At 50.5% G+C, this 139,094-nt stretch overlaps 10 protein-coding genes across 22 annotated transcripts in view; 6 read left to right on the forward strand and 4 right to left on the reverse strand.

The window, feature by feature from the left end:
• Nucleotides 1–6,215, reverse strand: part of LOC122371402 (YTH domain-containing protein 1-like) — a 9,492-nt gene extending 3,277 nt beyond the window's left edge. For 3 of the 6 annotated variants that reach the window (XM_043347699.1, XM_043347698.1, XM_043347696.1), the window contains exons 1-2: nt 6,055–6,205; nt 1–513 (exon numbers count right to left, since the gene is read on the reverse strand). The exon at nt 1–513 is cut by the window's left edge. The gene's annotated coding sequence lies outside the window, so the exon portion shown is untranslated. Of the gene's footprint in view, nt 514–6,054 lie in introns of all 6 variants that reach the window. The other 3 variants (XM_043347700.1, XM_043347697.1, XM_043347695.1) reach the window with 2 other exon arrangements.
• Nucleotides 6,216–21,185: 14,970 nt separating this feature from the next.
• On the forward strand, nt 21,186–37,048 carry LOC122371401 (RRP12-like protein). Its single transcript, XM_043347694.1, has 11 exons — nt 21,186–21,257; nt 25,754–25,923; nt 26,142–26,340; nt 26,505–26,631; nt 28,138–28,323; nt 28,659–30,205; nt 33,578–34,588; nt 34,840–35,009; nt 35,404–35,550; nt 35,915–36,278; nt 36,624–37,048. The coding sequence occupies exons 2-11, from the start codon at nt 25,776–25,778 to the stop codon at nt 36,724–36,726; spliced, it is 4,002 nt and encodes a 1,333-aa protein (XP_043203629.1). The 5' UTR covers nt 21,186–21,257; nt 25,754–25,775; the 3' UTR covers nt 36,727–37,048.
• Nucleotides 37,049–39,639: 2,591 nt separating this feature from the next.
• LOC122371405 lies at nt 39,640–45,499 on the reverse strand. The gene is made up of 6 exons (XM_043347703.1): nt 45,126–45,499; nt 44,032–44,166; nt 43,042–43,263; nt 42,330–42,547; nt 41,666–41,800; nt 39,640–41,362 (listed from the first exon to the last, which is right to left on the reverse strand). Exons 1-6 carry the CDS (start codon nt 45,427–45,429, stop codon nt 40,547–40,549), a joined length of 1,830 nt encoding a protein of 609 aa, XP_043203638.1. The 5' UTR covers nt 45,430–45,499; the 3' UTR covers nt 39,640–40,546.
• A 512-nt stretch (nt 45,500–46,011) lies between these two features.
• Nucleotides 46,012–72,372, forward strand: LOC122371396 (intraflagellar transport protein 172 homolog). Of its 2 annotated transcripts, XM_043347686.1 has the most exons (34): nt 46,012–46,391; nt 46,848–46,991; nt 47,252–47,364; nt 47,757–47,942; nt 48,495–48,582; nt 52,930–53,031; nt 53,453–53,565; nt 53,942–54,109; nt 57,072–57,211; nt 57,489–57,693; nt 57,817–57,932; nt 58,173–58,351; nt 58,574–58,717; nt 59,006–59,201; nt 59,835–59,927; nt 60,158–60,307; nt 60,591–60,771; nt 61,095–61,297; nt 61,497–61,654; nt 61,887–61,955; nt 62,202–62,346; nt 64,811–65,001; nt 65,228–65,410; nt 65,690–65,991; nt 66,118–66,298; nt 66,455–66,661; nt 66,882–66,999; nt 67,284–67,428; nt 68,516–68,628; nt 68,831–68,922; nt 69,284–69,457; nt 69,706–69,921; nt 70,193–70,546; nt 71,719–72,372. In XM_043347686.1, the coding sequence occupies exons 1-34, from the start codon at nt 46,353–46,355 to the stop codon at nt 71,845–71,847; spliced, it is 5,337 nt and encodes a 1,778-aa protein (XP_043203621.1). In that variant the 5' UTR covers nt 46,012–46,352; the 3' UTR covers nt 71,848–72,372. The 2 variants fall into 2 exon arrangements, with proteins under 2 accessions (XP_043203621.1, XP_043203622.1); XM_043347687.1 differs by lacking the exon at nt 61,887–61,955.
• Nucleotides 72,373–72,568: 196 nt separating this feature from the next.
• On the reverse strand, nt 72,569–75,374 carry LOC122371398 (dynein intermediate chain 2, ciliary-like). Its single transcript, XM_043347688.1, has one exon. The coding sequence runs from the start codon at nt 75,246–75,248 to the stop codon at nt 73,131–73,133; it is 2,118 nt and encodes a 705-aa protein (XP_043203623.1). The 5' UTR covers nt 75,249–75,374; the 3' UTR covers nt 72,569–73,130.
• Nucleotides 75,375–76,425: 1,051 nt separating this feature from the next.
• LOC122371393 (tafazzin-like) lies at nt 76,426–82,347 on the forward strand. 4 transcript variants are annotated; one of them, XM_043347679.1, is made up of 4 exons: nt 76,427–76,707; nt 77,248–77,376; nt 79,355–79,503; nt 81,399–82,347. In XM_043347679.1, exons 1-4 carry the CDS (start codon nt 76,584–76,586, stop codon nt 81,795–81,797), a joined length of 801 nt encoding a protein of 266 aa, XP_043203614.1. In that variant the 5' UTR covers nt 76,427–76,583; the 3' UTR covers nt 81,798–82,347. The 4 variants fall into 4 exon arrangements, with proteins under 4 accessions (XP_043203616.1, XP_043203617.1, XP_043203614.1 ...); XM_043347681.1 differs by lacking the exon at nt 79,355–79,503 and having other exon boundaries at nt 76,426–76,707; XM_043347680.1 differs by lacking the exons at nt 76,427–76,707; nt 77,248–77,376 and adding an exon at nt 79,074–79,156.
• A 101-nt stretch (nt 82,348–82,448) lies between these two features.
• Nucleotides 82,449–88,114, forward strand: LOC122371394. Of its 2 annotated transcripts, none has more exons than XM_043347683.1 (2): nt 82,449–82,984; nt 86,475–88,114. In XM_043347683.1, the coding sequence occupies exon 2, from the start codon at nt 86,522–86,524 to the stop codon at nt 87,158–87,160; it is 639 nt and encodes a 212-aa protein (XP_043203618.1). In that variant the 5' UTR covers nt 82,449–82,984; nt 86,475–86,521; the 3' UTR covers nt 87,161–88,114. The 2 variants fall into 2 exon arrangements, with proteins under 2 accessions (XP_043203618.1, XP_043203619.1); XM_043347684.1 differs by having other exon boundaries at nt 82,939–83,090.
• A 23,415-nt stretch (nt 88,115–111,529) lies between these two features.
• Nucleotides 111,530–114,186, forward strand: LOC122371395 (mitochondrial import inner membrane translocase subunit Tim29-like). Its single transcript, XM_043347685.1, has 3 exons — nt 111,530–111,703; nt 113,286–113,387; nt 113,687–114,186. Exons 1-3 carry the CDS (start codon nt 111,655–111,657, stop codon nt 114,112–114,114), a joined length of 579 nt encoding a protein of 192 aa, XP_043203620.1. The 5' UTR covers nt 111,530–111,654; the 3' UTR covers nt 114,115–114,186.
• A 102-nt stretch (nt 114,187–114,288) lies between these two features.
• LOC122371392 (protein diaphanous homolog 1-like) lies at nt 114,289–128,640 on the reverse strand. 2 transcript variants are annotated; one of them, XM_043347676.1, is made up of 6 exons: nt 127,997–128,640; nt 127,410–127,642; nt 117,875–118,081; nt 116,620–116,805; nt 115,995–116,199; nt 114,289–115,776 (listed from the first exon to the last, which is right to left on the reverse strand). In XM_043347676.1, exons 1-6 carry the CDS (start codon nt 128,023–128,025, stop codon nt 115,476–115,478), a joined length of 1,161 nt encoding a protein of 386 aa, XP_043203611.1. In that variant the 5' UTR covers nt 128,026–128,640; the 3' UTR covers nt 114,289–115,475. The 2 variants fall into 2 exon arrangements, with proteins under 2 accessions (XP_043203611.1, XP_043203612.1); XM_043347677.1 differs by lacking the exon at nt 117,875–118,081.
• Nucleotides 128,641–132,354: 3,714 nt separating this feature from the next.
• LOC122371399 overlaps nt 132,355–139,094 on the forward strand; it is an 11,948-nt gene continuing 5,208 nt past the window's right edge. Inside the window, exons 1-3 of one of the 2 annotated variants that reach the window (XM_043347690.1) lie at nt 132,355–132,454; nt 136,797–137,017; nt 138,478–139,094. The exon at nt 138,478–139,094 is cut by the window's right edge and continues 719 nt beyond it. In XM_043347690.1, the coding sequence (XP_043203625.1) occupies nt 136,871–137,017; nt 138,478–139,094 (764 nt within the window). In that variant the 5' untranslated portion in view covers nt 132,355–132,454; nt 136,797–136,870. Of the gene's footprint in view, nt 132,455–132,765; nt 132,812–136,796; nt 137,018–138,477 lie in introns of those variants that run through there. The other variant, XM_043347689.1, reaches the window with a different exon arrangement.

Below are 139,094 nucleotides of genomic sequence, written 5' to 3' on the forward strand. Positions count from 1 at the left end.
GGCGCCGCCGCCCGGCCGGCATACAGTCCAGCCGCAGCCGGCGCGGGCCGAGCCGGCCAACAGATACGGGTGTGTCGGGGGCGGGGGCCGGCCGGGCGCCCGCGCGGCCACACCGTCCGTCCGTGGTGCGGCCGGCGGCCCCGGCACCCGGTAGCTCGTCCATCACACCCACCCAGACACACACAGCCCGCGACCGTCCCGTCCGACAGTCTCTGCACCACACCGACAGACACACACACAGAGAGAGACGGGGAGAGAGCGGCAGACAGTCCAGTCCTCGGGTGCAGCTGGCTGCAGGGCCGGCCGGGCCCCAGTACCTGCGGAGGGGCGGCCCCAGCCTGCGGTCCCGGCCCAGGCCGAGTGTGCTGCCAACACTCCACTGGTGTGCCGCCGCGGCCCGCCGGTAGCGCGCCTCGCAGGGGAGGCTGAACGGCGGCGGCGCCAGACCGGTCCAGACACTGGCCTCTGAGCAGCTGCTCTTCAGCTGTCAGTCACGGCTTCTGACTCCGTCCGCTGAAAAGAACAAAATTTCTGATCAGGTAACATAATATCAGCAATTGTGTCTTTTCTGTACTGAGTGAATGAACTGCACTCGAGTCACCAGCTGTTTTCTGGCAAACTTTTGATGACATAAGACAGCGATGGTGACAGCCTTTATCGCAACCGAACCAAGAGTCGTCTCACATTTCCTTGGCGTGCTATATTCGTCAGAACTTCTTCGTACTCGTACATATATTCGTCCATCGTATTTCTTCAGCTCCTTAAATAGTCCTCCCAAAATCATGGGTCAAAGGTGGCAAGTAGGGGTGAGTCACAGAACACACGGTAAGCTGATGAGGTGAAATCAGCAAACATTGACCCTCGAACTTGTAGGGGAGGGGGTCGAACGCGGAGGTCTCAGCACAGAACAAAAGGGAGGACCTCGTGCGGTTGGTCGGGCGGCTGAAGGGACTCGATGCTCATTCTGCGCTCTATCTGCTCCGCAATAGTCTATGGCTCCCCAAGCTTCAGTACTTGTTGCGGGCTGCGCCATTTTTCCAGCATCCTGCGCTGCTGAAACAGCTAGATGAGGTCATCAGAGCGGCGATTGAAGAGCTAGTGAATGTCAGATTCAGCGACATGAACTGGGAACAGGCCTTCCTACCTACCGGACTCGGAGGGCTAGGACTGAGGAGAACGGAGGAAGTCGCGCTCCCGAGCTTCATGGCTTCGCTCCACCGCTGCCAGCAGCTGCTACATACCATCCTGCCAACAGGCTTCGCATAAAATCTTAAACGAGCTGAAGCAGGCAGAAGAGTGGCTCGTAAAAGCTGGCGGCAAGATGGCTCCTGCAGACGACACACGCGACCGACAGAAATCCTGGGACGCCCCGATCGCCGAACACCAAAGGGACCGCCTTCTGCTCGCAGCCAACCAATTCGACCGCGCTCGTATCCTAAATAGGCGCAGCGACGCCTGAAAGCGGAGCATGGCTCAGAGCTCTCCCGTCTTCTAGTCTGGGAACCCACCTGGACAATGAGACAGTGAGAATCGCAGTCGCTCTACGTGTCGGCGCCGACGTTTGCAGCGGCGTCCACGCCTGCATGTGCGGCTCGCCTGCCGACGTCAAGGGACATCACGCTCTCACCTGTCAGTTCAGTGCTGGAAGATTACCGCGCCACACAGCTCTGAACAACATAGTCAGACGTGCTCTGCTGACCGCAGGCATACCAGCTCAGCTCGAGCCGTATGGTGTCGACCGGGGCGACGGAAAGAGGCCAGACGGCATGACCATCTACTCATTCTCGCATGGCCGTTGCCTAGTTTGGGATGCGACATGTGTCAATACATTCGCAGACTCAAGACTGGGAGGTGCCGCGCTGAAGTCTGGGGCGGCGGCCAAGAAAGCAGAAGACGGGAAGCGCCGAAAGTACGCCCAGCTCACACAGCGTTTCAGGTTCGAGCCAGTTGCATTGAAACAGACGGCGCCTGTGGTCCTACGACCAAAGCCTTCCTCCAAGAACTTGGTGCTAAAATTGCGGCGGTCAGCGGCGACCAGCGAGAGCTGGAGTGGCATTGGCAGCGACTCTCCATCGCCATTGTGAGAGGTAAAGCCGCTTCAGTTCTCTTGGAGTGTGCCACTGACCCGTCCCAACAACACCTCAGCGCCGAACGCCCCGACAGGGAGAATGCTGAGCAACAGCTGGCGACGACGACCGGCTCGAGGCGGTCTGGCTGCTCGGGTGGTTCCCGGTTAGTGGCAAGCCAGCAGAGGTGGTCGCCGCCGTCGCCGAAGAAGTTGGAGGAGGAGAGCAGGCCCAGGGGTGGAGATCTGTCAAAATGTCAGGGGGGTCCAGGCCGGCCAGATGGAGGCGGGCTGGATGCAGTACCATTGACTTACATAGCAGTAACTCGTTTTCAGGGGGGGTCCTGACCCCCCCCCCCCCCGAGATCTCTACCTCTGAGCAGGGCGCTGTAGCTGTACGGCGGCAAGGCGCACACGGCTCGCGAGCTACAGCTGACCCCAGCCGCAGACTGAGACCCCGACAAGCCCGGCAACGATCCGCTCTACATCGGACTTCCCAATTACGGTAACTCGTGTTACCAGAACGCCACCCTGCAGGCACTGCTAGGACTGTGTCCGTTCTTGAACGACATGATAGCGGTGCACTCGGGCCCGGAGAAAGACAAATGTCACACGCTGCACGCCGTCGCCAAGCTGATGGTGCTCCGCGAGAAGGCCCTCAGCCATTGCGTCTCCAGCCACCTCAGCAACCTGCGTGACGTGTTCGGCGACATCGACCCAGCCTTTCGCGGTACCGAGATGCAGGACGCCAACGAGTTCCTGCTGCGCCTTCTGGACACGATAAAGGACGAGACCGACGCCCGCCAGCCGTCCACAAATCAGTCGGGGGAGGGAGGTTTGGTCAATCGTTGTCATTTTTAGCACGTGCTATTTTTGTCACACGTGCCAAAAATGGCAACGATTCTGCTGTTTTTTACAACGATGAAGCCGATTTCACTCCTCAGCGAGGAAATCACGATTTTGGAAAGATAAGCACTGATTTTCGAAAAGAAGTGCTGCCATCTGGTGCAAGAAGAAGAGGCCAGCTTTAACATGCCCGTTGTTTGTGTGGTAGTTTGTTTTGTGGCCTGAAGTTGGAACTTAAAATTGAAGCATCCGAAAATGATTAATATTGATCGAAAACATGATGTTGATGAAAAAATAATATGTTAGTTGAGAGAGGAGGTCATTTTATCCAGATGTGGTGGTTTACTTCTTGAAATTATTTTTGCTAATTGACGGCCGCGCATCATCCGTCATTGCATGGCGGTCGTCATAAACAAAAATAATTTCCGTTGGCCGTTATTTAAAACTGGTTTGTTCTTCTTGCACCAGGTGGCAGCACTTCTTTTCCAAAATCAGTGCTTGTATTTCCCAAATCGTGATTTCCTCGCTGAGGAGTGTAATCGTCTTCATCGTTGCCAAAAATAGCTGACAGCGTTGTCATTTTTGGCAGGTTGCCAAATATGGCATGTGCTAAAAATGACAACGATTGAGCAAACCTCCCCCGACTGAAATCCCGTCCGAGACAATTTCCAATTCCAAACCATGGAGAACTTTATGTGCATCAGGTGTCACAAAACGGTGCCGAGGCGGCAAGAAAGCATCACCTGGTTTGTGAACATGCCGCGTCGCCAGGGCAGCGAGGTGCCAACGCTGCAGGACGCGCTTCGATTGAGCATACAGCCAGAGCGGCGGGAGTTGCTCTGCCAGCACTGCGGCCATGACAGTGTCGGACTGGAATTCCGGAGGCAGGAGGTTCGCGGCCGGTCAGTTCCAAAGTTGTTACTGCTGCTACGGTGGCGATCCGAGGGCCCAGGCGCGCGCGGTGCGAAGACCACGCGCGCTGCACCAAATGGAACCCAGATGCTCCCGACAGTGCGGACGCCGTGGGGTCGACGCCCTGCGGCCCCGCCGCCCCGAGTGTCTAGTCACCACCAGTCAGCCAGCTGCCCAGGACGCTGATCCTGCAGCTGAACCGATTCTTCGTCCTGGGTGATGAGTCCCAGAAGATCCAGGCCAACGTAAGCATCCCAAAGTACTTGTCGCTCGAGTACGTGTCAGGCGACGTCAAACGGCCGCCAGAGTGGAGATGCAAAAAGTCACTACACGCAACCTGTCCTGTCAGACATTCAGGAGCAGGCCAGGCTGGAGCGACCGCCGGTTCTCTTGTTGCCGCCTCCTGCGCCAGCGCCGCTCTCGCCCACCCCCGCCCCGGCCCCTGCCGCCGCCTTCCCGGCGGCGGAGGCCATCCCCACCCGGACGCCGCCACCAGCGCGGGAGCCCACGCCGCGGGCAGCGGCCAAAGCGCTCCAGTCACTGCTGGCCGCCCTGCTTCCGTCGGTCGCCGGCGAGCTGGTGGCACGGGACGCCGAACCGGACTCGTGGTCGGCGCTGTCCAGCATGGAGGAGGAGGACAGTGGGCTGCAGGGAGCTATCGCGAAGGCGCAGGAGGAGGGCGAATCGGAAGACCTGGCCGCCGAACAGGGGCACCTGTCCGAGTTCCGTGCGGAGGACGACCAGTCGCGGCGCTCGTTGGACCTGGACGGCGACAACTACCGACTTGTGGGCGTGGTCAGCCACCGCGGTGGCGCCACGCATTCGGGCAACTACGTCGCTGACGTGTACAGCGCAGGGCGCGGCCACTGGTTTCACTATGATGATCGCATTGTCAGCTGCGTGCAAGAGTCAGACGTGCTCGGAGACGGCCACCAAACCGCCAGAAACGGTTACATCTTTTACTACCTTCATATCGGCCTGTGCAGCCAGGTGTTAGCCGCTACGGCACTGGGTCATGGGCGGCACAGTTCCTTCCCGACCCCGGCTCCGGCAGCACCCGAGCCGTGGAAGGAATCCCCGGGGGCGGAGTAAAACGGCCAGGTGACCTGTGTGGACCGGGCGCTAATGTCGAACACTTGGGTTTGTCATCATTGTGAGTGTTTGAATATTGTGTATGCATGGGTATGTGAAAGCAGGTAGACCACCATATTTTGATTGATGCGTAACACATGTACCGTGTGTTTACAGCCATGAATATATAATACCTAGCTTGGTAAATCTAAATACATATTACATGAGGTCCACTAAAAAAAGCAACTTGTCCAAGGGAGCATTCAGTAAAATAACAATGTGAAATACACAGCCCTAAATCAGTTGGGGAAACTATGAGGAGCCAAACTGAAACAAAAATTGGATTAGCCAATCAACGGCTGGAGTGGGCGGGGCGATGACCATATATGGTCATTAAATCAGACTTCATCTTTTCAATGAATCCTAGCATTCAAATGAAAAAATAAGGCATAAGAATGTTTTTTGACCACACAAGGCCTACACTCACTCGGTGCATAATTAACTGGCGGCTCTAAATCGCAGAGTTACAACGCAAGGTCAAACAGTGATTGGCAAATATGGCGGATTGAAACAGACGCTCCAAAAATGTAAACAGAGGTACCATGGTTTTAAAATGTTATTATTTTTATTATTTTGTTTATGGTTTTTCTAACTGTGGTTTATTGTAATTAAATTCAATCTTTTACCAATTTTCTTTCAAAACACCAATCCATTTTTTTGAATGGCCAGCTGATCGACGATTGTGATGCCCAAAACCTGCAGAAAAGCCGTTTTCCTATAGCCATATTCGAGTCAATTCGCCGAATTCAATCAAATCACGCTAATTCCCAGGGAAAAATGGAAGCCTTTTCTCTCCGATAAGCGGACGCGATACCACAAGTGCCGGCTTGTTATACCATTTTTCACCCTTAAAAGCGGGGGCTGCATTTATGCCCATTATGGTCATTAAAAGTCAATTTATTGACCAATCAATTTTTTGACATTCGACTCGTAGTTTCCCCAACTGAAATGAGTAATGTAATGATATATTTTCAACTGAATAATACCTCAACCTACTTAAGTACTTTTAAACCTACTTTTGAACGGTACTAGTGAACAGTATAATAACCACTAACTTGCTGGATACCTATGTCAATGTTTTGCTGGATATTAAGCCCTACCTGTTTATATTGAATTTCTTTTTCGCGTTGTTATTACCAATTTATTACAGCACTTTCCTCTTGAGGGGTTCCTCGGTTGGTTCGTTCAAGGCCGTATATTGGCAGGGTATATAGAACGTATATTGGTTCGGTTACTCCTCTTCTTCGATTCAAGGCTTCGATTTCAGTTTTTTTCTCATGCAATAAATATTTTATAACCCCGCGTTCGATGTCTCACGGACGACGAAGATTCAACGCCGTCCGGCCAATCCCGTTCAAGGTCAGCGGGGGCTCGGCTGCGGTTATGGAACGTGATTGGCCGGACGGCATAGAATCTTCGTCGTCCGCTAGACATCGAACGCGGGGTAAAATCGGCGGGGGACCATCAAAGCGTCCAAAGCCGCAGCATCCAAAATACGCAACATCCAAAACCGCAGCGTCCAAAGTACGCAACGTCCAAAATACGTCCAAAATCGGGTATATAGGGAGCATTCACAACGTCCAAAACCGAAACATCCAAAACCGCAACATCCAAAACGTATCATCAAAAAAAGCAGCATCCAAGGACGCATCATCCAAAGTACGCAACATCCAAAGTACGCAACATCCAAAACCGTTAGGTTAGGTTAGGTTAGGCTAGGTTAGGTTAGGTTAGGTTTCCTTATCCCCGGCAGTGGCGGCGCCACCATAGGGGCAGGGGTGGCAGCCTGCCACCCCTGCCGCGAGGTAGGGGTGGCATTGCCACCCCTGAAATATGGGACAAATTTGAAACGTCACCGACGAAGAAGACTCGCATACCTACTGCATAGTCTTAACTATTCGAGGCCCCTTTGACCTTTAAGTCTACACTACATACAGGAGGCCCTTTTACACGTGGGAAGTTATCTAAGAGGCCTTTGCGTTGTCGTACTGCGCTGTGGGTAGCGCGTGGCTGGACGGACGGTCTGTGACAATCTATTGATCTGTGGCTGATCTATTAGAGTGTCCGTCCGAGAGCCGTACGACGGCTGACAGAGCCTGGGGGTCGCGAACTGGTGTGGTAACCGTTACGCCCACCTGGGACGCCCGAGTCGGTACGGCACTTGCGGTGTCGTAACCGGATCGGCGGGAACCAGCAGAACGCTGTTGGACCGGCGGTGAAAGTCGGAACCGAGCACTCGCCCACCAGTGGGGCGTCTGGTCGAGCAGGTCTACCCGCTAAGGCAGCCTGAGCACGAACCAGTGGCAGGGTCCGATCAATGACCGTGGTCCGACCAGGGTGTCAGCGCAATGGCCAGTCAGAGGCGTCTTTAAGGGCGCAGAAGCCCACCTCGGTCGACTGTGGCCAGTGCAACCTAGTCAGGTCGTTTGTGTGAATCTCCGTGTTCTTCCCTCGCCTCAGAGTAGCCGCTCTTCTCCAAATGCCCGAGCCGTTTTCTATGTGTATTTGTCTTGTAGCGAACAGCAGAGTCGAGAAACGAATTGACAATGTCGCTTTTTTTTTTTTTTTTTTTTGAATTTTGCATCCCCGCTAGCTCAAGGCTATGAAAACCGCGGTCACATGCTGGCCGTCCCTAGTACTACCAATATGCCCGCAGGCGCGGCGAGAGACAAGCTTAACGTATGAGTCACCGTCCGGCTGCCGGGAGAGCCCCTACCGCGACCTTTGTCCACAGTCATGACGTCACGACAATGGGCTCCTAAACGTACGGGCAGCGGCCGCCTCAGGGGTGCCGCCGTGACCTTTGCACGACACGTTCTATAGCGTATGGCACAGCGGTTACTAGGAAGGTTGAGGCCAGCGGCAGGCCGGTTTACAAGTAACAAACAAACTTGACGCGCAATTGACAACAGGTAACAGATTGATTAATAAGGCGGTGACAATATAAATAAAAATGACAACATGAAATGACAAATCGCATAGATGACAAATCGCATAGATGACAAATCGCATAGATGATCTCTACAGTACCCCCTCGCCAGACATGTCGCGGACAAAAGTGACATGGCGATATCTTACCGGAGGTCGTATGACGCGGCCGGAGCGGGTCGTCCGTAGTATCGGCTGAGGCTGCAATGGTGCAGCGTCAGCCCGAGCGACGGCTGCAGGGCGAGTTGGTGCGTCACCGTAGATCAGAAGCTCCGGGCCGCTGGGCTCAGTGCTGAGCGGTGGCGCGGCCGGCGGGCCGCTGGACTGAGTACCGTGCGGCTGCACAGTCGGCAGGTCAGACTGTCGATGACCGGATTCGTCTGGCGTCTCCAGGAAGGCGGCCTTACACCGGTCGATGCTGATGACCTCCTTTTTCTGTCGACGGTCGATGGTGATGGTTTTGGTGGTCCTTTCGGTAACCGGGAACGGTCCGTCGTATGGAGCGTCCAGCGGGTAGTGGTGACAGTCCTTGCGCACGAAGACGTGTGTCGCCGTCTGGAGTGCCGTCGGGACGTACGTGGCGCGCTGGACCGGACGTGGGAGTGTCGGCCGCACCTGAGACATGGCGCGCTTCAGGTCCTGTACGAAGCCGGCCGGTGATGCTGCTGAGGCTTGGCTGCTGATGAAGAACTCGCCGGGAAGCCGCAGTGTGGTGTTGCCGGTATTGCTGCTGTTGCCTCTGCTGCTGCTGCTGCTGCTGTTGCTGCTGCTGTTGCTGCTGCTGCTGCTGCTGCTGCTGCTGCTGCTGCTGCTGCTGTTGCCGCTGTTGCTGCTGCTGGACGGTCGAATGGTGCCTTGCTGGAGCATCTTGTTGAACTCGGCACGTGCGATTTGAAGGCGCTCCAGCGGGAGGCGTCGTGGCCGCTGGTACACCGGTGGACCCTTGGTGACGATGTGGTGCGTCACGTTGTGCTTCACCGGTGTCGGTCCAGGTTTTGGTGAGGTCACATCCGGGTACCGGGCGAGGACAGCTGCGAAGCGAGCAGCAGCCTGCTCCCGGACGAGACGCACTCCGATGGAGCACAGCCGTGACCGCTCGGCGCTGGCGCAGACGGTGCCGTCCCGCAGGAGACGCTGGTTGGCAACGTCCACGACGAGGTGATGTGCGGCCAGGAAGTCGGTGCCCAAGATGGGTGTGGTGACGTCAGTGACGAAGAATCGATGTTTCAGGCGGTGCTGCTGACTCAAGGTGACGTCCAGCAGGCAGGTGCCGGGCACCGCGATCGGTGAGCCGTTTGCCGCGACGAGCTGCTGGCCGACAGGAGCAGGGGTCAGTGCGGACCCGTTGGGCAGGCAGCGGCGAGGCAGCACGCTGACCTGCGCCCCGGTGTCGACTAGAAATTGCCGGTCCGTCTCCGTGTCCCTCACGAAGAGGAGTGGCGCGGCAGGAGGGGCGCCCGTGCTTTGCGCCATCAGCACGGGGCGCCTCAGTTTTCCGAGGCGATCCAGGAGCACGGCAGCTTGCATCGGCGCGCTTGGGCGCCGAATCGCTGGTGGTACCAACACAGCGTGTCGTCGTGTGGCGGCGTTGAAGGACGAGCCGGTGACGGGCGGCGTGACTGGCGAGACGCTTGGCGCGGCCGGGAACGGCTGCGTTCGCGTCGCACGGCGTCCTCGAGTCGTCGGTTGCTGGCCTCCAGGCGCTCCATCTTAGCGACCAGGGAGGCGATGACGGTGTCCAGCGCAGGGGTTGCAGCTGGCGCTGGGGCTGTCACTGCAGCAGCGATGGGCGGTGCAGGCTGTGTGTACGGCTGTGCCGCAATCGCTGATAGCCGTGGGTCCGGTCCGCTAGCTTCCAGGTACCGGTCGGCCGCTTCTGCCAGTGCGTCAAGCGTGCTGTCGGCTGGCAGGAGGGCGAGGGCAGCACGGACGGGCTGCGGTAGCCGTTGTTGAAATAGGGTATGGAAGAGCTCCGTATCAACCGGGGCGTCCCCGGCTGCGGCTAGCTCGTTGCGCATTGAGCGCAACAGCGCCGTCGGCTTCTGATCGCCGAGCTGCTGGCGGCCGAGCAGGGCTTGTAGTCGGTCGGCGCGTGACTGTGCCAGGCGGGCTTGGAGCGCTGCACACAGCACGTCAAAAGACCGGGATGACCGGATGACGTCCTTGACCTGGACGGCGATGTTGGCGGGGAGGTTTGCGACGAGGAGCTTAAACCTCAGCTCGTCGGAGTCGACCCCGCTGACGTCGAAAGCGCACTGCACCTGCAGTAGCCACAGGTCGGGCTCTTCCGGAGAGTATGGTGGTAGCCGGAAGCTAGCCATGGGCCGATGAGTTGACTCGGAGGCTGAAGCTGGAACGCTGGCCGAGTCTTGAGCTGCGGCGCCGGACTGTGCGCTGTCCGCGGGCATGACGAGAGGCTAAGGTCGAACAACGGAGATCACGTCGGGGTCACCAATTGTCGTACTGCGCTGTGGGTAGCGCGTGGCTGGACGGACGGTCTGTGACAATCTATTGATCTGTGGCTGATCTATTAGAGTGTCCGTCCGAGAGCCGTACGACGGCTGACAGAGCCTGGGGGTCGCGAACTGGTGTGGTAACCGTTACGCCCACCTGGGACGCCCGAGTCGGTACGGCACTTGCGGTGTCGTAACCGGATCGGCGGGAACCAGCAGAACGCTGTTGGACCGGCGGTGAAAGTCGGAACCGAGCACTCGCCCACCAGTGGGGCGTCTGGTCGAGCAGGTCTACCCGCTAAGGCAGCCTGAGCACGAACCAGTGGCAGGGTCCGATCAATGACCGTGGTCCGACCAGGGTGTCAGCGCAATGGCCAGTCAGAGGCGTCTTTAAGGGCGCAGAAGCCCACCTCGGTCGACTGTGGCCAGTGCAACCTAGTCAGGTCGTTTGTGTGAATCTCCGTGTTCTTCCCTCGCCTCAGAGTAGCCGCTCTTCTCCAAATGCCCGAGCCGTTTTCTATGTGTATTTGTCTTGTAGCGAACAGCAGAGTCGAGAAACGAATTGACAATGTCGCTCGAAAACCGCGGTCACATGCTGGCCGTCCCTAGTACTACCACACTGAAAGAAATTTTTACTCACTTTTCTGAGTAATGACTGAGTTGCCATTTTGTCCAATGGTAAAACTCACTCTAAATCCGCGTACTCAGGTAAAACTCAGGGCGGAACGCAGGTAAAACTCGGGCAAAACTCATTGCAAGTGAGTAGCATGTGAGTAACAAAGTGAGTTGCCATTTTGTCCGATGGTAAAACTCAGATAAAACTCAGCAAGTACTCATGCGTAACTCATGTCCTACTCAGACAACTCAGGCCAAACTCAGGTATTAGTAAGTCATTACTCATGAAAAACTAGGAAGTAACTCACATGTAATTCAGCTGGTACTAATGTATAACTCAGGTGGTAGTACGGCCATAACTCAGGTGGAACTCATCGGTTATTCAGTGAAAACTAGGGCTGTACTCAGGACGTACTCACATCGATAACTCATACGATACTCGGGTGTTACTCAGGCGCCGCCTGAAACGGCTGATCTGATTCGTTTTATATTGGCTCAAGCCAATGTATAGGCTCACCACCCATGATAACAGCTGCCGCATCAGCATTATGCAATATGCATGCATGATGCTGATACAACAGCTACTACCAGGCAGCTAGTCTATATATTGGGATTGGCCAATATATAACGAATCATTGCCCAAAACCAGCATACATATCTGTATTATACCATGCCCGACCAACGTCTAGTCTTGCACTATTCGCCCCAGCCCTTACAAGAAATACATGTTTGTAGAAACGGTCGCATTGCGCTGTATTTCAATTCTGACACACGCCAAACTGCGTCGGGGGGGGGGGGGGATCGACTCCACGTCAGCTCAGCTTCACTCTTTTGCCAGCTTCTCGACCTCAGTCTTCGCGGCTACAGGTGGCTGGCGCTCAGCATTGAATGGTGTGTGGAGCACATGGAATTGGATACACACAAACCACAGCGTGTTTCGCACTTAATGCGCCGTTTGTTGACTGAGCACAAAGTGCGCCGTCGCCCACAGCAAAAGACTCCCTTCCAAACCATGGATCCCCACAAGACTTCCGTTCGCTCCACGATGAGGCGGCACCGTTCGTTTTCTTCGGACTTGTTATGATAGGGGTGATCCAAATTTTCGTCACCCGTGTACGCCACCACTGACGCCTTCTCCGCCAAGATGCAGAGGAGGCTCAATGGGCCGTTCCCTGAAAACACAATAAAAAAGTCAGATTTTCTTTTGCCAGTAAGAGAAACGGAAGTTATAGGGCATGCAAGTTGATTGAAATATCAAAAGTTATCAAGTTACTTCAGCTCAAAATTAATGTTAAACCGCGCCGTGCTGGTGCTCTGTTTACCGTGATGTACTGGGGGGAGGGGGTCGTCTTCACGTCCCCTCTTCTAACTCGGCTGTTGGGGTTGGGCCACGTAGCGACACGCAGTAAGCGGCATTCGAAAAAGCATAAAAGATATTTAAGGAAATACTTGGGTAATTTTAAGGTCAAGTCAAGTGCCAGGTCACCAGAGGTCAGGAAAGGCCAAATTTTGCTTATTTCAATATTTTCGAAAAAAAAACTGGTGCTTAACTCGGAACCAAAAGAGCTGCCCGCGGAAAAATGCAGTCAAAAGCCCTTTCGACGTTTTTTTTTTTTTGCTGGCGTTTGATCTCAGATTTGACCTTAGGTCAACAATTAAGCCTCCAGAGAGCAAAAACTCTAAAAAAGCCGTTTTTACCAAAATGTTTTCTGTAATACTTTCCACTCAAGAGTCACAACATTTATTTTGCCGTTAGCATAGTGTTCCTCTCGTCGGGACGCATGAACTATAATTAGACCTTGAAAGGCCGTTTTTAAAACTTGACCTCAGGTTGACCTGACCAGGTCATGTTGCATATCATTCGATCCAAACCGTCAAGCTGAACACATATGAGGTGTTTTATTGCACTAGCAAATATATTTTATACATGCCGTAAGGTTGATACTTGAGACATGGGAGTGGGACAGTATCAAAAACGCTATAAAATGAAATCCGTTCGATATTTTTTTGATATTTTACCTCAAACTGGTGTGAAATCGAGCGGTGAATTCCCTGAGCGAAAATGACAAAAATATCGAACGGTTTCCATGGCACGTTGCGAACGGTGCGATCGTCAGCGACCATTGAAATTTTTCTGATGTTAAGTCATTTGACGTGACCTGACCTTGAACGACCTGGGTCTAAAATTTCTTCATATGCAGAAAAAAATGTATGAGCAGGTGTGCCGAAAATGGTGGCGCTGCGCGCCGCCGTTCTTAGATATTCGCGAAAACCCTGAGGGGGCGGGGGGGGGGGGCGTAAAACGCCACCCAGCACAGCGCGGGTCAAGGTTGGATGGTCACCTTAACAGACGGGTTTTAGTCTCGCAAAACACTTCCATGGGCGTCCAATTTTAAAATCAGCTTGAAACAATCACATAAAATGTGTTAGGTATACTTAACAGTAATGGAAATAATTATGTCACGTCCAAACGCGTCTCGCCGCGGTATCTAATAATCTAATATGTAAGGAAGGTTGAAAATGCTCGCTGAAATCGAATAGTGTACGAAAATATGTGTGTAGGCATTAAAAAAAAAAACACAGTCGGAAAAAAATAATAACAGTCGGAAAAATAATAAGCACAAACGAGACAAAAGAATCTTAAACGGTTCAGCGAGCGGAATTAAAGGAAATAGTTCACTTTCACGAAATTATTTTTTTTGCAATGGATTTATGATTTTTTATGTTCAAAATGATCAGCAAAGAAAATAAAACCTATTTATAACAAAAGATTATTTTCTATATTTTGATATAAGAAGAACTTTTCAGTTTCTGTAAGGCACAGGCGATCCAGTATGAAAAGAGCATGGGTTCCGAAAATTCTTCAGAAACTAGAGAAATTATCGCGGCCACCGGCATTTGGGCGATCTGCTGCTGCTGAATGTCCTTATTGATCAGTACGAGAATTTCTCTTGAGTTCTCGTAGATAATTTCACTAGTTTCTGAAGAATTTTCGGGACCCATGCTCTTTTCATACTGGATGCGAATATATGCAAGGCACACATCCTCAACGCAATACACCTTTTTCGGGACGAGAAATAGAATATCTTTGCCTAGGGTGATCGTTGGGCTGTAAAAGCTCCTGATTTATGCTCGTCTCAGCCCGAGCTACGGAACTGCTATTCCAGTTCAAAACCCATGTTAAAAAGTGAACTATTTCCTTTAAGACCATGGGCTCCACCACCGGGGGGGAAGGGTACGGGGGACGTGTCCCCCAATATTTTACATTTTAACATTGTGCCTATGGGTGCTGCATGGAAAGAATCGACTTCAAACAACCTTCGCCCCCCCCCCCCTAAAAAAACATCGGGTCGTGACGGAGTTCTTGTTTAAAGAAGTAAAAAGGGTCAAATGAACGTTCTTTTAGGATAAGGACAACATTATCCCACAAACATGTGTTTTTAATTTAAATATAACATAACTCACCTCTTCTTTCTCGAACTATGCCGGGTAGGTATCCCTCAGTTTCTCGATCGATCTGCTCCGCCGTTCACGGTTGGCACCGACCTCCTGACGCCGGCGGGGAATGTCTGCTGGTCCATCCGTTCACCTCCCTGTTCTCCGCGGCGCATGCGATTGATAAAAGCTTCATCGACAATCACCGAGCTCTTCACAGATAACTTACCCGTCCCATCCTTCGCTGCACGCCTTCCCCGCTCCTGCACTCTCCTGCACAATGTCACAATAGCCTCAACAATTCAACGTGAACTACGCGAGTCACCGCGCCACAACGGACTGAAGCGCGCGCCGCGGTTTTCGAACGCAACGGCTATAATACTCATCACGCGAACTCACGCATCACGCAGGAAACTCACCCTGCCGCGCATGCGCGCATCTTCAAGCCGGGGGTACCTCACGCACAACTGCACGTGAATTCGCGAGAACTCATGCATTGCGCAGGAAACTAGATTTGCCCAAGCAAAACTCATTTCCGACTCAGTTCGAATTCACGAAACTAAGCACTCAGAACTCACGCATAACGAAGTCACCCTGGTGATGTGAGTTAGATCAGCCAATAAGTGAGCACCACTATCGTATTCACTGAGTTTCTTCATGAGTTATTACTGAGTAATGCCTGGCCTGAGTAAAAAAATTTTTCAGTGCAATATGCCCGCAGGCGCGGCGAGAGACAAGCTTAACGTATGAGTCACCGTCCGGCTGCCGGGAGAGCCCCTACCGCGACCTTTGTCCACAGTCATGACGTCACGACAATGGGCTCCTAAACGTACGGGCAGCGGCCGCCTCAGGGGTGCCGCCGTGACCTTTGCACGACACGTTCTATAGCGTATGGCACAGCGGTTACTAGGAAGGTTGAGGCCAGCGGCAGGCCGGTTTACAAGTAACAAACAAACTTGACGCGCAATTGACAACAGGTAACAGATTGATTAATAAGGCGGTGACAATATAAATAAAAATGACAACATGAAATGACAAATCGCATAGATGACAAATCGCATAGATGACAAATCGCATAGATGATCTCTACAGCGTCACACAGGAGCCCTGTGCCCGCATAGGAGGCCCCTGTATCCGCGCCCTCACAGAAGGCCCCTGGGCCCTGGGCCAGGGGCCCAGGGCCCAGGGGTAGGTATATGCTGGTGGTAGGTATATGCTATTTGCGCCCAACATCTGCCGCAAACGCCGCACTTCCAAAATGAAGTCGCTAGGAACAGCGGAGATCCCAAAAAGTAAACAAAAGTAAAAGTCTACTATCTTGAAAACCGGTGAATATTTTTCGGTGAACTTTGGTAAATATTCGTTTTTGCTCTTTCTGAACCGAGCGACATCACTTTCATGCAAATTCATTTACTTTTTTCAAAGTGGGAGGGTCCCTTTAATAGGAGGCCCCAGTGCCCACACATGAGGCCCCTCTGCCCAAATAGGAGGCCCCTGTGCCCGCACAGGAGGCCCCTGTGCCCACACAGGAGGCCGCTCTGCCCAAATAGAAGGCCCCTTTGCCCACAGGAGACCCCTGTGCCCGCCCAGGAGGCCCCTGTGCCCACACAGGAGGCCCCTGTGCCCGTAAGGAGGCCCTGTGCCCGCCGCTCAGGAGGCCCCTGTGCCCGTAAGGAGGCCCTGTGCCCGCTCAGGAGGCCCCTGTGCCCGCACAGGCACAGGGGCCTCCTTTGCCCAAATAGAAGACCCCTTTGCCCACAGAAGACCCCTGTGCGCACAGGAGGCCCCTCTGCCCAAATAGGAGGCCCCTTTGCCCACAGGAGACCCCTATCCCTATGCCCGTAAAGGAGGCCCCTGTGCCCGCACAGGAGGCCCCTCTGCCCAAATACGAGGCGGCTTTGCCCACAGGAGACCCCTGTTCCCGCACAGGAGGCCTCTAAGCCCACACAGGAGGACCCTGTGGCCAAATAGGAGGCCCCTGTGCCCGCACAGGAGGCCCTATCCCTATGCCCGCACAGGAGGCCTCTTTGCCCGCACAGGAGGCCCCTTTGCCCGCACAGGAGGCCCCTTTGCCCGCACAGGAGGCCCTTGTGCTCTCACAGGAGGTACCTGTGCCCAAATAGGAGGCCCCTGTACCCGCACAGGAGGTCCCTATCCCTATGCCCGCACAGAAGAACCATGTGCCTACACAGGAGGACCCCTGTGCCCAAACAGGATCCTCTGTGCCCGAACAGGATCCTCTGTGCAAGGCGGTGGACGACCATATGTGACGGGGGTCCACCAAGGTAGGGTATCCTCAAATCTGCCTTTCTCATCGGATTTCGGCCACTTATTTTTCCACCTTGATCACTGACAAGACAAATTAGAATCTTTTTTTAATCTTCGAAATCTAGGCCCTCACGGGACCCGATGCACAAAACGTGCAGTTATAAGGGCAAATTAGTTATGTCAGCGGAACACGGGCCATTCTAACAGAGGCCCACGCCAACTAAAAAGGATGGTTGTGCTGAAAGGGACCAGGGAAGGTTTTGAAGGCCAATGCTGAGTGAAGGGTTCGACAACTAACGAGATCTCAAAACATTACGATGAGAGACCTGCTTGCTAAAATAAAAGGATGAGAAGTTTAAGTTTTCGTAATCTGATGCGGAAAGGACCTGGCGCTGGACCCTCGGGAATCAGAGTATAGGACAGTGGTCGGCAGGTCATTCGGGGTCGTGCCCCCTTTTTGGGCGCCAGGCAGGGCCATTACCCCCACCTACCAGACCCCATTGCTGACACAACTAAGTTTACTGAAATTCCATACCGTCCTGGAACTCTTTGGGTATTTGTGCATTTCCAATGCATCAAATTTAAAACATGACACTTCCTCCACAAAACATTTAATGCCTATATCCCAGTAGCGGCGGAACACCTTCAATTAAGGGGGAGGGGGAGCACTGCCGACTTTTGGTCCCATTCTTTCCATGCAACGCCCATAGGGCTAATGTTAAAATGCAAAAATCAAAGGGTGCACGGTGCCCCGGTGCCCTCCCCGTTCCGCCGCCTATGCTATATCCCATTTAACCCTTGTACGTATAGGGGCGGCGGGTGGTTTTTCGTTAAAAGCTCACGTAAGAGGCATTGGATCACGACCAAATTGTACCCTCGAGCCCATCATTTTTTTTTTCACCAGCCCGGAAAATATCATGACCTGAGACCAGTTTTACCAACAGAAAAATAACCGCCTGCCGGAATTTTTGCCTCAAGACCGCTTCACATACGGAGCGTAAACGCGATGGGCTCGGAAGCGGATAGGGCTTTACCGTTTACGCTCCATATGTGAAACGATCTTAAGGCAAAAATTCCGGCAGGCGGCTATTTTTCTGTTGGTAAAACTGGCCTCTGGATCCATAATGACCGTTGGCTTTTGAACTTTTTCTGGAGATCATCTTGAGCCATAAAATCTCACTTCAAGAAGTTATAGCGGGTCCCGATTTTCTCGACACTTATCATTGCCCTCTTGAATGAGACGGAATGACCAAGGACCTTAAAAAGGGGCAGCAGCGGCTTCCTATGGTCACGGGTAGCACGCTCGTCTTTTTTATGCACAGCTCCATATCAGAGTCCGAGAGGCCGCGGGGTCCGATCGACTCCTCCCCCTTACGTTAGCGGCTGTTGAAACGCCAGCAGACGGGCGACGGTTAAAAGTTGCAGCTGCTTTTGAACGACTGTACGGAGGGGTGAGATGGTGAGGCGAGCAGGTACGTGAAAATTGGTATCTAATCAATAGAGTGCTGTGCCTTTGGCCTGGGCTAATCTTTGAACCCTGGGATGCAACAGTCACGATGGCTCCATCACTGGAGCTACAAACTCTAAAAAGATAGGCTTTCTCAGAATCCCTCATTACCCCCACCGAAAGGGCTCCATTACCCCCAAAGGGGGCATGCCCCACCATTTGCCGACCCCTGGTATAGGACCTTCTCAGATCAATATTGCCTATTCTGAAGCATCGCGGCACCCTCCGAAGTCGGTGTAGGGCCTTTAGAGGCTGGTTTTGGAGACGGACCTGGATTTATAAGAGGCCGTCGCGCGGCGTGCGGCGCTCAGAGGCAGCCATGGGCCGTCTAAAACCACTGGTCTTTCGAGCATCTTGGTATCCAAAAAGGACTTGAGCCCATGGGACACACCTCATTTCCAGCTACATATGCTTACCGTGGTTAGAACCTTAGATGTATAGTGTATACATAATGTGCTTATTTGCTTATTGTTTCGTTTTACTTCGTTATCAAGTGATGGCTGACAAAATATTGGCAGGGCTCAGGGAACATTGATAGGACCCAAATAAACATCGGTAGGGTTCGGGCTCGGGCCCTACCAGGCCTATACAAAACCACACCCTGCCCCTGTTCCTACACAGAAGGCAACTGTGCGGCCATAAAGGACGCCCCTGTGCCACTGGCGGATCCAGAGCTCCGTTTTTTTTTTTTTAGGGGGGAGGGGGCTAAACGTTGGTACAAGGCCGCTTTCTGTAGGCAAAAAGTTGTTGAGCGGGGGACGAGGTGCACTCCGCAATTTTCAACCCATATCTTTCCATATACCCAATGTATGGTTAAAAAAGTTGTTGAGTGGGGGGAAGGGAGTGCGCTCCGAATTTTCCAGGCCGTTTTCATTCATTGCAACGGCATAATATGAGAGTTCAGACAAAAAAATTGTGGAGAGGGGGGCTTATATGTATTGCCTGTATTGCCCTATTCATAAGTGGAGCTTAGTGGCACGTGGGCGTTTGCATCATTAACCTGGGGTACCTGGCGCTTTAGCAACCGCATCCCTTCATTCTGCAGAACCACACACAGAGCGTCAGCTTCACTGACGTCTCTGGTAACAGGCAGATTGCAACCGCGCTTCCGAATAACAAAGGCGTTTTCCAAAGTTCGGCACTAGGTCCCCTCTTATATACTATCTTTTCAAATAACCTCAGCTTGTTCGTGTGCGACCGTTGGTGCCGGACGACACCCAGGTCATGGTCTGTGGCAACAAGACAGCCCTGTCAGATCTGGCGCATAGAGCAGGCCCTCTTTTCTCTCGACCTTTGGTTCCGCGCAAATTCGACAAAACTCACCTGATTGTTCTTGGCAGTAGACAAAAACTGCGGGGCCGGAACGTTACACCTCTCGGGGTGAAATTCCGCGAGCGTACAATATAACCCGTATTAGAAGCAAAAATCTGGGGGTGATCTTTGATCATCATCTTTCCTGGGACGCCCATTTATGTACAAGAAATTACGCGTAAATGCTTCGGGATCCGCATTGGCCTGTCGCACATACGTCATTACCTTCCGGCCGAGATCTTGCCCGCCATTGTAACCGCCCTGGTGCTATTGCCTCCCTCCCGCGTCCGCTATTGCCTCCCTATGTACGGCAGCGGCAGCGGGAAGAATCTTGCTAAGATTCAAAAGGTGATCATTGATCAACTTTGCCGCTCGTGTCGTCTCAGGTAGAAGGAAGTTCAGCCATTCTGCAGACGTTCGGAGGGCGCTGGGATGGCTCGATGCAGAGGATCTATTCAAATATCATACGCCTGCATTACTCACAAAATTATCAAATACCATACACCAGTGTCACTTTCATCCTTTATCCAAGCAAACCGTGATACACGAGTTCGGAGCACTCGCCAGGGTGACGACCTGCGACTGCCACCTGTCAGGACGGAGGCTGGGAGGCGCCGATTTCTGTACTATGGCCCGATGCTATACAACCAACTGCCAGCTGAAATGCGCAGCGTACGATGTCAATCGGTCGTTTTAATTATGCTATCAGGCAAGTGAGAAATAGGCAGTATAGTAGTAATGCACTGCCATGGTCACTTTTATCATATTTTGTTTAGGTATTTTTATCGTTTTTATGAAGGTTAGTTCGTACCGCGTCTGTAACGTGTGGAGCAGTCCCATCATTGTATCATTTGTTTTACCATTGACTCTAGGCAAGGAAAAGCCACTTCTGCGCAAGGCCATATATAGACTTCTGCGTGGATTTGCCCGAATACGCGGGATTGGTATTGGTAAAGCGAAAACGTTTTAAACTGCAGATAATAGATACACGTACTGTTTTTGACAAACGACCACAATTTTCACTTTTGAGGAGGCCCCAGAGGCGAAGAGGAGGCCCTCTTATGAAGAGGCCCCCTACTTCGGCCTGCCACCCCTGGCAAAAATCCGTGGCGCCGCCCCTGATCCCCGGTAGGCATAAATCCGTAGGTTAGGTTAGGTTAGGTTAGGTTAGGTTAGGTTAGGTTAGGTTTCATTATCCCCGGTAGGCATAAATCAGTAGGTTAGGTTAGGTTAGGTTAGGTTAGGTTAGGTTAGGTAAGGTTAGGTTAGGTTGGGTTTCCTTATCCCCGGTAGGCAAAAATCAGTAGGTTAGGTTAGGTTAGGTTAGGTTAGGTTAGGTTAGGGATAGGCAAAAATCAGTAGGCTAGGTTAGGTTCGGTTAGGTTAGGTTAGGTTAGGTTGGTTTTGGATGTTGCGTGCCTTGGACGTTGTGGTTTTGGAGGTTACGTACTTTGGATGTTGCGTCCTTGGATGTTGCGTTTTCTGGATGATACGTTTTTGGACGTTGCGGTTTTGGATGTTTCGGTTTTGGACTTTGTGAATGCCCCCTATAAACCCGATTTTGGACGTATTTTGGACGTTGCGTACTTTGGACGCTGCGGTTTTGGATGTTGCGTACTTTGGGTGCTGCGGTTTTGGACGCTTTGATACGGACCCAAATCGGCCTTGAGGCCTATGACGTCATTAGTTTTTTTGTCTTCATATCCTGCGCAGATAAGACATATTAACACGCGACCAATGCGTGAGTGTGGTGATTTTGGGGGACACGGACGCTGAGAGTGGTCGGGTAGGTATTTTATTCTTATTTTTTGCTGATTCAAAAGATGAAAAATGGTGTTCAGTCATCAGTGATCATACGTATAATTTTTAGGTGGTCACTGCTTTTTATTCCAGCCCCAGCCAGCAATTTTACTCCGGGCCCAAGCCAGTAGGCGGAACTATGGTCAAGCGTACCCATTTTCGGGAACGCATTTTCGTTCCCATGTTTGGGAACGATAAACCCAAATATGGGAACGCCATGTAGGAATTATTTAAAACAAGAAAAAGAACCGGTAAATGACGTCCAAAAAATATAAAACGATCGTGAACCGCCTGATATTTGTCTCAATATTGTTGGGAAAGAGTTTGATATTGTAAGGCCCATCGTAGTTTCAAATCGTTCCCCTATTTCTAAAGCAGTCCATCATCCGGGCCGCGAACCCAAATTTGGGAACGCTCTCGTACACTGGCGCTGCAAGCGTTCCTTATTATGGGAACGGCGTACCCAAAATTGGGAACGATTTCACCGACGCCTTTCAGGGGCTCTTTTCATTAACAAGCATCATGTCCAACGCCGCAAGTTATTGTTAAGCAACAATCATCAGATGACCTTTCCGGCAAGACCGTCGCATGTTTCGCCCGGTCTTCTGCGCTTTTATTCCCGTCGATCTCGCAGCGGGCACGCCCCCCTCTGCAGGATTACGTAATTCACAACGCTCAGCGATGTTCAACAAGGTCTTCCATACCTATATCCACCGTCCGCGCTGAGGGTGGAGACATGTCAAGCACCTGTCTGTTTATCACCGATAGTTGACGAGCACAAGGAAGTATCCAAAAATGGGAACGCTGAATATGTTACACCCTCAAAACACCTAGTCCCATGGAAAATCTAGTTTTTTCCTTTCTTAATGAGTGTAAGTGGCAAAAGGCCTGGTAGGATGGGCACGAGGAATGATCGAAATCAGCATAAAAATTATAAATAAGCCACACAGAGCGACCTATATAAGAGAAATTCCCCCAAAACGATCATGCTTAGAAACACGGAAGACAAAAACCACGCTCATGACGCTCCTTATAAAACAATGCTAAACAGCTAGCATCCAAATAAAATATGTCTTTCCGGGTTGATAAAATACAGCTGAATAATTTTAAACCACTGAAACTGAGTTTACAACAGTAGTTCGGTAAAATCACTGACATTCCACGCGGTCGTGCGCCCCGAGACCAAAAGTCAACAATATTACCTCGGGACTGTCCGCGTGTTCGCTTGCATATGTCAGCATCTGGTGTCGCTAGTATGAAACTTCATAACCAGGCGAAAATTATTATACTTGACCTCAACATGTAAACAACGCTTCATTTTCCTTTAAATTGCATGTTAAATGTAGTATAACCCATGTTTTCACCATTCCGTCATTTCAAAAAAAATCATTAAAAATATCATTCGACGGTCAATTTCCTTGTTCAACGGTCAGATTAAAGATAATTTCATAGAGATTCAGTAGATACTTAAATTAGCGTGCACTTTTTTGAGACGTGATGCACTAATGAGTTTTAGTGGGCGAACGGCCGAAAAATTACCTTCCGTTCCCGTAAATGGGAACGCCCGTTCCCATATTTGGGAACTCCGTTCCCAAAAATGGGAACGTTCCTATATTTGGGTACTCATGACCATAGTTCCACCTACTGAAGCAGGCTTAAGTGCGGCTTGCCCGAGATTTTAGTCGGGCTAAAGTCGACTAGGGCTTGGGCTAAAGTCGGCGTATGACACAAAAACGCTGACTAAAGCCCATGCTCCGCCGGAGGTATGCCCGCTCTGCGAGCTCCGGACAGCCGTAGTTTAGCCCTAGTTGTGCGCAGTGCGACGATTGGCGGTAGCCCGATGTAAGCCCGAGCAAAACGTGACTGTGCCGCATGCGTGAACAGCCGATCAAATATGGCTAAACTCCGGCTTTACTCTAGTTCGAAGGGGTTCCTATGTCCTTTCCTACACTCGCCTATTCTCGCCCATGACTGACTGTACAGTAGTGACGAGGAACCCAACCAGGTGAGTCAACCAGGTGAGCCAAAGGAGACAGCCAGCTTGATCAGCCCGCGCTCCACCCAAGTTGAGCCTGCTTTGGATGCGCTGGCGGATGTTGGGCTGAGCTGCAGCTGGCCACACTCGGGCATAGGCCATAGCTGCGGCATACCCAAGCTCAGCCCAAGTAAAAAATGCATTGGTTTTGAGCGAAGTGGGCAAACCCAAGCTAAGCCCAAGCTGCCCGAGGTTTACCATAGTTTAGCCCAAGCGAATTGCTGGCTGGGACCATGTTCACTGTTCAGTGTGTACTGTGTGTATCAGTATTGCTCAGGCTATTTGATTATTGAGATTGTGTGATCAATTTGTGTTATTTCGTCTTACTCTGACCCTCAGGTCTTTTCAGTTAACACTAAATATTACAATTTATAAGAATAAAGAATGTCCTAATAGAGATCAAATTCATTGTGCTAGATCATAGATGTCAATGTCAGACTCTTTACTCTGCAGTGCTGATAGGCAAGACTGGAAAAAATACACGTTATGCCGAATATGTCCGGCGTAGTGGCGGGATTGCGCCGAAAATTTCGGGTCACGTCCGGCGTAACTTCGCTTGTGCCAAATTCAGCGCATGCTGGCGGACGAATTTTTCGGCGCAGGGCGGTCGCATAATTTTTTTTACGAAAGACAGTCACCGAATTTATGTGGTACGCTGGTCAATCTAGCAGCAGATTCGCCCCGCGGGCGGCTCTGGAGAGGTTGCGGGACGAGACGTCCCCGCCCCGGTCGTCGCGTGCTTGAACTGGCGAGCCGCCCTGAGTCTACTCAGCGGAGGAATGGCCGCCCAGGTGAGGCCTCAACCTTCGGTGTAGAGATAGGTATGGAAAACCTTGTTGAACGTCGCCAAGCGTCGTTAAGCAGTAGCAGTGGGTTCCTGCCCACTGCAGTATCGAGGGGAATGAGAGCGCGGACGACCTGGCAAAACAGGCGGCTGCCCTGCCCTCAAACGCCCGATCGCTGACCAGGGCGGTTCATTGTGCGGCCTCGCATCAGTGGCGCGACAACTGCTCAGAATCACTATTCAAGCCACTCCTCGGGAGCACGCCGCCGCTCCCTATCCCCGGAGAGGACCGAGAGGATGCCATTTCGGTGCACCAGATGAGGGCGGGCCACCGGGGCCGCTCGCTCCAGTACGGCAGCGAATCGGCTGTCTGTACTCCGCCGCGTGCCAGCAGTGCCCAGACAAGCGGTGCCCAGCGGCGCTCTGCACCGTGAGCCGAGAAGCGGCTGATGTGCCGGAGCACGTGCTGCTCCGCTGCCCGGCCCTCGCTGGCTCCCGCCGAGGTATTGGGTTTACGTGGAAATAAAAAACTCATTCGAACGCTCAAACATGGGAGAGCGTACAAGGCCCCGAAACACTGTCTGGTTGATATAGCCTTGATCAGTAGATGTGCATTGTGCATATGTGCTTTTTATGAAAAGGGCTTAATTCTCGCACAAATAGGCACCTAATTTTTGGCGCAAATCACGCAGAAATTTCGGCTCAAAATCGCTTGCGCCGAAATTCGGCGCAAGAGGGTCTCACGGGCATCCGGCGTAGTGTATGGATGTTTTCCAGTCTGGCTGATAGGGGGCAGGGGCCACTGGAAAAAATTAATGTTACCAGTGATGCCGTACTGTCGAAATCGCCTGCCATATTGCTGAAATGTGTGCACTGCCGCCTAACCTGGGCGTAAAAAGATGTAGTGATTGTCAGCTAATTGTGCACAGGATAATTGTGAACTGTATTGTCCTTTGTACCTATCTCTTTTTTTCATTGCCTCGTCCTCTTTGTGGCACAAAACAAGGGTGATTTTTACGGTCCAGATTTCAGTTCGTGACCACCACTTTATCTGGCTGCTTACGTCGTGTTGCTGATGCCTCAAACATGGACTGACCTCGTTTGGGATTGAAGGAGCTTGAGGCAAACCTGTCAGAAATACTGTAGGGGCGTTTTGCCAGGAGCCTGAGCCGCCAGAACATTTCCTTGGAATCTGAGTGAGATCTGGGCCTAATCTTACCAAATGCCGTGAATGCGCATTCACGGCATTTGGGAACATTCATAACAATTCCACATTCACTTATTCATTCGTTCAGGCAACATTAATAATCATTCACGCTATTAAAATCATTGGACAAGATTAGCTGGATGTAAATAAAAAGGATATATTAGATATCAATGCCGTAAACTCCGGCCAGTGCTGCCAAATCCTATTTACGGCATTGGTAAGATTGGGCCCTGGATCCGGCATACTCAACTGGGGCCAAACCGGTCGGAATATTTCACGGCTCAACATTCCTGACCAAGAGGTCTGTCGATCACAATTCCAGCTTGAGTCAATGTGATCTTCTTCCTTTTGTGCCTTGAAACTATCTGGATGGTGGATACTCTTAGCCTTAGGTCTTATTTCATAGTGCAATTAGCTAGGTATTTTTGTTTTATTTCAAAACATTGTGTCTCACAGGTGATCTCAAGCTGGCGTGAAGATGGGGAAGGTGCACATCCGACAGAAGGGTCGCAATAAGGCCTACCGATGGGCCAAGGGCCACAGCTCGGACTCCAATCCACCGCTCAAAAAGTTCAGACAGAATGCTCAAGCTGGCTTCTTTCAGCCTTTGGGTGAGCCAAAGAAAGGTGAGAAACAGTCATTACCTGTTCTTGAATTAATAGCCGCTAAGCTAAAATAGGTACAGGATCGACCTATTTATTGTCTGATGGAAAGTTGTGGAGAATGAGTTTGTGTGTTTTTGTAGATGGCTCACTAGTCAATATTCCCTTTACAGTCCGGTAGAAATCGATGACCAGTCTGCCACTGACCCCTGTGGCGGGTTCCACTCCCACCTCCTCCCCAGGCGGTCTGACGACGGACGCGCTCTCCAAGCATGACGCCGTGCTCGGTGTCTCCGAGCTGAGGAACATTGAGGACGTGGTTGAGGAGGATCAGGAGGACGCGCTCTCGGAGGGCGCGCTCACACTCGGCTCGCTCGGACAGGCCTCGTTCCGCACGTTCGCCACCGACTTCACACAGTGCACCGTGCCGTCGTTCAGCAAGTAAGGAAAGGTCTTAGATCGCCATGTCCAAACTCAGCAACATGCTGCCTGAATGTTAGGGCTGAAAGTCGGGATGCCACATCCCGACTTAGCGTTAGATTCACCTGTGTACTGTACCTCGATGTTTGTCTTTTGTGCCTTCAACGTCTGCACATGGTTCGCAGACTGCTCACGACTGTTCGGAAAGACTCGCCCATTTACGACGAGATGCTGGCGATCCTGGCCGCCGTCACCGAGGTGGTCAAGGAGAAAGAAGGTCAAGAAACCGTCACCGAGTATTTCGGTGCCCTGGTGTGTATAATGCGTTTTTTTTTTCTACGGATTTCATGTAGAATCAAATCTTAAGGTGTGTGGATACCAAGAGGCAGCGTTAACGAATTCATATTGGTATTGACTATTGAACGCATTTCTCATTGAATGAATATTCGTATTATTTACATTATAATATGTCATTTAAATCACCCTACCAATTCTAAATATTGGAATCTTTTGAGCATCGTCCAGATTGCAGGCGGTTTTGTCTCGCGTCCGTCCCATCTGGGACAGATACCAGTGCCTGTCATGTCTGACAGTATGTCTGTCATGGGTTACGGACAAAGGTACGTATCGCTAAAGTACGTAGGACAAAAGTACGTAAGCAAAAGTACGTAGGATTAAAGTACGTATCGCAGAAGTACGTACAGTATAAAGTACGTATGGACAAAAGTACGTCAGGGACAGAAGTACGTATCGCAGAAGTACGTACAATATAAAGTACGTATGAACAAAAGTACGTCAAGGACAAAAGTACGTATCGCAGAAGTACGTACAGTATAAAATACGTATGGACAAAAGTACGTCAGGGACAAAAGTATGTATCGCAGAAGTACGTACTATATAAAGTACGTATGGACAAAAGTACGTCAGGGACAAAAGTACGTATCGCAGAAGTACGTAGGGTATAAAGTACGTATGGACAAAAGTACGTCACGGACAAAAGTACGTATAGCTAATGTACGTTGGGTAAAAAGTACGTATGGACAAAAGTACGTCACGGACAATAGTACGTATCGCAGAAGTACGTAGGGTATAAAGTACGTATGGACGAAAAAAGTACGTCACGTACAAAAGCCTACGTATAGCAAATGTACGTAGAGTATAAAGTAGGTTAGCCTTGGGCAAGACGCCCCAGATAATTCATTTTGCTACATAGGTACCTATTTTTGTCTCGCACCACCTGGAAGGCCAAATTTGTGCTCAATGTGTTCTTTGGACATTTTACTTTAAATTCCACCCCTCAAATTCATTCACTTATGATCGGACTCCCAGCTAGGAAGTGCTTTGTGAAGCAACTGCAAAAGGGGCATTTTGCCCCAGTCCGTACGTACTTTTGGCATACGTACTTTTTACACTACGTACTTTTGCATACTAACTTTTGCGTACGAACATTTGCGTACGAACATTTGCGTACGTACTTTTGGAATACGTACTTTATGCACTACGTACTTTTTCATACGTACTTTTGCGTACGAACATTTGCGTACGTACTTTTGACATACGTACTTTATGCACTACGTACTTTTGCATACGTACTTTTGCGTACGAACATTTGCGTACATACTTTTGGCATACGAACTTTATCGCCTACGTATATTTGCGTACGAACATTTGCATACGTACTTTTGTCCTCCGTACTTTAGCGATACGTACTTTAGTCCTAAAATCGTCTGTCATGACGGCGCCGTGTGTACCAGATGTCTCTGTGCTCAGCTGCAGTCCGTTTGTCGGTGTCTGTCATGTCCGTCCCGTCTATGACAGATGTCGGTGCTCGAGTCCACTGAGGAGGAAGGGGTGCAGCTGCAGGCCGTCTGTCAGCTCCTCTCGCTCGGTATCAGGCATACCCCTCGGCCCGTGCTCATCTCAAAGTTCTCGCTCTGCTCCAAGCTGCTGATGGCGCGCCTCGAGGCCGTGATGGCCACAGGCACCGTGCTGCTCATCAAGTCGGTCAGTAGCAGAACTTTATTATTCGGGCGGTTGGCTAGCTTCCAGTATTGGCTTATAATATCCTTATTCTGTATGTAGGCGCTGAGTGTGAATGAAGATTTTAAAGATAAACGTCAGTATTATTTTCATAAATTCGAGTTTTCATTAAATTTGCATTTAATGCTAAGCCTTACCTAAAAGAAGCATCTTAGGTACGGAAAGTTACTACGACAGATCTCATTCTGTTGTCACCTCCTCGGCTGTGATCTTCGAGTGTCGTGTACTGTTTTTTTTTCTGTTCCTGCGCTGCTGGCTGTCGCTCCAGCTGCAGCTCTGACACGTTACTGCTCCGGCAGCTGCTGGAGTGTCTGGCGGTGCTGCTGCGCGCCCAGCCGGCCGCCACATGGGCGGAGCCGTCCACGCTGCAGATGTACTCGGGCGTGCTCAGTTTCGTCATCCACACGCGGCCGAAGGTGCGCCGCGCCGGCCAGCGGGCCGTCATCTCGACACTGCTCGGCTCGGCGTGTATGCGCCAGGACGAGGAGAGCCCGGCGCACCACCCGGCCGCGGCGACCACGGCCCAGTTCTGCCGGCAGCAGATGGAGCAGTGCGGCGGCGCCGGCCGCGCCGTCACCACGCTGCACGTCCTCACACTGCTGCGCGCCGTGCTGCACACCTTCCCCCGACAGCAGCTCAAGGCCGTCATCGAGACCATGCTGAAGCTGATGACGCTGGCCTCGCCGCTGGTGAAGCGCTCGTGTCTGCAGGCGCTGCAAGCCATGCTGGTGAACAGTCCCGACCGGCAGACGCTGCCGCCGGCCATGAACGCCCAGCTGGTGTCGGCGCTGTACGACTACCAGCCGCCGGTGGGCGACGCGGCGCCGCTCGTCTCCTGGCTGTCCGCCATGCACGCGGCGCACACCTGTCTGTACGGGCGCGACCAGCAGCTGGGAGTGGCGCACCTGCCGCGGTTCTTCGCCGCCGCCGCCGCCTGCTGGGCCTCCAGTAAGCCGGAGGTGCGCACGGCCGTCACCGAGGCGCTCTCGGGCCTGATCGACGCCGTGGTGGCCGAGCTGGACGCGGATGGCGAGCCGGCAGCGCGCGCCTGCTTCCAGTCGCTCATGGACGGACTGCAGTTCCAGTATGTGGACGCCTGGCCGCTGGTGCTGCGAACGCTGAGCAAGTTTTTCACGTCGTACGGCGCGCGCTGCCGGCCGTTCGTGGGTCCGTCGCTGGTGACGCTGGCCGAGCTGCGCGACACGGAGCAGTTCACCTACACAGCAGAGCTGGAGGCGGCCATCGGCGCGGCCGTCTCAGCCGTCGGGCCGCGCACACTGCTGGAGCACGTGCCGCTCCGCATCGCCGGCGACGAGAGCGACGACCCGGAGTTCTCGCGCAGCTGGCTGCTGCCGGTGCTGCGCGCCGCCGTGCGCGACACAGAGCTGGCCTTCTTCGCCGAGTACTTCCTGCCGCTGGCGCGGGCGCTGAAAACGCGCGCCCAGCAGCTGGAGCAGGCCGACGACCGACGCATGTGCCGCATCTACAACACGCTGGAGCTGCAGGTGTGGGACTTGCTGCCCGGCTTCTGCACGGGAGCCCTGGACGTGCCGGACAGTCTGAAGCGGGTGGCACGCGCCCTGGGCTCTCTGCTCACCGAGCGCGAGGACCTGCGGCTGGTGGTGCTCTCCGCGCTCCGGCTGCTCGCCACCAAGTCCAGCGACGACGAGGCCTCGCGCGCCGAGGTGGCCAGATTCGCCAAGAACTACCTGCCGATCCTTTTTAACCTGTACATGACGCTGCCGAGCTCAGGTCCGGGTCAGGGCCACCGGGCCGCCGTACTGGAGACGGTCACCGCCTACCTGACCGTGGCCGACCACGATCTCATCAAGGCACTCGTCGACAAGTGAGTAACTAAGCCGCCGAGTGGTCACTGGGGGCGGGGCAGTTCGAGATTCCATATTGGTTTTAATCTACATGAATTTCCACTCTTGATATTGTCGTTAAATATGAAACTGACGGGCTTAGGTGCTTAACTTAGTATCGAACTAAATATGAAGGTAACATGTTATTGGTTAGCCTTGTTTTTCGTTTTTTATGGCCTGGGGGCCGGGGGTCTTTACAAAAAGGTATGCTGTCTGATCCGTCTGCTCCTCTTCTACAGGTTGTCCCAGAATTGACCGAACATTTATTTTCTGGCTAAAAGTACCATTGCGCTCGATTCTTATTAGATACGAGCATTATACTTTTGTGGGACATCCCTTAGCTATCGAGCTTGGAGACTGTGTGATTTTGGTGGACGGTCATGACTCAAGTCAACTACATTATTAGTTATATTGTATTATCCAGAGTCAACAAAGAGTAGTCCCTTTCCGTTTTTAGCCTTAGCTGCCAAAAGGCAATCATGGTAAATAAAGTGCCGTTCTCAACTTCGTAAACGGACTTTCGGCATGGTTCTTGCTGGAGATCTCCAGCAGCTCATCTGAAAACAGCATGAGTGTGCAAAGCGCAGTTATATCAGCGAGCGAAGCCAGAGAGAGCAAGAGATAGCCTGATCGACAAGCCTGGGCGCGACCAAGAAGGAGCATGCACCAGTCGTCAAGCGGGTTTTTGCCATATCATGGAAAACAAACGTCACCCAGCTACCCAAAAACGAGCTAAACGACAGATCAGGGTCAGCTACAAAACACCAGTCTACTTTTGACCACTATCTTCCACAAAATTTTTGAATTTGGGGCCCCTAACCTGAAAAATAGGCCAAAACTAACGGAGAGACAGCGCAAATCGCTACAAATCAGCCAGAAGTCATAACATATGCGACAAAAAAGTGAATGGGAACACACGTTGTGGTCTTACGAAGGTATCCTGCCATTTGAACCGACAAAAAAGTTAGGTGTGGACGTCAGATGGTGACAACGTCCAAACAGCGAAGACGGCCAGGCACCCGTCGAACATCAAAGTGTGAGACATTTTGAGCCACGGTGCGCTCATTCAGCTTCACGTGATGCCCCAAAGACGACCGTTAAAGGGACTATCCCACCTTCTAAAATGTTGTTAAAACCAGTTAAATTGTGCCCGACTTTATAGATTGGATGACCAGGAACACGGTTCTGGCATTTATTTTTCATTGAACATCTTAGGCTTCCCATATTCCAAACACAAACTTTCAAATATGTGACGTCACAGCCCAAAATTACCTCCTTCCCCAGGCCACATTACTGTCATAAAGCTGATTCTTTTTACTCTGTAGGCACCACAACAAAGTTCAGACCAAGTTTTAAGCGATTTTTCAACGAACAAACCCATTTAAATCAGAATGACTAAACGAGGTGACGTCACACTAACGGTCGCTCCATGTTGAAGATAGGGCCTTGTACAAGGCCCATTTTCAAATGAAGGGAACGAATTTCTTCAACACCAAGAGGCCGCGGGGGTTGCAACCTAGATAGATAGTGGTTTCTGAACCTCGCCGCAAACTTGGCTATCTCAACTCAAACCCCATGTTAAAGGTGGGATAGTCCCTTTAACACAGATTGCTACTGCGGTAATATTCAAGCATTACAAAAACTGGTTGTCGTGAACTGAATGGCCATAAACGGGTTTGTTCTGGAAACCAAATATGTTGGAAGCCAAAGGTCACGCCACGTTCAGGCATGGAGGTTCTCCACTTCAGATGTCAAAAAACAGCGCAGCAGTAGTGTAGGCAGATTTTTGTGTGTGGGGGGGAGGGAGAATGCCTTATGGTCTGGGAAGTGGGAACAGTTTGGATGCAAATTTAATCGAAAATATTTATAGTATCCACCGGCAAGAGGTCAATGAAAACCGTCGTACAACCAGTTTCGGGAGACCCGTAAAACAACTGAAGCCAGCATCGTCTGGCATTTAGCTACCATTGTCGGCTAATCTTGTAGCTAGCGTGTATACTGTATATTGCATGTGCCATTTCGAAGCTAGCCTTATTGACTATATCGGACGATAAAAAGAAAAAAGTGCAATTATTTTTCTCTTATCCTATGCGCTGATTAAAAGTGTTTGGTCAATTCTGGGACACCCTGTATGCCCGCATCTGACTGAGCCGGTGTCGGTGGCAGGGCGCTGTCTGATCTGTGTGCTGCTGTGTCCGTATCTGACCATGCCGGTGTCGGTGGCAGGGCGCTGTCTGATCTGTGTGCTGCTGTGTCCGTATCTGACTGTGCCGGTGTCGGTGGCAGGGCGCTGTCTGATCTGTGTGCTGCTGTGTCCGTATCTGACCATGCCGGTGTCGGTGGCAGGGCGCTGTCTGATCTGTGTGCTGCTGTGTCCGTATCTGACTGTGCCTATGTGTGCTGCTGTGTCCGTATCTGACTGTGCCGGTGTCGGTGGCAGGGCGCTGTCTGATCTGTGTGCTGCTGTGTCCGTATCTGACCATGCCGGTGTCAGTGGCAGGGCGCTGTCTGATCTGTGTGCTGCTGTGTCCGTATCTGACCATGCCGGTGTCGGTGGCAGGGCGCTGTCTGATCTGTGTGCTGCTGTGTCCGTATCTGACTGTGCCTATGTGTGCTGCTGTGTCCGTATCTGACTGTGCCGGTGTCGGTGGCAGGGCGCTGTGTGATCTGTATTAGAGATGTCAATCGGATACCAACTTTTTGGTATACCGATACCAAACCGATACCAACTTGGTATTTGGTATTTCAATCGTAATGTGTTTGGTATTTTGTTGGTATCATAAACCCTCACTAATGTATAAGAGGCTAAGAAATCGGTAAAAAGTTGGTATTTCCCTCATTTTCCCAAGTTGGTTTGGTTTCGGTATTTTCCCGTGGTTTTTGGTTGGCATTTGGTTTGGTATCGGTATTCCGATTTTCCGTAATTGACATCACTAATCTGTATGCTGCTGTGTCCGTATCTGACTGTGCCGGTGTCGGTGGCAGGGCGCTGTCTGATCTGTGTGCTGCTGTGTCCGTATCTGACCATGCCGGTGTCGGTGGCAGGGCGCTGTCTGATCTGTGTGCTGCTGTGTCCGTATCTGACTGTGCCGGTGTCGGTGGCAGGATGCTGTGTGATCTGTATGCTGCTGTATCCGTATCTGACTGTGCCGGTGTGTGCTGCTGTGTCCGTATCTGACTGTGCCTATGTGTGCTGCTGTGTCCGCATCTGACTGAGCCGGTGTCGGTGGCAGGGCGCTGTCTGATCCGTGTGCTGCTGTGTCCGTATCTGACTGTGCCGGTGTCGGTGGCAGGGCGCTGTCTGCCCTATGTGCTGCTGTGTCCGTATCTGACCATGCCGGTGTCGGTGGCAGGGCGCTGGAGAAGGTGGGCGCCGGCGAGCCGTCTGACGAGGACCGCGCCCACATGCTGGACCTGCTGCGCACCATGCTGCCGCACATGGAGGCCGACGTGATCGCGCGCGTCTGGGGCTACGCCGGCCCGTTCGTGGAGGGCGAGCAGCGGCTCAGCCAGAAGACCGCCTACCGACTGCTGGAGGACGTGTGTCAGAGCCAGCATCAGGGCTGCATCACATTCGTCCAGGAGAACCACATGGACCTGATGAGCGCGCTGAAGCGCTCCATGGCGTCGGCCAGCGCGTCGGCCAAGACCACCAGGCTGTCGTGTTTGGCCGGCCTGCTGGAGCACCTAGACGGCAGCAGCGAGCACTTTGTGGCCGGCGTGCTGCCCGAGGCGGTGCTCTGCTGCAAGGAGCACAACGAGAAGTCGCGCGCGGCCGCGTTCCGTCTGATCGTCCGTATCGGCGAGACACTGCGCCGCTGGGCGTCCGAGGCCGGCCAGGAGCCCGAGGAGGCCATGCGCACCTACATGAAGATGCTGCTGGCCGGCCTGACGGGATCGCCCAAGCTGATCGCCGGCACGCTGCTGGCCACGGCGCAGGTGATCCACCAGTTCAAGGAGATCTTCCCGGCCGACCTGCTGGACCTGACGCTGGACAACGTGTGCCTGCTGATGACTTCGTCCTCCCGAGAGCCGGCAGAGGCGTGCCTCTCGCTGGTCAAGGCGCTCGTGTTCGCCATCGACCCGGCGGTGTTCGCGCGCTTCCTGCCCCGTCTGATGAAGGCCATCGCCATGATGACGCCCGACTGTAAGCGGCACTTCCGGCAGAAGACGCGCGACCTGCTGGCCGTGTTCGTGCGCAAGTTTGGCTTTGACGTCATCTTCGGCCTGGCGCCGTCCGGAGACGCAGTACTGCAGAAGCGGCTCAAGAACATCAAGAAGGTGGAGCAGCGTAAGAAGGCCGACCGGGAGGCGCGCCGGCAGCAGCAGGAGTCGGACGACGAGCTGGCACCCACCACCAAGAGGTTAGTTTGGAATACAGACGCTGGCCTAAAATAGCGAAGTTTTGGTGAGGTTCAATGTTCTGAATGTAAATGTCAGCGTTTGTATGGACCTAGTCTGCTGATTCCTAGTCGACCACTCTAAATAGTAATTTTTATTTCTTTTGCAATTCACAAAAAAAGATGTATAAAAGCAGGCCGATACGCGGCTAATTCAAGCTCTGTACCTCAATGGTGCCTGCTATTCTGACCACTCCTCTGCTGTTTGGCGGCAGCGTGGACGAGATTCTGCAGGCGGCCGAGGTGTCCTCGGACGAGGACGAGGGCGGCTGCTCCGAGCAGCAGCGGCCCGCCCGCAGGAAGGCCAACAGCGCCGCCTGGATCCGAGAGGACGCAGAGAGCATCGTCGACCTGCTCGACCCCAAGGCCTCTCGACAGGTCACCGGTAATAAAAGGGGACACTTGTTGCAATGCGCTGGGCAGCCATCGTATTCAATGAGTGTTTGCGCGTTTTAGCGTTGTAGTCGTGAGTCATTCTTGCAATTCACAACGACTTTCCATTCCCACAACAACAGTTCATTTGCGTTGTAGTCGTCTTGGCATTTTGTCACTGAGGATGTGCTTAACAATCTAAGTCAATTATTGGCTCAGAATTCGTTTGTTGTCTGCCTATTTTAAGTGTGAATCCGAATGCATTTTGCGTGAACTTCACTAAGTACAAATGTTATCGTGTGACCTGTGAGCGGAGACGGTGTCTTTTCGTTCGGTATAATCGCTATTGTATGACGGTAGACCCCGTTCATTGTGTGCACTCCTGATGTGACCGGTGCCCTGCGCAGCGTCGCGGCCGGACCAGGGCGGTGCTGGGGCAGAGCGAAGGGAGCGGCGCCGGAAAGAGTTCGGCATCAGCGAGGACGGCCGGCTCATCATCGACACGGGCGACGACGACGACGACGAGCCGATCCGGTCCAGCGACGACGAGGAGGGTGAGACGCGGCTCTGTGGTATCTTAGAGAGATAGTGTTCCACAGTGACCAGGTGAACTAACATCATAAGTTTTTGCGTGCTGTCTGGGGGTATAATATCGCCCTTTGATTATTATTATTTATATTATTTTTTTTATCTTATATATATATATATATATATATATATATATATATATTTTTGCTTCCAATAAGGTGTTCCAGTGTTACATGTCAAGGACATCTATCTTACCAGCCATGTTAACAGCATATCGTCCATATCCCCGGTCTCCTCCGTTCGCTGCGGAGTTTTTTTTCAGAGAGCTGCCAGTGACAGTTCATACTGACTCCCTGTGCGAGTTTTAATGACTGGTGGCGTTGCCCGCAGACGAGCCGGACCAGTTTCTGGAGGCGATCCGTAACACGGCCGGCCACCGGGCCAAGCGGAAGCTGGACGCCTGCAGCGCGGGCTCGGCGTCCGAGCCGGCGCCGGCGTCCAAGTACCGGGCCGGCGGCGGCGGCATCCACCGGCCGGTGGGCGGCGCCGAGTCGGTCCGCTCGGGCCGCTCGCACTGGTCAACGGCCGGCGCGTCGGTGCGCTCGGGCCGCTCGGCCCGCTCGGCCGGCGGCGGGCCCCCGGCCAGAGTCGGCGCCGAGTATGCCTCCAAGAAGGGACGCGGCGACGTCAAGCGGGCCGGCCGGCCCGACCCGTACGCCTACGTGCCGCTCAAGAGGAACACACTCAACAAACGGTCAGTGTGGCCAGCTGGCCGTCCAGGGTACCGGGCGGAGAACGTGTGGACTGGCCGACCGGGGTTGAGCCGAGTGAATGTGTTAAATGGGTTAGGGTAGGGACTGGAATACCTCACTAGATGGCGCTGTTTGTCGTAAGCCTGTTATGTTGCACCCTGTGGGGTTCGCAAAATAAAACAGGCTTGAACAGCCTGAGAAGGTAGACCTTACAATGGTTTACTCTATATTTCGGGACATACGAGCTGTTAGATTTTTTTACATTAACTTTACTATCCAACGCAGCTGTTGCATGAAGTACCGGAGCCTGTATTATTTAACTGAATGTTTCTTTCTTTCGTTTCCAGGAAAAAGGCAAAGTACGAGGGGCAATACAAGAACATTGTCAGCGGCGCGCAGAAGGGCGCGACGAAGGGTGCCAAGGCCCGCGGACGCAGCAGGAAGCGCTGACAGTCGGAGTGTCACTAGGTCGAGGCGTTGTTGGTCGGAGCTGCCGGTTGGACGGAGATCAGTGAGCGCTGCAGTGGGGGCGCCAACTGCCGGTGGAACGGGCCGGCAGACTGCAGAACTGTGGGCCCCAACTACCAGTGGAAGGGCATTGCAGCCAGTCGGCAGAGCTGACGGGGCTGGGAGCGGTGAGAGGCTCTGGCGCTCGGCGACAGCGCGTGCGTGTTATGTGATCACGTGCAGACGTGTGAATATCGCTCTATCAGGAGGGGATCTGATGTTGCAGCGTGAATTTGGAGGTTTAAATATATGAAATGCTCTGTTATTTATTGAGTGAATACGACACCCTCTGCTATGCGGTCATTGAGTTCAGAGCGCTGAACTCAACTAAAGCAATGTGTCAAAACGCGATTAGTTAGTGAAGGCGCGTACGTACATACTTCCAGGCAACATATTACGTATAACACGATGAGCACGCTGCTCATTCACATTGATTTACCATGGAGTTTCACTTGATTGTAAACATCTTGGATGCAACTTAGCACATCAAATATCACACAGGCATGCGGCACCAACCTCGGTGTCTTCCCGGTTGCAGGTCCTGCGAGCTCTCAGGCCGTTCGGCGGCCGCTGCGTTATTTGGCGTTCCCCAACTCGCACTCGAGTTGGTAGCTCTATCCTCGGCCACTATTCACTGTCGTCTGAGTTTGGCTCGACGGGCGCTGGCTCCGTGTGATCGCCGGCCGGGCGGTGGAAGTGACGCGGACAGGTGACCCCGCGCGGACCGTTGTTCACCAGCAGGTAGCCGCTCAGCAGGTTGTTCATGCTGACCGGTGGTATGGTGATGGTCTGCTCGTCTGGCCAGATGGCCTCCCCTTGAGACAGTTCTCTCAGCTGGTCCAGTGTGATGTTGTTTCCGCGCAGCACGGCGCGGTAGTCGGTCGGCCGGAGCTGAGCGGCCGAGACCGGGTCCTGGCTGCCGAGTCGGCTCACCAGGGGCGCCAGGTCGGCGGGCATGGCGCCCTGGCGCTGCCACTGCACCAGGCGGCTGCCGCAGAGCACCACGCCGGCCGCCAGCAGGTGGCGGCGCAGCGCGGCCACGTGGCGCACCAGCCGGCGCCGCTCGGCCCAGCTGCGGCCGCCCAGCGCGTCCACCTCTGACCAGAAGTAGCAGGGCAGTCGGCCGGCGCGCGCCGCCGCCTCCACCCAGCTGAGCACGGCCAGCAGCGCCCGGCGCGCCGCCCCCGGCCCCGCCCACCAGTCGGCGCCGTGCCGCTCCGACAGCCACAGCACAGCCGTCTTCAGATAGTAGCTCTTGACAGCGGTCACCGAGCGTCCCAGCGCTGCCTTGCAGTATTTGAGCGCAGTCAGACATGCACGCTGCTCAGGCGTGAGCGCGCGCAGCGCCGTGTGCTCGAGCTGGGAGAACGACAGCCGCCACTGGTGACGCTCGGCTTTGGTGCCTCGCGCGCCGACCGGGACCAACAGGACGCCCATGCGACAGAGCCGGCGCACCAGGTCGGCCGGCGGCCACCCGGACGGTCGGCGGCGGCCGGCGAACCCTGCGCTCGGCCAGGACGGACAGCGCACGCAGGCCACCAGGTCGATATGGTACTGGTCCCAGAAGTTTACCGCCAGAGAGGGTCCGGCGCGGTCCAGCCGGCCGGGCCGGCCGTCGGCCGCCTCCCGGCCGAGATCGGCCAGCAGGCGCACGGCGCTGCCGGCCGAGAACAGCAGGCGCTCCCTGTGCCGGCACTGAGGCCGCCGCTGGTGGTGCAGCAGCACGAACCCCGGCCGGCCGGCCGTCTCCTGCGTGACGAACACGGCGTCCCTCTTAGACACCGGGCTGCCCTCGGGATCGGTGGACTCACTCTCAGACTCAGCAGAGGCGGGACTGGCCCGGCCGCCGTCTGACCTGGTGTCCTCCGTCGCGTCGTTATAGGATGATCCGGCTGTCTCCGACTGGTTCAACCCGTCCGGTCTCTGCTCAGACAGGTCCGCTACACGGACCGGCCCCAGCTGAAACATCACATCAGCGTCGGAGCTGCCGAACGGCTCCCTCAGCCGGACGTCATTGCCCTCTGGTATACTGCCAGAGGAGTACACCCGCTCCACTATCAGCTGGCTGAGGTCGGCACAGGCGCACTGAGGCGCCGGCTGTCCCTCCGCCAGCCGAAGCACCTTCAGACCGAAACTGGAGGCCGCGAACCGGCCGGTGAATCCCCGGGCGCGCCGCGCCGCCTCTCGGGACTGCAGCATGGCCACCAGCAGCTCGCAGGTGGCGTCCGCCTGCTCGTCGGAGACCGGGGGGCTGCTGTGACGGGCGCCCATCGCAGCCGAGGATCGGGCGCCTGCTCAGTGCTCACTGACTCACCAGCCGCGCCGTCAGTGAGCCGAGTCACCGCCCCGCCGCTCGCGTGACGTCACCGCTCAGCGGCTGATCGGGCCGGCTCACCGCGCCGGCGCGACGGCCGCCCGTACCGGCTCGGCGCGACAGCCTTGCGTAGCCCGAGAACTGGCGTCTCGCGCGGCGGAACCGCGGCCTTGGCCACATCGGATATACAACCAGTGGTTCACAAACTTCCGCCAAACGAGCTCACCGACAACAGTGGACATCGTGCACGCAGCGGTTTGCATCTTTTCGATAGACCGTCAGGCTTCCGCTCTTTGTGGGGTCATCAGAGACGAGCCCCGGTGGAAATACCGGAACAGAGGGCGGGTGATAAGCATGGTCGGAGAACGTGGCTTTCCACACCCACCCGTCACGCTGATCTGGATGCAATATACGCCTAGAACCATACAGAAACTGATATGACCCCTTTAGTCACCCTCCGAGCGTGCCTGTCCTACGTCCATTGCCCCCCCCCCCCCCAAAAAAAAAACAATGGCGACCACCAATCAACTAAAAACGACAGCTTCGCCAGTCCGCTTTATTGAAGGCCCCACACGCACACACTGCCCCACGATCGATCACTCGTTGGTTCCCACATTCGGCAATAAATAAATTCGGGCTGGTAACACTAAACAATTTTAACAAACGCATCAGTGAAAATACACATCCGCCCAGCGGCTAGCAAAATATGTTCCGTTCCCACCAGCCTGCCGGACGGCGCGGCGCCGGCGCAGAGGGTCAGTGGCGGCAGGTCAGCCGGGACTCCTGACGAGACGCCCAGCAGGCTGGCCGGTCAGCCGCGGGACGGCAGCCACCGCCGCCGCACGGAGCGGTCCGGCGTCGGCCGGTGCCGCGCGGACCACTCGCGCCGCACCAGCGGCGGGGTAGTATTTCAATTAGATATCACAGATCGCATCGCAGTTCGCACGGTCCGGTCGATCGGTTCACCCGTTCGTTCGCCAGCTGCAGCCACTTATTTAGACGGAGCATTGCTGGAGATCAGACGCGCACCCACGAGGACAGCTTAAAACAAAACCAAGGGCAGCAGCTTTCCGGCAGAACAGAACACACTACAGCACACGCAACACAAGATATTTTAAAACAACTAAGCCCCTCCCGATTATAGATATGTCGAAATGTAAATGAACCGTACACAGCGTATGCAACACAGACTTCTGCGTCGTTCCTTAGAATTCAATGGATCTAAAATTATGGAAAACAGAGTAGTATGGTCACCTTTCTTACATGACGAAATCTAGTAAAAATCACCATGAGATAAATTGATGAATCTCCAACGATGCAAACCATTTCGCGAGGTCAAACGGTGAAAATGATTGGATGTCAGCTGAGCTTGGCCACCGCCTTCGCAAGGCCTTCTCCAGCACCGCATGGCCTCCCAGACGACCGTGCTCGGCCGGTGCCGCCCGGCCCTCACTTCCCCAGTCGTATCCGGCTCCGGGTGACCGGCTTCTTGGCGGGCCGCTCGGGCCGCGCCGTCTCTGAGCTGCGCCGCTTGCGACTGACGGCCGTCGGCGGCGGCGGCGGCGCGTCACCGTTGTGGCTGCGCAGCGCCGAGCGCCGGGTGCGCGGCGGCGTACTGAACGAGGAGCGCAGCTGGCGCACATGCTGGCTCAACTCGTCCGTTTTCCGGCGCACCTTCTGCAGCAGCTCGGCCGACGGACTGCGCCGCACGGCGGCCAGCGGCGCCGGCGCGCGCGCCGGTACCGACGCGGCGCCGGCCGGCGGGGCCGAGCGGCGGCGTACCGGCCGGCCCGGCGCCGCCCGGTTCTCCGTGTCGCTGTCCTCGCCGGCCGGCGGCGGCGCCCGGCGCGCGCAGCTCGAGCTCGTCACCTCGTTGATCTGGACGTCGCGCCGTTCGGGAGGCGGCGCCGGCAAGCTGGCCGACATGGCCGCCAGCAGCGGCAGCGGCGCGGTGGCCGCGGGCGGCGGCACCCGCGGAGGTGGCGGCGGCGGCGGCGCCGTCATGGGCTGCGGACACGAGCGGCGGCCCACCAGCGCCGGCTTCAGCGCGCCCACCGGGTTAAACACCTTATAGTCGCGCAGCGGCGAGGCGCCGGGGACTCGCGGCTCAGCGCCGCCGCTGCGGAAGAAGGCCGGCCGGAAGCGGGCGGCGGCCTTGGCGCGCTCGGCCAGCTGGCCGGCGGTGGTGGCCGCCTCGTCGGCCGGACGCTTTGCCGCTGAGCTCTGCTCCGACTCAGACGACTGACGCAGGCGCTTCTTCACCACCTGTGAACAGAAGCACGGTCAGCGACAGAGCACAACACACTGTCCTTCAGACGCTGTGGGATTGCCATTAGTGGCAGAGCGGGAACATGGACCGTAATAGCAGTTGGTCAGTTCGGTAACAGTGCATGATGCATTACAGCTTCTCAGATATGACATGTTACCATTTGCCAGTACCATAGATAACATGAATCTATCCAACATGAATCTATGAGCCAGTACCTTACAGGTAAACGCCACCAAGCGTATCTAATGGGTTATTAAAGCCGTACAGGACCAAGGCGCCGCCGGTGGCGTGTCTCTGACCTGGACTTTGGGCGGCCCGGGCGGGTCGAGCATCACGGTGACGACGCTCGTGTTGTCCGCTCGTAAGCACTTCATCTTCCACTTGCTGAGGGCCAGGTCCACCAGCCGCTTAGAGGGGTTGATCCACTGGCGCTCCTGTGTAGAAAGATGACAAAAAAGTCGTCAGAATTGCAAAAACAGTCGTGCAGCCTGTTCTATACTCTGCGCTGGATACGCTTGAAAACTGAAGGAAGAAGGAACAGTTGGAGATAAAATTAATAATCAATTCAGAATGCACAATGCAATACTGTAGGCCAACTTCTCAGCAGAATATGCGGCATTACGCCGTACGTGTTAGCTCCAACACAACGGCTACAAAACGGCAATCGAAAATGAGCAAACTCGATGATTCATGTACGATTATACAACATACAATATAAATTGCTAGCAAGCGAACTGTCCAATGAAGACCCGACCAGCCATCTTCCGGAACCTATGCCGTGAAGGTGGGCGCTACTGCTCACCTCACCCATCAGTTGGAGTGGTTGGTGTGACACCCACCTATCCCGTGTTGGTGTGATTAATGAGACACCTCTCCCGTGTTGGTATGGTCGACACTCACCTCTCCCGTGCGTGTCGCTGATGAGACACTCAGCCCTCCCGTGTTGGCGTGGTCGACACTCACCTCTCCCGTGTTGGTATGGTTGATGAGACACTCCTCGTTGAAGAGTTCGGCGTGCGCCACGTTCGAGACAGACTGCTGTGGTGACACCATGTTCCAGAAGCCGTCGGTGCCGAGAACCAGGCAGCGGTGCTGCGTCACATCCACCGTCAGCACGTCCAGGTCCGGCTCCGGCGACACCACGTACTCGTTGTTGGACGAGTTGAAGCTCCACAGGTCACCTGCGGGCCACACTCGAGGTTAGAGCAGAATCTCCCAGTCCAGCCAGGCCAGATTGATATGTGCCTAGTTAGTGACAGCATATCAAAACCACAAGATCGTAACAGGCACAAGACCGTAACAGGTTTGAGCCGGTCCCGTAACTCAATCGGTAGAGCGTTGGACACCGCGTGCTGAGAGCATGCGTTCCCGGTTATAACAGTCTGGGACTCTGGGTTTTAAACGCGATGGGCGCTTGACGTTTATGGGCCTCCTGACAGGTATAGTTGCGGTTGGTGGCAGGCCTTAGCTTGGCAAAGTGAGCCCTGGCAGGGTCAATGCAACAAGCTTCGCTTAGTGAGGGCTCTGTCCTTGTGAATCTCTCCATTCAAAAGGTTTGGACTAAATTCATAAAAAAGCACCTACCAACACATAAATAATCCAGTAAAACACAGCCTGATCTGGCCAGCCCCATTCCCCACCCCCCACATCTCTGTCACCCAGGCAGTTGACCCACCTAGTGACCTGGCCACGGCCAGGAAGGGGATCTCGTCAATCTCCGTGGAGCGCCGGATGGGGCCCTGGTGGCCGATGCGGGGCCGGTTCCACACCACGCGCGGTACGCCGGACTTGTTGATCACCTTGCCGCCGCACTGCTGGATGCGCTCACACTCGTCCACCGACTCGGGCTTGTGGTCCCTGGTGAGCGGGCGCGCGTGCCAGTGGCGCGGGTCGTCCCCTGCAGGGCAGGGAGTGGAGCAGCGTAATACCGTTAGAAAGGGACACAGTCATATTGTCAGCCTGCTGCAGGTGATCACAGCAATGTGCAAACCTGAAAGTTTTACACCTTGTGTGAGCTATGACATTCAAATAATTTGTGTTCAGCTCCAAAATACTGATCGATATGCAACATTACCTTTCCCAGTCAGGCCATGACCTTGACCTTAGCTCAAACTTTAAAGTTGTTGAGCATAATAGGTCAAATTATAGCTTATTTGACATGTCTTGACAAAACGAACCCAATGCTGGTAACATACGTGCGAATTTGGAGCCAAAAATTAACGCAGATAAGCATTTCCTATCAAATTTTTAATTTTCATTATTTTTTGCCCTCTGGAGGCTAAACTGTTGATCTGAGGTCGAATATGAGAGAATTACTCAGAAAGAGTATTACTCAGAAAGAGTAATAAAAGAGCTACCACATGTGCTCTCATGCAACCCTGTAGCCCTTTCTGGTCCCAAGCTATACAGTGATTTGTAAACAACTGTCAAAATTGGTGTACTCAACATCGGTGACCACCAATGACCTCCAGTGACCTGACCTATGAAATGATCTAAAGCAAACCAGATACCTTTTCATAGTTTTTGGCTCTACTTCCTGTCCCTATGAAGCCTCATAGCCAAGTTTGACTGGGGGTGTTCTGTTCACTGTTCAGCCCCCCGCCCCAGCTGCAGCACATGGCACGGAAATCCAGGAGTCCCAGCAGGATGTAGGTGAATTGCCTACCTGGCTTCTGATATCCGAGTACAATGGCTGAGTCACCAACATGGCCAGTGTATATTTTTCCTCTTCTGATGAATGCAATGCTGGCTGTGGAGCCTGAGGTGCTTGGAAGGCCAGCAGACGTTTTCGGCCAATGTTCTGAAAAGGTAGTCAGAAGTCAGTGACCATATGATTCACATCACATTTTGCTGTTCGGCATTCAAGACTTACTGATTCACAACTCCTGAGTGTCTGCCTGAAAATCAACTAAAGGCTAGAACAAAAGCACTAGAGAACAGCCTGTAAGACAGAGCAATCAATTGTAGGTATGTGCTATATTTTTTTATTTCTGTTTAAGCATTTCTGTTCAAATTCCTAATTCCCTGTGCCGAAAAACCCAAGAACATCTTTATTACTTTTCTAAAAATAAATTAAACAGCCAAATCAAGTCTGACAGTTTCAGCAAAGCCATAGAAACTAGGTAGGTAAGTACCTCCTATTCTAATGCCTAGTTAATCAGTCATATTATGGCAACCAATGTGAGCATTGCACAAATCATGGAAAGAATTTAGTTCAGTAACAAATGGATAAAAAATGCTGGCATACATATCAGAAGAAGACAAACAATTACATTACAGCAGTTGGTTACACAGGATAAAAAACAGAGGTGCTGAGCTCAAATCTGCCATGCAAAGGCAGAAACACTTGCATTTGGGTGAACCCTGGCCTGATTCAATGGACGCCGGTGAAAACAGGGCGCCGCAGGGCATATTAGTCACGTGATATTTGGAACTGCTCCCCCTCCGTGGGCCTTCTACATTCCAAACATCACGTGTAAATTTCATGAACCTTGATCAAATCGCCCCAGGCGCCCTGTTTTCACCATCGTCCGATTCAATGACCTTTGACCAGATGTGATCGTTCTTGCCTTTGTATTGCAAAAGTGCACACCCTGATCAAAATGCTCAAACAAGCAGATGCCAAGACTGCGAGTGTGAAATAACCATTAGGAAAATTTAGCCCATGTATTAGATGAAGAAACTAAAAACATCAGACCGTATACCCAATTTTTTTCTAAACTACACCAGCTCGCGCCAGATTCGTCTACAAATTCTTACCAAGCTCTTTCCACATTGCCTGGTGCGTGGTAATGAAGCCTTCTCGTATAGCCTTAAGCACAAGTTCGTCATCATCTGACCAGAAATTCTTTTGGCTGACAACGAAGTCCATTAAGTTATCTTTAGCGAATTGAGCAGCTTCTCTTCCACCATGGCCGTCAAAAATGCCAAAGAAGGCATATTCCAAGTCTTTCTCATCTTCCGTTTGTTGATATGCCACAGAAAAGACATCTTCCATGTAGCGTCGATCGCCCTGGTTGCAGTGACCAGTTACACGCAAGTTGACACCAATATTTGGCGCCATACCAATGGCTACAAACTCCACAGCGCACACCCGCGTCCCCACTGCCGCACGCTCAAACGCAACGGTTTCAGGCAGGAAACATCGCAACAAAATGCTGCTCTATGATTGGCTACTGCTACGCTTGCGTCATTCGACCTTGAAAAGTGGGCAGACTTTCACACTTATATGACCATAATTTTAGCATTTCTAGCATGATTTAAGAAATGGTTTAGCGTTTTCAATTTTTCTATAATGAATTTTATTTTTAAAAGAACATAAAACATGAACTCTAACATAACTTTTTATCAGCACTATGAAGTACTGAACCTCGAAGCAAGGCTAGAGGCTAATGTTATTCATAAGTATCGGTTTATTTTCCTTCAAAATTATTTACATTTAATTTTAACTTAACTTCAAAAATACATTCCGTAGAATTAGTATGGAATGCTGGAAACTTGGCTGAAGAAGTTATACCTAATACAGCTGAGTCGGTTGAGTCTACTGATCACAGCCAGCCAATCAGACAGGTCGATTCAGGTTTCTACTGAAACTGGTATTGCAGAACAGCATTCCTAAATGTAAACAAAATAAACCGCGAAATGCCTCAGCAGAACGCCGTCCCGCGTGACTCATATTATTTTGGCTGTATTTCTGTGCTGGTGCTCTGTATATATACGGCCTTGGTATAAAGTGGGATGGTTCAAAATACGCAACTTGCTTCAACGTTACAAATCCACAGAGGTTTGGAGGACGGGAGCGTGTAGCAAGTGTGTAGTATGCATGCGTTTAGCGTGCGAGGCGCTGCCGTTGATGCGGTGCAATTGTAGTCCCGAGTACATAAAAGGTGCAGGTACCCACTTGGTTTCCTGTAATTCGTTCCCGTTCACATTTTTTAAGAATCGAGTTGTTTTTTCTGCTGACTGGGGCTACAGCAAGATATTAAAATGCTGCTGAAGCATCTGAAAACAATTTTACCCGCTCAGGTATGTCAGTCGCATAAATATCAACCTTTGAACGTAACCGATCAGGTGTCGTAGTTGTAGGTAGGTACCGTTCGTATGTTACTTCAAATTCTTCAGTTATAGAAGTAGTTTTGCTCGAGTAATTTTGTAATCCTCTCACCTCTCACTCTACTCTAAATGAGCACTTTGCACTAAGTGATCCTCTAAATGAGCCTGTGGACCTCATTTTAATTGGTGTTCCACAAAATTGCACTCAAGGATGTCTTGCTAGGTTTCATTTACCAAGTACCTACCCATTCTTGATTTCTTGCTCGAATTCACATTGCATTCGCCTACAAATGCAGGCATGAAGGCTAGGGCTTGGCACTCCAGAACAGGATAGTTACCGCACCTCGCTTTCAATGAATGTGTACCTTTCTGCGAACAATGTTCACCCTCCCCTGGTCCTGACACGTTCTCCTCCCATTATGTCATCAGGACGGCGCCGCCAAAATAACGGCCATGACGTGGTCTTACAACAACGTCAAGCTGGCCGTCTGCACCGCTGATCGCGTCGTTATCATGTTTGACGAAAACGGCGAGAAAAAGGACAAATTCTCCACCAAGCCCATCGATGCTAAGGTGCAATTTGCTTTATGAACAAATATTTCGATAGTCATGAGCCTAATGTTCCAGTACATAAGCCAAATATTTTCATTGTCAAATGCATATCGGAGTCATGCGAGAACGTTATGATTTTATACCGATGCCATGAGGCTAGTTAATAGGTCAAGCGATTTTAAGAGCCAAATCTAACCTTATTCGAACCCTGTGGAGTGTGCTAGAAGCATAGCGGTCGATCGTTACAAAATTCATCCATGTCACGCACCTGTGGTTGACAGTACGGCAAAAAGAGCTACGTGGTGAAGGGCCTGGCGTTCTCTCCAGATGGCACCAAGCTTGCCATCGGACAGTCAGACAACATCATATTTGTCTACAAGATCGGCGAGGACTGGTGAGCGGGTGTTCTTACGGGCCGGGAAGTGACTGGTGAGTGGTTTTGATTTCTGACCGGGGTATGGGGAGCTGGTGACTCGCGAGCGTACCTGTGGCGTGGCTGCAGCTGATGGCCTTGGAAACGCCACCAATCCTAAACATTTTCCGAAAAAATGGACAATATATGTATATTACATTTTCACAGGAGCTTTCTTGATAAGCCACGCCCTACGAGACAGTACAGCCAAATGTCATGGACTAATTAGAATATATTTTCCGATGTTTTGGGGTCCGCTAGAGAGAAGGTGTATTTTTGTCCCGTCCTTCTCGCCACCCACTCACATCATACCACTGACGCGGTGGAGCCTGTGCCGCTGACTAACGGCCGCCACCCGGCTGTGACCGCTGCAGGGGCGAGAAAAAGGTGATCTGCAACAAATTTGTCCAGTCGGCGGCGGTGACCTGTCTGATCTGGCCTCTCGAGGGTCCCATCGTGTTCGGCTTGGCCGATGGAAAGGTGCGCGGTGCCAACGTCAAGTCCAACAAGTCGCAGACGCTCTACCAGACAGAGTCCTACGTCGTCTCCCTCTCGCCCAAGTGAGCACGGTGCAATGGTGCATGCTGTTATACAGCACTCATTTTTAAACGACTGCCTAGACGAAACCAACAGCACTCTTTCTTAGTGAAAATGATTACTGTTAAGAAATGGCCTCCTCATTTCATATAGTTGTTTATGTATTTGTTTGATTCTTTCGAAATTTCCATACCGGGTCATTCCTTCGGTAAATCATTTAACTCAAGCCTCACGGCCATTTATTCGATGAACCACCGGCGAAGCCGTTACCTATAGTTAGAGCTTCCCGCGATGTAGCGTTTGTCATCCCGGCACAACGATGTTTTCAGTTACAGATGCTTTCGCGCTAGGAAAAGTAAGCCTGTCCTAGCATGCATCCGTGCATGCATGCATGCATAACTCATCATTCTCTCGTATCATTGTACCGCCTACTTCCTTCAGTCTCGTGACAGCGGACTGGCCCGGTGAGTCACCGAGTGACCCAGTCCCGGCCGACTCGGTGAATCAGTGACCGTTACTGGCGCGGTGACGGGCGCGGTGACCGGTGACTGACCGGTGTGTGTCTCACTCGGCAGTTCCAGCGGCACGGCCTTCCTGTCGGGACACGCCGACGGCGCCGTCGTTCGGTTCTACGTGTCCAAAGATGAGGAACAACTGCCTCAGGTACGGTAACATGGGCATCAAATGCGACAATTGCTGATTTGTTTGCCGATGGCTGCTAAACGTTTGTGTATGATCGACTCAGTTTACCGATTATATCAACTGCGGGATTATGTGTTTCAACATGACTCTATTGTCACGGATATGCAGCCAGCATAGTCCAGTGATATTCTTTCTCGCCCCTCCTATTCCATTGTATTGTATTGTATTGAACAATCATGAGCGATCCACATTCTAAAAGTGCGTGGCGATTACTGCTCAGAATCCGTATCCGCGGTTACTAATCTTAACATTCACAGCATTCACACATTCACTCACGTCAAAGCACGGACTGAGACACTTTCGTAGTGCCACAGGTACAACTCACCCACCCACCAACCCGTTGGTCAGCGACGATCAGTTGATGCCCCGTCCACTATCGCGGCTTTAACAGATCGGGCAAAGGGGGCGGGAGACAGCTGCGACAGCTGAGTTGGGAGACTGTTGAGTAGAGCAGCGGCTCGATAGCCGAACCGCCGCCTACCCGTTTCCAGCCGTGGTCGCGGAAGGTGAAAGAGGTGGTCTTGCCTGGAGTGTCTCTCCCGGACAGCGCTGTTTGTGACGAACATGGTTGCCAATTCCTCGGGTTCGCCGCGCTGAATGGCTTTGTGGGCGATAACAAGGGTTTGGTAATCAGCCATATGACGCGGGGACAGCCACCCGAGCTTTTTTCGCAGGTCAGAGACATGGGCAAATTTACGGCGACCGAAAATGACTCTAGCAGCGAAGTTCAAATTTTTTTGGAGACGATCGAAAATTTTTTGGGACCCATTGCCATAAACTGAGAGGCAGTACTGGATGCGTGAGATAACGAGTGCTGTCACGAGCGTTCTAATGATGCCATCCGGGAGACTGTGGCGCGCATGGGAGAGACCGATCAACAGTCCCGTACACCGGCGACTGAGTTCGGAGACGTGAGCGTCCCAGGATAGAGTACTGTCAAAAGTGACGCCCAGGTTCCCCACCTGCGCGCACGGCTGCAACGCTGCGTCACGGAACGATACCCTGAAATCTGGCAATTTGCGTAAATTTTGACGACTGCCGAAGACAATGAGCTGTGTTTTACTGGCGTTGACCTTCAGGGCGTTAGCGCAGAACCATTCGTTGAGTGACGCGAGCGAAACCTCCATGCGCGAGATGAGAACTCCAAGGTCCCTGGCAGGACCGCTAACCAATACTTGGGTGTCGTCGGCATATTGAAAGACTACTGCATCACCCGCGTACAGCGATAGGTTGTTAGAGAAGATGGTGAAAAGTAACGGACCTAACGCAGAGCCCTGGAAGACACCCATGGTATTAGGAGGAGGCCGAGACAGCACTCTACTTCCGGACCCATTATCGCTCATAACTCCGCTTTCATCGGCTATACTGAACGGCGTGGCCGACTGGTCATTAGTCGGTCTCCCCCCCCCCCCTTCCTGACACCTTCCCGACCCTCCCGTCGTCAAACGGCATCTATGGCCGATCAGCCCCGGGTAATGGTCCCGCCAGGACACTTGTTATGAATGTGGGGAGGGGAGAGGTCACGACCTTCAGCAGGATTCAGCTTGTCCACGCCTCCTCTCGCCCCACCCCTCCCCCATTTCGTCGGTGGCCGTTGTCGGCGCCGACGGCGGGGTAGGGGGGGGCGGTACTGCACGGCGGGGTAGTTTCACTTTCCGTCCACGCGCCGACGCGGCCGCTGCCGGCGTCCTCGGTTCCCTCCCCACACACGTGCTCCGTGGCCTGTCGTAACATGAAACGGCGCCGTGTGCGGGACGGGCCGACCCATTCATACGGTGACTGGGTATATCAGATAGGCTGGGGGGATCCAGAGCGTCGTAAGCCTCGTCGTAGCTGCGACGTGTCGCAAGTTGTGTAGTAAGTCGTTTGTGAAGGGATCAATTGATGAGTAGCGTTACTTAAGTAGTAAAGTCTATCGCAAATAGCCTGATTTGCGACACAACTTACGAATTTGAAATAGCAGTCGTAAGTTGTGTCGCAAGTTGACCTTGCCTTGAGGAAGAGGTCACAGGTCACAGGTCATTCGGGTCATGGTCACGAAATTTACATGGTAGGTGTAAAATTGTTTAAACTTTAGATCCTGAAAATTTGGTTGCAATCCGTTGACGCTAACGCGAGTTAAGAGCTTGAACTGACGGGTCGTCTATGAGGCCTCAATCGGTGCCAGCGAGAGTGTTGAAAATGGTGCATAGTATGTTATATTCACATTTATTGGGGTATTCGGGGATATGAAGTAGCCTAACACCATTCCAGCAACTACTGGCGAATCCAGAAAGGCGGTCTTGGACGTTGCAAGGGGTATCTCCCAAAATATTCTCCCAATTCCAAAAACGACGTGTCCCAGCTGACCCCGATGACCTCCAATGAGCTCTGTGATGACCCCAAGTTGACCTTTTTGACCTGGCCTGTCCCAGATGACCTCCGTGACATCCTATTGAGCTCTCTGATGACTTCAAGCTGACCTATGTGACCTGACGTGTCCCAGATGACCCCCATGACCTCCAATAGAGCTATGTGATGACCCCAACATGACCTTTGTGACCTGACGTGTCCCAGATGACCTCCGTGACCTCCAATTGAGCTCTCTGATGACTCCAAGCTGACCTCTGTGACCTGACGTGTCCCAGATGACCTCCATTTGAGCTCTGTGATGACCCCAACTTGACCTCTGTGACCTGGCGTGTCCCATATGACCTCTGTAACCTCTAAGTGACCTCTATGATGACCCCAAGCTAACCTCTGTGACCTGACGTGTCCCAGATGACCCTCATGACCTCCAATAGAGCTCTGTGATGACCCCAAGTTGACCTCTGTTACCTGACGTGTCCCAGATGACCTCCGTGACCTCCAATTGAGCTCTCTAGTGACTCCAAGCTGACCTCTGTGACCTGACGTGTCCCATATGACCTCCAATTGAGCTCTGTGATGACCCTAGGTTGACCTCTGTGACTTGACGTGCCCCCAAGTTGCCCTCTGTGACCTGACGTGTCTCAGATTACCTCCGTGGTCTCTAATTGAGCTCTGTGATGACCCCAAGTTGACCTCTGTGACCTGACGTGTCCCAGATGACCTCTGTAACCTCCAATTGTGACCTCCATCTACAAATTTCTTACCTCTCTGTGACCTCAAACTCTCGGAACTCATTTCTTCTAAAGCATCGATTCTAGATGCCCTATAGCCACGAATCTCCTGTGATCGATCCCAAATTTTATGGCAAATCACGTGAGCGTTAGCAACCACAAGTCACCCAGTTAATACAAAGCTTCAGAATCAGAGAACATGCTTGACCTTGCTGTCTCATAAGCTCGCAAACCAGAAAGGCGAATGTTCCTTTATGCGTGATAGAGTTTTCGACCTTACTGACGTTTACTACGGGATCAGCTGATCGTGTAGCCTTTTAAATTCTCGAGTAAAGCGGGTATTTAAGCCTCGTCGCAGCTACGTTCTGTCGTATCCTCCGACAAACCCCTCTTTCCTCAACATCCCTCCTTTTTCGCTACGACACAACTTGCGACGGGACATGTGTCGTAACTTGCGACGTGTCGTAGATGGACTTGCGACGCCCTGGATCCCCCCGGCCATAGACAGACAGACACGCAGACCGACATACAGGCAGGCAGAGACAGGTGACGGGGACGGGTTCCGACTGGTAGCAGGCGGCAGGATGCGACCCCACCAATCCTACCCGACGGGTTCCGACTGGTAGCAGGCGGCAGGATGCGACCCCGCCAATCCTACCCGCTCGAGCTTGCGCAGCGACCCCACTGAACCTACTATAGTTCGTTTGAGACTTTGGTCCGACCGAGCAGGGGTTCAAAGTCTTGATGGTGGAGTGATTGTTGGTTGACGTCATGCTTTGTTGTCATCAGATGATTGATAGCTCGGTTGAACCTTGCTCACCGAATGATGTAGGACATTCGCCAGCGTCTATCAGTCTAGCGTGACTGAACCTGTCATTGTCGATTTCGGTTATGTTTTAGTATCTACATTCTACACACACGACTCGGTAACGAAATAAATGTAAATCCATGCTACCGACTGCGTACTACTCGCTATGATGACTTATATCTACCCGAATGACCGGACTGAAATCAGCCGATACCAGATGGTACTGATATGCAACAATGATATTTCTCCATCCCGCTGCGCTTGCAAAGACATGACTGGTGGATACGGGTCTCATGTATTCCTGACATTTACCCCAAGTCATGCTCTTTGGGTGAGGTAACGCCTGACCTCCGACAAACACTACCGTCTCTGTTGACCGGTACATGCAATCTGACCGGCGGCGTCGACCCCTACCCGCAGGGTAAGATCCTACAGCACAACGTACCGCCCTACGCGCTCTGCTGGGCCAACAACCACATCGGTATCGGCGGTTGCGACAGAAAGTTCATCTTCTACACTAAGGTGGGTGCCGCAGTCTGTAGTGGTCCGGGCGCCGAGCGATGTGAACGTGCCGCCAGTCAGCTGCAGCTCGAGTTCCGTCCTAACCGTGGTACCAACTACACTGCCGTAGCACTCACTTACTTGTCATCGTTCATTGTCTATTCAGCTTCATCAAAAGCAAAACTTTTGCTGGACTTTGCGCCGGAAAATTTTGGGATTTATTTTCTCGAAAGCCAGCCGAAGTGCAAATCGGACGTTCAAACTGCTAAATGTTTATCATATATTTAAGTTTGAGTAAAATGCAGTTCAACGCAAACTTATGGCCCCTGAAACTGTTCGTCGATAGAATGTCAGTTGTGACGGTACTTCTCGTGGTGCCGCTGTGACGGTGACTGTCTTCCCGTTTCACCGCTGTAACGGGCCTGTCGTACTGCCGCCGCAGGAGGGTCGGCTGGGACAGCAGTTTGACTATGCGCGCGACGACAGTGAGAAGGAGCTGACCACAGCCATCTGCAGCCCCAGCGGACAGAGTGTAGTCGTCGGCAGCTTCGACAGGTAAAGCTATAGCGTGGTCGTCGGTAGCTTCGATAGGTCAGTACATTCATTATTCAGTCCTCGGTCCATGGGCCAGTCCATGTCAGCCATCAGCCCCTTCATCAAGAAGTTAACGGGTTGCCCAGTGAGCTTAGTAACGGGCAACGGCGTACGCTTTCAGAGTGCTACGGTCGTAATTCCTTACATTAAAAATGGCTATCTTTATTCGTATTAATGAGTGTTGCGGAGCTCTGCAGACCTCTGCTTCTACCGTTAGGCTATCTTTTCCCAGTGTGTAACTCGCGGGTTATAAGATGGCGTGTCAGTGCCCAATCATCCCGGCGCCCTTGTCCGCCGCGCTAATCGGACCCTCCCCGCTCCCCTCCCATGGCGGCAGACTGCGCGTGTTCGACTGGAGCCCGCGGCGCAACATCTGGGAGGAGTCCAAGATGAAGGAGATCAAAAACCTGTACACCATCACGGCGCTGGCCTGGAAGCGGGACGGCTCGCGGGTCACCTGCGGCAGCCTGTGCGGCAGCGTCGAGCTCTTCGACTCGGCTCTCAAGTCAGTCCGGTGGCCGGCGGAACGGGGTGGGGAGCTGGGCGGGGAGGAGGGGGAGGGAGACGGGAATGGAGAGGGCTGGTTACGGTGGAGTGTAGAGCGGCGGACGTGGGGACAGACGTGTTGGAACAGGCACTGTGCTCTTGCGCGTTCCATTTTGTTCTGTTGGTGACAGGGTTGGCAAATTTATGCCAGCAGCCGGTTTAAACCGGTTTAATCCATGGATTAAACCGGCTGGCATAAACTAATTTAAGCCACCCCGGTTTAAACCAGCGTGCACCAACATAATAAAAGCCACTTACGTTAACTTGTCGCAACATCACTTGGGTTAAACTGCTTCTTCTCTTCACATTTTCTATACACACCTTTCAATTTTACATGCTAACTTGTAATGTTTTTTCCTGGGGGTTGACTTTATGTGATTCATTATTGATCTGTATCACCATGCATCAAATGTTTATTTTGATTTGCAGTGTTTTACACAACTAGTTGTTTACATGGGTGGTTTATGGAATGAAAGGTCTTGGAGACAGCTTCAATAAAGAAACCAATTTCAATTTTATGAGAAGCTGTAGCAAACATGACCTAATGCCAAATGCATGGTGCAAGGATCAGTGAATGGAAAGGCCTAAGAACTATCATACAGAACATTGCCTATTTACTAGGGAACTGTCTATTGCTTAAGCAGTCAGTGACACTAAACAAAGGAATTGACAGCACGGCCACCATTATAGGCTCCAAAGTACATGTAAAAAACAATAATAAGTGTGATTAGTTAGGGACACTGTTATACCAAGAAAACAACATGCACTACCTGAAAAAACACAAACCATAGGAACATTCCAGAAGATTTATAAATGATGAGTTGTTACAATTATTTCCTGTGCAATTAAATCACAGAATGGGTGATACCTAGTACCTACCATGATAAATATTTTTTTCTAGTGTTTCTGGCCCAGTCCCCAGACGATTGGTCAGAATACATTTTACATGTAAAATAAAGTGAGACTTTTAACCGGTAAACCGAATGTTAAGATTAGAATGTGCTTAGGCCTTATCCCTACTTTGTTTCTTAGCTTAGTTAGGGGAGAACGGGGTTAATTGTAACATTTTTTGCATTTTATCATCTGGTGCAAACACGTTTGCAGTTATAAAACTTTTTCTGTTATTTTCAGAAACTATGATGTTTTGTCTTTAAAATGCTGTTAAAACATTTCCGAAATAACTTATTTTTTGGGTCAAAATTGTTGTCCGAAAAAGTCAATTCATCTGTTACAATTCACCCCAGATACGGGGTCAAAAGTAACACCACCCGGGGACAATTGTAACATGCTAATTTACAGGCTACAGCAACACAATTTTTCCCAAAACTTTGATTTAACAAAAGTATTGAACACTTGTTCATCTTCCCACACTTGTTAGAGACGGTTCTTCTCAGGAAAAAAGGCTTAAAACCTCGCACTTATACAGGGGTTGGATGGACCTCCTCTCCCTCGGTTTTTCGCTAATAAATCGCGTAAAAAGCTGCCGATTGCGACAAAACTTACAGCTCTCTTAATTCTAGCAATGTTTCATCTCCCTTGAAAATTTGACGACTTTGACATAATGGCCACTGACCTATAACCTGTTACATTTGACCCCTGCAAAAATGTTACAATTGTCCCCGTCGCGCCTTGACATATTTTAGACGAAACTGGCGCATAAAGATGTTGCATGTACAGCATTTAATGCTTTCAATTTATGAACAACAAGCCTGGCAACGCTTACACAAAGTCTGAAGTCGATATCTTTTCAATGGCGGGAATGAGCTAATCAAATATAACGGTATAAAAAATTTATAAAATGCACTCAAAAACACATTAATGTGCACAGCCATCGACATACCCGGCACTTTCGCTTCAAACTCCGTTGGGAAAGGCAGTATAGAATTACGCATTTTCGGTCTTAACATTAGCGCATTCTATTGGTAAGTTTATGAATTATTAACACTGTTACAATTGCCCCGTGTTACATTTGACCCCGCTCTCCCTTACCTACTGACCAGATTGTCAACATAATCACATGCCAAAATGTTGACATAATACCAAATGACACAGGTATTGACTTCGTGCACTCTGCTCATTCACCAACGAGTACACTGACCCACAAGATAAGTTATAATAGATGTTTTGACTGAAGGTGGTTTTTATTAATTTAAGCCGGTTTAAACCGGTTTAAACCGGTTTAAACCACTGGCTGGCATAAATTCAATTTAAGCCGGCTTTTATCCAACCCTGGTTGGTGATAAGTATCTTAGCAAATTAGCGTGCTCAGTGGCGTCGTGTCCCCGCTCTGACATGGCGCATGGGCCGACTGCGGGGCGAGAAATGATAACGGTCTCGCGGCGTGTGGTGTTTTATGAACTTCCACACTGCGGGACGGGCGACCGACGCAGACAGGGGACGGTGGACGATAATAAATTACCCTGAGTGGACGGGAGGGGAGGCGGAGCGAGTCGGACAAGAACCGACCGGGAACATGGGGAACGAGGGAGGCAGGGGATACGGGTCGGGACAGGAACCGGTCCGGAGGGAGGGGTCATACAGGTCGGTGCAGGCTTTCAGAATGGACTATGGACATTGGACATTCGGTGATTAATGACGTCACAATAGTGAATAGGCGAACCGCGGTCACGAGTTACGTTACTAACGTAAGTGGCAGGTATCTTTTCTGGGAAATGTTAGGCTAGTTTGTTAGCTGTCAAAATATTTTAATGAATGCTCCCATCATCGATTTGCTGTGTGTCAAATGCTACGGCGCATGCTACGGCAAAAACGTTACAACTTACACCACCTTTTCTGTAATTGTCCGATGAAGTGCAACGTGATATGAAATATGACCTCTCCGATGTGACGGTTCTCCGGTGTCAGGTATCAGGTGGTGTCCGGATGCCCCGGTATGACGGTCGCTCTGCTGTGCCCGGCAGGCGCGCCGTCTGGAACGACCGGTGGGAGATGACCTACGTCGGACCGTCCCAGGTGCTCATCAAACCGCTCAAGGGCGGCGGCCGGGGCGTCATCCTCAAGTCCCAGTATGGATACGAGATCGAGGACGTCAAATTCATGGGTACGGTGGACATGCGAGGTCTCATGATGGGGCTCATGTAGGATGACTGCGCTGCTGAAATGTTTTTTATGATGATTAATAAACGATGGAAAAGGAGGCGTTCCTCAGAATCATTTTAACATCCTTATCTCTTATCTCTGTCGTGCTCATTCTTGGGTGGCCCTGGTGGAAGTTACGAGTTGTACGCTGTTTGCGAAGAAAGGACTCTAGGCAAGGAGCGGTACCCAACCATCGAGTGTTCTGGCCCTCAGCCCATCCGGTCTTCGCTGCTCCCCAGGCAAGGAGCGGTACCTGGTGGCTCGCACGCCGGAGACGCTGCTGGTGGGCGATCTCTCCCGAAACCTGCTCTCCGAGGTGCCCTGGATGGACAACAGCGGCAACGAGAAGTTCTTCTTCGAGAACACCAACTGCTGCATGATCTTCAACGCCGGCGAGCTGAGCATCATCGAATACGGCAACAACGAGCTCCTCGGATCAGTCCGGTGAGAGCGGACGGACCGTGTTGCGGTTGTCGTAGGTTAGATCATAACGCTGCATCATCTACGTTATATGTAACCCCACTGCCCGAGCTGTCTTGTGCTAACCGAGCTTGCCTGTGCCGGCAGCACCGAGTTCATGAACCCGCACCTCATTAGCGTGCGAATCAACGAGCGCAGACAGAAGGGTGTCGAGGACAACAAGAAGATGGCCTACCTAGTCGACCTGAAGACCATCACCATCAGTGAGTGGCGGTCTATCTCTCGGAGTTTGTGTCGACTGCTCTGACTGGCGTGCCGAATGGCATTGCAGAATATTTTACATGTAAGACGTAAATACCGAATATATCAGAATCAGATGGCAATAGTGTCAGGTTTGTGCGATGGAATTGTGGTGTGCCAAAATTAACAATCCGCTTCCCCGTTAGTGGGAGCGACCCGATCCGAGCTCCTGACTAACCTCACCTGACCGGTGTCTGCGACAGTTGACCTCATGTACGGAGTGAACCTGGGCGTGATCTCTCACGACACCAAGATCGACTGGCTGGAGCTGAACGAGACGGGCCACAAGCTGCTGTTCAGGGACAAACGGCAGCGGCTGCAGCTGGTCGACATCGAGACCAAGACCAATACCGTCATACTCAACTACTGCAGCTTCGTGCAGGCGAGTCACACAACTCACACGGCCCGTGGGCGGCGGCCTACCTGAAAGATGCTTGTATACTACAATGCAAACGTTGGTGCACTGCGAAGGACATTCGATGTTAATTTTGTTTCGTAGTAAAAGGATGTTAAAATGTAGTTGCTGGCAGTCTAGATAGATTGTGAAACGTTTAGAGATTCCCGTCTCACACCGTCTCGTCGAACGCCGTTCCGTCTCCGGCAGTGGGTGCCGGGCAGCGACGTGGTGGTGGCCCAGAGCCAGACCAACCTCTGCATCTGGTACAACATCGACGCCCCCGAACGGGTCACCATGTTCCCCATCAAGGGAGACATCGTCGACATCGACCGCAGCGACAACAAAACAGAGGTGCGCCCGACCGGCCGGCCGCGGGGCGTGTGGGTAGTCTAAAGCGCGCAGCACTACCACGGGGATGTTGCTGAAGGGCTCGCCGGTCCGTCTTAATGCTAAACGGATGGAAGTAATTAATAATTATGTCGCCCAGGCTGGTTGTGGCTGATAGAATTGATCAACCAGCGATGGTACGAATGCAGTCAGCAGTGTTGTTACAGCTTGATGCCATGATAGCACTGGAGGGCTGCCACTTTACTTGACGCTATAATCAGCCCTGATCTTTCCCTTCCCGATCATACACAGGTGATAGTTCAGGACAGCCGCCAGGAGTACTCGTACACGCTGGACGAGGGTCTGATCGAGTTCGGCACGGCCATCGATGACGGCGACCTGCTGCGCGCCATGACCTTCCTCGAGTCGCTGGAGCTGACGCCGGAGGCCGAGGCCATGTGGCGCACGCTGGGCCGGCTGGCGGTCGACAGCCAGCAGCTGCACATCGGTGGGTAGCGGATACTGGGGACCACAGAGACCTAACCTAACAGTCAGCACTCAGCAGCTGCACATCGGTGGGTGGCGGAGGGATGGAGGTATGGGGACTGAGCCAGCCAGCGGCTGCACAGTGGGTGGCGGATACTGGGGACCGGGCACTACAGAGAGACTGAGAGACAGCCAGCAGCTGCACATCGGTGGGATCTTGGGATCGGGCACATTGACAGGAACGCCGGGTCTACACGCGTCTTTTGTTTGTTACAATATATTTGAATTAGCTATCGTCCTCGCCCATGACTGTCGTTCGTCGTGCAGCCGCCCATTTGATACGATGTAGACCGCAGGGGTGACTGTAATGCTGTATCAATAATATACAGCATTATGTATGGCTGCGGAGCTCTGTCAGTTTGGTTCTGGTCGGCGATACGGTCCGCTGATCTCTTCTCTCGGTATGTGCGGCAGCCGAGCGGTGCTACGGGGACTGAGTAACGCTGCAGGCCGGTATAACTGTGTTTGTACTTTGTCGGCTGTCCGTCTGTGTCGCAGCCAAGCGGTGCTACGGCGACTGCTACGCTGCGGCCAGTTTAGCAGTGTGTTGGTCAGCGATACCGTCCTCTGATTTCTCCATCTTGGTCCGTCACAGCCGAGCGGTGCTATGCCGCCCTGGGGGACGTCTCCAAGGCCAAGTACCTGCGCGAGGTCATCATGCTCGCCGAACAGGTCGCCCAGAAAATGGGTACGTACTAAAACTTAGTGTCCTCGTCAGTCGTCACGTTCGGGGGCAGTCCGCTTCTGTGATCAATGCTCCCGGGTCCGGTCCTACGAAACGTAACATAAGCGTGATCTGTCCCAAGCCCGGTTCAGTTTCGGTTATTTCGACTGTGAGCCTGATGGCGATAGTGTCATCGAGCGTGAGAAAGCATGAGGACGACCTGCATGACCTTACCTGACGCGGATCCTCGTCAGGACACGGTGACGGCATGGACTTTTACGAGGTTCGGGCGCGTATGGCGGTGTTCAGTCGTCAGTTTAAGGACGCAGAGGCCATCTACCTGGACAACAACCAAGTGGACAGCGTCATCCGCATGTACCAGAACATGAACAAGTGGGACGAAGGTAGGTGATTTGGAGCGGTGACTCGTTCTGCTCAACAGAAGCTGTGCTGACTTACGCCACCAACAACTCAAATTGATCCGATATTGCCGGTATTGCCGATATTGAACAACATTATGCCACGGAATTATATGATCGATGTGAAATTTTGGACGACTTCTCTTAAATGCAGCACCTGTTGGTTGTTAGATATACAAGTTGAGTGAGACAGACCTGGACGGGCGGCCGTGCCTCCCCGTGTCGATTGACCCCGTGTCGGTGTCCCCGTGTGTGTATTGGTACACAGCACTGCAGGTGGCCGAGACGCGGCGCCACCCGGAGCTGCCGCAGCTGCGCGCCAACTACCACCAGTGGCTGATGGCCACCCGACAGGAGGAGCGCGCCGGCGAGCTCAAGGAGCAGGAGGGCGACTACATACACGCCGTCCAGCTGTACCTGCGCAGCGGCCTCCCCGCCAAGGCGGCCCGGTGAGAAAAGGCGACGGTCCGACCCCGGCGGCTAGGTGGGGTGACGGTCCGACCCCGGCGGCTAGGTGGGGTGGGCTGAACCAGGGTATATTGAGCTGAACAACCTGCTGAGAGACTGAAAGTGCCTGCGAGCTGCGAAGGCTATAATTCCCGAGCTAGTGTCTTTTAGATTTGCAAAGTTAGCCGCCACAGCACAAGGTAACTGATCTTATAGCCTACCAAAGCTCTCCGACACTCCTCTACCATTGAAACAGTCACTGATACGCTGATGCTCGAGCGACGGCCACCAGCTACCACCTTTCTAACGCCCGCTCCGCGGCCAGGGTGACGCTCAACACGCCGGAGCTGGCCAACAACGTCGGCCTCATTAACGCCATCGCGCAGGCGCTCATCACGGCCGAGCTGTTCGAGAAGGCCGGCGAGATGTACCAGCGGGTCAACGAGCTGGAGCCGGCGCTCGACTGTTTCCGCCGCGGCAGCGCGTACCCGCGCGCCGTGGCGCTAGCCCGCTCCAACTTCCCATCAGGTGGGTGCAGAGGGCTGGTCGGCCGCGACACGGGCTGGGGACGTAACTAATGTTAAATGTTGGAGTCGTAACTGTCACTCTAAAGGCACCTGGGAACCGGCATCGGATCCCAATACCGGATATGACTAGCCACTGGATCACTGACAAACTCGTGCTGTAAGCTCGGCCGGTCACCCTGCCCGTTCCGTTCCGTCCACAGTGGTGGTCCAACTGGAGGAGGAATGGGGCGACTACCTGGTCTCCAAGCGCGAGATGGACGCCGCCATCAGCCACTACATCGAGGCCGGCAAGACCATCAAGGCGCTGGACGCGGCCGTGCACGCCCGTCAGTGGAAGAAGGCCATGCAGATCGTCCAGGTGGGTCAGAGACGCGTAGACAGCAGACGGGGCTGGAAGGTGGCGATTGTGAACATCGGGCAAGGCCTCGCCGGTGCAGAGGATTGATATGTTTGTGTGTCGTGGTATCACTTTTTCAAGCTCGAGTTCAAGTATTGTGGCGTGTTGCAGTCTGTGATAATTGAATGCTAGGCGACCTCTCATTTGTCCTAATTGTCCTTACCGTCTCCTCGAACCTCTCCTACGTTTCAAGGGCTACCTGGCCGACAATCCTGGAGCCGCACAGGCTGATGGGCAAAAGAAGAAGAAGAAAAAGAAGAAGGTATGAAACATCACGTCTTTCACACTTATGCTCGAACCGTTTTCCTGAAATCCAGTTTCCGTATTCCCTTTGGCTCAACCAGCCGCAGGCGATAGTTCATCTCATATGTGCTCCCACAACGGCCCTGCTCTGTTTTCTCCGAAGTTTTAATCATATTTGCGATCTACCTCATCATTCTGCCGGCGTACTAGTTTGTGACCTCACATTCTTTTTTTACATCTTAACCGTGCCTTGTGACGGCCACAGGCGGCTGGCGGCGAACAGGACATCTCGCCCTATCTGCTCAAGCTCGGAAACCACTTCGCCCAGATCGGCGACCACGCCACCGCCGAGAAACTCTTCATGGACGGTGGCATGTTCAAGGAAGCCATCGAGATGTACAACAACGCCGGTCAGTGCGCCGTTCAGACTGTAGTCGGAGGACGCAGGGCGAGGTTCATTTACTCATTCATTCATTCATTCATTCATTCATTCATTCATTCATTCATCAGCGCTTTCTTGCATTCGTCCACTCATTTTTCGGCACATTTATCCATGTAGTCACTATCATTTATCATTTATTCCATTCATTCATTCATCAGCGCTTTCTTGCATTCGTCCACTCATTTTTCGGCACATTCATCCATGTACTCACTATCATTTATCATTTATTCCATTCATTTATTCTAACATTAATTTGGTATTCGATCATTCATTTGTTAATAGATCCGTTCATTCATTCGTCCGATGGCCACCTGTCCAGCTCATGCCCGTCTTTCCCAACGCATACGCAACGTTCACTAGAGCGTAGACTGTACCGCGCGGCGACCGTGCACTGCGGCACAGTATATCGTCCAGTGACGGCGCCCGATCAGCCGACGGAACGCCGCGCCGGGCCGAAACAATCCCCACACCTCCGGCATGGATTACTTATATGGATTGGAAACTCCGCCGATTTTCGCGACATCGGGTACTGCGCATGCGCAGATCGACGTACAGGAATCTCGCCAGTGCCACAATGGCGGCGGACGGCAGTTCTTGGTGCGGCGCGATTAATTGCAAAAACTCGAAGAAGAAAAACCCTGATCTGTCTTTTCACCGAATCCCAAGTCGATCCTGAAAGGTTACTGTACATATAAGAAGTGTTTTTTAATGGAAGTTCGATCTAGCATATGAGTAAAAAGCCTATGCATCATTGGCGTCGTTGGAGGTTTGGGCCAGTAGGTACATATCTATAGTCAGGAGATATAAGCCTTTTTTTCCAGCATGGACCACTTCAAGAGGTTTATTATTTGTCAATCATTAGCTATTATGCTTAGCCAATATGGCAGGACCTTGGACACTTGTCTGCCAGCATTTTTGTCAACGACAACCCCAGGCCAGCTCAGCTGACCCGCCCTGGAGGAGGTCAATCAATGCATCCCCCATCCATTAGTTTTTCCTTGCTAAGGTCATATTGCCACCCTGACTGCTGATTAACCTTGTTTTAATGGGACTACAGTCATTGAATGACTGCTTCCCTACTTCTGCCGTGCAAAGGGAAAAGAGCATAAGTGCGGGCTTCCACACACAGGAAAGGGGATGCAAGTGCATGCATTCACATTTTGTTTCGGTTCATTTTTTCTGTGCCCTGCAGATTGCGCTTAAGTTTTTTTGTTGTTTTTTTTTGCTTTGCACGACAGACTTGTTTGTTGTTTTAACATGTGCACAGGCACCATCTCATTGGTCTTCAACAATGCGTTAGGATCATTCCATGCATGGAGGTCAAGGTGGAACTAGGTCACTGGGAAATAGTTAAAATGTGTCATTAAGGCTTCTACCATATTGATGCTGCACCCCCCCCCCCCCCCCTCCCCGCCAAGGCAATGGGCGGTAAACATGAGAAGAGAAGATATCATGAAGAACTCAACAGACTATCTTCATGTCAACATCGGCCAACTGGGCTCTTTGAGGAGTGAGTATCAGATAGATGAGAAATTAGCGTTCTTTATCGTTGATCTGCCTAACCTAATGTTCTTCTTGTCTTAGATTAGGCGGCATGCGCGCGATCCGGCCAATCGATGTAGATACGAGTGTTTGGAATTCAGATGAGTGAGGATTGGATTACTATACCGTGTCCACGCGATCACAATCGATGTCTATTTGAGTGTTTTGAATCACCTGTGATTTCGAAATGAATATCATGATGCCATGCGTCACATGTGTTTGTGGATTACACGTAAATACAGAATGACATGCAATGAGTGGAACGATGTTTGAACTAACAGAACTATGGGAGCAGAACTATGGGATTGTGAAGTATGGGACTCACGGGTTGTGAGTCACAACAGCTCGCCGTCACAACTTGTGACGGCGAGCTGCGACGGCCTACTGGTGACCGTCCGAGTGTGTGAAAAGCGGCGCCTGGGGACGCCTGCCCAACCCCGGTGCACTGTCACCGCGGGGAGACAAGCTACTAAAGCCCGGTTGGTAAGTGGTATTGGACGTGCGGTGAGTATATGTTACATATTTCCATCGAAATAGTTACCAGGTCACCGCCGATCAGCGTATTCCTGCGGGCGAGCCAGCCGCCGGCCGAGCGCATTCCTGTATGTCGATATTCTCGCCGCTAGATGGCAGGCGCGCACCAATGTCGCGGCTGGTAATGGCGCACGCGGGGAGTTTCCAATCCATATATAGTTATCCATGCCTCCGGCTAGAGTCGGAGTGTAGCCGATGCTAAGTGTGGAGCCCGGACTGTTTTCAGAATTTGCTCAAAGATATAACATTTTTCCATGCTTTCTGAAGCCTTTGTTTGGGCACCTCCAAAACAGCTTCGCCTGTGCGTGTACACCCCAGATTTTTAACGGTCCCTTCTTCATTTTTTTTTTCTGCAGGCAAGTGGGACAAGGCGCACTACATCGCGCGCCAGCACATGGCTCCGGAGCAGGTGACGCAGATGTACATCCACCAGGCGCAGGAGCTCGAGGAATCCGGCAAGTTCAGGGACGCCGAGAAGCTGTACATCACCGTGCAGGAGCCCGACCTGGCCATCACCATGTACAAGAAGCAGCGCCAGTACGACCAGGTGGGTGGGCGTCACGGTGGACCGTGCGACAGTGTGACGGAAAGTGGTCAGCAGGTTGAGTGGTTGGCCCAAGGTTAGCCTACTTCTTGTGCTACCTGTTTACAGTACCGCGAGTGTTAGTTGTGGACTGCGGGTGGACTGGGTGAGACCGGTCTGCGCACTGGTGCCGGGTGTTTGGCAGTGGCGGTGGACTAGCATATGACTGACGCTGGTGCTGGTGCCGCAGATGATGCGGCTGGTGACGGAGCACCACCCGGAGCTGGTGAACCAGACGCACGTCCACCTGGGCGGAGAGCTGGAGAACGAAAACAACTACAAGGAGGCTGAGAAACACTACGTGGCCGGCGGCGACTGGAAGGCGGCCGTCAACATGTGGCGCGGCCTGGAGAGCTGGGAGGACGCCTTCAGGGTAAGCACACGGCAAACGGGAGAGTTACGTGGTTCTTGGCAGACAATTCACTAACGACAAGTGCAATGCCTATGTGCCAGTACAGCTTGACTAACTTGCTCTCACTCTCATGAAGTGATTTGTCCGACTTACTAAACGTCTTTATCCGTCCGATCTAACTGACTGTCTCTTCGCCGTCCGAGCTACCTGACCGTCTCATGTCTCCCGTCCGCGCTACCGGACCGTCTCGTCCCTCCCGTCCGGAGTACCTGACCAACCGTCTGTCCCGTCCGCCCCCAGGTGGCCAAGAACTCGGGCGGCAACAACGCCGCCAAACAGGTGGCCTACCTGTGGGCGCGCACCATGGGCGGCGAGTCGGCCGTCAAGCTGCTCAGGAAGCTCGGCTACCTGGACCAGTGCATCGAGTACGCCTGCGAGAGCCTGCAGTTCGACTTCGCCTTCGAGCTGGCCAAGGGCAGCCCGCCGAGCAAGGTACAGGAGATCCACTACAAGCACGCCATGGCGCTCGAGGACGACGGCAAGTTCCCTGACGCCGAGGAGGCCTTCATCCGCGCCGGAAAACCGCGCGAGGCCGTGCTCATGTGAGTCATAGCACAATCCGTGCCGGGTCTGACTTCATACCGCGCCGTCAAATAATTTGACATGGAGAGTCGGTGGTATGTGTGACTTGCAGTAGCTGTCATTCTGTGTTCGTCTCTCCGCTGCAGGTACGTGCACAACCAGCAGTGGCCGTCGGCGCAGCGTGTGGCCGAAAACTACGATCCCGACTCCGTGCCGGACATCCTGGTCGGCCAGGCCCGCCAGGCGTTCCAGGAGCAGAACTACAGCAAGTTCGAGTCGCTGCTGCTGCGGGCTGGCCGCTCCGAGATGGCCATCGGACTCTACAAGGTAGACGAATATGGCGGCGTGGACCATGACCCCTGGGGTCATAGATAAGTCATAGATCAGATAGATAAGACTGGCCTACACACAATGTAGGACGAGAATGTTAGTATGTTAATCGGATCCCGGCACTGACGCTGTCCGTCGATTTTCGCGTGGCAGGAGGCCAACATGTGGCAGGAGGCGCTGCGCGTCTGCCGCGAGTACGCACCGCACAAGCTGGACGAGCTGCAGGAGGAGTACGACAAGAACGTGATGAAGCAGACGGGCACCAGCACGGCCAGCGGCGACGTGCGCATGCTGCTCGAGCAGGCTGCCAAGTGGGAGCAGACCGACGACGTCGCCAAGGCTATCGACTGCTACATGAAGGTCAGGCGGGGCGGCGCGGTAGACCGAGTCGGGGGTTGCTTGGCCATTGGCCGCGGGCGTTTGGTATGCGATGTGATGAAACTCTTCTTTTTTTTAGCGGCCGGCTGAATGGAGAATATGTGCCTTGTTTGGTTCGCGGATAAATATCCCCATTGCCGAGTCACACTATAGTTGACGCTGAAGTCCGTCTGACCCCGTGTTCCTGGTTTCGTGCGAACAGATCAACCCGTCGATGACTCAGGACCGCGCCATCGTGGAGAAGGCCTGGATGAAGGCCGCCGAACTGGCCATCAAGTTCCTCGGCTCCACCAAGGGACCCAAGCTGGCCGCAGAGATGGGTGAGAATCGGCGAAAAGACTGAGATAGACGGCCGGTCATACTATATGTGCGATGCTGTAATGTCAACCGCCGTTACCGAAAAGCCGTGTCATCGGCTGCTTGCCTTGCTTCCTATCGATAAATTCGTCCGACGGATTTTATTATGAACAGGGCCATTTAATGCAACTTTTGTTCATTTGTTTTGGATTCGTCGCCGATCCCTAACCGCCGTCATGGCTAGGCTCCGTTCTGTTTCTATCATCGATTGCTGTTCGGTGATCTCCGTTGACCCGTCGTCCGGCAGGTAAGCGGCTGCTGGAGATCGGCGCCAACAGCGCGGCCGCCCAGGTGTTCCTCGGCTCGGATAAAGTGCGCGAGGCCATCGAGGCGCTCGTGCAGGCGTCCGAGTGGCAGAAGGCCAAGAAAATCGCCCAGGAGATGGAGCCGAGGTATGTCACCGAGCCAGACCTGACGAACCTCTCGGTTTAGTGAACGTATTACATGTTATAGCGCACATGCTCCTTGCCGTCCCACAACCCACAAAAACGGACTGAAAATCAACGCAGAAAAGACGCAATTAATTGTAATTGGAACTAAGCAAGGTCTTCGTAGCCTTCCACCGATCACGGTTCGCTTCATGGGTTCCAACATTAACGAGTCTCGTACTGTCAAAAACCTCGGTATCACGTTTGACCAGAGCCTCACGTTCATCGATCATGTGACTGATGTGGCGCGCCGGTGCACAGGTGTTCTGAGTGGGCTGAGTCACTGCCGGCACGCCCTTCCGAGAGAGACATTGACTACGCTGGTGCAGGCGCTGGTTATGTCTTCCGTACGCTACTGCATCAGTGTATACGGCGTGTGTGGCGCAATGCAACGGGCCCGGCTTCAGAAATTGATCAATTTTGGAGCTCGGTTGATATCGGGTCGGCGGAAATACGATCATATAAGTGATGTCATTAGGGAGCTGCAGTGGCTGTCGGCGGAGAACCTGTGGCGCTATCACTCACTGAGCATGTTGAAGCGTATGATGCACACAGGGCAGCCGGAGTCGCTGAGAAATAGAATTGTGACTCGTGGAAGCATTCACGGCCGTGATACAAGGCAGACGGACTCACTTGAAACACCGGCAATACGTACCGAGTCCGGGCGCCGCCGGTTCCTGTACTCGGCTGTATCGGAGTACAATGCCTTGCCCCAGGATCTCCGCGACCTGGGCCCTCGTCAGTTTAGTGCCCACTGCCGTAGCCATCTGCTGAGAGTGCAGAATGGTGAATAGTTGAACTTGCAATGTGTGATGTGTACTGTGCAGGGATGCGTGGGTTGTGGTATGGATGTTCGTATGTGCATTTTAGAACTTTCCCATCCGTCCGTGTTTTACTTTTTGGACTCGACGCCAAGAATAGCCATTATTTGTATATGGAGTGGTTTGTCATGAAGTCAATACAACCGTTCGCTAACCTTGGTTCCCATAATTTGAACTGCGGTAGAGCCTGAACTACCTCTTAAATGAACTTCACCGATTTTGTACGGCAGCTATCTGAAGTACGTGGAGGAGAAGTACAAGGAGTTCCTGAAGACCGAGGGCCAGGCGGACGCTCTGGCCAGCGTGGACGTCATCCAGGGGCTCGACATGTTCGTCCAGAAGGGTACGATCTCGCCGACTGGAGGATGCCATTCGTTTTGACTCGATTCACGAGGAATGCTGAGTTTTGAGGTGAACATGACTGCGCCAGGCGAAATGATGATGTTGACCGTAGTCCGGTTTTTAATCAATCACAACAGATGTAGCCTGTAAGTGTGCCTATCGGTGCTGTGACCCGGCCTGACCTGACCTCTGTGCGCGGCCAGGTCAGTGGCAGAAGTGCATTGAGACGGCCAAGCAGCACGGTCCTCAGGTGCTGCACAAGTACCTGGCCCTGTACGCCGCCCACCTCATCAAGGTTAGTCAGACGGTGATCGGGCGTTTAAAGACCGGGTGTTGGACGTAAACCCGTCCTTGAATATCTGCCACTGATGGTTCGTCCATCAAAACGCATCGATCAGCATGTGAAATGCCGCACGGCAGTGGAGAAGTGGCTTGCTCCGGTCGTCTCAAACCTGACCTCATGTCCTGTGTCTTACCCTGCTGACCTCTGTCCGGTGTCTTACCCTGCTGACCACTATCGTGTGCCTTACCGTGCAGCAGCCTGACCTATGTCCTGTGTCTTATCCTACTTCCCTCTGTCCGGTGTCTTACCCTGCAGACTGACGTCTGTCCGTGTCTTTCCCTGGCTGACCTTTGTCCTGTGTCTTACCCTGCAGGAGAACATGCCGGTGGACGCGCTGAAGCTGTACGTGAAGCACGGCGCGCCGGCCCAGTCGCAGAATTACAACATCTACAAGTACATCACGGTCAGCATGTTCGGCCAACACTCGCTGGCCAAGCCCGAGAGTTACAAGGTGTGGTCGGAGCTGCGAGAGTTCCTCTTCGATCTGGTGAGTATGGCGGAACAGACCGCCGGGCGAGCCGGCCAGCTAGGGAGCGGATAGTCATAGCGAAGACTGCAGCTGCAGACATTTGGCTGTAATTGTGTTTGCCTCAATTATTTTCTTCCTATCTAGATGTCGTTAAAACTTTGAAATTTCCCCTGCCTCTATCCAAGTCCAGCTTAGGTTGAAGTGTCTTTTCCATCCGTTAGTTGACCGAGGGTTCATCGGTCACGCACGCGACATTATCTGCACAGGTGGGCAACATGAACCACTCGGCGGAGGCGGGCTCGGCGGTGCACGAGGTGTTCCAGACGATGCTGTTCGTGGCCCACCTGCTGGCCGCCCGCTCGGCCGCCTACAGCGTCGACCAGCTCACCATGGTGGCCAGCAAGATCTCCGTGTCGCTGCTGCGCTACACCGAACTGGTGCCCGCCGACAAGGCCTTCTTCGAGGCGGGCGTCGACGCCAAGGTGGGTCGGCACGGCTCAGGCGCGGTGGCTGAATAAGCAGTGTGGCTATTCTCAGTTCCGTAGCCGAATTTTGTTTTTCGTGAGACGTACGTACATAAACGTTAATTATGCGGGATTTCAACTCGTAGATTTAGAATAATCTCCAACGATCAAGTTTATTCCATCGCTGTTTATTCAGAACGTTTTAAGCGAATCATGGTTCATTACTGTAGGTAGCTGGCCCATTAGCGCAGCGAGTTACCGGTATGTCTGGGTTGTCGGCGCTGTGCAGAAGGTGGGCTGGGACAACCTGGCGTTCGTGTGCTGGAACCACTTCCTGGACCTGGTGGAGGCCATCGAGGAGGGCTCGCTGGACACCATCGACCACAGCGACTTCGCCGACACGGACGTGCCGTTCGAGATCCCGCTGCCGCCGCGCGCCAACGTGGACGCCGCCGAGACGGAGCGCGCCAAGGAGTGGGTACTGGCCGTCAGCATGGACCAGTCGGTGGAGCAGGAGCTGCCGCGCGACGAGCGCGGCTGCTACGCCGCCTCGCTGCTCAACCCGGACGGCAGCCGAGCGCCGCCCTGCGTCGTCACCGGCTACCCCGTGCTCAAGAACAAAATGGAGTTCCAGTACGGCAAGGTGCGTATGAGATAGGAGCCTGGGTGCGTATACGATCTGCGGGTGAGAAGGCACACTGACTGCTGAACTCGCAGACTAGTGATGGTGTGGTGCGACTTGCTACCGTGTTTTCCACACTCCACCGTATTTTCTGAGACTATCGGAGTAATGCTTTATTCCAATTGGGCCGCCCCATAACGTTTACATTTTATTGAATAAAACCAGCAAAACGCCTTTTGGGCGAAGAACGAGCGAGCGAGATAGTGAGCCCTGCACGTGCGTAAGGGCGAGAGGGTACTTCCAACGGGCTTGTGCAAAGCACCCTTCTAACCGGTCGCTAGCGGTGTGCCAAATTTGAACGCAATCGGCCCAGCCGTTCCTGAGATCTGGAAGCGGCATCATGCACGTGCGCACGTGCAAACGCGGTCCAAAATGACTTTTGCACGGCACCCTACTAACCGGTCCCCGTGTGCCAAATTTGAGCGCAATCGGCCCAGCCGTTCTCGAGATCTGGAAACGCCCCCTGCACGTGCGCACGTGCAGTAGCACCCTAACCGCAACACATGGGAATGCATTGCTTGGTGGGTGCCTACCTGTATGCCAAGTTTCAGCGAAATCGCCCCAGTAATTACCGAGTTACTGAAATGGGAACAAATTTGGCACCTCTTCTTTTTGTATTTTGCACGTGCAGTGGGGGTCACTCACATAGATCAAGAGTATCCGACCTTTGGTAGAAGGGGTGCAGCTACCCTATACAAATTACCGCAAGACAATCCCTCAAGCCGCTGCTGAGATATGGGCCTCTCAAAATCACTACTTTTGCAAAACTGCTTGAACACCCTTGACTTTTCACGTGGCACGTGCCACGAGTCACTGAGATGTATCAGAAGTAGTCAATTACGGGGTAGAAGGGATGGGGCTACCCAGCAAAAAAAAAAAAAGACCGCAGGCCAAATTATCGGTCCAGCGGTTGCTGAGATATAAGCCTCTCAAAAGCGTTACAGGCCGGGCCGGGCCGCTCATACTGAGATTTTCCCGTTATATTGAAAAGACTTCGCTTCGCTCGCTGTGGTCGCCCGCTCGTAATGACTATATAGCTGCATTAACGGTGTAAAGATTATAATTCAACAAGCGTGACGCCGTGTTTCCGTCCGTCGCTATTCGACTGTATGTCTGTCCCTCCGCGCTCTCAGGTGGCCAACAAGGACGACTGGAACTCGCTGGTGATGACGGCCAAGATGACCAACAGCGTGGAGCTGACGGACGTGCTACGGTTCGTGGGCACGTGGGCGGGCACCGGGCAGCAGGGCTTCCGGCTCTGAGTGGCCCACCTCCGTCCCGGCCGGGCCCGATTCCGTCCCAGGTCGTACCCGGTGCCCGGCAGTCATGCCGACCGGTATAATCTGTGTTACACTATTCCGCCCATGTGGTGCCACACGGGCTGCGTCCAGTGTTATTTTTGCTCCGTTGATATCGGTAATCGCTTGTTATTTGTCCCCCTCTGTGCCCGTCTGCCTGTGCCGCTCCATATTTCACTCACTCACCCGTCCAAGGCGGCCGCGACAAGGCGAGTCGCGGCGCCGTTTTACCCAGCGGCCCAGTCTTCGATGACTGCAATACCGCTGTGTACGCTCATTACTCCGGGATCGGGCAGCATTCGATGCCAGGCTTAGCCCGAGGCTGCCGACCGCCATTGTCCACGCATATCTGTCGGTAGCCTGTGTTTTTCTGCAGCCGGCAGTTGTAACGAGTCCGTCCACTCAATACCTGAAAGCATCGCGGTGATAAATCGCAGCAATGCACTGTATGTGTAATACTTACGATAATAAAGTGTGCAATATAAACCGGATCAGTGTCTGGTTGCGATGACGGCCGGTAAGGATGCGAATATGCGACAGTGTGAAAGCGAAGGTTGATGATAGTAATGAGATATCAGATATCGACGTTGCAGCCCAGTTTTCGCCTCGGTACGTGAATTCGGTACCCGTAATGCGGAGCATGAGGCCCCTACCGGAAGACATACTTACGTGAAGATATATGGGACAGCGAGGGGTCAGTAGCATTTCCACTCAATCACTGGTTCAATGGCCCGAGGGTGTTTGACAATTTGGACGTGATGTAAGCCACATCACTCGTCGGTTTACGGCGCTGTAGTCTTTACCTTCATCTGGCGATAGTATAACTTTTGAAGCCGAAAATAGCACTTTCGAGTAATCTCCAATATACAATCATGTGCTGTAAAAATATGCATTGTGACATTTTGAGGCACGTTCAACCTCAAAACACTAAGGTTAAAATTAAACATGGCTAGTGTCTCTCCCAGACTACTAAAAAGAACGAGCTAACCAAATCCGCATAAATGACGCTGGTTGACGCTTCACTGTCATTTGAAACAAGGTTCCACATGGGTAAGCCCAGCCAACTTCGCTCTCCATACTCACTGATGTAAGCGCATGGAATGCCCAACGTATGTGCAGAACAACATCACCGCTGGTTTGCCAAGGAGCTGGCCTGCCCTTCCAAACAAAATTATTTCCCTATGAAAATTGTTCACAAGCGGCACCGCTAAACATCCGCCGTACGACACCACCTAAGGACTTCCCTGTTACGCGGCTGGCTCTCTGACTATGCTTAGCAGCTTCTCAATCTTCTCCTGCTCTATCTCGAAGAGCCGCTTGGCGTCAGCATTCTTGGCCTCCTTGGGCTTTTTGCGCAGGTTAGGTGATAGTTTGAGCGAGGTGACGTTCCCACGTTCGTCTCCGACCAGGACGATTGGGTGTGCCAGACTGAACGAGACCCGCGTCATGCGCGTTTTCTTCATGTCGATGACGGCCTGGCAGCAGATAGGACGGTACTTGTCGATATCCAGGTCGAAGATGTGGATGCGGCCGTCTATGGTGGAGGCGGCGAACACGGTGGACGAGTAGGGCGCCCAGGCCACGTCGCCCACCGGCGCTGCCAGGTCGAACACGAATAGTGGCGAGCTCACATCCTGCTGCCAGATCTTCACGGTCCAGTCGGCACTGCACGTGGCGAAGATGCCTGTGTGGTAGAAGTTCCAGCTGATGCTGTAGATGCTCTGCATGTGGGCAGAAAAGGCTGACAGGAAGCTGGACGAGTAGGTGGTGGAGCACCTGTAGACATTGCCCTCCTCGGTGCCCACCAGGAAGACGGACGGGTCGGTGCGGTGGAAGGCGAATGTGGAGCCGCAGCCGCGCACCGGGATCACGGTGCCGTCGGGACCCTCGTTCTTCACCTCCGGCATGCCCAGCGAGGTGACCTCGGTCAGACGCAGCTCCGACTGGACCAGCTGCCAGTTGATGACGCGTCCGTCGGCCGATACCGAATAAAAGTTGTGGTTGCCGTCCATGTTATCCGGTCCCCAGCGCACCTTGTTGACGCTGTCCGCGTGCCGGCCCTTGACGGTCTTGCTGAGACAGACGGGCTCCCGTCCCTGTGTCTGGAGACTCAGCACGCTCACAGTGCCGTTGTACATGCCGATACAGACCAGGTGCGGGTACGTTTGGTGGATGTCCACGCACATAACACCGGAACTGGTCGACAGGTGGTACTCCGGGTACGTCGGGTTCTTCAGGCTGTACAAGCACACCTGGCCATAACTCTGACCCAGAAAATTGTATGATCCAAACGTAGCAGCGAACAAATCGCTATACGTTTCACTCCAACATATGTCCGTCACGGCCAGCTTTTTGACTGGATCAAAACTGAACCGCCAGAGGGGGAGAACTGTGCCTTCTTTCTCCTTGAACTCGTCCGATGCATCTTCATAGTACTTGAAGTCTTGAGCTATCTCGTCATATGTGTTCTGGTTCACGATGCGCTCCACCGTCCGACTTTGCCTACTGACTTTAATTATCTCTTGTTCATCCTTGCGCTCGAGGCTGACGTGAACCGGCTTGGGTGCCGGAGGTTTCGGGTGTGCCTTACCCTGCGCCTGGAGCTTTTCCTGCTGTTGCTGCTCGAAGTTCGACTGGTATGTGTCATAAATGCTCCACGCATTCACGTTTGATGACAGTGTCGATCTCGGCGGAGGCTGTGTCTCTACAGCAGCTTCCTTCAACATTTGGTTCATTGTTTGAGATGCACGCTCACAGAAATTAAATGCGTTTGGGAGCTTCTTTTTTGGTGGTCCAGGCATGCCCTCAGCATTGTCAGCTCCATCTTCTGCAGGCTTTTCAGCCTCACCAGCTTCTTCACTCTGGTCTACATTTACTGCTTCAGCATCATCTGAAGTTGCTTTAGGTTCGCCGGCCCCTTGAATTTCGCCATCCCCTTCACGGGATTCATCATTGGCATTTTGTTCATCCGCACCGTCTTCATTGGCCCCGCCGGGCGGTGGTGCATTAGCTGCATCCATCCTAATTTGGTACTGAGCCTCAGGGCTGTTGACGTCCAGTAGATAGCCTTTTTGGGTGAACAATATGAGAGTTCCCTCGTCGCATGGCTTTGAGACGAATTTTAGCGCATTGTTGCTGAATTGCACTTGGTTCTTGGGTGCCTGAGGATTTACTGCAGTCAGAACTCGCGTAAACTCTTCCTTCAGTTCTTCTGGGGTGAGCTGAAGCTGATTTGCCGGTTTGATTGTTGTTTTAGATTTGCCACCAAATTCGTTGATCTGCGAAGGCGCAGCCATCGATGATCTGCGACCTCTCGCATCCGGATTTGTGTTCGGGTCCATTATGCCGACTCTTGACTGCTTCATGTTTATCGGTTCACGGGAAAACGACGACTTACAATTTATATGTTCGATTTTGACCTCTCCGACCAAATTTATTTTAAGAATGACCCTAACGTACACACTTCCTACCCCTTTCAAACATCACCGCAACAGAATCAGTGCTGCCAGATGGAGAAGGCTGTAATCCTCCAGATCAGTTACAAAAATCCTCCAGATTCCTCCAAATCCCATTGGCGGATCCAGATAGGCGGTCTTGGACGCTGCGGGAGGGCATATCTCCGAAAAGGTTTCTCCAAATTCTAAAAACTCATCGGATTTCGATTCCTTTCGCACTGCTGTGTAGTTTAAAAGATGCTTTTTTATAATAAAAGTTGTTTAGTTTTCGTTTTATCCTTGAAAAAAAAAACGAAAATTTTCTTCGATTTTGGACGCTGCAGGAGGGGGGGGGGGGAATTTGCGCCAAATATCCCCCTTTGATCCGCCAGTAGTTCGGTACCTTCAAAAACATATGGTACAATCGTACACGAAATAGGAACAAATAGTCACCATGATATTCGTGGATATAGCTACAGACTGCGACATTCCAGTCTCACGGTGATAAAGGGCAGTGATATATCCTAACGGGTAGGGTGAAGCTGGGCAGGAAAATGTCTTTTGAGTCTTGAACGCGTTGTATTTTTCCATGAAATTGAATATATTAATCGGGTGACAAATCCTCCAGATTTTCCTCCAGAATCAAAAATCCTCCAAACGCGAAATTTGTCCGCAAATAGAGTTCAAAATCCTCCAGATTTGCGGAAATCCTCCAAATCTGGCAGCACTGAACAGAATGACAAATTTGCATCACTTGTAAATGCAGACATCAGCTGATGAGCGGAATTTAGTTGTCATGGAAACAAGCTACCAGATCTATGCCCGTAGGAAAAATTATTTTTCACTGAGTAAAAGTATTTTATTGTATTTTATTTTATTGTATTTTATTACCAGTGTTTGAAAACGAACTGTGAAAAAGTGGATGAATTATTTCAATCATGCCTGAAAAATGATCTTTATTAACTGGAAGACTTATAGAATAGAGTGTTTTCACTATTTTTATTCAAATACTTTCCCCTTTCATAAATTCCAAGAACCGGCTTTTGAATACATTACTGACGCAGCTAAGCCATTTAGTGACGCTTTATTCTCGAGCGTTTGTATTTTTGTTATTTATGATGTTTACATATCTCTCGGGTGGTCGTGGTCTTTTTTTCCTGTAATTTTTCATTATTTTCTTCATGAGTTTTTGTATACCTTGATTTCGTTCTATCCATCGCATCCGGCATTTTTTTATCGGCATTTTTTGCCCTGAAGCAAGTTAAAATGCTTCATAAAGAAGCTATCCCAGCATGGCCATTTGCTATCATGAAATCTCACCCATGGCTATGGAAACTTAGAAAAAGCTGCATTGTTCCACCTGTTGGAGTACTGTCAAAAATATTTTTTGGTAAGTGCCCCTAGATGTTGCCTTGGTAAGGATGTAAGTAAATACAACTTGATAGGAAAATGTGCTCTTCTTTCCTTGTTATGTTTCTTATTTGCTCCCTTCTTGTCAGAGGTGGAGATGTCGGGGGATCGGGGAGGGGGTCAGGACCCCCCCCCCTGAAAACAAATTACTGCTTTGTAAGTCAATGGTACTGCATCCAGCCTGCCTCCATCTGCCTGGCCTGGATCCCCGTGACATTTTGACAGATCTCCACCCCTGCTTCTTGTTCAACCCCTCAGCTGCTGCTTGTTTGCTATAATGCAAATAGCCTATGTGGTTAGAGCCAAAGGTCACAAATTTGATGTTGACTTTATGTGCAAATTACATGAAAATTCCAATTGACCACTTAGGCTAACAGCTATTAGTGAAAAACTGCACATAGTTCAGCCTTTTTCCAAAAAGTGCTTAATTTTCAATATGTTGCACGCCATACTTGGTAGATTTTATGAGATATGTGGATGCAGATATTAATTTTTATGAATGCTTGCCTTATATTTTCAGAATACTTAAGCCGAAGCCAGGTATTTAACCGAGAGGCACTTTTGGAACTGGTAGGAAACAGAGCTGATGGCCAGGGCCTGGTCACTGTCTCCAATCACTACTCATGCCTGGATGAGCCTGTTCTGAATGGTGAGCTGTCACTCTATACCTGACCAAGTAACATGTGTCATATGTGGATTTACTCTTGTTTTGCACAGTGTGGTTTGGCAGAAATAACTAGACAAATTTTGTTGCAGCATATCTTTGTCCATTGCACTTCTTGTGGACTTTTTCATTGGGTGTGACCAGGGGGGTACGCTCCGGCTGTTTAGCATTACGAAAAATGGTGACAGACGTTTGTGGAGGATTGTCGACGAACTCTTGTTCCGCGAGCAGTACTTACACGCTAGCGGAAAATTCACCAATCAGCGCTCGGCAGTACTCGACGCTGATTGGTCCGACGCTCGTGACGAAATTGCGGGGGACCGCAGTTATTCTCTATGGACCCGAATAGGCTTTTGGATTTCGGAGGAGTTTCTTTAAAATTATATGCTGTTTGGAGCTGTTTTCGAGTTGAAATATATTTCTTATGACCGTTAGCTATATAATGACACCATAAAATCATGATTTTAATAAATATTACCGATGTAATATCGGCCGAAAAGACATGCTGTCATGGCACGGACTGCCCTGCGGCTGATGTGGGGCCCCTAGTGCCAGCGTATGGTAATAATGGGTTGACGAAGGGTTATTGGAGAAACTTAGAGCCCCTTTAGCATTCAGTATAGGGTCATCAGAGGCCGGGAATGTCCATCAGGGGTCTGAGTAGGCCTGTCATAGGGGCATACATGACACATCATGGCCCATGGGTCAATGTAGATCCATTAGGGGCCGTTGAAGGGCCATCATTGTTCAGCGTGGGCTCGCAATTACCTCTGATGGGCATATGCCGTGCCCCGATGGACTAACGCTGGCCCCTGATGAACCATCACCAGCCCCTGATAGGTCTACAAAGCCCTCTGCTGGGTCCAAATTGGTCACTGATATGCCCAAATGGGCCACTGAGATACCCGTACAACATCGGGCACATCCCCTGACTGCACCTGCTGGACCAATGCCGTCCCCTCATGGGCCCACCACAGCTCTTGAATGACCTTTTCAAGTCCCCTGAAGTGCCTTTATTGGCCTAAATGGCCCCTGATTGACTGATGTGGTCCCTATTGGTCCTATATGGCCCCCATGAGCCCTCAACGTCGGCCTAGACAGCCTTACATTATATGCCACTGGGCCCTGTTGGGTCAGCACCGGCCCCCGATAGGCTTGCACACTGGACCCACCGGGCCTATACCGACCCATGAAGGGTCTATGTCGAACCCTCACGGACCTCCGATGACCACACGCCGACATGTGTGGCCCCATCAGCAGTGGTCCGTCTATCCCATGTACTTACGGTCTTTTTGGCCGATGTGACACCGGTAGTATATAGAATGTCATGATTAAATGTCGTTATTACACAGTCAAAAGTCACAGAAAGAATATCCAAGCTCAAAAATGGCCTCAAACCCAACAAAAACTGGTATAAATCCCCTTCAAAAGCCGTAAGTCTATTAAACGCCATAGGGGAATAGCTACAGTCCCCCGCAATTTCGTCACGAGCATCGGGCCAATCAGCGTCGAGTATTGCCGAACGCCGATTGGTCGATTTCCGCTAGCCTGTAAATGCTGCTTGCGGATATAGTTTTGAACAAGTGAGGGTCGCGGCTACTAATTATCGCTTGTCACCACTTTTTCGTCGGGAACGTTCTACCTGGTTTATATAGCCTTGGGTGTGACTAAGGCTTTGAAATGCTAGATTAAGTTAGGCTAGGTCAGCTTTGGTTATGTCTTTATTCAATTTTTTCTGTTTTATTAAACAGCTATACAAATATTTGTAATAGAATCATTATGCAGGTGATGAGGTGACTTATGAAGACAGTGTAGTTTAGTGTAGATACCAAAACACTTCAATGAATTAAAATGGATCTCCTTGAATTCACCCAAGATGTGAAGCTCTCTTTAAAATTTGTCAAGTAAACACGGCCTTTCTTTCCCACCTGTTTTCTATGCTCTCACCTCTGGTCTTGGTCAGGAATGCTGAACTGGAGACACCTACTGAGTCCTGATGTGATGCGGTGGTCGCCGGCGGCGCACGACATCTGCTTTACTCGTCCGTTCCATTGCTGGTTCTTCACATCAGGAAAATGTGTTCCTATTGTTCGCGGAGAAGGTGTTTATCAGGTATGTTTCACTAAAGTAAACTAGCTGCTCTAGAACATGATATGTGAGACAAGTAGTGAGATGTTAGTCATAAATGACAAAGGTATTATTTTTACCTTTGGCCGTTCTCAGCTTTCGAGTAACATTTTTTTTTTTTAATTTAGCTCGAGCCTCGAATGTTTGAATGGACGGATTGACAGAGCCGAAGCCTACGCAAAGCAGAGCTTGTTGCGTAGACCCCGACCCCTACCGTCCGATCGCGCAATTCCGGGTAACAGGAGAATTTCGATGCCAAAGTTTTACCCGCGCCCCGCTGGGCTATTCAGCCATACGCAGATTCTGCCCCCCCCCCCTGTCTAACTTCCGAACCGATGGTCGTTGAAAGACGGGGGAAACGGCAATCGAAAGCTCTCAACGAGGCGGATCTTAAGAGCCCAAATTTTTTGCTTAAATAGGTCAGAGGTCAGGTCAAGGTCAGGTCAAGGGTACAAAATGCAAGTTTCTACAGTATCGGACTTGCACCGTAGTTACCGAAGAATGGACGGAGACTGATTGCCCAAAACGTGTTCTTAGGCTACCATGACAATATTCGTTGCTTACAATATCGTTCAAAGGTCAAGGTCAGGTCAGGTCACCAAAAACAAAATATAGAAAAGGGCATGTGCGACACATGTTTTATGGGTCAATTTATTCATAGAATTCAATAGGCACACTCAATTAGTGATAAGGACCACCACTGGATGAATTTCAGGTCGAGGTCAGGTCAAGGTCAGGTCAAGTGAGGTCAAATTTTGAAGTTGATTTTTTAGGCCTAAAAAGGTGTTTATCTGATGCAGTTTTTCACGGCGAATCGAATGATGCTATTTTTGTTTCCGTACGAGGTCTAGAACTTTCAAAAAAATCATTAAAAATGTGTGTCGTGACGTCACAAAATTTTGAATAACTCCCACATTTGTTAACAGATTCTTCTAAAAATTGGTATGTAGGTGCACATAGACCATTTCTCTGACATATATTCCGGTTTTTTCGATACACTCAAACTTTTGGATTTTAAAAGGTTTTTGAGAAAAAAAATTTGGGCCAAAATCCAAAATTTTCAAAAAACCGAGATAGCCATTTGATAGACAAAGTAGAATCACGTAACCTTTTTTTACGTCTTGATTACTTTAAAAATGAAGATGTTAGCGGCGTTTGAAATTTTGCCGTTTTTGAGGCGAAAATGGCGAACATGACGTCACTAAAACGTCATTTTCTCAAAAAAAAAATCTCGACGGATTTCGCTCAAATTTTCAGGGAACGTGTCAAATTGATGTATGATAAGGTACTGAAAGTTTGACGTCGCTGGCGTAACGCGTCGCGTTTAGAAGTTATTGGTGAAAAACGGGAGGGGGCAGATTCTGCCCCCCCCCCCCAGCGGGGCGCGGGTTAACGTGCCCTTCAAAGCCGGACACGGCCTACCCCACTCAACTGACTTCAACTGGCTGCGGCTGCTCCCACCAACCGCAGACCATCCCCGTCAGGAGCTTCAAATATCGAGCGCCGGAGCGACTCGAACCCGGGGCTCTCACTACCGGAAGTCCAGCGCTCTACCAACTGAGCTATGGGACAGGGAAACATACGTTAGGTAGAAGAAAAATGTCACTTTTGGTTCACGATGTAGCTATCTGCTTTAAGTAGTAAAGCGCAAATGCGAGTTGAAACTGAGACTGCTACGAATCAACTTGATCAATGGCAGTTACTTCTAGCAACAGCACATTGCGCCATTAATCAGGGATCGATCGGAATTCGAGGGGAAAGAATGCGTTCGCCGTTCGGTAGTACTGTCGGCGCCGCTAGTACGTCGATCGGACGGCATTGTGACTGAAATACAAATACCGTCTCCGTGACCCTGTGTGCACCGCTCTGTGTGTCGGCAGCGCGCCATGAACTTCCTGGTGGAGCGGCTGCGGCGCGGCGACTGGGTGCACCTATTCCCGGAGGGGCGCGTCAATACCGAACACGAGCACCTGCGGCTCAAGTGGGGCGTGGGCCGACTGGTGGCCGAGCCGGAGCGCACGCCCACCGTGCTGCCCTACTGGCACCTGGGCATGGACGCGGCGCTGCCCAACCGGCCGCCGTACGTGCCGCGGCCCGGACAGACCATCACCGTGCTGGTCGGCCGGCCGCTGACGCTGGCGGCAGAGGTGGCGCGGCTGCGGCGGCGCGGCGCCTCCAGCCGAGAGGCGCGCCGCACCGTCACCGAGCGCGTGCAGGACGAGCTGGAGCGGCTGCGCAGCCGGGCCGAGCAGCTGCACGCCGCCCGTCTGGCCAGCTGACGGCCGACACCCGGTGGGTGGTATAGGCGCGGTCAAACGGACACGCACAGTGCAAATTCAGACTCCCTCCCCGAATCGCAGTGTAATAGACATTTGTCGCGCGCTGAGCGATACCAGTCAACTAGAAACTACAACTCAAGACAAGTTGGAGCTACAATGCAAGTAGGTCTGTGCCAGTAGTCTTATTTTAATATTAAAGTTTAGAATAGTTGTGTGCTACTCTCATCTGAGCTACAGGATCACAGGTGATTACATGATTCCGGTTGCAGATACCAGGTAGATTTTTTTACAAGCATCGCGGTACTGTTCATGCCGTATTGAAAAGGTGAGTTAACATTGTAAGCTGCAATAGATGGCATGATCTTGTCTTGTATTACACTGTTTAAACATATTAAGTCGGAAATGAATGGAATGATCAATGGCAGAATTCACGCGATATTTCGAAAAGAATGTAGGTATGGGTTCTTACGGACATGACAAGACGGGAGGCGGAGCATGAGGAAATTTACCGTGTCCAAAGCTATTTTGCGAGCAAGACATGTCATTTAACCATTCACAGCATTATTGGCAACTTTCTCTAATCTCTGTCAAGGAAGTTGTTAACTCTTCAATACGAATTTCGAGTTTCCGCAGCAAGTAATGTGATCGTACGCCGAAAATGGGGAAATGGTCCATCGATCCATCATGAAGTGTGAACTTTGCAAGCAAGTTCCATCCGAACCTATGGGTGGTTATATAGTGAGGATTACCTTTGTTGTAGGCTCTGGTCTGGTCTGTGCTTTTCGAAAGTCGCGCCGCCGAGCCGTTACCCGACATATCATTCCAGATTAATTTGTCAAGTTATATGTTACCTATCTTCCCTTTCTGCACACGATTCAGGTTCAGACGCAAGAGATCTGTTTGGAACTTGCTGTCTTGCCAAAGTCTTGCCTACCTAAGCCCAAATAGTTGCTGCTCTGATAGTGGAGAAAGCAGCTGGTTCTGTCGGTGAGACGCTCGCATTTTTATTTGCTAGTCAATATTTGTTGTGTAAGTGGCGCAGCCGAGACAAAATAAGCTGGTGAACTTTGTAATAGGGTAACAGCAAGACAGTAATAGCCAAGGCCCTATATACCGTAATAGCCCATTTTTCAAGTAGGGCAACTGAGCTGTTCTGCGGGTTCAATAACAAAAATTCAAAAAATCAGGTGAGATCCCCTGCCATATAATCTGCAGTGAAGTTATTTTCAGTGGGTTGTGACAAGGCAGTATATACCAGTTGTGAAATGTGAAGACTTGCACTGACATGCTCAGGTGGGTTTGGCCGGATCTCTGTTTCTCTGCCTTTTTGTAAATATTTGTATTTTTGTAAATGAATTGAAATTGTAGAAACCACAAATGCACCGGTTTGTGATGTGACTTTCCATTTTTTCACTTTTTAGTCCCACTTTGCCCAGTTGAGTCGGCTGCCCCTGGGCCAGGGCCCTTCACTCATTGACAGATAAACAAGAAAGCTGATTTTGAATCATTTTTTAGCATTATCTGTCATTTGCATGTCATCTGTTATTCTGTGCTTTCTGTAATTTTTCACATTTCTCCAGTAATTTTCTGCATTTCTTCATTTAAATACTTGAGTGAGGTTCTTGTCAGGCTATCTCAGTTGGGCAAACTAGACCTTTGGAATCAAAATATGGAGGCATCAAAAGATTGATTCTTTTTGGGCATAAATGCAGACCATTTCTAACTTACCAATCACATAAAAATAAGAGAGTGTTTCAAGAAGGAGCATGCCTGATCTTGAACAGAAATGCTTGAACTATCTCCTAAGCAAAATAATATTGCTCCTATCAAAACAACTTAAATTCTATAGGTAGTGAAAGGCAATCAAGGAATTGATTCACTTTAAACAGATAATCATAATATTGATTCCCCATCAGCTGGCTAATCATTATTTTGATTCACAGGTAATGTTAACAGATAGGCAACAATGACTTGCAAGAATACAGCATTTATCTTGCTAGTATTCTCATTTAGTGGTATCCTCAGCACCACAACTGATACCCATAGCATTGTTGTACTTTACCTTCACTACATTTGATAACAATTCACAATTTTTAAATGTCAAGAATACAAAAACTGAAGCAACAGGTAAAAACCATATAAATGATAAAAAAGCACTACAACAATGATAATTAGGTGTTTAAAAATTTCATTTTGCCATTTTACACAAATACTGATTGGTTAGTATTTGATTCATGATACAAAAATAGCATACAGTGTGATTCCCTCAAAACAGCTTTTACGTGATGGACAGTGGCTCTGTCTTTTTCCCATTCACAAGGCCAAAGGGACAATTTCTTAGCTTTGAGGTAACACTTTTTGCAAACCTACCACATTTTTCAACCTTTTAAAAGAAAAATCTCACCGTCATGGGCCTTTTTTCAACCGTAACGATTCATTTGAAGTCAAAAGTGTACCCAAATGAATCAAAAAATTGATTCCATGCCCATATTTGGTCATGGCTCCTCCCACCAGAATCAAATTATTGATGCCTCCATATTTTGATTCCAAAAGTCTAGTTTGCCCAACTGATCTGTAAGAATCATGGTCAGGCTTTGTTTCTGTTTGTAACTTATCTTTTGAACTCAGTCTTTACCCATATTGATGTGGTACCTATTAGGGTGTCTCGAAAAATAAAGTTGACATGCCTATAGCCCAAAACATTTGCAATCGAGTCTGCTGGTTTCGAAAATCGCAATTAGAAAATTATGAGCCATTGTCTTCAACAAGCGCAGTCGCGATTTCCAAAAGCTTGCACCTACTTTTCGGGCGTTGCAGTCTCCATTGGTTTTGCTTGGTGTTAGTGGCAGTAATAATACGGTGGTTTTCACGAAAGTCTCAGGCAGAGTTCGTGGGTGAAGAGTTTAAGCGTAGATTCAGGTCAGTAGTTAATTGACTTTATTTAGTGTAGACGTTGTCGATACACTTTTTAAAGTCACGCCTGTAATGCGACCTTCGCTTCAGCGCAGCTAAACTCTGGACAAACCACGTCCGGCACCAGCCCATAATCTCAGTCGGAACTCGGACCAGACACGCTAGCGCCACAGACGCCTAGTCGACACTCGAGCCCCTCGAGCCCGACCGCGGCAGCAACACAGTGATAACTTTCGTCTGCTCTAACCATAATCATAGTACCCAAGCCACAATTGTGAGCCGTCTCGTGTCCAGAGCCTACTTGCCACTTGGCGAGGACGAGAACGACGCCCGCAGCCGCCTGGAGGCTTGGTGAGTTTCACCTCGAGGGGCTGCGGCCGCGCCAGTGTTGATTGAACTCTCGTGATGGTCATGTCGACTGTCGATGTATGCATTGGTGGTGAAGTTGCTCATTCATTCTCAGGCCATGGCAAAGCCCGGTCCAAGTACCCGTAACCAGACCGTGGTCCCGGTCCTGAATGTCCACCCAGCAGAGCTTCCTCCATCTCCAATGGTCTCTTACACTGGCGGATCTGCAGGGAGGGGGCATTTAGGGCTATGCCCCCTCAAAGGCCTAAAGTGGCCTGTTTGCCCCCCCCAACGATAATGAAACATAGTTCAATCAGTGCGTGGCCCAGGAGCCGAGTTAAACAGGGGGTGTTTTACCACCTCCCGGCCCGCAAAGGTTGCGCCAAGCATCGACCCGGAGCGGGTTAACTGGTCGACAAAAGCAATGTGAAGTGTTTATACAAAGTGATATAAAGGCATGGGTCGGGTGGGTTACCATTTCTATATTTTTTCTTTCTAATTAAAAAAAATGTTCATCGTGTCAGGGCTGTGACGAAAAATAACTGGCCTAAATCCGATGAGAAAATAGGATTTGGGGTTACGCTAGGTTTGGCTCCTACCTACATGAGTTGCCCCCCCCAAAAAAAAATGCAAATCTGGATCCGCTAGTCTTCCTCGCACGCAGCTTCCGTGGAGAAGCGATGTTCTCCGATGATTCCTGAAGCAGAGGAATGCTGCTAGCGCAGAAGAGTGTCGCAGAAGCGTGTCGGCCATGACGGCCGATATCATTGTCAGCCGTGCGAAGTCAAGGCTCGACCTCCCACTTATCCGGACAAAAAATTGGAATGGAGTGCGCTCAAGAGCAAGACAGAAACGTAGAAAACGCCGTATATCATGTGTGTTGGCATTCTTACTGCATTTTACCTCGTCAGCGACATTGATATTAGCTTTTAGCATAACCTACTGTCAGCAGGATGATTATCACTCAGGTAGCAATTTTTGGATATGTTGCGCTAGGAAAGTGTTTTAGTAAATGTTTATGCAACAAATGTATTGATTCGTTGAAAGATCGCAAGCTGAAGCGAGAACGCATTTACACGGTTTACGTGAGAATAACACCGAAGAAAGCCTATGGAGACTGCAACGCCTGAAATTGTCAGGAAAGGGTTACAATAGACGAGGTGCGCTTGTTCTTAACATTAAATGAAATTTTTTTAATCATCATTTCATGTCATAATAAGGCTAGATGCAAGTGGTTTTTGCTATAGGAAGTGAATTAATTTTTTTGACCCCACTTTCGAGACACCCTAGTACCTATGTAATTTGGCACCATACAAGCGAAATGTTTTGATTCATTGCTGAATCAAATCCATTATTATGGCTTAACTTTTCTATTTAATCAAAATATATTTGTTTTGAAACTTTTTGTCTCTCCAGACACAACACCAGAGACGAGACTCCGTGGGACGCACAGAGTCACAAGGATGGTTTTGTCTCGTGAGGCACAGATCCTCCTCTATGTGCCAAATTTGATTGGCTATATTCGGCTGGCATGCCTTCTAGCCAGCTGGTGGTGCTGGGCAGAGCAGCCCGGACAGATGGTGCTGTTCTACGCTCTACAGGCCACTCTTGATGGTGTGGACGGCTGGGCAGCGCGCCGGCTTCAACAATGCTCCACGTTTGGTGCCTGGCTGGATGTAGTGTTGGACAATGTGGGTCGAACCATGCTCTGGTCGGTGCTGTTTGACTGGGGGTGGCTCGTCGCCTGCCTCGAGTGGCTGTGCTTTGTCTGTAACAGCGGCGCCGGCGGCCAGTGGAAGGCGGCCATTATCGCCGACGGGCCGCCGCTCTGTCGCTGGGTGATGGCCGACGGCTTCAAGACGCGCTGGGGCGTGCTGGCCATCGGCGGCCTGCACGTGCTGCCCATCTGGCTGGTGGGCATGCGGCGCGGCCTGTTCGCGTCCACCGGTGGCCCACTCGGCTGGCTGCCGGCGCCGCTGGTCGTGGCGTGCCTGGCGCTGCTGGTGGTGGGCCGACTGCTCTGCGCCCTCGTGGAGCTCTGGTGCATCCTGGCGCACGTGCGTGCCATGCTGCGAGAGGACACCGCCGCCGCCGCCAAGTGAGGCGCTGACGAGATCGGCAGTGCCTGACCGTTGGCCGGAGTCACTGACCTGGGACGCTATTATTGGGTGAATAGATGTAGCTTTGTTATGCTGGGATTGTTAAATGAAATTTAAGTGCCTATCTTTAGGAGGCGTATATTATCAATGCGAATTTTGCAGATGCTTTGCTAGGTTGAACCGGCGTTATGTCAAGGGGCGAGCAGATAGTTTATATACCATTTTATTTTGAGAATAACTTACCTGCTCATAATATGCTCTTATACTGAGTAGAATATCATTAATTGTCGAACATGCATCATATGGTTGGCGGTTGCAATGATTGCATCAACACTATGCATAATTATTGCATGTCGTATTGCATCAAGGAAAAGAGGACCGTTTAGGCACCAGCGGTACTAGCAGTTGTCGTGTTCGCCGTGATTCCGCAGCAAGGGTTGACGATGACATTCATATGTTATAGAAACCTATGCATTCGAGCGTAATATTACGTTTACAATGTGTTGATCAACTTCGAGGATCTAGGTTAGGTACATAATGCATTATTTAGCTTGGTTTATTATTACAAATCTGTTGAGCTCGATCAACACATGCGAGATTGAAAAGGTTTCGGCGTGTCGGCCGCTCAATTTTATTGTGATCATGCCGTCCAATTCCGTCAGCTGTGAAAGCCTCAACCCGTATTCGACAATAATGTGCGTTTACGGTGTGTAATTGTATTCCAGGTTGTGTTATGCATTCATATTTTACAAAAGGTTTATGTAAGGATGACAGTACATTCCCATTTCCCACAGATGTGTCAACATTCTTTTGTCATCGAATTACTGGTGAACGTACAGCCCTCAGCAGACTGCGTGGTAGGTATTCTTTTTTTGGAAAAACTGATGATAATAACCCAAAGGCTACGTAATGAGTCGGTCGGAACTCACTGCAAATAGATGCGCCATGCTCTACTCCTTCGATTGGGTCCATCATTAAGCAAAGTATAGGTACGCCTTGTGTGGCAATAAAATGCAAAAGTTTGTTTTGGGGGCAAATGAACTTTTTGGTTTTGGGGGCAAACTGGATGGAAAATAAATACGATGATAATGTCAATCTAAGGTGCGGAGTCTCATGCGTCTTGCTATTACGATTTCCGAGTGACCGATAGCATAGTATTTGCGTTATTTTCGGTTTTGTCGAAAAAAAAGAATACCTACCACGCAGTTTCCAGATGGCTGTACAAAGATAGCCGATACGTTTATTATGGCCAGTGTTATAATCAGTGAATGTTGACATTGAGCTGACTACCGCATGAATATCAACCAGTATAACGCCTTTTGGGGCGACAAACGGAGCGAGCGAGAGGGTGGGCCTTGCACGTGCGAAATTGCGAGGGGGTACCTCCAACTAACTTGTGCACGGCACCCTACTAACTGGTCTCTAGCGATGTGCCAAATTTGGGCACAATCGGCCCAGCCGTTCTCGAGATCTGGAAGCGGCACCCTGCACGTGCGCACGTGCAAAATGGGTCCCAACTGACTTGTGCACGGCACGCTACTAACCGGTCCCTAACCGTGTACCAAATTTGAGCGCAATCGGTCCAGCCGTTCCCGAGATCTGGAAACGACCCCTGCACGTGCGCACGTGCAGCAGCACCCCAACTCTGGCACATGTATATGCAGTGCCTAGTGGGTGCCTACCTACATGCCAACTTTCAGCGCAATCGGCCAAGTAGTTACCGAGATTTTGCAACAATTACAAAAGTGACACCTCTTCGTTTTGCACGTGGCACGTGCATAAGGGGTCACCCACATGCATCGGGAATAGTGCAATACTTGGTAGAAGGAATGAAGCTACCCTACAAAAATTACCGCATGTAACTCGGTCAAGTGGTTGCTGAGATATAAGCCTCGCAAAAGCGTGACCACGGCCGGCCGGCCGGCCGCTCATACTCAGAAATTTCCGTTAACCCGCGCCGTGCTGGGGGGGGGCGTTTTTACGCCCCCCCCCCTCAGGTTTTTCGCGAATATCTCAAAAACGGCGGCGCGCAGCGCCGCCATTTTTGGTACACGTGTTCCTACATCATTTCCGCACATGTGAAAATTTCAGACCTAGGCCGTTCAAGGTCAGGTCACCAGGTCACGTCAAGTGACCTTACCTCAGAAAAAGTTCAAAGGCTCGCTATAGCTACACCGACTGAACGATCACTTTGAAACTTTCAGCGATTGATATGAGTAACAGTATGTATAAAATGTATATCTCGGATTTTTGATATCTGTGACCTAAGGTCAGGTCAATTTTGCGACCTCTCCATTATAAGTCAATGGGAGAAAATTGAAATGCGCCTCTTTTGGACGAATATCGTTCAAAACGCTCTCAAACATCGGTTCATAGGTAAACATGACACACTGAATAGGAAAAATGCACCTGTGACCCCTCTGTGTGCCCCTGAGGTCATCTCAGGTCATGAACGGTCGCCAGCAGTTTTTTGGCTATAACTTTTGATAGAGACGTGCTAGAGCGGTGAAAACACGTCAGATGTGTTCAGCTCGACGATACGGATCGACTGATATGCAACATGACCCTTTTCGGTCAGGTCATGACCTTGACCTGAGGTCAAATTTTCAAAATGACCTTTCAAGGTCAACAAATAGTTCATTCGACGCGTATCGACGAGAGGAACACGATGCTGGCAAAAGTAATGTCATGGCGCTTATGAGTCAAAAGTTATTGACGAAAAAACGTTTTTCGTAAAAACGGCTATTTTTGGAGTTTTTGCCCTCTGGAGGCTAAACCGTTGACCTGAGGTCAAATCTGAGAACATTACTCAGAAAGGTCTGTAAAAGGGCTATCGAATGCGCTTTTCCGCGGCGCTGTAGCTCTATCGGTTCCCGAGATAGCCGTTGGCAGTTTCCAAAATGTTGAAATAGTCAACATTTTACCTTTGGTGACCTCTGGTGACCTGACCTTTGACCTGACCCAAAAAATGACCGAAGTGTTTTCGTCCTTATTTTTGACGCTCTTTCGATTGCCGCTTACCGCGTGTCGCTACGTGGCCCAGGAGCCGAGTTAGACGGGGGGGGGCGTGAAAACGCCCCCCCCCCCCCAGCACTCGGCGGAAAGTTCAGGCCACCAGCACGGCGCGGGTTAATCTAAGGAAAGACTACGCTCGCTTCGCTCGCTCCGTAATAACCATATACCATGTCCATGGACCATGACGTCAACGCGTTTTGTATCCTCGTCTTATGAACGGGCATGCCAGCCGCTTATGAGAACTTGTCATTGTGCCTTAGCCCTTAATCTACCGGCAAGGCAATGAGTGTTACTTGGGCTCATATAGCGCTACATTGTTTCGGGGTCTTTTTTCGTTCAACTAGCTGGTCGGCGCTTACGATTGTAGTGTGCCTTGCCGCGTTGTTATCCCAGCAGCCTTGTGTCTTCTGTGACGGCTCAGAGTCGTGATGATCATGACAGTACGGCTTTCTGCGCAGTTCCGGCGCCAAGACTGACAGATGTCGCTCAAAACCGTTGCCAGTATAGCGCTCAGTATTTGTCATTCCGCCGGTGGCTATTCAGAAGAACTAAGAATATATGTGTGGATAAATTCAGTGAATCTTTGCTGTGCTATTGTTTGTGCCTGGCGCAGTTTGGCTCTGCATGTACGAGATATGTGGTGTGGAAAGTTCATGAGGGAAGTCAAACATCGATTTGTGTTGATGATAATTGACTGCGGCAGTGTTGGGCGTTGCACTTCTTAGCCCGCGCCCCGCAGGAAGGGGGGCCGAAACGGTTCCCCTGTCCTTTTCCGTCGATATCTCCTAAACGGCTGGAGATATCGCCACCAAACTTTCAGGACACCTCCGGGCATCAATTTTACACATTGTGACCTAAATTTTTCCAGAGGCTATGATAGGTTGGCCAAGTTTGGTTGGTTGGCCTGTTTGGCCTCGTTTTTTGGCCAAGTTATAGCGAAAAAAGTGTTCAAAAATGATGACGTCAAGTTTTCAAACTCAATTTTTGGCAATTATAGACCTCGTAGGGCAAAACAAAGACCACCATTAGACTCCCCGTGACGAGCTGCATCGAATCGATGCCCATTTTATGCAAAAATATCAAATTTGAAATTTGACCTAATTTGACCTGACCTTGACCTGACCTTCACCAAAACGTGACCTAGGCTGGCCCCAAAGGCTTCTCACCCACATAATCGCATTTGTCATGTAAAATGGACCATAAAACATGTATCACACGACACTTTCATATTGTGACCCCCGGTGACCTGACCTCGCTGTGACGTATCTGTTTGACGAACAATGTACCATCGATGGTTTTCAATAAATTATCAATTTACTCGATTTCACAACACATTTCTTGAAATGCCTGTAAACGGTGAAAATTTTTGAAAATCGGCTAGTAAATTTCCGAGATCTCAGGGGGGGGGGGCGACCGATAGCCCTACGGGGCGCGGGTTAACGCACTACTCGTACATTAGTTCAGTTGATCATTGCTGTACAGTAGGTCTACAAAATAAGTCCCTCCGTATCCGGGCAGGTGGCGACTGAGTAGCGCTCAGGCGCTATGCCCGTTGGTGACCCACATACGGAGAGGACTTATTTAATAGTTTGTAGACCTACTGTACGTTGTATGTAGATTAAATGGACCTCCGTTCCACTCTACAGACGGGAGTGTCTCGTCTGGACGGGCCACCTAGCCCAGTCCCCAGGGTAGTATACTAGCCGGTCGCTTTTACGGTTACTGGAGGGGCCTACCCAGGCTTACCCATGCACCTTTTGGATGAGTGAAACCGAAACACAACAGTGTGGTCTGATAAAGGATGGGAAATGATTATTCCTGTTGAGAACTGATATCGCGTTGGGTCTGAATACATGGTTCGTCGGAAAAGTCATTTCATCCACAAAAGAAACGAAATATACCATTCGAAAGCTGACGGTGAGCTGATTCCAAAAAATGTTTTTTTTTTTTTTTTACCAAAATCGTTCGATGGCCTTTTTCAAAAATTGCGTTTTTGTAAAAACGTGATAATTTTTTATTCAACGAGCGGTCCAGGACACCCAGGACAGGACAATCATAGGCATGTTTTTTCGTTTTCGTGAAAGCTGAATGCCAAAAGAACAATACCTATGTAGCGGAAAAAATATTATCAACTATTGATATGCGTCTCTCACAGCCGGCAACAAGGCGCAATCACACAAGTCAGTGTCATGATGGATCAAAGTAAGCCACACAAAAGCGTGAAATGACCCTTATCGACGCGAAGACCCGGCGCTAGGCCCGTCTGACCGGCCATGGAAGACGGCCTCTGACAGTGAAACCCCGCTAACTTTCCCTGTGTGGGCATTGAGCGCAGCGGGACGGAGCATAACCTGCATAAGAAAATGTAAATTCACCCTATTACCTACTGGTGGGGGTGGGGGGGGGGGGGCGAATCGGCCCCCACCTGTAGTTTTTTGCTCTCGACGGAAAACCACTCTAGCTTTGGGGCTTGAAATTTGGTGACTTTTCCTTACCATTCATTGGGCACGTTGTGTCAAATTTTTGAGTTTCTAGCTTGCGCAGAGGCGTCTCCAAGACGAGTTTCTCGGGGGTAGTTTTGGCCCAGCCTTTATTGTTCCGACCATTTGCCGCTAGGGAACGACTTACTTAGGTTTGTAATGGTGATCAAGGGCATCCCTCGTCATATGTATGCACCTAAAGACTATGTGACGTCATTCGATACAATGAAAATATTGGAATAGGCGGACCCAGGTACCTGAGATTTGAGAAAGGGGGATTATCTCAATGTACTGCCCCCCGTCTTAGCATGCCTGAATCCGCCTATGCTTAAAACGTGTATTTTGTGCTCACGTTGCATATTTTACATGATATAGGTATGACATATCATGTCATAAGACACATGACATCAGACATGCCATAACAAAAACTCAAAACATCATCCCAATTCCGAAGTTAGGTTACCTGAATCAGCCCATGATTTTTGAAATATCCAAAATGCCGGGATATGTATGATAGACCAGTTCATGAAGAAGGGTTCCCTGAAGTTTTAGCAAAATCGGTCAAAAAATAAAGAAGTTTTAGAATTTTTAGTGGTAATTAGTGTAAAACGCGATTTTTTTCGAAAACTTGTGCTTCCAGTACCCCCAATTTTGAACTTTTTTTTTTTACTTTTTATAACGAATCTGAAAGTTCACAATGAGAGCGATCGATCCACCCAAATGCATGGGACCAACATCAAATCACATGTTTGAACGTTTGAAACCACGAGAAGCTTGCAAACGCGCGGCTAATGTGAGCCGACATACGCCGAATCGCGATTCCGGCCAAACATGGGTTCGAGAAATAGGTCACAGGTCAAAGGTCACTTGGTTCAGGGTCATTAAATTTTCAGAGTAGGTGTAAAATTGATCAACTCGAGGGTACTGAAAGTTTTGTCGCGATCGGCCGCTTTTTACGCGAGTTATTCGCGAAAAACCATGGGGGGGCCGGGGGGGTCCATCAGCATAGGCGGCGGAACGATTTGAGACAAGGGGGGGGGGGCACCAGCTCAAGGAGCCAAACCTAGGGTACCCCCAAATCCTGTTTTATCATCGGATTTAGGCCACTTATTTTTCGTCACAGCCCTGACACGATGATTTTTTTTCAACTTTTTTTTTACTAAACGAAAATGGCAGTTCACCCCCGTATGTGTGGTTAACTTTAAGCTGATCCTCAAGTACCTATGTGTTTGTCTTTTCCTTATTGTCATTTGATAAATTCCATTTATCCTACATGTATAAAATTCCCAAGAAGCCATCGCAGTACTTATCAGTGGCGAATCCCAGGGGGAAGGTCACATGGGTCATGACTTAGGGCCTGGGGTCACCACATGCCTGCCAGGAGCACCCCAGGCCTGACAGCCGACAGGGGCACCACAGGCCCGCCAGGGGTACCACAGGCCTAGCAGGGGCACCACAGGCCTGTCAGGAGCACCATCGGCCCAGCAGAAGCACTACAGGTCTTCTAGGGGCACTACAGACCTGCAAGGGCCATGGGTGGAGAACCTGCCCCGGCCACCCCGGCCGTGGCCGGGGTAACTTTCAGCCGACCCCGGCGCGGCCGGGGTAACCTTTTTCCACTTTTGTAAATCCTAAAAGCTGTCTCCATACGAAAAAACTGCCACCTATAAAAGTGTCTCTCATTGTTCTTATCTACCTTGAAAAGTTTGTGAAAATTTACTTTATTTTCATTTTGGAGCTTCTATGTTTTCAAATCTTTTCATCGCGGAGCCCGACAAGTTTCATCAAACAGAATTAAATCATATTTAAGGGCAGTTATCGTAAGATGGCACTGCAATAACATCACAAGACAGAACGAGGGTAATATCAGTGAGATAGAAGGACGAGCTGCTGGGGCTCAAGGCTCCCCCCACTTAATCCGCGCCAGGGTGGTGGCTCTATCGTAACACGTTGAGTCGAGAGGAGGGCGTTTCACGCTCCTTCTAACTCGGCTACTGGGCTACGAGGCGAGAAGCGGAACGACGTTTGGAAGAGCGACAAACGTGATCAGAGAAATCTGGTCAGTGGTCATCTTTTAGGCGCAAGCACAATAATAAGCCCACCATAGATCATCAAAAGCCAAATTTCTCTGATTTTAGCGTTCTCCGACAACTTTTCTCACAGTTCATGAACATAACGGAACTAAAACACTGTAAACAAAACATTCGATAACTCGTTTAACCCGCGCCCTGCTGGGGGGGGGGGGGGTGTTTGAACACCCCCCCCCTTGTGGTTTTTCGCGAATATCTCAAAAACGGCGGCGCCGTTTTTGGTACACCTTATCATACATCAATTCTACACATGTTGTGAAAATTTCACACCAAGGTCATTCAAGGTCAGGTCACCAGGTCACTTGAAGTAACCTCACCTCATAAAAAGCTTCAATGTCTGTCATAGCTACACCGAGTGACCGATCGCTTTGAAACTTTCAGCGATTGCTAAGAGCAATAGCATGTACAAAATGTATATCTCAGAATTTTGATATCGATGACCTAAGGTCAGGTCAATTTTGCGACCTCCCCATTATAAGTCAATGGGAGAAAATTGAAATGCGCCTCTTTTGGACGAAAGACATTATAAACACTCCCAAACACCGAATTACAAGTGGTTTAGACACACAGAACATGAAAATGGTGTCCGTGACCCTTGTTTATGCCCTGAGGTCATCTTAGGTCACGAATGGTATCTAACAGTTTTTCGCAAATAACTTTTGATAGAGGCATGCTAGAGCGATGAAAACGCCTTAGATGTGTTCAGCTCGACGATACGGATCGACTGATATGCAACATGACCCTTTCCGGTCAGGTCATGACCTTGACCTGAGGTCAATTTTTCAAGTTGACCTTCCAAGGTCAAGTTATAGTTCATGCGATGCGTCTTGACGAGAGGAACACGATGCCGGTAAAAGTAAGCTCGTACAAGGCTTGGGTCAAAAGTTATTGCAGAAAAACTGTTTCCGAAAAAATCGGCTATTTTTGCAGTTTTTGCCCCCTGCAGGCAAAACCGTTGACGTTAGGTCAAATCTGAGAGGATTATTCAGAAAGGGCGTTAATAGGGCTATCGAATGCGCTTTTCCGCGGCGCTGTAGCTCTATTGGTTTCCGAGTTATGCGTTGGCTTCTTGGAAATTTTCGACATTCGACCTGGAAATCGGCGAAATTTTGCCTTCAATGACCTCTGGTGACCTGACCTTTGACCTGACCAAAAAATTGACCGAAGTGATTTCGTCATTATTTTTGACGCTCTTTCGAACGCCGCCTTCCGCGTATCGCTACGTGGCCCAGGAGCCGAGTTACAAGGGGGGTGTTCAAACACCCCCCCCCCCCCCCAGCAGGGCGTGGAAATCCAGGACCCCCAGCCGGGCGCGGGTTAAGACTCGGTCGCTAATAATATTTCAGGTGCGAGCTCAAATCAATAAGAGGGTTTAAACGGTCCAGTTTGACATTTTTGTGTGGGAAGGTTGCAACTTCCACGGAATAAGCTTTGCAAAGGGCATGATGACATTTTTAGCACGATCATCCAGCAAATTTGACCTGATGACCTGACCTGACACTAGGTGACATGCGTCCGAAATTTTAAGGCGTGTTGCAAAATTGTTGTTATAATTACATCAAAAGCCATTTTCCATAAAAACGTACAAACGGCCATCCATTATTCCATCAGCCACAGAATAGGGGTTTGTTGATAACCGTTAACAAATATTTGAGCATCATCGTCTCTCTGACTTTCGGTCGCCGGCCGGGGTAACTTTTTCAAACATTCTCCACCCATGGGCACCAAGAGCCCTACCAGGAGCACTATCGGCTTCGCAGGGGAACCACCGGCTTCGCAAGGGCACCATACATACATACATACATACATACATACATACATAAAGGTTTATTTGACCACGTGACAGTCATCGACTGGTAAAAAGGCCGTACATGAGCTGTGCAATGGTGGCACCACATGAAGAAGTGAAAAGCATCACAACAATTAAAAACACAGTGCATTTCAAAAGAGCTCCGAACATATCTACGTGGGGATCACATCCTGTTCATTAGATCTATGAGTACAGGCACAGTGGACTTTTTATACCGCTCAGTTTTGGCCCGCGGTACGACAAACTTTCGCTGCCGGCGCAGAGGGCGCCTCACATTTGCCAGCTGCTCGCCCGGGTACAGTGGGTGGGCGGGGTTGGCGAGGATGTCGGCCGCCAGCTTGCAGAGGACAGCATCGCGACGCTCGCTCAGAGTCTCGAGGTTGAGGAGCTGGCAGGCAGAGGCGTAGTCGGTGTAGTTTTCGTATCCTATCATGATTTTGCAAGCTCTTTTCTGAACTTGCTCGATTGCTTGTGCTTGTTGCTGTGTCAGTCCCGTGTGCCACAGTTGAGAGCAGTATTCCAGACATGGACGAATGAAGCTGATGTAGACGGCGCGGATATCGCTCAGATCTGCATGGAACTGACGGAGGACTGTGAGCATGAACAGCCTGCGAGAGGCGTTTTTTGTGATATGATTTGTATTTGCCGTCCACTTTAAGTCAGAAGTAATATGGACTCCGAGAAGTTTCATGGTAGAGACGACAGGTACTGGCTCGTTGTTAATGATTACTGCGCCGTCCATATCCGTGTTGTGAGAGAAGTTGCAGATGAGTATATGACACTTTTTTCCGTTGATCTTCATGAGATTGTTCTCTGACCATGTTTCCAGAGTGGATGCGGCCGTCTGGGCTTTCTGAAGGACAATGTTTGCATCTCTTGCAGGAGACAGGATGCCGATACTGAGGTCGTCCACATACTTCCATCGATGATCTTCGGTAACTGCGCAGTCATTTATATGAGCCAAAAATGCAATCGGGGCGATTTTTGTCCCTTGGGGCGTTCCACACGTGGTAGTGAGCTCTGATGAGACAGGATTCGAGCCACCAAGTCGAACGACCTGTTTCCGCTCGTTGAGGAAGCTGGCTACTGTAGGCACGATGGAGGGACGAACTTTCTGGTCCAGTAGTTTCCTGAGCACGACATCATGGCTAACCAGGTCGAAGGCCTTGGAAAAATCGATCGCCAGGATGGCCGCAGCGTTTGAAGAGCTGTCTGTGTTCTTAGCCAGGAAGTCATATAGCGAGATCAGGTAATGTACTGTAGAGTAGCCTGGCCTGTTTCCGAACTGGTGTGGGTCAAGTGATGGGGTAATGTCAGCCATGATCCAGGTTGTCAAAAATCCTTCAAAGATTTTGGAGAAGAGCGGGGTGAGTGAAATGGGTCTAAGATCGTTGAAAGAGGTTGGAGGGTTGACCTTGGGAATGGGGGTGATGAAGGATAGCTTCCAAGCAGACGGAAATTTTCCGGAGGATAGCGAGGAGTTGAAGATGTGAGTGAGTGGCTGCGATAATTCGAAGGCAAACTCCTTGACCAGCCGTGCTGGTAGCTCATTCGGTGTGGTGGAGATGTTGGAGCGGATGCTGCTCAGTTCCCTCTGGACGTCAGCTCGTCGGATGACCGGTGGGGGTGCGTCCGCCGGTAGGTAGGCAGGGAATTCCTCCAGGTTGAGTGCCGGCAGCTGGGATGAGATAGATGCGAAGTGCTGGTTGACCGCTTCCGCCAGCGTCCCACCAGTCTCATACTCAGCGAAGTTTAGCTGTTCGTTCTTTACTCGGCCGGTCAGACTCTTGATTTGACGGTACCAAGTAGCCGGCTTTGCTGTCCTCATTCCTCGTATTTTCCTGTCGTAGAATTCCGCCTTGGCTTTGCGGCACAGATGAGTGGCCTTATTTCGTAGATGTCGCCACCGGTCGGACATGCCCTCGAGTCGGAAAACTCTGTGCTTCTGGGCAATGGCGTGTCGGACGGTGGCGGTGATGTGAGGCTTCCCTCGATGTCGCACTGGCAATGTCTTGGTAGGCAGAAACCGGTCTAGAGCAGTGGAGAGCGTTGACTGCAGCACCGCCACCTGTTCATCGGGGGAAGACGCCTCATATACGGGGGTCCAGTCATGTGCTGTGATCCACCTGCCGAATGCTCTAACTCCCGAGTCCGGCAGCATTCGCACGGTCGTTCGTTCCCTCGGTGTCGGCTGGATGGTGCGCGGTCGAGCGTGCACGATGACGTGCTTGGAGCGCCCGAGGGGCGACAGCATCACAGGCTCGTGATAATAGTCACCCAGATCGGTCAGGATGAGGTCCAGAACTGAGTCCCCGTGCGTGGGGGCTGTTACAATTTGATGCAAACCATTGAGCCGGCAGAGGGACTCAACTGGAAAGCTGTTGAAATCACCGCAGATGATAAATCGAGGGCAGTCATACAGGGTACGGAGCTCATCAATGGCGAACTGAAGGTGCTCCTCGTATTTCACTAGGCAATTGTCAGGGGGCAGGGTAGGTAGGGTAGGTACCACGGTCTTTCCAGGGGCACCAGCGGCCTAGCAGGGGTATCAGTCATCACATGAGCTGGAGCATGACTAACCAAAAATGAAGAAAATAATTAAAAAAACTGAAAATAGGGCACATTGTGGCCGAAATCCCTTGAGGTTTTAATTTTGGGTATAGGTAGGGGCACCACTTCGATTTTCAAAAGGGGGCACGGTGCCCCGGTGCCGGGTGCCCCTCCCCGTTCCGCCGCCCATGGTGAGTGATGTAATTAACACTTTGGTTTCAGTTTTTTTTTTTCAGCCTGATGACTGAGTGCTGACCGACCTAAGTGAGCTCGGAGCGGGACAGTGCAGCAGCGTGAACATTGCATGATAGTATGATGTTTCATTGATATTCTGGAACCACTTGAAACAATGAAACCTATCAGTTATTACTTATTTAGTCAGTAATCATCCTGGAATGATACGCGGCAGCGCGGCAGTATGTATGTACTACACGTTATGGACGTAAAGTTTTAATGCAGCAATAAAAAGTTTACTCTTCTTGGCTACCAAATGCATATGGTTGCGTTCCATTCACCGCGCGACAGAGACAAAAGTTTCATCACTGCTCATTGTGGTTATGTAACGGAAGTTAGCAGGGATTCAGCAGGGGTTCAGCAGGGATTCAGCAGGGATCGACAGCCCCTACGATTTCGCTGAATTTTGGTGGAGAGATGCAGAATGGTGTCCTCTATCGAAAATCCTAGTGCCAAAATGCGGGGAATCCATCAGGGGGGCCACAAATCCCAAAAAACAGTATGCCCTCAGGGCACAATCGACGAACTTTGAAAACCCTACTTCTAGCCGTCAAAACAGCTAAAAATGCACGACATTCGAAAGAGGACAAAATTTTACGTACAACGGTACCAAATTTAGGGGGCTAGCGCCCCCCTGAACCGAGCAAAACAGCTTCAAATATATGGGCCCGGGAGTATGCCCTCGGGGCATAAATAAACGTTTTCAACAATTTCAGGCCTATAACATCGACAAAATCCAGCAATATGCACATCATTGGAAAGAGCGTAATTTCCCAAACAAAAAACCCAAGTAACATTTTTCGATGGGGCCCACCTGGGGCCCACGGGACCCAATTGAAATTTGGGGCCCAATGGGGCGGCCCCTACGATTTTCTTCAAAATTTGCACAGACACTCTCCTGGGCCCCCTCTTCAATCTGGCTGAAGAAACCTACCGGGGAATCCAAAGGAAGGGGCCCAAAGAGGGCCCCAAAGAGGCCCTTTCTAAGTATTGCCCCTAATTTTGCGACCAACCCCGGCAATATGCACATCATTGGAAAGAGCGTAATTTCCCAAACAAAAAACCCAAGTAACATTTTTCGATGGGGCCCACCTGGGGCCCACGGGACCCAATTGAAATTTGGGGCCCAATGGGGCGGCCCCTACGATTTTCTTCAAAATTTGCACAGACACTCTCCTGGGCCCCCTCTTCAATCTGGCTGAAGAAACCTACCGGGGAATCCAAAGGAAGGGGCCCAAAGAGGGCCCCAAAGAGGCCCTTTCTAAGTATTGCCCCTAATTTCGCGACCAACCCCGGCAATATGCACATCATTGGAAAGAGCGTAATTTCCCAAACAAAAAACCCAAGTAACATTTTTCGATGGGGCCCACCTGGGGCCCACGGGACCCAATTGAAATTTGGGGCCCAATGGGGCGGCCCCTACGATTTTCTTCAAAATTTGCACAGACACTCTCCTGGGCCCCCTCTTCAATCTGGCTGAAGAAACGTACCGGGGAATCCAAGGGAAAGGGGCCCAAAGAGGGCCCCAAAGAGGCCCTTTCAAAGTATTGCCCCTAATTTCGCGACCAACCCCGGCAATATGCACATCATTGGAAAGAGCGTAATTTCCCAAACAAAAACCCAAGTAACATTTTTCGATGGGGCCCACCTGGGGCCCACGGGACCCAATTGAAATTTGGGGCCCTATGGGGCGGCCCCTACGATTTTCTTCAAAATTTGCACAGACACTCTCCTGGGCCCCCTCTTCAATCTGGCTGAAGAAACCTACCGGGGAATCCAAAGAAAGGGGCCCAAAGAGGGCCCCAAAAAGGCCCTTTCTAAGTATTGCCCCTAATTTCGCGACCAACCCCGGCAATATGCACATCATTGGAAAGAGCGTAATTTCCCAAACAAAAAACCCAAGTAACATTTTTCGATGGGGCCCACCTGGGGCCCACGGGACCCAATTGAAATTTGGGGCCCAATGGGGCGGCCCCTACGATTTTCTTCAAAATTTGCACAGACACTCTCCTGGGCCCCCTCTTCAATCTGGCTGAAGAAACCTACCGGGGAATTCAAAGGAAGGGGCCCAAAGAGGGCCACAAAGAGGCCCTTTCTAAGTATTGCCCCTAATTTCGCGACCAACCCCGGCAATATGCACATCATTGGAAAGAGCGTAATTTCCCAAACAAAAACCCAAGTAACATTTTTCGATGGGGCCCACCTGGGGCCCACGGGACCCAATTGAAATTTGGGGCCCAATGGGGCGGCACCTACGATTTTCTTCAAAATTTGCACAGACACTCTCCTGGGCCCCCTCTTCAATCTGGCTGAAGAAACCTACCGGGGAATCCAAAGGAAGGGGCCCAAAGAGGGCCCCAAAGAGGCCCTTTCTAAGTATTGCCCCTAATTTCGCGACCAACCCCGGCAATATGCACATCATTGGAAAGAGCGTAATTTCCCAAACAAAAAACCCAAGTAACATTTTTCGATGGGGCCCACCTGGGGCCCACGGGACCCAATTGAAATTTGGGGCCCAATGGGGCGGCCCCTACGATTTTCTTCAAAATTTGCACAGACACTCTCCTGGGCCCCCTCTTCAATCTGGCTGAAGAAACCTACCGGGGAATCCAAGGGAAAGGGGCCCAAAGAGGGCCCCAAAGAGGCCCTTTCAAAGTATTGCCCCTAATTTCGCGACCAACCCCGGCAATATGCACATCATTGGAAAGAGCGTAATTTCCCAAACAAAAACCCAAGTAACATTTTTCGATGGGGCCCACCTGGGGCCCACGGGACCCAATTGAAATTTGGGGCCCTATGGGGCGGCCCCTACGATTTTCTTCAAAATTTGCACAGACACTCTCCTGGGCCCCCTCTTCAATCTGGCTGAAGAAACCTACCGGGGAATCCAAAGAAAGGGGCCCAAAGAGGGCCCCAAAAAGGCCCTTTCTAAGTATTGCCCCTAATTTCGCGACCAACCCCGGCAATATGCACATCATTGGAAAGAGCGTAATTTCCCAAACAAAAAACCCAAGTAACATTTTTCGATGGGGCCCACCTGGGGCCCACGGGACCCAATTGAAATTTGGGGCCCAATGGGGCGGCCCCTACGATTTTCTTCAAAATTTGCACAGACACTCTCCTGGGCCCCCTCTTCAATCTGGCTGAAGAAACCTACCGGGGAATTCAAAGGAAGGGGCCCAAAGAGGGCCCCAAAGAGGCCCTTTCTAAGTATTGCCCCTAATTTCGCGACCAACCCCGGCAATATGCACATCATTGGAAAGAGCGTAATTTCCCAAACAAAAAACCCAAGTAACATTTTTCGATGGGGCCCACCTGGGGCCCACGGGACCCAATTGAAATTTGGGGCCCAATGGGGCGGCCCCTACGATTTTCTTCAAAATTTGCACAGACACTCTCCTGGGCCCCCTCTTCAATCTGGCTGAAGAAACCTACCGGGGAATCCAAAGGAAGGGGCCCAAAGAGGGCCCCAAAGAGGCCCTTTCTAAGTATTGCCCCTAATTTTGCGACCAACCCCAGCAATATGCACATCATTGGAAAGAGCGTAATTTCCCAAACAAAAAACCCAAGTAACATTTTTCGATGGGGCCCACCTGGGGCCCACGGGACCCAATTGAAATTTGGGGCCCAATGGGGCGGCCCCTACGATTTTCTTCAAAATTTGCACAGACACTCTCCTGGGCCCCCTCTTCAATCTGGCTGAAGAAACCTACCGGGGAATCCAAGGGAAAGGGGCCCAAAGAGGGCCCCAAAGAGGCCCTTTCTAAGTATTGCCCCTAATTTCGCGACCAACCCCGGCAATATGCACATCATTGGAAAGAGCGTAATTTCCCAAACAAAAAACCCAAGTAACATTTTTCGATGGGGCCCACCTGGGCCCACGGGACCCAATTGAAATTTGGGGCCCAATGGGGCGGCCCCTACGATTTTCTTCAAAATTTGCACAGACACTCTCCTGGGCCCCTCTTCAATCTGGCTGAAGAAACCTACCGGGGAATCCAAAGGAAGGGGCCCAAAGAGGGCCCCAAAGAGGCCCTTTCTAAGTATTGCCCCTAATTTCGCGACCAACCCCGGCAATATGCACATCATTGGAAAGAGCGTAATTTCCCAAACAAAAAACCCAAGTAACATTTTTCGATGGGGCCCACCTGGGGCCCACGGGACCCAATTGAAATTTGGGGCCCAATGGGGCGGCCCCTACGATTTTCTTCAAAATTTGCACAGACACTCTCCTGGGCCCCCTCTTCAATCTGGCTGAAGAAACCTACCGGGGAATCCAAGGGAAAGGGGCCCAAAGAGGGCCCCAAATAGGCCCTTTCTAAGTATTGCCCCTAATTTCGCGACCAACCCCGGCAATATGCACATCATTGGAAAGAGCGTAATTTCCCAAACAAAAACCCAAGTAACATTTTTCGATGGGGCCCACCTGGGGCCCACGGGACCCAATTGAAATTTGGGGCCCAATGGGGCGGCCCCTACGATTTTCTTCAAAATTTGCACAGACACTCTCCTGGGCCCCCTCTTCAATCTGGCTGAAGAAACCTACCGGGGAATCCAAAGGAAGGGGCCCAAAGAGGGCCCCAAAGAGGCCCTTTCTAAGTATTGCCCCCAATTTTGCGACCAACCCCGGCAATATGCACATCATTGGAAAGAGCGTAATTTTCCAAACAAAAAACCCAAGTAACATTTTTCGATGGGGCCCACCTGGGGCCCACGGGACCCAATTGAAATTTGGGGCCCAATGGGGCGGCCCCTACGATTTTCTTCAAAATTTGCACAGACACTCTCCTGGGCCCCCTCTTCAATCTGGCTGAAGAAACCTACCGGGGAATCCAAAGGAAGGGGCCCAAAGAGGGCCCCAAAGAGGCCCTTTCTAAGTATTGCCCCTAATTTTGCGACCAACCCCGGCAATATGCACATCATTGGCAAGAGCGTAATTTCCCAAACAAAAAACCCAAGTAACATTTTTCGATGGGGCCCACCTGGGGCCCACGGGACCCAATTGAAATTTGGGGCCCAATGGGGCGGCCCCTACGATTTTCTTCAAAATTTGCACAGACACTCTCCTGGGCCCCCTCTTCAATCTGGCTGAAGAAACCTACCGGGGAATCCAAAGGATGCCGTTGATCTTTCCAATGATGTGCATATTGCCGGGGTTGGTCGCAAAATTAGGGGCAATACTTAGAAAGGGCCTCTTTGGGGCCCTCTTTGGGCCCCTTCCTTTGGATTCCCCGGTAAGTTTCTTCAGCCAGATTGAAGAGGGGGCCCAGTAGAGTGTCTGTGCAAATTTTGAAGAAAATCGTAGGGGCCGCCCCATTGGGCCCCAAATTTCAATTGGGTCCCGTGGGCCCCAGGTGGGCCCCATCAAAAAATGTTACTTGGGTTTTTTGTTTGGGAAATTACGCTCTTTCCAATGATGTGCATATTGCCGGGGTTGGTCGCGAAATTAGGGGCAATACTTAGAAAGGGCCTCTTTGGGGCCCTCTTTGGGCCCCTTTCTTTGGATTCCCCGGTAGGTTTCTTCAGCCAGATTGAAGAGGGGGCCCAGGAGAGTGTCTGTGCAAATTTTGAAGAAAATCGTAGGGGCCGCCCCATTGGGCCCTAAATTTCAATTGGGTCCCGTGGGCCCCAGGTGGGCCCCATCGAAAAATGTTACTTGGGTTTTTGTTTGGGAAAGTACGCTCTTTCCAATGATGTGCATATTGCCGGGGTTGGTCGCGAAATTAGGGGCAATACTTAGAAAGGGCCTCTTTGGGGCCCTCTTTGGGCCCCTTCCTTTGGATTCCCCGGTAGGTTTCTTCAGCCAGATTGAAGAGGGGGCCCAGGAGAGTGTCTGTGCAAATTTTGAAGAAAATCGTAGGGGCCGCCCCATTGGGCCCCAAATTTCAATTGGGTCCCGTGGGCCCCAGGTGGGCCCCATCGAAAAATGTTACTTGTGTTTTTTGTTTGGGAAATTACGCTCTTTCCAATGATGTGCATATTGCCGGGGTTGGTCGCGAAATTAGGGGCAATACTTAGAAAGGGCCTCTTTGGGGCCCTCTTTGGGCCCCTTCCTTTGGATTCCCCGGTAGGTTTCTTCAGCCAGATTGAAGAGGGGGCCCAGGAGAGTGTCTGTGCAAATTTTGAAGAAAATCGTAGGGGCCGCCCCATTGGGCCCCAAATTTCAATTGGGTCCCGTGGGCCCCAGGTGGGCCCCATCGAAAAATGTTACTTGGGTTTTTTGTTTGGGAAATTACGCTCTTTCCAATGATGTGCATATTGCCGGGGTTGGTCGCAAAATTAGGGGCAATACTTAGAAAGGGCCTCTTTGGGGCCCTCTTTGGGCCCCTTCCTTTGGATTCCCCGGTAGGTTTCTTCAGCCAGATTGAAGAGGGGGCCCAGGAGAGTGTCTGTGCAAATTTTGAAGAAAATCGTAGGGGCCGCCCCATTGGGCCCCCAAATTTCAATTGGGTCCCGTGGGCCCCAGGTGGGCCCCATCGAAAAATGTTACTTGGGTTTTTTGTTTGGGAAATTACGCTCTTTCCAATGATGTGCATATTGCCGGGGTTGGTCGCAAAATTAGGGGCAATACTTAGAAAGGGCCTCTTTGGGGCCCTCTTTGGGCCCCTTCCTTTGGATTCCCCGGTAGGTTTCTTCAGCCAGATTGAAGAGGGGGCCCAGGAGAGTGTCTGTGCAAATTTAGAAGAAAATCGTAGGGGCCGCCCCATTGGGCCCCAAATTTCAATTGGGTCCCGTGGGCCCCAGGTGGGCCCCATCGAAAAATGTTACTTGGGTTTTTTGTTTGGGAAATTACGCTCTTTCCAATGATGTGCATATTGCCGGGGTTGGTCGCAAAATTAGGGGCAATACTTAGAAAGGGCCTCTTTGGGGCCCTCTTTGGGCCCCTTCCTTTGGATTCCCCGGTAGGTTTCTTCAGCCAGATTGAAGAGGGGGCCCAGGAGAGTGTCTGTGCAAATTTTGAAGAAAATCGTAGGGGCCGCCCCTCTGGGCCCCAAATTTCAATTGGGTCCCGTGGGCCCCAGGTGGGCCCCATCGAAAAATGTTACTTGGGTTTTTTGTTTGGGAAATTACGCTCTTTCCAATGATGTGCATATTGCCGGGGTTGGTCGCGAAATTAGGGGCAATACTTAGAAAGGGCCTCTTTGGGGCCCTCTTTGGGCCCCTTCCTTTGGATTCCCCGGTAGGTTTCTTCAGCCAGATTGAAGAGGGGGCCCAGGAGAGTGTCTGTGCAAATTTTGAAGAAAATCGTAGGGGCCGCCCCATTGGGCCCCAAATTTCAATTGGGTCCCGTGGGCCCCAGGTGGGCCCCATCGAAAAATGTTACTTGTGTTTTTTGTTTGGGAAATTACGCTCTTTCCAATGATGTGCATATTGCCGGGGTTGGTCGCGAAATTAGGGGCAATACTTAGAAAGGGCCTCTTTGGGGCCCTCTTTAGGCCCCTTCCTTTGGATTCCCCGGTAGGTTTCTTCAGCCAGATTGAAGAGGGGGCCCAGGAGAGTGTCTGTGCAAATTTTGAAGAAAATCGTAGGGGCCGCCCCATTGGGCCCCAAATTTCAATTGGGTCCCGTGGGCCCCAGGTGGGCCCCATCGAAAAATGTTACTTGGGTTTTTTGTTTGGGAAATTACGCTCTTTCCAATGATGTGCATATTGCCGGGGTTGGTCGCGAAATTAGGGGCAATACTTAGAAAGGGCCTCTTTGGGGCCCTCTTTGGGCCCCTTCCTTTGGATTCCCCGGTAGGTTTCTTCAGCCAGATTGAAGAGGGGGCCCAGGAGAGTGTCTGTGCAAATTTTGAAGAAAATCGTAGGGGCCGCCCCATTGGGCCCCAAGTTTCAATTGGGTCCCGTGGGCCCCAGGTGGGCCCCATCGAAAAATGTTACTTGGGTTTTTTGTTTGGGAAATTACGCTCTTTCCAATGATGTGCATATTGCCGGGGTTGGTCGCGAAATTAGGGGCAATACTTAGAAAGGGCCTCTTTGGGGCCCTCTTTGGGCCCCTTCCTTTGGATTCCCCGGTAGGTTTCTTCAGCCAGATTGAAGAGGGGGCCCAGGAGAGTGTCTGTGCAAATTTTGAAGAAAATCGTAGGGGCCGCCCCATTGGGCCCCAAGTTTCAATTGGGTCCCGTGGGCCCCAGGTGGGCCCCATCGAAAAATGTTACTTGGGTTTTTTGTTTGGGAAATTACGCTCTTTCCAATGATGTGCATATTGCCGGGGTTGGTCGCGAAATTAGGGGCAATACTTAGAAAGGGCCTCTTTGGGGCCCTCTTTGGGCCCCTTCCTTTGGATTCCCCGGTAGGTTTCTTCAGCCAGATTGAAGAGGGGGCCCAGGAGAGTGTCTGTGCAAATTTTGAAGAAAATCGTAGGGGCCGCCCCATTGGGCCCCAAATTTCAATTGGGTCCCGTGGGCCCCAGGTGGGCCCCATCGAAAAATGTTACTTGGGTTTTTTGTTTTGGAAATTACGCTCTTTCCAATGATGTGCATATTGCCGGGGTTGGTCGCAAAATTAGGGGCAATACTTAGAAAGGGCCTCTTTGGGGCCCTCTTTGGGCCCCTTCCTTTGGATTCCCCGGTAGGTTTCTTCAGCCAGATTGAAGAGGGGGCCCAGGAGAGTGTCTGTGCAAATTTTGAAGAAAATCGTAGGGGCCGCCCCATTGGGCCCCAAATTTCAATTGGGTCCCGTGGGCCCCAGGTGGGCCCCATCGAAAAATGTTACTTGGGTTTTTTGTTTGGGAAATTACGCTCTTTCCAATGATGTGCATATTGCCGGGGTTGGTCGCAAAATTAGGGGCAATACTTAGAAATGGCCTCTTTGGGGCCCTCTTTGGGCCCCTTCCTTTGGATTCCCCGGTAGGTTTCTTCAGCCAGATTGAAGAGGGGGCCCAGGAGAGTGTCTGTGCAAATTTTGAAGAAAATCGTAGGGGCCGCCCCATTGGGCCCCAAATTTCAATTGGGTCCCGTGGGCCCCAGGTGGGCCCCATCGAAAAATGTTACTTGGGTTTTTTGTTTGGGAAATTACGCTCTTTCCAATGATGTGCATATTGCCGGGGTTGGTCGCAAAATTAGGGGCAATACTTAGAAAGGGCCTCTTTGGGGCCCTCTTTGGGCCCCTTCCTTTGGATTCCCCGGTAGGTTTCTTCAGCCAGATTGAAGAGGGGGCCCAGGAGAGTGTCTGTGCAAATTTTGAAGAAAATCGTAGGGGCCGCCCCATTGGGCCCCCAAATTTCAATTGGGTCCCGTGGGCCCCAGGTGGGCCCCATCGAAAAATGTTACTTGGGTTTTTTGTTTGGGAAATTACGCTCTTTCCAATGATGTGCATATTGCCGGGGTTGGTCGCAAAATTAGGGGCAATACTTAGAAAGGGCCTCTTTGGGGCCCTCTTTGGGCCCCTTCCTTTGGATTCCCCGGTAGGTTTCTTCAGCCAGATTGAAGAGGGGGCCCAGGAGAGTGTCTGTGCAAATTTTGAAGAAAATCGTAGGGGCCGCCCCATTGGGCCCCAAATTTCAATTGGGTCCCGTGGGCCCCAGGTGGGCCCCATCGAAAAATGTTACTTGGGTTTTTTGTTTGGGAAATTACGCTCTTTCCAATGATGTGCATATTGCCGGGGTTGGTCGCAAAATTAGGGGCAATACTTAGGAAAGGGCCTCTTTGGGGCCCTCTTTGGGCCCCTTCCTTTGGATTCCCCGGTAGGTTTCTTCAGCCAGATTGAAGAGGGGGCCCAGGAGAGTGTCTGTGCAAATTTTGAAGAAAATCGTAGGGGCCGCCCCATTGGCCCCAAATTTCAATTGGGTCCCGTGGGCCCCAGGTGGGCCCCATCGAAAAATGTTACTTGGGTTTTTTGTTTGGGAAATTACGCTCTTTCCAATGATGTGCATATTGCCGGGGTTGGTCGCGAAATTAGGGGCAATACTTAGAAAGGGCCTCTTTGGGGCCCTCTTTGGGCCCCTTCCTTTGGATTCCCCGGTAGGTTTCTTCAGCCAGATTGAAGAGGGGGCCCAGGAGAGTGTCTGTGCAAATTTTGAAGAAAATCGTAGGGGCCGCCCCATTGGGCCCCAAGTTTCAATTGGGTCCCGTGGGCCCCAGGTGGGCCCCATCGAAAAATGTTACTTGGGTTTTTTGTTTGGGAAATTACGCTCTTTCCAATGATGTGCATATTGCCGGGGTTGGTCGCGAAATTAGGGGCAATACTTAGAAAGGGCCTCTTTGGGGCCCTCTTTGGGCCCCTTCCTTTGGATTCCCCGGTAGGTTTCTTCAGCCAGATTGAAGAGGGGGCCCAGGAGAGTGTCTGTGCAAATTTTGAAGAAAATCGTAGGGGCCGCCCCATTGGGCCCCAAATTTCAATTGGGTCCCGTGGGCCCCAGGTGGGCCCCATCGAAAAATGTTACTTGGGTTTTTTGTTTGGGAAATTACGCTCTTTCCAATGATGTGCATATTGCCGGGGTTGGTCGCAAAATTAGGGGCAATACTTAGAAAGGGCCTCTTTGGGGCCCTCTTTGGGCCCCTTCCTTTGGATTCCCCGGTAGGTTTCTTCAGCCAGATTGAAGAGGGGGCCCAGGAGAGTGTCTGTGCAAATTTTGAAGAAAATCGTAGGGGCCGCCTTATTGGGCCCCAAATTTCAATTGGGTCCCGTGGGCCCCAGGTGGGCCCCATCGAAAAATGTTACTTGGGTTTTTTTGTTTGGGAAATTACGCTCTTTCCAATGATGTGCATATTGCCGGGGTTGGTCGCAAAATTAGGGGCAATACTTAGAAAGGGCCTCTTTGGGGCCCTCTTTGGGCCCCTTCCTTTGGATTCCCCGGTAGGTTTCTTCAGCCAGATTGAAGAGGGGGCCCAGGAGAGTGTCTGTGCAAATTTTGAAGAAAATCGTAGGGGCCGCCCCATTGGGCCCCAAATTTCAATTGGGTCCCGTGGGCCCCAGGTGGGCCCCATCGAAAAATGTTACTTGGGTTTTTTGTTTGGGAAATTACGCTCTTTCCAATGATGTGCATATTGCTGGATTTTGTCGATGTTATAGGCCTGAAATTGTTGAAAACGTTTATTTATGCCCCGAGGGCATACTCAGGGGCCCATATATTTGAAGCTGTTTTGTTCGGTTCAGGGGGGCGCTAGCCCCCTAAATTTGGTACCGTTGCATGTAAAATTTTGTCGTCTTTCGAATGACGTGCATTTTTAGCTGTTTTGACGGCTAGAAGTAGGGTTTTCAAAGTTCGTCGATTGTGCCCTGAGGGCATACTGTTTTTTGGGATTTGTGGCCCCCCTGATGGATTCCCCGCATTTTGGCACTAGGATTTTCGATAGAGGACACCATTTTGCACCTCTCCACCAAAATTCAGCGAAATCGTAGGGGCCGTCGATCCCTGCTGAATCCCTGCTGAACCCCTGCTGAATCCCTGCTAACTTCCGTTACATATTGTGGTTGTGTCTTGGGCGCTGTTCGGCGGCCGGCTAGCGCGCTAGCCCGCGCACACATACGTGCACGCAGGGGTAGCCAGTAACAGTTGGTAGCATTAGGCCAAATGGGCGCTCAAAAACTACTACCCCATAGGGTTTCCATGTTAAATCGACCTTTTTCAAGCGAGCCTCACACGTAAGCTAAAAGATAAAGTGCCAATATTATTGTGGGGAAAGGTAGCCTCAAGCTTCCTCTACAACCTTTTTATCTAGCGTTTTTCGATGCGGAGGCCATAACAGGTCCAAAAAGCATTGGGCGCTGTCCGAGGTACCAAAAGCCCCTCCATGAGAGCACAAGTTCCTGCGCATGCGCACATTGCCTCAACCCTGTACTGGCGTACATTAGTGATACTGTTCACGGACTCGGTCAGCCAATCAGCGTCCCCGATTACATTAATAGATGTCGCTAGCATTACGTAAATCCTGCTTGCGAACACAATTTAAGAATGAAACAGCTGCGCCATTTCCGCCTTCCATTGATTCCTTCCATCTTAGTATCAACTATACGCTTTTCAACTAACTTTAGACTATGTTTTAAACTATGGTCAGTAGGTTATTTCTGGTACATATAATTAAAAAATAACTGCTTTATGAATTTGGCTTTACTCGTCAGAATAGAATACTCTATTTTTTCCATATTCAAAAAATATATCAACTACCATTCTTCTCATTGGTCAATAGCCCGTTGCCGGGGCAACCAGCACGTATGTGAGCGCCGGCAAGAGTACTAGCCGTCCGCCGATCAGGGCTTTGGTTGTGTCCTGCAGTTGTGTGTCGTCGTGGTGTCGGATGATGTGGGGATGTGCTATTTAGATATTTATATGGATATATATTTGTGAATTTTGTTAGCATTTTAGTATATAATCCTTATGTCGAAACTATTGACACGGCTCAGGAACGGTCCTCTCGCGAGATGGGGTGAGTGATCTGCAGCTCTAGGAGGCATTACAATTTTGATAAAAACACATCTTGCTTTTCATTTTGCTTGCATAAAAAATGTTACTAAAGAAAATTCTAAATGAGGTGCTGTCTGAAAATATTAAGTGTTTTTTGTGCTATATGATCTCTTCTATTTTAATTTGGAATTGAATATGGACTCCGCAGTTTCTATTGACCACATTTATTTGAAGCAAAACATTCTTAAATTGGTAAATTTTAGGAGTTGGATTATGTCTTGCCAAAGGATTTTCATATTTTGTTAATGTCTTAAAGTGAAATGATTGCTGCATTGCATGTTAAGTACTAGTGTATTTTACTCTTAACCTGTACTTAAACCTCACAACTTTCAATGGTTTGAATTTTAACCCGCGCACCGACGGGGGGGGGGGCGGATATGCGGGAAAACCGCGGCGCAAATTTGGTATGACTATTCCCTTATCAATTTTACACATGGTGTGCAAGTTTGAACCTCCTACCTTTCAAGGTCAGGTCACCAGGTCACTTTGAATGACCCAACCTCAAGTCACTTTTTTGCAACTTTGTCACCGTGCCAGAGCTACAGTAGATGTCGGAGGCCTTTGAAAGTCGCAGGATGTTATTAGGTCATTAGTAGCTACAATTTGTATATCTTGGAATTTTGATATCGGTGACCTAAGGTCAGGTCAATTTCGCGACCTCCCCATTATAAGTCAATGGGGGAAAAATCAACTCCCTGTTTTTACCACTAAAACGGGTCGGAATGGCCCCATATACCATACATGACTTCATATACGATCAACCTTCACTACCTTGAGGTCTGTTTTGCTGTTGGGCAGCTGTGAGGTCATGTGACGTCATCAAAGGTCACCAAAGGTTTTTGGCCAATAACTCCGTACAGGAACAAGATACAGACGCGTGGATGGTCTCATTGTGTTCAGCTCGTCAAGATGCATCGAATGATATACATGATGACCTCGAGGTCACGTGACCTGAGGTCAACCTTTGACCTTGACCTTTCGAGGTCAACATATATATCATTCGATGCGGATTGACGAGAGGATCACGATGATGCCCTTAGTTTGTTCCTATCTTGACTAATTCGAAAGTTATTCGAGAAAAACTCTCTCCATATTTAGCGCCGCCATTTTGACGTTTTCTACCCCTGTGACGTCAGCTTTGACCTGACCTGAAAATGACCTTCGTAATAATTGTAGATCTTGACCGTGCGTATCCGATGCCGTTTACCGCTTGTCGCTATCTTGCTTCGTTCTCGAGATCTCAGGGGGGGGCGGTCATCCGCCCCCCCCGTCGGTACTAAGTTGGCGCAGACCCCCGTCGGTGCGCGGGTAATAATAGTAATAGGTAGGTAGGTACTTCTTTTCCCCATCCTTCCTTTTTCTGCCTTTTGGGTGTCCCTGTTCCTTGCTGAATGTATGTTTCCTTTGCTGTATCTCTCATTGCTCAACCTTTCCTTTGGTATTACCTATGTGTGAATTTGATTGATGCCAATATAATACCATCACAATTCACAGACATATTGCTTGTAACTTGACATCAATATTACCTACCTATGTAATTTCAGGGGCATACTGGAAGCAGCTTGGACAGGACTATGCTGAGGTTTTCCATGACACAGTCAAAGACATAAAAAGCCATCCTTTGAGATCATCTGTCCACATTGCTGGTGAGTTTTTTTTTTTTTTGCTGATATGAATAGCACATGAATTTTGATTATTTAGCAAGTGAAAAATATGCTGACTCATGCTCAGTTAACACATTGTTGATGGTTTATTTTAAAGTTTAGTAGTTCCTGAACAATTTGGCTTTGAACTCTTTAATAAGAAGGCTAGTGAATAGTGATGCTTTGTTCCAGTATGAACATATAATAAGTATTGGTATGAAGTAGCATTGACATTGGCTTACACTATTTTAGTTCACCTATGATTCTACCTCCCCTAATAATCCCATCTGTCTGGCTGCCAGGTACTGCCACGCTGCTGGTGGCCTGGAACACCAGTCCGGGCGACCAGCAGTTTTCTGACCAGCTGCTGGCCGCTGACGGCCGGCTGCGTCTGATCGCGCCGCAGCTGCGCCGGCCGGCCGCCGAGCGGCACGTGCGCCGGCTGCGTCAGCTGCAGGCCGACCGCCGGCTGCAGACGCAGAACCTGGGCCCGCTCAGCCTGCTCTGGGAGCGGCCGTACCCGGAGGGTACGGCGCTGCACGCCGCCCAGTGCGACTACCTGCGGCCCAGCCGGCTGGCCTTCCACGAGCGCGTGCTGGACGTGGGCGCGTTCGGCCGCTGGTGGCAGCTGTGGCGCACGATGCGGGACTATGACGTCAACGACAAGCTGTTCGCGGATAAGGCGCCGGTGGTGCCCGCAGAAGTAGAGGTGGCCACCGTCACCAAGTGAAAGCTACCCGTGTTTGCCTCATCGTGTCGTACTTGTTTCGATGTTGAAATGCAATAATGTTTATGTAGATAATATTGTCGTCTATGTGCCCGCAAAAAGGAATTGATCACATATTCACATACCGAGAAGACAATAGTTTTTTTTTTTTTCAGGACGATAGCATATAAAGACTGATGAATGTAATGCCAGTTGTATTGGAAGCTCGACACTTCACTAGTGTATACCAATTCGGCATCGCCGCATCATTAGGACGATCTAATTGTGCGTTGGATCGCGTTATCGGAGCCAGCCAGCCCGACTCCACTTTGTGCACAGTCCACCCGCCACATGCGGCGGTGCAAAACGGGTGATTTCGTGCTCCGCCGTCGGCATGACAACTTCACCTACCGGTCGCTCGACGGCGCTGGCTCCACGGGCGAAAAACCCGCCGACAAAGGGACGGAACGACCACGGAAAGACAAGGACGCTGCTCGTCCCCGGGACGGACAGCGACGGGAAGGCTGCGACGGACGGTACTCGTTGACATACGCTGACATCTTGTCTTATTTCCAAGGCAACATCTCTAGCAGGTAGCGCAAGGGTGCAGTGCCACATTACGATCTACGGCACACCAATATCATATCAAAACACTGACTACAAGCTGACTATTGAGGAGGGAGGACGAGGCGAGTTGGGGTGTGAATCCTTCGAAAGCACAGCTGACTGCACTCCCCATCGTCAGACGCAATCTGAGACGTCACGCAGTGAGCGGGCTACAAGAGATCAGCCGAGACGGGCACGGCTTGATGCACTGAAACTGAAAAATGCTATCACAGACAATGACTAAGTAGTTGTGAAAGCATCGACTACAGGAAAAATGCTGTAGAGGACATATAGTGTCCTGTCAACACAATATTCAAGTCAAAAGCAAAGCAAATAATACCATCGTTTGCGAAGCAGGTTACGGGGCTAAAGAAATATACACTCACATACACTCACACAACAGACGTTGAGAATTAATGTACAATTGAACAACCAAAAACATAATTCATCAAAATGTATAAACATGCAAAATGGTCTGTAATTACCTACAGACATGCCAAAGTGGATATCGATTCCACAATCAGTCACATTTACATTATAAAGAAATCTGAGACACGGCCAGTATACCGTTTCATGTATAGAAAGATGTGTATAAAAATGAAAGATTTCGGCTTCCTTTGAGCTGTGGACGAACCCCGAACCCCGAGGTCCGCTCGCACTCCGACTAGCGCTCCGAATGCCCGGTCCAATGAGCAGCACTCTGTACTGGCGGCAGGGGCTCCTCCTTGTCAGCCAGTGACCAGCTTTCTCTGAGTGTCGTCTGCCGCCGAGAGGCTCGCTTAGCGCAGCTGCAGACCGCCCACGGCGGCGGCCAGCCCCGGCTGGGGGTCGTGGCCGCCGTGACCGTGCGGCAGCCAGCGTGGCACCGGTACCGGCGGGTGGCCGCGCGGCGCCGCCCCGTGCCCGGCTCCGGTGTACCCCGGGGAGTCGCCCGGGTACCCAGGGGAACCGTCAGGGTACGCCGGGCCGGACGGATACCCCGGTGAGCTGCCCGGATATACCGGAGAAGCTGAACTGTCCAGCGGCGCCGACGGACTGAAGTCACTTGCAGAACTCATGGAGGAGTTTCGCCACCCGTACCTGCCAGAACGCAGGTGGTAAGAAAGCATACCTCGGTCCAACTCTGGAAGAACATCGTCGTGATAGAATCGCTGTCTCAAGAGAGAATGGAACCATGTCGGCCCAGAGATCAACAGAGCGTCCACAACAAGGGTGTCAGACGGACTGGATGAAAAAGAGCACAAGGCTGACTAACATTGCATGGTGCACCCTTGGGGAGGCGGGGGGGCATTACGTACCCCTGAGCGGCGCCGCAGCGACAGGGCGGCGTCCCGGCGGGGGCGGGGGCGGCGCTTTGGCGGCGGGTCGGGGTGCCGGCTGCGTACGGCGGCGGCGGCTCGGGCGGCACAGAGTCTGCCCGGCCAACCGCCGCCGCCGCTCCCGACTCGGGCGGACGGAGCAGCTCCCGCACCCTGCCGACACGCTGCTGACACCGCTGGGAACCTGAAACACAGGTCGTCCGGGGTCACTGACACCGGACTGACATAGCGAGCAGATGCCACCCACGTATCTTTGGCAACCCCCTCCTGATCCCCCACCCCCACCCAGCCCGGCAGGCCCCGACACGTCACCGATAAAAAGATCATAAACCGTCCACTGTGAAATTGCGGCCTTTGTAAAAACATCCGGCATTACGAACGCAGCATAGCTATGCACTAGAAATACAACACCGCAGCTGCCGTCTAGCAACTCCCTAATGGCGCGAGTCCACACTCATCAAATGTGATATCTCGATCACCGTATAGGTTTCAGAACCTTCAAAGAAGAGCTAATTGGTCTTCCGAACCCCGCACGCGTACAGCAGTGGAAATAGTCCAGCCCGGCGCCACCTGATCCTCCCTGCGGCCCCGCCGCGGGCCGTACCGGTGAATTTGGCGGCGTGCAGGTGCTCGGCGTCGATGTCGGGCAGCTCGCTGACGATGTCTCGGTGCGCGCTGAACACCAGCTGGGTCCGCTCGGCCAGCTGCAGGTAGGCGTCCGAGAGCGTCAGCAGGCCCTGCTTCAGACGCGCCATCTTGGCCACCTCGTTCTCCCGCGTCCGCTCCGTCACTGCCGGGGGATGGGCCGGGTCACATATCGGTTACTGCGGGGGGATGGGCCGGGTCACATATCCGTCACTGCGGGGGGATGGGCCGGGTCACATATCCGTTCACTGCGGGGGGATGGGCCGGGTCACATATCGGTTACTGCGGGGGGATGGGCCGGGTCACATATCCGTCACTGCGGGGGGATGGGCCGGGTCACATATCCGTTCACTGCGGGGGGATGGGCCGGGTCACATATCGGTTACTGCGGGGGGATGGGCCGGGTCACATATCGGTTACTGCGGGGGTCGGCCGAGTCATAAGTCACTGCCGGGGGATGACGCGGGCCACATAACGGTCATTGATCACTGCCCGGGAGTAATATACCGGTCATTGTCATAAAACCATATTACGCTGGGGAGCCAACATTTTTCTTTCTTCTTTTGAATTTTGATTACTCTCCTGTTAGCGTCCTGTCAGCATAGCTAATAATCATGGCTATGAAATACCGCAATTACTCTTTAAATGTCATTGGCATGGACCGGAAAGGACGTAGAAGATAAATTAAAACGTTTCACAATTCACACCTGGTTGTTTAATTGAGCAGATCGGGCCAACAAGATTTACCCAATACCCACCTTCGAATGGGCTGGGCATGTGCCGGGCCATATGTCAGAAAATGGTGTGTCATAAATGGTGAATGCCGGGCGATATGCCGGCCGCTGATAAATAAATTAGCCACTGACTGGGGATATACTCAGCCATATATCGGCTCGGCCACTGCCGCCCGGAAAAATCGGTTATATGCCACCCACGGGAACATGTTCAGTAAACACTGGATGACTCGCCGGGTCATAGCCCGTCTGTTGCGGGGGATATACTGGGGCAGACTCAGTCGAACTCTGTTGACACGGATAAGTCAGAATCACAAGTCAGTTTATAATACAGCGCAGCGATATAAAAAGGACATGGGTTTAACATAACGTGGCCGGAAAAGGCAAAACCGTTCGAGATGGTGACGTATTTCACAGAACGTTGCCTCTAAGCTGCGGAACTTCGGACTGTGCGGAGAACTCTCGACTGCACTGGCTCACCCTCGCTGAGCGCGGCGTTCTTGGCCCTCTCGGATGCAGTGAGTTTGAGCTCGGCCTGCTGCCGGTCGCCAGCGGCCGCCTTCTTCAGCTCGCGCCGGTGCTTGCTCTCCTTGGTCTCGCAGGCGGCGAGTTCCGAGCGGCAACTGTCCAGCTGCTCCTCACCCTCCAGAATCATCTCGAACTGGTACCGGAGCGCCTTCAGCTGGGCTGCCGGGGTGGAGCGCGTGAAGCGGACCATCAGGCGTAACTCGAGTGCAGCATATACAATAATAAAAGAGATGTAAACAATGATATCGTTTAAATGATCACAAGCATCCCATAGACAGTCAAAAAGTAACCGGTGCGAGCGACTTTAGCGAGTGTCATTTGAGCGAACGTCATTTGAGCGAACCATTTTCAGCGAATGGCAATTCAGCGATTATCAAGTTCAGCGATTATCAAATATAGCGATTATCAATTTTAGCGAAAGCTATGTTTCAGCGACATCTATTTCGTCGACTACAATTTGAGCGACTGCCATGTTCAGCGAAACACTTCATCGTCCTGTAACGTTCTTTTTTTTGCGAGCGTATACGCGCGAATGTTTTCGGAATATCTCATGGTTATCCGGAACTGGATGGCGAATGTCACGTCCAAAGACCTCAGACATTGAGCTCCAAATGTAATGCTACATTTCTAAACAATTCCAACGGTTCAATTTCACCCCCTGCTCTTTATATAATTTAACAAATAGAATAGTTATATTAAGTTTTGTCCAGACGGTACCTACTCATAGGCGGCGGAACGAAGGGGGGGGGGGGGTACCGGGGCACCGTGCCCCCCTTGATTTTGGCATTTTAACATTAGCCCTATGGGCGTTGCATGGAGAGAATGAGACCAAAAGTCGGCGGTGCCCCCCTTAAGGGTGCGTTTCACGCGTAACGCTATGAGAAACGTTTTTCGTAAATATGTAGAGCATCGTTGCTTCGATTGCCTTCGTTTTTGGATATGTTATGAAGGACGTTAACCTCGTCATCACAGAGTGGTTACCGTTGTTCTGCAATCCACATATACTGAGCAATTGAGACAAACATATTGCAAAATCAAAATTTCAAACGAATAGAACTCAATAAGGGATTGTCGTACGACTGTGATGTTTGCAGTTTTGGACTGAAGAGGTCAAGGAAAACATTTCCTAGCAAGCCTTTTTTCGAATTTTGTACTATGTTTTGCATGATACAATTTTCATCTTGCAGTGCATTGCATGAAAGCCATGACAACAATTTCAAAAATGTGGCTGCTAGGAATCATAAAGACATCGATTCTCTACACAATCTTATAGAGTTAATCATCATGGCATGCATCACTATGCAGTTCTATTCATTTGAAAGTCATTGCACAGCTAGTTCATAAAATCGCCGAGAGATGTCTCTGGCTGTATGGCCCGCGCGGTTCGACGGTCCCCTCGGCTCGTCACTCAGCGGCGTTTGTTGACACAGTGTCACACCCATTAGTTACGGCGCTCCGCTGGCGTGCGGCCGCCGTCGAGGTGCTCTGAACCCTCCCTGCTAAGTTTCGCCGTGACCAGACGGGTCGAAGACTCATCCCACGACCCACGATCTATCCATTAGCGGCGCCTGCAGCCAGGCGTCTCCTATCGCGCGCCTCTCCCTCTTGATCGGGAGTAGGTACGCCGGGAAGAGCTTGTGAGAAACCGACAACTTTGAAAGAAGTCAGTTTGTGTGAGTGGATTACGAACAGCGAACAGGTATATTTTGACAATAGGTATTTGACCTGACCTGGGCAGTCGGTAGGTACTGAACATAAATAATGAAAATAACCAGCAATACCTACAAATTCCATGGAGACATAGACCCTAAGTGACGTGAGACCAAATATCAGTTGACTGTTTATGTTAGGTATGTCAAAAATTCAAAACCCTCGTCCTGGCAGGGTATTTTTCATACCCCTCCCCCGGCGTTTCGAAACTAAGCGTCGTAGCTCGCTTCGCAACAAAGAGCAGTCGATTGCTCTCAACGAGCACCTAGTTAAGTCGCGATTGGTGGTATATTTTTTACCCTAATTCAATATTTGACTCAGTTATGACAGGTCAAAGGTCAAATTTCGGGGAAAGCTGCAATTATCCAAATTACTTAGCCAATATTGGCGAATCTATGAAAGATAGTGACATGAAACCTTCATGACCATGTTTCTCAACGAATTAGCAACAAAATGAGGTAGGTATAATTGATTGCATTTCAGTCAAAATAGCGTCTCTAGAGATAGTTTTTCACGTATCACTTTTGAAGTAACACCTAAAGCTCGGCAAAAACTGCATAATAGCAATTAGCAGCATCGTGTCCTCTCGTAATTTCGCCTCGTATACATATGTGTTGACTTCGAAAGGTCAAGGTCAAAGGTTGACCTCGAGTCAAATAACCTTAAGCCTCCACACTGCACAATGGGACCGGAGCGAAAATTAGCGCGACATCGGTACTTTTTCGTATTTCGTGCCCACTTTTCACATGAAAAGGATGGTTGAATCTTAAAATGGTAGTCGGAGTACTTTCTAAGCAATTTCTGATTAATTTAATTAATTAATCATTAATGAATTCATTAATTAATTGATTAATTAATCGGTTGACCTGCCCTGACCTCGACTCGGCTCGGTCACGTGATAAGACGGCAGCACCTGTCAGGCCTAGTCATGACGGCACCGGAAATTCCGATAAGCAAATAATGTAGCCACCAAAATCGTGAAGATGGGAATCTGATGGCCTACATGACTATATAACAAATTAATTACGGGTCAGAAAAGTGTATCAGAAACTCCGATAGAAGGTACGGATATGTCCGGACAAAACTTTAATATAGTTGGTACTTGGCAACCTTGTTCCATTCCTGCGGTTCTGTTACTCGCGGCTCCCGGCCGCGGCGACCTGGAGTAAAAAAATGCCCCTCATTTTCGCTGCCGCAGGCTGACGCAGCTAAATTATACATTTTTTGAAAGGCAATTGATTGGTAAACACCATATTGATAAAAGAACAGCGGGACCTAGCGGGACTTTTTATATCGGCATTCCAGAATATCTATAACAGTAAAATTAACTCACAATTTTAAAAGCACCAAAAAAACTTAACATTTGAAGCGTATTTATATATTCCGCTATGAGTTTTTTCTTCCATCGTGTAGCCCATGGTCTAAACTATCAGGTTAGACGTCGAAAATATTGATAAAGCCGTCTAATATACATTTTTTTTTGCCTACATTAGCTGCTATTTTTCTCCGTACGAAAACGGGTCTACGATGCTTGGCACAAAACTTTGTGTTTGGGCTGATGTGGCGCGGACGCTGTACACTATGGACGAAAAATATTTGCAGATTCGTGGTCCATGGACATTTCTGAACTACGTGACACAGTTTAACTCAATTTGGGAATGGTCGCCAAATCCACCAATGTCGCGCTAATTCCGGCCGCGGTCCTATCGTGCACTGGTGGGGGTATTTTTGCCCCCCCCCCCATATCTCCGAAACTATTGGACAGATTCGCAAAACTCAAACGGCGTTCGAAAGCCCTGTTGCCTTGATAAAATTAATTTCATTGACCACAGGGTCACTGATGACGTCACAGGTCAGGTCAAAGTTAAAATGTTTCACCGTTCACGGGCCTTCTAGAAAATGCGTTATAACATTGAATAAAAGGCATTTTATCGAAAATTATCGACAAAGCGTCGGTTGCCTAGTACAGATGTTGCTAAAAGACGTCACTGATACCAGGTCAGGTCACACAGGTCAGGTCACCAAGGGTTAACACATGAACCAAACTTTGCTAGGGCCTGTGATGCATGTTTTGTGACCAATTTTTCATTTCCAACGCAATGGTTTTGGTTAGACGACCATGAGGAACGGTTTAGGTTACTTTCTGGTAGAGGTTAGGTCAAGGTCTGGTAAAAAAGGTCAAATTTCGACGTTGAAACTTTTGCATAAAAAGGTTACCTATTTCGATGTACTTCATCACGGGGAATCCAATCGGTCGCAAAACGTCCTCAATTTTGCGACCTATACACACGAACTCGATATACGACACGCTGACGTTTTGTGTACAATTCGAAAGCTCCGACCCGAACGATTTCTTGGGGGACAAAGTCCGGATGAACTGATAAGATTCCGAGGCATACAAGTTGTAGCTACCAATGGCCTTATTACATCAAGCACTGCAACTTTCAAAGGACTCGGGCATCTACTGTAGCCCTGAAGCGGTGACAAAATTGCAAAGAAGGTGTTTTATACAGCATATTCTTCTGTACCTTCTGATGCGATGGTCCGGTACTATACAGTGTAGCTCATGATGCTGATAGCGCAATAACCCGAGTTTCGAGCATCTAGGATATACCTGAACTGGGTGACCTAAACTTCTGAGACCGGGGTTCCACAATTTCATACACGATGAGAAATTGATGTATGATAAGCTATGCCAAGTTTCACGGCGCTTATGCGAGCAAAAAAAAAAAACTTGCAAGTTTAACACACAAAAAACGCCCAATTTCCCCAAGCGCGGATTAATGAAGCTAACACTATGAATGTGACTGAAGCTGCTTTCCTGTACCTCATTCTGTTAGCCCTTTCATTTTTCCGGTCTTTCCCTATCCGTGTGTGTCGGCGCGGGTTCGGCCCAATGTGGTTCGACTGAGAGCACGACATCTGGTCCTTTCGCCCGGCCTGACTGGCGCGGCGGACCCGTGCCACTCCTCCCCGAACTCGCGGGGCGCTGATGGGGAGGGGCGGCCCGGCAGTCGAACCCCTCTGCGCTAACAGATGGATGGACAGGGGAAATGTGATACTTGTCCTATGACAGCAAACCGGCGTTCAGCGCTAGGGCCATCTACTGGTCTAGAAACGTATCTCTATGTCAGCAAGATCCTCGCCAGGTGGTGTAAAGGTCGCGTAAAACGCACCCTTAATTGAAGGTGTTCCGCCGCTACTGAACGGTAGCCAATCCATTGTATTTAATTTTGTCTTTACCTCTGGTGGATTACAAACTGTTAGGTGTTATCATGACGTATGATATAAAACAAAAATTTAAAAACTAAACGTTGCAAGATCAATGATTTAACGTTGCGAAATGAGGCCTGATATTTTTGTGGTTTCAGGTTTCCAACAAGATTACTAGAACAAGATAACAGATTTTCAAGCTTTAAAACATTTTTTTTATTTTGTCGCGCGCAGCTTGAAGCATGACACAAAGCAAACGGGTATTCAAAGGGCAAGAATTTCCGAAAAGTAGAAATGATTGACTTTCGTCGCGTTCGGTTTCGCTGTAACTGTATTCGCTCAATTGGTCTCCCATTGACCACCATATATTCGCTCAATCTGGTTTCGCTGATTCTGGTCCTCGCTCATAGGCGGCGGAACGGGGGGGGGCACCGGGGCACCGTGCCCCCCCTTGAATTCTGCAAGGGGGGCACCAATAGCAAGGTGCCCCCCTTAAATTTGATGTATTAGTACCAGGAGCAGATTCGGGAAAACTCCAAGGGAAGGGTCATGAATCGAAGTGGTGCCCCTACCTATACCCAAAATGAAAACCTCAACGGATTTCGGCCACTTAATTTTGGTGGTGCCCTATTTTCAGTTTTCTATTTTCTTTATTTTTGGTTAGTCGTGTGATGACTGGTGCCTCTGCTAGGCCGCTGGTGCCCCTGGAAAGATTGTGGTACCTACCTACCCTGCCCCCTGACAAGCCCACGGTGGGCCCTGGGTGCCATGGGTCCTAACAGGCCCGTGGTGCCCCTGACAGGCCTGTGGTGTCCTTGCTAGGCCTGTGGTGTCCCTGGGCCTTGGCAGGTCTGTGGTGCCCCTGGCGAGCCTGTGGTGCCCCTGTTAGAACGCAGGTGCCCTTAACAGGTTTGTGGTGCCCCTGACAATCCTAAAGTGCCAACGACAGGCTTGTGGTGCCCTTGACAGGCCCATGGTGCCCTTGCGAGGCTGGTGGTTCCCCTGCGAAGCCGATAGTACCCCTGGCAGGCCTCTGGTGCCCCTGGCAGGTCTGTGGTGCCCCTGGAAGACCTGTAGTGCTTTTGCTAGGCCGATGGTGCTCCTGACAGGCCTGTGGTGCCACTGACAGGCCCGTGGTGCCCCTGCTAGGCCTGTGGTACCCCTGGCGGGCCTGTGGTGCCCCTGTCGGCTGTCAGGCCTGTGGTGCTCCTGGCAGGCATGTGGTGACCCCAGGCCCAAAGTCATGACCCATGTGACCTCCCCCCTGGGATTCGCCACTGATTAGTACTGCAATGGCTTCTTGGTAATTTGATACATGTAGGATTAACCCTCGCCAGGCGAGGGCCTTTTCCATAACACGGACGGCGAGGGGGGAGGGTTGGTACGACCCCCCTCGCGATTGGCTCCTATGGCACTTAGAAACGACAAATTTACAGGGTAGGTGGGTCCATGGGAGATCTCGCCCCTAGGAAAGTTTGGTGACTCTAAGTCAATATTTAGGGGGTTTTGGGGGTATGAATGCAAAAATTTTGCTTAAACATGTTAAAAAAATTTCGCTTATAACTTTTTACCTAGCAAAGATAGAGCAAAAATAAAAGCACCAGTGAGCTCAGGACGTCAGTGCGCATCGAATGGTATACTTTGTTACCAATTTTAGTGAACTTTGGAATTCAGTTGCCGCTAAGCTAGTCCAATTTTCCCCTGACCTTGTACCGGTTTTTGTGACCTGGTGACCTGACCTGAAATGACTGGGACTTCAAATTTTCAGGAAAGGTGCGAAAATGTTGCCCCAGAAGGTATGCCAAATTTGGCGGCGCTACGCGCCGCCGTTTTTACGTTATTTGCGAAAAACTTTGGGGGGTTGCATCAACCCCCCTCGTCGGGCGAGGGTTAATGGAATTTATCAAACGAGAATAAGAAAGAGACAAACACATAGGTACTTGAGGATCAGCTTCAAGTTAACCACACATACGGGAGTGTTCTGCCATTTTCGTTTAGTAAAAAAAAAAATAGAAAAAAAAATCATCGTGTCAGGGCTGTGACGAAAAATAAGTGGCCTAAATCCGATGAGAAAACAGGATTTGGGGGTACCCTAGGTTTGGCTCCTTGAGCTGGTGCCCCCCCCTTGTCTCAAATCGTTCCGCCGCCTATGTCCTCGCTTACGTTGATAATCACTGTGATTGAATTCGCCGACTTGACAATCGCTGAAAAAGTCAATCGCTTAAAGGTAGTGTGCCAGCTTTCTTGGACCGTATGGAGTTAATGGCCCAGATAAGGAGAACCGGATTTTTATAACTTATCCATACCTTCAAAACTCATGGAAACGTCTTAAATTCTTCAAATTTTGAGTACCCCAGTGCGAAATTCGCCCCGACGGGTTGTCGGTCGTACCCCAACCACATTTCACACCACTATGAACAATAAATGCACACACTGAAATCGCTATTACCGATATGCTCATCCAATCAAGTTTCGATAAACCCGTTCATCATCATCTCCTGCGGTTTCGAACACGCCTGTTAGGTGGCTTCTGATGCTCGTCGAGGTCGGAATTTCCAAATACGCGTGGTGCGTCGGGCCGCGCGCTCTGACTTCGGCCAAGAAAAATGCGTCAGCTGATCATTGTCATTTCTGCCACTTGCGTGTGGTGAAATGGGGTCATAACTTATAAGACGGCTTTTTCATATCAATTATTTTACATAAAATCATATTTCAAACCATAAATAATGTTCGACAGCCAAATAAAAGAAACAATACCAATACGGGTTTACAAAGCATGGATGAAGGAGAACCTGGATTGGAAACTAACAGCTGATTGCGTTCCCTTCGGTAAGTGCCCGAGGGCACGCGCGGCGGCAGCGGGAGCCGCGTCTGCCGCGCATTCACTGGCGCCGCGTAAGCGTTCACCGGCGCCGCGTAAGAGAAAAACACTAGAAATGGCCCTCTTTTTCAAGGTCGCCTGTATTCGGCCCTCGTGTACGACTTTTGTGCGAAACGGACAATAATAGTTTTGGTCTCATTCGATAGCCTGATCAATTTTGTCTGTCGTAAATAGCTTCTAAACCTAAAAATAAATCCGCATAGCGGTCTAATACCCATTTCAAAACATGCCGCCCCGCGTCCCCCATAGACCGTAATGCTTAAAGGAAAAGGGCCACCTTTAACATGGGGATTGAAACTGAAATAGCCATCTTGTAGCCCGTGTCCGAAAACCTAACTGTTTACCTCCTTACGGCCGATTTTGGCCTCCATTCGTAGTTATCGGCAATTTTAAAAGAAAATACGCCAGGAATGCGTCCTTATCCCAGGAATGCGTTCTTATCCGACAATACAGCCACCCGCGGCGAGGCTTTGGTTTTTTACCAATCAGCTCCAACCAGCTCAGCTTTAACCAATCAGCTTATCTGACACAATCCGACGAGTCTGTCTTCTGAACGCTGATTGGCTTGAGTGTGACGTCATCGCTAAGCCATCATACAGTAGGTGCCGTAGAGAGTATCAACATGGTACCAATATGTTAAATAGTTTTAAATACTTTTTCGCGAATTGTGCACTTCTGGCACCAGTTTTAAAAAGAAAATGAAAAATAATAATGTCAAAATGAAAAACAACGATATCTTCATATTTCACGAAGGTGGCCCTTTTCCTTTAACGGCGGGAGTTTCCAGTCCCGATACTTACCGAACGCTAGGTGGCAGGTCGATCGCCCGGAACGCTGCCCGTAATGTTGAAGGAATAGGAGTTTCCTATCCAGGTTCTTTCATCCATGGTTTAAGGCTCGACATTGTGTTGTCTACGATTAGACAGCTGATAACTCATTCCCGTACGTCGTATTATGGTCGTAACACTATAATGACCTTTGCTTATTGTCACAAGTGCGCCGCATTCGCGATTGTTGCCCGACGCCTGTTTGCAGGTGAGCCCACTACAGTTGTTATACATATCTAAAAACCGATAAACTTTTAGGCGAAAAAGGCACTATTCCAGGCCCATTTTCGATTTTTTTGCGATATTAGGTAAAAACAGAAGCTTCTTATCCTAGGAAAAATAAAATGGGAAATCTTTCAAAGGTGGCACACTACCTTTAAATTGATAATCGCTGAAAATGTTTCGCTCAAATGTCGTTCGCTGAAATGACGCTCGCTCAGGTGTCGCAGAACCAAAAGTAACAGCCTTGAGCTAAAGAGCGTCCGGTGAGTTTCACTCTAGACCACCGACACTAAACATTCCCGGTGGTCTATTGTTCGAGCCGGGCAGCGTTTCGTCGGCTAATGATCGCCCGGTCATTATTGTGTTCTGGCAGGCAGCACGGGGAGGGGAGAGTACCAAAGCGTGACGATGAGTCATCAACACATGAATCGCCTGACGCGAAACGAAACACCCCGACACGCCGGTCTCTTCGTCCTCATGGCCGTCCTTTACATACCTAGCTCTCAAGGCACGGGGACATAGTTATTAGTTGGTCGGAAACATTCCAGAATGGCAAGGCATCACCATTGTGGCACCACGTCACCTCTCTCTCCCGGTACAGCCACTACACTCCCCGGCCAGGCCGAACGCTCACCATTGAACTCGGTCTGCACGTCGGCGTAGATGGCGGTGAGCTCGGCCAGCAGCTGTGCCACCTCCTGGACGGCGCGGTTCTCGTCCCGCAGCGACCAGCGCACCAGGTCCTGCGCGGCGCGATTCTGCGCCGCCACCAGGCCGCGCTGCGCGGCGCGCACCGTGCGCAGCTCAGAGATGAGTAGCTGCAGCTCCGAGTGGCGGCTGCTCAGCGTGCGCAGCCGCACACCGCCCCTGCAGGCCGCATGACTGGTCAGCAGAGCTCTGTTCGGTCGCTGTTTTTATATCAGCGTGCTGTCGGTTTTCCCCACATAAGGAAGTTATTGCTGGCGCCTGGCGCTTCATGGCCTCTCATTGATCTAACGAATAGACCACTTGAATTTGACCAATGAGGAGCCAAGAAGTAGCAGCATGCTCACAGCCTACTGGTAAATAAACGGGGGGAAAAGTGCTAACAGAACTCGGGACAGCCACATGATTACCCTATACATGTCATTGGCTAGGACTTGACAGGAGATACAAGAAAAACTAAAACATTTTACAGCAAATGGTTCAATTGGGCAGACAAGGCCAATATGGTTTACCCACCTTCGAAAAACTTTGCTGGCCTTGTCCATGTCAAGTTGCTTGTAAATAGGCACTTACAGCCCACAGGGAACTAGGCAACGGTTGAATGAACAGTAGGTCATAACATGCCAGAACATTTTTTTTCAAGTTCACCTACCAGAGGAAATGGTGTAAACTGTAAATTGTTCCTGTGCCCATGAATCTGAGAAATCAATCAGAAAGATAGCCTATTGAGCCATCAAACGCCCCTTTCCTTGGCACTGTGGCTCTATCAGCTTCCAAGTTATACATCATTTGTTTGTTGAAATTCGATCTAAAAATCTGTGATTACCAGTAAATTATGCTGTCAATGAATAATTTGTGTGCCTAAGTTAATCTCACTCAATTTGTGTAAAATTAGACAATGATTTGAGTGAACAATAATAACTAACCCTCCTCGGTCAGGGTCGGTAACGTACGACCGTGCGAGACACCCGCTCCTCACCAAGAGTACTTTATGAATAACCCTATATATGGCCTTGCTAATAACTATCAGTTTTTTCGCAGTCCAGAAGAAATAACCAAACTGAAAATACACACGGTTAGAGCTTTACATACAAAACACATAGGGCCTGTTCCAGCGCCTCCAGAAACCTCCAGAAAGCTCCAGAAAGCTCTAGAATCCTCCAGAGAGCATTCCAGCGCCTCCAGAAAGCTCCAGAAAGCTCTCGCCGAAGCTCCAGAAACCTCCAGTAGCCTCCAGAGGGTTGGGAGGTCCAAATTTCTCTGGAGGCTCTGGTCTACAATTATGGCGCACATGTGACAATCACGAATGTAAACAAAGGACTTAAGACTGATTATTTTACAACTTGAAAGTAAAGAAAATTACATTGCTATAATATTGTTAATCTTTCTTTATAAAATTGAAAGCAAATTTTGCGTTTCAAGAGAGAACAATCGTCATTCTTTTGGTATCTGTGATGCCAATCTCCAGAAATCTCCAGATTGCGTTCCAGCGCCTCCAGTGAAACCTCTGGTAGAGCCTCCAGTCAAGAATTTCTACTGGAGGCGCTGGAACAGGCCCATAACTCCATTACACACAATCATACAGATCATAGACACAAAGCGTATTTACAAATTGCAACCGAGCTCCGCCGTGGGGTAAGGTGGGCAGGGGTTTTCGCACTACGGCTGCGGTTGAACTACCGTCTGTGGTAGAAACTTCAGGGCGATGGCGCGTTTCATACGAAATGTGGCGCAATGTTTGTTTGCTTCTGAACTTCTACTGTTATTGCTGTGAATTCTTGAAGTGGGAGTGTTTCAATAACAATTTGTGGATTATTTGAGTTTCTTTATATAAACATAAAATAGTATTATGAAACATTGTGTGGAAACTGCAAATACTGATATGATCAATTACTTAGTTTGGGAATTGATACACATTTTGTAGAGATTTGTCTGACAAATGGTGTAACAAACCTCAAGCATATCATGATCTGAAGCTGTTGCAACAAATCAAAATTGCTTTGTTGGAAAGACTGGAGCATGGTTCAAGATGATGTGTAAAAATTCAAGATTTGTGGGAAAGCTTGTGACTGTAGAACGGAAACAGTTCTATATGATGGCTCAATCAAACATGGAAATGGACGACAAAAGTAGAGTTTCATCATTCAGCATGTGAGAATAACTTCATAAATTCACAATTCTTGTAGTATTTCATTCTTCTTATGTACAGTTATAGGTGTTGTTAGGGTATTTGAAATTCATTGTGTCAGTCGAGATATAGATGGATTGCGGACAAATTTTAGAATCATTGCATGGAAGCTAGGTACCTATAAGGTACTTGTTCGGTAGAAAGTTATTGATGAATGCCATGAGAAGGTTTTTTATGATTTAATATATGGTCGTTGTTGTGCCTACAAAAATGCAAGCTTACTAGCAACTAGTTTCTGAATCAAATCGAAAGTATTTGCCATGAATGTAAATATGTACCTGCAAAGTATGTCAATAAATTTGTGTGTTGTTGACCAGAGAGCTTTATCATCTGGGCATTTATGTCGCTTCTTGCATTAGGTGTTAAGCATAGTAATTACGGATGAACTTTGTGCCAATATCTTCATTCTTCAATGCACAATGTATGTAGCATGTCTACAACCCTCACTGATCCTAGCTATAGGCATTTGGCACCAGCAAGACCAAGGGCATGAACTTCACAGTTGCTCAACCTTTTGTCATGTACCACCAGTCACTTTTTTACTTAGGTGCACATAGCAGTGCACACAACAGTCAACAGTCAGGAGTAATTATTGAATATCACATTTATTATACATCACTTGTCAAACAAGAGCATGATGACACACATTTTGACAAGCAATCATGGTAGTGTTTCAATAAGTTGGACAGTCATCTCCCTGGGCGTCATTTTTCCAGGAAGGTATGTACCTCTGCACTCTGCAGGTGTTGTGGTAGGCTAGGTTGAACTGGGTCAAGTTAGGCGAAGTAAGGTGGTTAGAACCCGGTCGGACCGTAAGGCCTGGTGAGGTTGATTTTTAACTTTCATTCTAATTTGACATAACCTATTACCTATGTTTTTGCTCCAGCCTGAATTTCATTATGTAATGAGTTAATTTTGCTTTGTTTTTATCTGTCTTGTTTTGTGTTTTTGTCCCTTTTATTTTGCCCCATAGGCAAGGGTGGAGCTTTTCCAGGGAAGGTGGTGGAGCATGATTGGAGGCGCTCAACCAGACGGCATAGGAGGGCACGGTTTCTGAACGCGCACTGATGCCTGATTCAAGCCACGCTGTCTTCATGCGTGGCGGCGCGCTACTTAAAAGTCCCTAAAAGAACGGGAAGTGATGCCGATAGAACCTTCAATCATTCTGGGCTAACGCTTATGACTTGGAAAAAGTCGCGATCCCAATTCAATCGAAAACCTGTGGGCTCTTGTTCAGCAGGAGGTGTATGAAGAGCCACCCGCCATAAGCACTGCTCAACCGCAGGCACAGGTTTAGACGGCGTTGGTCCGCATCAAAGCCAGTGTGCTGGAGAATCCATTGGCTGAAATGCTCCAGAACATTCGCCACTGTGTGGGTTCCTCATTTCCTCTCTGACTGTCCTTTGAAACCACTCAGATATGCAGAAACCAACGAGGTGAGTAAACTGTGTTTTTATGAAAGGTGGCTACAAGCTCAGTTAAAAGAAAAAGTACCAGATTGTTTTGCTTTTACAGCGGGATGAAAGGTGTCTGGATAATTTCGTTACACCCGCTGTGATGTTCAAATGGTTGCTAAATTCGAAATCAGCTCCAAAAACTAGCCTAGAAACATGTAATACTCGAAAAAGTGAACCGAGGTCATCAAAGGTCATTGAGCTGACCTGACCTTCAGGTGACCTTGACACCTACCCTAATGCATGGGACCAGCATCATATCACATGTTTCAACGCTTGAAACCACGTGAAAACTGCAACCGCGCGGCTAATGCGAGCCGACATACGCCGAATCGCGATTCGGGCCAAACATGGTCTCGAGAAATAGGTCACAGGTCAAAGGTCATTTGGGTCAGGGTCATGAAATTTTCAGGGTAGGTGTAAAATTGATAAAATCAGGGGTATTGAAAGTTTTGTCGCGATCGGACGGTTTTTACGCGAGTTACTCGCGAAAAACCGATAAAGCGCACCCAAAAAGGCAGAAATATGCACATGCGATATCCTATACTGCGAAAAAAGGTGCATCATTTTCGAACGTCGCCGACAAATTGTAATTACCCTAAGCTCAGGCAGATGTATGGTAGAAAATCCCCCAAGTGAAATACACTACGGCGGAAATAAAATACCCTACGGCGGAGCTCGGTTGCAATTTGTAAATACGCAGACACAAAACACCACACACACCACACACCACCCACACACAAAGAAAATCTCATCAGTGAATCATGTGAGTGAAAATCAAGCACTCTTTGAAGTCTCATGACGTCATAGGAGACAGAAAGCCTGCCATAAAGGGCTTGGGCGGTCAGAGGCGAAATATTCTTTGGATATTCAAGCATATTTTTCACCTTTTGCTTTTCTTTCCGAAAAAATTATGTCCATTGAGTTGAGTAAATTTTCAGGAAGCCTGATGGAAAGTTTTGCTTGCTGAAAGCTAGAAATCTGCCTCTTGAATGTTCTTCAATTTTCGAGGAAAAAGTGTCATTTCAGCGAAATAATTTGGTGAAGAGATTCGCTATTATTAATGGGAGATAAATTTCTTTAAAATTTAAAACTACAAAAAAACTATAAAACCAAATTAAAAAAATATTTTGCAGTTGATTAGACAACTAACTTTTCACATGGATCGCTTCTTTTGTCTTCCTTGCGCCAAAACTACCCTCGGTGTTTCGTGGGCGCGCGCTTGCCAGCAGCAACTTGCCACCGTGCGGCTGCTGGATTGTTTGCAATTGAATCAACGCCGACGCCCCTGCCAACCCTGAAGGTTTCGTACGTCGGTCGTCCCTTTTTCCTGTGAGTCTTTCAGTATTTTTATCATTTAATAATGCATATCAATTTCATAATTGGCATTATTGTTGTTTCCAGACCAGCAAGCTCTAACTGGTTTCGTGCACTGTTCCCAGCTCAAACTGTGCCAGTGCAGACGGCACTTATCGCCTTGGCGCGAACTTTTATATAGCCTTGGTGCAAGCTATCTGCTTTAAACGCTAACACTAGTTACGATGATATTTGTTTGAATGACTGCCTACAGGCCAAGGAGAAAATCGTTGAGTGACTGTGAGGGCAGTCAATAACTGGAACGGTTTGCTTCAAACAGTCTTTGTCGCAGCCACTATCGAGCAGTTCAAATCAACATTGGATTCCCACTGGGTAAATACATGGTACCTGATAGGAGTTAGAAAGGTCTAAAAGGTCATGAGCATGATGAGGACGATTCTCTACAGGGTAATTTGCCTCTAAATTCTGATCAGATTAAGGTACCTACCTTAAGTAAGGTAAGAACTGCTATCTTGTTGCATTGATTTTTATCAAATGTTTCTGTTAAATTGAGCTTTAAGGAAACATTTTACTTATTCATTCAATGATTACCTACCTCATGCTTTTGCAGCCAGATTAGATTGCAAAGCATCACAATGCGATGCAATGTGATGGTGGTCAAAGGGGTAGCCCTTGTATGGGCACAATCTTGATCTAGACAAAAACTCAGTGGTGTAGAGGCACTCATTCTCTGTGCATTGTGATGACAATTAACTGTGTTGTGGTGCAGATTTTGCATGGAGTGGTGTTGGCACACACTTGGCACTGAGGTGAACCACGCTCTTGATGTATTGTTGTCTAGGAAACTTATATGTGAGAGAATAGTGTATGACTATGGACACAAAATAAACTTTGTAGTCAGCACGCCCTCAGCCCTAAAGCCCCAACAAGCAAACAAGAGGCAATTAGTGTTGGCCACTGAGTATATTTGACAGTTGTTTTTGCACCATTTTGTGCCATCCAAATTCAGATGTGCTTAACTGCTTAAGTGTATTGCACTCAGTCACAAAAATGAATCACTAGTGTCACTCAAAAAGGTATCAAATCATAAACAGGCATCAATCACATAGCAAAGTTAAGTCTCAACCACCTGGCACCTACATTTTGTGATCACATGTGTCTGTGTGTGTGTGGACAGGTGCATAATTCCAATTGGATTGGTGTGGTGCAGATTGATCACCCTAGCTATGTGGCTTGTGATTTGTTGCCATGCTGTGCAACCTGGCAGTCAGGATCTTAGCACTTCTTTACATAGCCAGTTTGCAAAGAATGCCAATTTGGACCAGATGTTGTCAGTGCTAGGACTTGCTGTTGTATACAGGGCAACTTTAGTGCGCTGTGGTGCTGATGTGGACTTTGAATGAAGTACATGTGGTAGCACAAACTTGCAAGAGTGCTGAACTCTCTTCTGGCAGGTGTCTACTGTCCAGTCAGTATCTGAAGGAATTGACAGTGTGAATGGGCTTCAACTTCCTATGACTTGAATTATTGATGTAAGATTCTTATTTCACAATCAAGAATCTGATTATAAATGAGGCAGCTAATTACAGGTCATGCAGATTTGTCCAGTTTTTTTTTTGTGTGAACATCACATATGATTGTGCTGCTTATGTGGTTTCTTAACCCTCGCCCGCACATGCCATTTTCCCATCCTAGAACGCACATGTGGTTGCCACCCCCCCGCGCCATTTCGTTCCTGTTGGAGATAGAGCTTAGCGGTAAAGACTAAAAAGATTCTTTGGGAAGAGACGAATCCAATGATACCCAGTTTTACCTTCTCAGGTCAGTCATTGACCTTCCAGGTCAGGTCAAACTAAAAATGTTGCTGTTTTGGGTCACCGTTGGATATCAAGTGCGCTGCTTATCAAATACCGATGACGATGCTGTTTTCTGGTGCCAAGCCAGCTAGAACCTCTTTGTCACACTACCCGACCAGAATTTTGCGGCTGAGGTCATTTCAGGTCAAGTTAGGTCAAGGTCAATTATATGTGTTTGTATGTCTGTGTGTGTCTGTGTGTATACTGATGTGTGCACCGATTGTTTTTGGGTCCATATTACATGAAATCATGATCTGAGAAGCTTTTACCAAAAATGCAGTCAAAAAACTTCAAAAAAAGTAAATTCAGCTTGCCTAAAACGCAATTATCTTAGATGACCTAGGTTGACCTTGACCCTGACCTTGACCCCTGTACATCGTCGAACAACGTGTTCCATGATAGGTGGGAGGTAAGACTGGCAAAAAAGGCCGAAATCAGGGTGTCAAAAGCTCGCAAGGCCCATGGCAAACGCAAGATGTTGAGAATTGGCCATTTGGGTCATGACATGACCTGAAAAACAAGGTCATATCTCTGAAACCAAAAATCACGGAAACTTGAAATTTTCAGTGAACATCAAGAAAGGATAGAGGAGCAGCTATACGAAAAATCAGCCTTCTAGCGCTAAAAATGTTGAGTGCAGAGCAGAAAGACTACCTAAAGGGGGGGGGGGTGGCAACCCCCCCCCCCCATGTGCGGGCGAGTATTAAGGAGTAGGATTGTTGCATATACTTTGTGTTATTATGGCAAAAGTTTATGCTTTGTTTTTGGTCAACTCCCTTCAGCTAGATATCTGTTGGTGATTGTGAGCATGTGGGCACAGAAGTAGACCTTGGAACTGTCCAATGAAGAATATTTCCATTAGACATCCTTTCACCAGTTTCCTGTGAATGTTTATCCAGTCTGCTATTTTGTTCCAGTATGATCATTTTGCTCAAAACTGCAGTCTTTTTTTAATTGCTAAGTGCTTCCATGGACCATGAGGCATGAGTCCACGAGATGCTGTTTCTAGGTTGCAGTATTCTTTTTCTTTATAAGAGTAAACATTGAAACAGTCATCAGACAACTGGTTTCGACTTATGACAAGTCACTGCATGATGGCAGGCGGCAGCTTACATTAATGAAGTTGTATGATTGAGTGACCATGACAAGGAGTGGAAGTAGCGCATCACCATTCCTTTTAGCTCAAAGTGCTGTTGACATTTTTGCTGGGACTGCTGGGAAATCTGCTGGGACATTTTTGCGAAAATTGTCTTCGTTAACCCTCGCATGTGAAGGGAGGGGGGTCGGATGGACCCCCCGTGGTTTTTCGCGAATAACTCGCGCAAAAAGCGGCCGATCGCGACGAAATTTTCAGTTCCCTCGCGTTAGTCAATTTTACACCTTCTTTTAAAATTCCATGACCCTGACCCAAGTGACCTTTGACCTGTGACCCATTTCTCGAGGCCATGTTTGGCCGGAATCGCGATTCGGCGTATGTCGGTTCGCATTAGCTGCGCGTTTGCCGTGGTTTCAAACGTTCAAACATGTGATTTGATGTTGCTCCCATGCATTAGGGTGTATGTCAAGGTCACCTGAAGGTCAGGTAAGGTCATTGATCTTTATTGACCTCGGTTCACTTTTTTCTTTATATTCCGCCATCCATTAACAGATAACCAGGAGTGCCCCCACCGCAGTCCCAGCGACGCACAGAACCTTACGTTAACCCAGAAAACATAAAGAGAATTATTGTTCGTTTTTTATGTTCGACCCTCACTGTAAACATCTTTTTGGAAACAGCACGCTGAATTACTGAGAAAATTGGTTAACACACTTTGTAATAGAGATATGAACTAATATTTTCAAAATAAGTTTCTAACACCGATTATATACTGTTACGTTAAACGCCGTGCGATTTATTAATTAGTTCGGTTATACTTCCTGACAAGTCCTCGATCCTTGTGGGGTTGCAAATACCGGGCTGCGAGTCTGGGAAAAAGGAGCCAGGCTGGAGCCAGGTGGAAATAATTTTGATACAATTGATCGTCTGCGAAATCACTGTGCGCCAACGAGTTTTCTCAGTAATTCAGCTACCAATTCTCGTGCTGTGTTAAAAAGACGTTTACAGTGAGGGTCGAACGTCGAAAAACGAACTATAGTCGTGGCACTCCCTGCCAAGAAAGTGAAATAAACAAAAAAAAAACTGATACCATGCAAACAGTATTTACGCCAAATCCAGCAATGACTGACCGCTATACCGATGCTACTCCATAGGACCACATACATATCCAAAAAGCAAGCATGCAATTTAGGAAAATGATATGCAAGTGAGTAGATTCGCATGCACAAAGCAATGTAAGCACCACTTTCCCAACAACATAGGAACAACCTTGCCATTGTAAAGTCAGATGCCTTTCTAATGAACTGATGCTTTCCGTCATGGTGTCGGGCGTATGTGGACCAGCGTGCTCATGTGACATGCATGTATTGCGTGCTGTGAAGTGAGCTGATCGGTATGTGTGCAGGCACGGCGGCAGGACACATTGCCAGCGGCGCGGGTGATGCGCTGAGCGCGGCCGACGGCGCCGACTGAGCAGCCATGCTGAGCGATGCCGAGCTGCGAGATGAACTGGTGCGACTGGGCGCCAATCCGGGGCCCATCACTGCCTCCACCAGACACATCTACCAGAAGAAACTCATGAAGCTGCTCGATGCCAGCAAGTCGGCCAGCAATGGCATCAGTCAGGTGGGTGTGTGACCCGCCCGAGATGGGTCCGGGCGGCCAGCCACTTGGTAGACGATTCGGGCAGAGTTGACAGCCAGAGACGAACAGCCTGCTCACTGCTGTATGTCTCAGCCTACTGATGCCCTGGCTCGTGCGATTGCTGCCAGCTAAAAACACTTATGCTGCCCATCATAGCACCGATTTAACCCTCGCCGGACCTATTGGATTTTTACATACGCGCCGGCCGAGGGGGGGGGGGGGCGGTTACGACCCCCTCGCCGTTTCGCCCCTGGCGGAGCTAGCGCGTCGCGAAAAAAAACGAGCGTGTGCGCCGTTACAAGACGCAGAGATTGGTACCCGATTTTAAGGTCCTAGGTCAACCGGTGACCTCTGAGGTCAAGTCAAGTGCCCCAAGATACGGTTCAGTTTTTGGTGAATAACTTCGCAAAAAACGGCCGCAGAGCCGCGATTTTGGCAGCATCGTGTTCGCCTCGCTCAGGCGCTTCAAATGCTATACTTTTTGTTTGGGTCAGGTCAACTTAGGGTGTTGACCTCAGGTCACGGTCAGGTCAGCGCCCCCAGGTCACGAAGTTGGTCGAAAGAGGTCATGTCGCACACCATTCGATTCGGCAGGTCTTCTTGAGTCCATTGGTGGCTTTCCCGACTCGCTAGCTCAATTTCATCGGGAGTTATTGACGAAAAAATAATATGACCATAATGACGTCATAAATGACGTCACGCAAGGTCAACATTGCAAGTGACGCATCTAACCTTGCAAGAAGTGGATCAAATCACGATTCTGTGTGCTTGAGATAGTTGGAGATCGTTCCCGGCGTCAGAATAGCAGTTTTTATTTTTCCCCATTGACTTATAGTGGTGAGGTCACGAAAATGACCTGACCTCATATGACCTTTAGGAAAAATCCGAGATAAACAAGCTGTGAGACTCGTAATGGATACTAGATCCTGCAAGTTTCATTTCCCTGTGAAAGCTCCCCTGGCAGTGAGGGCGTTGCGAAGTTGCGACATCTGAAAACCGTGTAGAGGTTCACTTATGACGTCATAGGTCAGTGACCTGACCTGACCCAAAAATGTTGTTGGTGTCAAAAGATCCGGCTTGAATCAACGGTCAGGTATGCCAAGTTTCAGCTCTCTATCGCCAGCTTGCTCGGAGCTATCGCGGAAAAACCCTATGGGGGGCGGCACTCGCCCCCCCCCCCTCTCGGCCGGCGAGGGTTAATTGACGGCTTTCCTTTATGAAATTTGTCGCAACGATGTATTTATAAACTTAATTTTTCCCATTTCTGACCATTCAAAAAATGTTTCGTAATGTGGGCTTGCGTCTTTTCATGCATCTCATCTTGTTATTCTGGTTGTATATTGTGGTTGTATATCTTAGGAAAAATGAAATTTGCTAATCAGGATTTATTTAAACAATTGTTTTATTTTCCTGAATTAGTATATGTTTGCTTGCGTTTGCAGTCGGTGGCTCCTGATGTGCCGTCCAACGGCCACGAGCAGACCGACGAGCTGACGGACTCTCAGCTGAGGCAGCAGCTGCAGCGACTGGGACACAACCCGGGACCCATCTCGCCGGGTACCCGGGGGCTCTACCTGAAGAAGCTGGCCAAACTGCGGGCCTCCGCCACTGCGGATGTCAATGGGCACGGCCTGCTGGCGGTGGCGGACGGTGTCGGTGCCGCCCGGCGCCCGCGGCCGCCCCCGGCGCGCCAGCCTGAGCCCGAGCCGGCCGAGTTCTCTGAGCCGATGGACGAGGTCGATCAGATGGACGACTCAGAGACGGCCGCCTTCGAGATGGACGAGTCTGATCCGGGCGCGTTTGGGACGGACGACTCGCTGGCCTCCCAGAGTCCGGTGGAGCTGGGGTTCGGCGCGGCGGTCGCCGGACGGTATGACTCGCCGGCCGCTGGACGGTATGACTCGCCGGCCGCTGGACGGTTTGACTCGCTGTCGGAGGCGCACCGGCCGGCCGGCCGCAGCCCGATGCTGGACGCGGATCCACCGCAGCAGCCGGCCGGCTGGTCGTACCGCTTGGGCCGGAGCCCGCTGTTTGGAGAAAACTCGGCGCCGACACCGCC

This window comes from Amphibalanus amphitrite, unplaced genomic scaffold (assembly GCF_019059575.1).
Source record: "Amphibalanus amphitrite isolate SeventyFive unplaced genomic scaffold, NRLGWU_Aamphi_draft 001239F_arrow, whole genome shotgun sequence".
Lineage (NCBI taxonomy): Eukaryota > Metazoa > Arthropoda > Thecostraca > Balanomorpha > Balanidae > Amphibalanus > Amphibalanus amphitrite.

What these genes read in the sequence shown, in the direction of transcription:
- LOC122371401 (XM_043347694.1), top strand. Translation starts at nt 25,776, where the DNA reads ATGGGGAAGGTGCACATCCGACAGAAGGGTCGCAATAAGGCCTACCGA. An exon ending in ATCAAGGCACTCGTCGACAA is followed by an intron (nt 30,206 to 33,577) that starts GTGAGTAACTAA and finishes TGTCGGTGGCAG; the next exon opens with GGCGCTGGAGAAGGTGGGCG. An exon ending in AGGAACACACTCAACAAACG is followed by an intron (nt 36,279 to 36,623) that starts GTCAGTGTGGCC and finishes TTTCGTTTCCAG; the next exon opens with GAAAAAGGCAAAGTACGAGG.
- LOC122371405 (XM_043347703.1), bottom strand. Translation starts at nt 45,429, where the DNA reads ATGGCGCCAAATATTGGTGTCAACTTGCGTGTAACTGGTCACTGCAAC. An exon ending in ACTCGGATATCAGAAGCCAG is followed by an intron (nt 43,264 to 44,031) that starts GTAGGCAATTCA and finishes CCTGCCCTGCAG; the next exon opens with GGGACGACCCGCGCCACTGG. An exon ending in ACCATACCAACACGGGAGAG is followed by an intron (nt 41,801 to 42,329) that starts GTGAGTGTCGAC and finishes CTTTCTACACAG; the next exon opens with GAGCGCCAGTGGATCAACCC.
- LOC122371396 (XM_043347686.1), top strand. Translation starts at nt 46,353, where the DNA reads ATGCTGCTGAAGCATCTGAAAACAATTTTACCCGCTCAG. An exon ending in CCAAGCCCATCGATGCTAAG is followed by an intron (nt 46,992 to 47,251) that starts GTGCAATTTGCT and finishes TGTGGTTGACAG; the next exon opens with TACGGCAAAAAGAGCTACGT. An exon ending in AGCAGCGCCAGTACGACCAG is followed by an intron (nt 65,002 to 65,227) that starts GTGGGTGGGCGT and finishes CTGGTGCCGCAG; the next exon opens with ATGATGCGGCTGGTGACGGA.
- LOC122371398 (XM_043347688.1), bottom strand. Translation starts at nt 75,248, where the DNA reads ATGAAGCAGTCAAGAGTCGGCATAATGGACCCGAACACAAATCCGGAT.
- LOC122371393 (XM_043347679.1), top strand. Translation starts at nt 76,584, where the DNA reads ATGCTTCATAAAGAAGCTATCCCAGCATGGCCATTTGCTATCATGAAA. An exon ending in ACTGTCAAAAATATTTTTTG is followed by an intron (nt 76,708 to 77,247) that starts GTAAGTGCCCCT and finishes TTATATTTTCAG; the next exon opens with AATACTTAAGCCGAAGCCAG. An exon ending in GCGGAGAAGGTGTTTATCAG is followed by an intron (nt 79,504 to 81,398) that starts GTATGTTTCACT and finishes GTGTGTCGGCAG; the next exon opens with CGCGCCATGAACTTCCTGGT.
- LOC122371394 (XM_043347683.1), top strand. Translation starts at nt 86,522, where the DNA reads ATGGTTTTGTCTCGTGAGGCACAGATCCTCCTCTATGTGCCAAATTTG.
- LOC122371395 (XM_043347685.1), top strand. Translation starts at nt 111,655, where the DNA reads ATGTCGAAACTATTGACACGGCTCAGGAACGGTCCTCTCGCGAGATGG. An exon ending in CGGTCCTCTCGCGAGATGGG is followed by an intron (nt 111,704 to 113,285) that starts GTGAGTGATCTG and finishes ATGTAATTTCAG; the next exon opens with GGGCATACTGGAAGCAGCTT. An exon ending in ATCATCTGTCCACATTGCTG is followed by an intron (nt 113,388 to 113,686) that starts GTGAGTTTTTTT and finishes TCTGGCTGCCAG; the next exon opens with GTACTGCCACGCTGCTGGTG.
- LOC122371392 (XM_043347676.1), bottom strand. Translation starts at nt 128,025, where the DNA reads ATGGACAAGGCCAGCAAAGTTTTTCGAAG. An exon ending in GCCAGCAAAGTTTTTCGAAG is followed by an intron (nt 127,643 to 127,996) that starts GTGGGTAAACCA and finishes TGCGGCCTGCAG; the next exon opens with GGGCGGTGTGCGGCTGCGCA. An exon ending in GCACGCCGCCAAATTCACCG is followed by an intron (nt 116,200 to 116,619) that starts GTACGGCCCGCG and finishes CCTGTGTTTCAG; the next exon opens with GTTCCCAGCGGTGTCAGCAG.